Genomic DNA, 114,785 nt, shown 5'->3' with positions numbered 1-114,785 from the left:
AAGGGTTTGTGGCTTATCCGCATAGACCAATGACTTTACATAGCCCCACAGAAAGTAGTCTAGCGGTGTTAAATCATAAGATCTTGGAGACCAATTCACAGGTCCAAAACGTGAAATTAGGCGGTCACCAAAGGTGTATTTCAATAAATCGACATGTTGTGTGACATGTTGCACCATCTTGTTGGAACCACAGCTCCTGGGCATCATGGTTGTTCAATTCAGGAATGAAAAAGTTAGTAATCATGGCTCTTTACCGATCACCATTGACTGTAACGTTCTGGCCATCATCGTTTTTGAAGAAGTACGGACCAATGATTCCACCAGCCCATAAAGCACACCAAACAGTCAGTTTTTTCTGGATGTAACGGTGTTTCGACATACACTTGAGGATTAGCTTCACTCCAAATGCGGCAGTTTTGTTTTTGACGTAGCCATTCAACCAGAAGTGCGCTTCATCGCTAAACAAAATTCGCTTATGAAAATCGGGAACAACGGCAATCTCATTTTGGGCCCATTCGACGAATCTACGCCTTGCTTGATCATCGTTTGGCTTCAATTCTTGCATGAGTTGGATTTTGTAAGCACGCAAACCAAGATCCTTCCGCAAAATCTTCCATAAAGTGAATGGACACAGATCCAATTCCTGTGCTCGATGGCGGATAGACTCATTCGGGTCTTCCTCAATGCTACGCTCTACATTCTACAGCATCAATAGCTTCTTCTGTACGCACCGTACGGCGTCTCTGGGGATGCGAGTTATCAATAAGAGTAAACGTGGTGCGAAAACGTTCCATGGATAATCGAATTAACTGCTCTGATGGACGATTTTGTCGACGATAAAATGGACGTAGTGCGCGATACGTATTCCGCACAGAACCATTATTGTCGAAATAAAATTGCACTACTTGCAAGCGTTGTTCAGGCGTGAGTCTATTCATGATGAATTGCCAAAACAAACTGAGAATAAATCACTTGACAGCTGTTAAATCGGTCGCCATCTTGAACAGTAATGCCAACTTAAAGTTATATACCTCGAAAAAAAACACCCGTTATAAATCGATCACAAAAGAACTACAAGTTATAGTAGAACTACAAGAAACACCCTGTATCTCGAAAACAGAGCACTTGCGGGCCCATGTATAGAACATTCTATTCTTAAAAGTATTCAAGGAATTCTTCATTTTTCTTCGTACCTCCAATTTAGGAACAATCGAATGGTATGATCAATCGAATCAAAAAATGCTATTATTTCGAGTAATTTTTGGTTCAAACTTCGTTATCAAACCTTTCTTTCTCATATTACAGATATGAGTAAACGTTGTCTTAAAAAAAATTTTTTCGATTTCCCCTTCCAAGAAAAAAAGATCTACGCCCTTGTTACAATCTCTCTCTGGATGTCCTCGAACAGCTGGTTTGTTGTCAAATTTGAAAAAATTGCAAAAAACGACTGCAATATTGAAGAAACAAAAATTGTTCACATGAAAAAACCTTCACGATTTTTTTCTCCAAATTCAATCATTTACTCCTTGCTTTACTATCTATGTTTTACTAAAAAAAAAATTAAATTTAAACAGCTCCTTCTGGGTGTTGCAGTTTCTTTGTCAGTTAGTATATATTGAAGTAATATCAAGTTCCTTAAGGATAATTGGCGCCTAAGAGGTAGGCAACAAAAGAAACAAAGAGGTATAATGTCATTAGCAAAAACCATGCAAATTAAAATAATACAAAAAAATTAATACTTAATCCATTACCTATTTATATGTGCAAACAGTCCATTGGAAAAATTCGAGTATTGTGACACAATGCTTCTCAATGATCAACTTTAGAACCAGAAAAATATCAAGAAATATACTTGAGCATGGTACAGTAACACAAAGAGGATATTATAAAAGTACTTAGAAAACGTTCACTTTACAAATTGTAGGCACAGATAAAATAATCGAACATGCCTCTTACAATGGATTTCAGTATTTATAGTAGGCTTTTTAAATAAGATGATGCAGTTGCAGTATGTCTGAAATCGAAATTCGGTAGAGTTGAGATAGCTATCAGAGACAACATTGTTGTCTCCTTAGCTATCACCCATATATCTCCACAATCAAATGTTGGTAGATGTAGATACCAGAGTAGTAATGGCTCTTGTCGTCAAATTTGAAATTTCAACAGACAATTTTTCAGTGACTTTCAGGATTATATCGATTTCACAGATAACAGAGTAGAAATCGATTTGAAGTATTTGAACTACGACTGTTGGTAGAATAATCTTTAGTGTGAAAACTGCGAATGCGCCAATGTCTGTTGCCAAAAAAAGGGATATGTCAAAAAAATCATTCATTTTTTGTGAGAGATTTTCATTAGATTCGTTTCAAAACTCGCAGTGCATTCAATTCAAAAATTAATAAAGATCAAATTCTGATAATTTTAAATAACACATAAATGATGTCAAAAGATGCTGAAAACGTAAAGGAATTCTACACAAACGATGTTGTATACCGTTTTGATAAAAAAAAAAAAATTGTTTTTGGAGTAGTAGCGGATAGTTATAATTATGAAGCATCTTCAGATATATCTGATAGTCCATTAGAAAAAGGCCAAATACGAGTATTGTGGCACAACGCTCCCCATGAACAAGTTTGGAGGCAGAATAAAGTGAAACTTGTATCTAGGAATATTCTTCCTGGTGAAGTTGTAAGAAGACTTGTACATGAGAAAGAGACACAAAGAGGCTATTGTAAAAGTACTAAGAAAACGTTCACTGTACAAATCGTAGGCACAGATAAAATAATTGAACATGTCTCATGCAACAGACTTCAGAATATTAGGCCCTTTGAAGTGGACGATGCAGTATGTCTGAAATCCAAGTTCGGTCGAGTTGAGGTAGCTACAATCAAGGTTCTTCTTGTCATCATATTTCAAAAACTATTTTTCAGGGAGTTGATCAAGAGATAACAATGATTTCAAAATGTGGCTCTATTGTACAAATTCTTACCAGTATAAACAACGATCTTGAAGATTTTTGGCTTGTTAAGAAGAATAGAGGGTCATTTGAAGTCTGCCACCCTGGACAAGAATTGGTAAGTTATATTTTACTCTTCATTATAAATTTAAAACTAATTTGCATCCAGGTAGTTGTACCCAGTAACTTGGAACAACCCCTCTGGATTAAGAAGTCAAAAGCAATGAAGAGAAATATGCAAAGTCGTCAAAGATTTACTGTTCAAACTGTGAAAGACTGCATTGTGGAGGTTTCATGGTTTAGTGGGTGCGATGGGGAAAATACTATGTCTGAGCTTAAAGATGAAGAACTGAAAGAGTCAGTATAAAATGTTGACCAGTGTCAAGCTTATTAATAAAATTTTGTATTTTAGCTTAAAAGTTCTGGAACATGGTTATGATCATTTTGACTCTCGGAAGCTTTTAAAAATCAGCTCTTCTGATGTATTGATGAAGAAAAAAAATTGGATACAAAAACAAACTACTCTTTATAAACATGAAATTCCTAAGGTTAAACTAAATTCTGACAACAAAAGGTAATCTATTACCAAAATTCGAAATTTTTGGTTGGCGTTGATCCAATACAAATTATTCAATTTGTCTCATTTATAATCCTTGCTGCATTTGACATATTATTCTTTTGTTTTTGCTTTTCTCCAATTTGAAAAAAAATCAATTTATTTTATTTCAGTGCCACTGGCGTTTCGAAAATGCATACTTGTATACATCAGAACTCAGTAACTTCAGATAACAGTGATTTAGAGGAAGAATGGTGCACCGATGAGGATGAAGAATCTGAACCTGCAAGTGCATTATCCTCAAAGACATTATTGAATGAAAAGTTGAAAAAGAAGCATTATCCTCCTAGACCAGAAGAATTATTACCAGGAAACACTGTAGCTGTTGAGGTATGATATATGTTGGTTTATAATATAGTGATAATAATAACAATAAGTAAGTAAACCATCCACCTATAGATTACAATGGAAATGGTGAAATAGGGTAAATGCACTGGTTAGCCGACCGGCACTGGCTCTCGACCATTCCGTGATTTGAGATAAAATAATAATAAAATTATATCATATAGTGCAAAATATTTTCGCGGTACGTGTTCTCGACTATTCTACCATTCCAAGATAGTTTGCATAGTAGTGGTATAGGTCAAAGTTTTCGCGCTAAAAATTAGTTTATAATCGTCTATCATAGAAAAGGGTTCTTTCTCGTCCTCTCTTAGAAAAGTGCTTTGTTATATATGACCAGAAAATAGTAATTATTTCTTATTTTAAATGAATTATGTGTGTATATTTTGTTCCATATCAACTATAAGATATATTTTTGTGTGTATTTCAATCAAGAAGCAAATAAATGTATATTTTTTTGTTCAATATTTGACGGTCGCGAACTGGTATTGGAAAATTTGTATCTTTTATTTCTCGACCAAAGTGGTCGAGAACCAATATCTTACTTCAATAATTGTTTATTTCAACCGATATATTTCTGTTGGATCATTTTCGTTTTTTTTTCGATACCCTGATTCATTTATATATCTACTGTCTAAATATTAGTTTGCGACCACCGAATTAACGTCGAAACACTTATTTTTACCCTTTATTTATTCGCGGTTGAGAACCAATTTGATTGTACTTAATTCTCGACCACTGGTGGTCGGTGTTTTATATTTTATTTACTCATTAGTTTCTAAATAGATATTAAGAGCAAAATAACCAAATAATGTTCTATGAGTTGCTATTTTGAAATATTTATAGAAAGTGGAAACTTTTGCAAAATAATTTTTTTTTACGTTCCGAGTGTTTCTTACTTGATTACCTCATTTGAAACCCATCTGAGTGATAGGTAGTGATGTCGATGGTACGGTACGAAAGTAAGTACTAATCACTCATCTCGCTCTAAAGTTTTTTATAAAATATTAAAGTGAAGCGGCCACTATTATTAGTGGTCGAAAACTAACACAAAAATGGTCGAGAACTCTGCGGCGTGGTCGAGAACCGAAGGTTATTGAGATTTTCAATATGTTTTCACATTTCAAAGGTTAAATGCAGAAAGAACGCTTAAAATTATATGACAAATCATTTAAAACTCGCCAAAGAATCGATGAACACCAACACCATTAAAATTTGATAAGTTTATGTGTGAAAAAATCGTGCTCGAAATCGATGTTTCTGTTAACTGATCAAGAACCAGTGCATTTACCCTACCTTCAAATCAGAAAATTTGTTTCCCGCACTATTAAATTTTTAACAGGTAATAACAATGGATGCAAAGGCAACTGTAGTATGGCAAGATGGTACTGAAGAAGCAAACATTCCATCGACTCAACTCTACTATTCTTTATCCTTAGATGATCATGAATTTGTCCCTGGAGAATGGGTAACTTATAATGAAAAAGAAGCATTCCCTAAAAACAAATATGGTGTGGTTCAATATGCAAATTATGCCGAAAGAATTGCAATGGTGAGTTTACTCTAGTCAACTCTTGTTATTATTTTAATATGAAGAAAATGCTCTAATTTTTAGTTCTTTTACTAAAATTCCATTAAATTAAATTTTTAATTTGCATAATTGTATAGTTCTTTCAATATACAGGGTGGCCACTTTCCAATGGGATTGTATTGGTAACTTTTAAACCAAAAGAGTTAGAAGCTCGGTCAAATAGAGAAAAAGTTGCATGCATAGAAGCATTATCCAGCAGTTCAAACAAATCGAAATTATCAGGGCCGGTTATTGAGATATCATAAGAAAAGTAAATTCTGTCATTTTGATTTTTCTTTTTTTCCCACTTTATTTCAAATATTATCAAAAAATGTTACAGGAATTTTCTATTCGACAGTAAATTGTTCTCAATTTGACGTAATCAGATTTCGTATCCAACCTTTCGTGCTCTCTGGGCCACCCTCTACCTCATTTTTTTCAATACGGACCTGTATATTTTATGACACTTTTCGAAATAACTTTCAATACTGAATTCAACGATATATCATACACTGTCATTCAAAGTTGATTTTCAGGTGATTTTGACCCTTATCCAAATTTCTTTGTGTCGGATCTGTATTACATTCAGGTACCTTTAGTTTAATTAACAACATGCAATACATTTCGATGAGAAATGTGTACTCCACAGTCATGGATTGATCTATTATCTGTCAAATTTGAGATACAGAAAACAGTTGTCAACCAACATTTTCCAATACAAAAATTACTGAACGATATTCATGGAAATATTTCAATCATTTCTTTAAAAATGCAATGAATTTGAGGAAATTGTATTCATTATTTTCTCATACTCGTACAGAAGGCTCATTCTAACACTTGTTCATTCAAGAATTTGAACTCGTGGAAGTATATTGATGTCTCATCCACTTGTATTATAAATAACTATTGTAAAACAATGCAGAAGGCATGGATATTCTTCCACAAGTTCAATATTCAGCAAGTTTTTGAATGAACGAGTGCTAGAATAAGCCTTCTATATGAGTACTATACATTACTTTTTCTAATTCACTAATTTTTATTGAAATTAATGAAATATTTCCAAAAGTATTATTTAGTGATTTTTGCAGTTGAAAATGTTTTCTGGCAGAACTGTTTCCTGTATCATAAATGTGACAGATAATAGATGAATCCGTGACAGGAGAATTCCGAGTACCAACCTATAATAATGAAATAAGAATAAGAATAAGTTTATTAATTTCAATGATTATTCGTACAAAATATTGAAATATTACACAAATAAAAATGAAACAAGTCACAAGAAAAAAGAATACAATAATAATGAGAAGACTTATTTAGAACAATAAACCCTGAACTCCTCGACTGAGTATATATATATATAACCATGAAATCTAGTGAAACTGAAATATTCCCACACGATTTTGTTTTACAAACTATAACAAAATGACATAATTTTCCACAGAATAAGAAAAAATACCTATCCTATTTTTCTCTAATTCTGTGGTTATTCCGTTCATTCTTCCACATCTTGTAGAACAAAATCGTGCGAGAATATATCAGAAACGCACAGTTTTAATGGTTATATTTTATTATTCTATGTTGGCACTCCGAACTTTCCGCTACGGCTTTATTTGTCAATTCATCAAATTGCCTCAAAGAAATCAGTTCTGCCAACCAACATTTTTCAATGCAAAAATCACTAAATTATATTTATGGAAATATTTCATTAATTTCAATGAAAATGCAATGAATTAGAGAAAATAATGTATAATACTCGTACAGAAGGCTCATTCTACCACTCGTTCATTCCAAAACTCGCCACTTCGTGGCTCGTTTTTGAATTTTGAACTCGTGGAAGAATATCAATGCCTTCTGCACTTGTATTATAAATAACTATTCTGACACCTCTTTTTTAGGTTAAATGGTTTGAATATAATGAAATTGATAAAACACCAACGGAACTTCCATCTAGTGAAATGAGTGTATATGATTTAAAGAAACACAGCAAGTTTCTGTTTAGACCAGGCATGGTTGTTCGAGCAAAGCCCATTCAGGAATATAAAATGGGCAAAGTTATTGATAGTAGTCCTAAAGTAAGTATGAAAATCAAATATTAATTCATTATTTTCAAAACTTAAAAATTAAATTCTTGCTGAAATACTCATTTCAACATAAAACTATTTTGAAGTGGTCTCATTTCTAACAATTGCGAGTATGCATCTATGTAACATTTTTTATTTTTCAATTTTTTCCATTATTAGTTGCATATGTGAGATTTTTTTAAGGATGTAATATTTTTCGTGTTCCTTAACCCATTACAGCCCTGTGGCAACTTAAGTGACCACAGCACATTCAGCTCCATACAATGCGCATGCGCGTAGTAGTACAGGTTCCATTAGCCAATTTTGAAAATATGATATATACTGCCTCATATAGCACAGCAGTCAATCAGATATTGTCATACATTGAGTTTGCATATAAGGTTTTATTCAGGGTTATTCACGTATTTCATTCACCATAATGGCAGTCGATGGGCGATTGTGATTATTCTAATTGATTCATGCATTTATGTTCGTATTTTCGTATCAGTTTCGTTCAATATGAATAGAGCAACATATTTCAACAACACAACAATAGTTTCGTGCAGTGTTTTGTTTTTGGCATACGTGCAAACTTTGATGGCGACTAAAGTTGCCAAGGGGAATATATGACATCAATTTCGGAAATATTTACATTTCTCACGAAAATATTACGACAGGTATACCCGTGTGTACTGGGTTACTTCTTAACGAATTACTTGATCTTTTCGAGAACGATGAGGATATCACCTACTGCTATAGCCATGCCATATGTCCTCCAGTTGAGCTTCCTGGTGCAGATACAGATAAGGAGTCTGATTTGTCAGATGAAGAGGTAGTTGGAGATATTGAACACCATCCTGCCCGCTATTGCGCTCTCTGGTGGAAATGCGGGGTTTATAATCCAATGATGATCTCAGCAATCAGGTTAACCACGATAAGGGCCATACACCTAGGACTTCTTCGCAGAAGGGAGTTCAAAGCACCAAACGCAAGCTGTCGCCAACTCGTACTTGGAAGCCGATGATCAATGAGTTATCTTCAAGTATTCCTGGACCTGAATGCGAATATTGAACAATTCGTGGTGAACCAATCAAATTCGGCTTCAAGTTGTGGGTAGCTGCGGATCTTTCTAGGTACATCATGTCTTGGCCAAGGAGACGATGTAGTCATTGGAGTTGTTGAACACATTAAATCAAAGGTTATTCGACTCTACTTCGACAATCTATTCACGTTAGTCGGTTTGTAGGAAGAACTTAGTTCCAGAGGACTTGGTGGAACTGGTACACTGTTCTAAATACCGCCGTTGTAAAATATGTGGCAGGCGTACAATATAATCATGCAAAAAATGCGAGGTTCCTGTCCACCTTGATGAGTGTTTCAAGGTTTTCATAACGCAAAATAAAATTTTTCAATAAAATATAATATGAAATACTAAACTGCTGAATAACAATACAGAAATATTCATGATATCCTAGTTTTATTGGACTTGGACTAATGTGTATATGAATCATCCCAGTGGCAACTAAAGTTGCCACTCCAAAGCTACTCTCCTGCATGTTAGTTCATTATCTTTATGAGAAAATATAATTTTTTAAGTCTTATTGATTCATCATACCAAATTTCAGAGAAAACTTTCCATTGGGGAATTATGGGCTTTAATGGGTTAATTCTTGTCTGAAATGATCTTCCTGTTTGGCTAACATATACTTATGAGCAAGCACCACTGGTTAGTATATATACTCCGTATTTATTGTTATTAGATGTTTTGTCTTTATTTATTTTTTTTTTAATTTTCCTGTTTTAAATTAAATATTATAATTTTGATTCATCTTTAGTTATCAACAACATATACAAAAGAAAGTTGCTAGATATCTAAATATGAACAAAACAGATAATTTTACAAGAAAATTAATTAAAAATGATAAAAACAGAACACTTAGTAACAAGAATCAGAGTATAAAACCTTACCTCTAGTACTTGCCCATATGTATATGTTGAATAAACAGGAAGATCATTCCAGACAAGAAAAATGAAAAATTATACATTATTGAAAAAAAGAAACTCCACATAAACAGAACAGTTATTAGGTACAGCATATAATTTTGATCGTTATTTAGAAATTTTGCACATTGAAAATAAAAACTTCAGACCCAACCTATAAAAAACTTCAGAAATTAATAGATATCATGAAAAACAAATTTTATTGAATGAACAAATAGAATTGAATCAATCTACTGAACATTTTTCAAGAATCCCAAAAATTCCCAAGTCTATCTCTTTTACTACATTTCTGTACACATTTTTAGTATTCATAGAGATGTCCAAAAATTTGTAAAATCAGTATTCAGTAATACTCACCTGAAGAAATCGTAGTATGACAAAACAATTGTCGTAGAAGGAAAAATAGCGAAAGTAAAATATTGTTTTTATTCATAATTTCAAAATGAACTTTCGTCGAGTAAAGACAAAAACAATTAAATACTTAAAGATTTATATTAAACTAATCTAACGGCATTTAGACAATTCTTCAATTCTGGAAAAAGTACTTCCCCGAACGGGACTCGAACCCGTAACCTCCGAATCACTAGTTCGTTGCTCTAGCCACTGAGCTATCGTGGCTAGAGCAACGAATTATTTAATTTAATATATTAATATATACAGACGATAAACCAATATTTATCTTAAAGATTTATTTCAGGGTTATATAATTGTGAAATGGATTGATGGTACAGAAGAAAACTGCGGTCCTCATGATATTGTGATCATTCCTGAAACGTCCGAATACGAGCTGTCAGACGAAGAAGATACAGATAGTAAGGGACAGTTGTCTTGGGAGACTGAAAGTATAGAATCATTCACTGGGGGGGACATAACTGATGAAACCACACTGCAAAATATGGCGGCTAGATTAGATTTCATAAGAAATAGAATCAAATATTTCAAAGAGGCATTCAAGAAACACATTATACAAGAAAATTTGATGGTAAATGTTTAACTTTCCATATTGAAGAAAGGGATAAAAATCAATAATTTTTTTTTAGTATCTCAAAGACCTCCTAATAGTATATGATAACTCCAGCTACTTAGATAAACTGTTAGGAACATCTTTTTTCAGCTTAAAAAGCAAACATTTCCAGGTATGAATTTGAAGTTGACAAGAGTTCTCTGTTGTTTCAACTTTTCTTTTTAGGTCCTTTTAACTCATGCTAAGGAGAAGGCAAAACTTGCTGGTGTTGAATTCAGAGGAAGACTCTTTGTTAATGATAACTTGTATCCATCAATGACAAAAATCAAAGCGCAGGAAAAAGAAAACATCCAAAAAGTTTTAAAACTCGAGATTAAAGTTAACACTCAAATGGAAGAGAAAAAATTAGCAACTGGTAAGTGTAAGAAGGTTATATAAGATTGTATTCGATTCAAACATTCATCAGTACCATCAAGAGCAAGAGCAATTATTCCAAAAATTCTTCCATGCAATGCAATCTATTTATATAGGGTGTTTTTTTTTTCGAGGTATATAACTTTAAGTTGGCATTACTGTTCAAGATGGCGACCGATTTAACAGCTGTCAAGTGTCAAGTGATTTATTCTGTTTGGTTTGGCAATTCATCATGAATGGACTCACGCCTGAACAACGCTTGCAAATAGTGCAATTTTATTTCGAAAATAATGGTTCTGTGCGGAATATGTATCGCGCACTACGTCCATTTTATTTTGTTTAGCGATGAATGGCACTTCTGGTTGAATGGCTACGTCAACTTACAAAACTGCCGCATTTGGAGTGAAGCTAATCCTCAAGTATATGTCGAAACACCGTTACATCCAGAAATACTGACTGTTTGGTGCGCTTTATGGGCTGGTGGAATCATTCGTCCGTACTTCTTCAAAAACGATGATGGCCAGAACGTTACAGTCAATGGTGATCGGTAAAGAGCCATGATTACTAACTTTTTCATTCCTGAATTGAACAACCATGATGTCCAGGAGCTGTGGTTCCAACAAGACGGCGCAACATGTCACACAGCTCGTGCCACAATCGATTTATTGAAAGACACGTTTGGTGACCGCCTAATTTCACGTTTTGGACCTGTGAATTGGCCTCCAAGATCTTGTGATTTAACACCCCTAGACTACTTTCTGTGGGGCTATGTAAAGTCATTGGTCTATGCGGATAAGCCTCAAACCCTTGACCATTTGGAAGACAACATTCGCCGTGTTATTGCCGATATACGTCCAAAAAATGTTGGAAAAAGTCATCGAAAATTGGACGTCCAGATTGGACTACATCCGAGCCAGCCGTGGCGGTCATATGCCAGAAATCATATCTAAAATATAATGCCACAAGATTATCTTGCGGATAAATAAAATTCATGTCAATCGAATAATCCATCGTTGTTTTATTGGAATTTAAAGTTCTATAGCTCTAAAAAAAACACCCTTTATTTATTTGCAGACGGCAATCCAGAACCAGATGAATCTCAAATTGCCCACAACAATCTATGTATAGAACTTCTCTCCATGCTTAAACTGAGAATGGACCTGGCTTATGCTGAAATCATTAGTAAAATCGGGGGAGAACAAGCTTTGACAATAATTACCCAAGCCTCCGAGGATAAAGTTGAGCCCATTACTAGAACACCATTGCCCAGTATGCCAGTGACACCGGAAGATTCCTCTTCGTCCTTGAGTCCACCTAAGTTGATGTCGTCCACCACGCATTTCAATAATGAAGCATACTATGCCTTGGAGGATGCACCTGTTACTCATCATTTCTACAGCAGTAAATTGGAGCGAAATGATCAACAAAGGTTTGTGAAAGTTGTAAGGTTGATGATCCGAGCATGCATTGTATAAGAATAATTTATTATTACTCGATTCCTTTAGACGTAAGACCTAATTAATCGCACTGAAATTTATATACAGGGTGTTCCACTTCCAACATCAACGCGACGCTCTATACGCTCTATTTGTGTGACGTCACACCGACATTTTTGGTTTCTCCTGTCAGTGTTAGAAATCCAAACAAATAAATTCTCATTCAAATTAGTACGGTGTCGTTGAAGGAATTGGCTTATTTTCATAAATGAGAGTATTTGAGGAACGATTTCAGTATTAATTGATAAACAGAAGGAACGAGGTTAATACCAGTAAGTTTAAATCCTGTATCATTCCCCAGATTTTGTAAAAAGCCGTGTTTATTAGTTGAACTTCAAGTTCGAACTTACTGGCATTAATCTCGTGCCTTCTGTCTATCAATTTATAGTAAAATCGTTCCTTAAATAATCTTATTTATCAAAATAAGCCAATTTCTTCAGCGACAACGTACTAATTTGAATGACAATTTGTTTGTTTGGATTCCGAGCACTGACAGGAGTACTAAAATGGCGGTGTGTGACGTCATCACTAATAGAGCGTATTATGGTTAAGAGGGATTACCACCACGTGGTTTTTCGCGTATCAGTCAAACTTTGGTACCTATTCATTTCCCCTCTGGTGCTCCTAAGATGACCAAACTTTGTACGGTGTATGAAGTTGTATATTCACTTCATATTCTTTTTTTTTTTTTTTCGAAACAAATAAGTAGAGGGCAGCACTGTACGACGACTTTCGCGAAATTATACTTTTACCTCTTTTGTAATGAGTTTTGGTAGGTTTTTTTCAGGAATATTTTTATAGTATATCAGTACTCTTTACAAAGTACATATCATCAATTTTTTTTGCGAAAAACGAAAAGTTGCTTTTTTTTTCATTCGTAAATTAAAAATATTTGCTTTCTTCCATGTAGATTATTGCAGTAGGAAATTATGTAAAAACCTCATAAAAATGATTGATTTGTAAGAAGAAATATCTTGAATTTCGTTTTGAACTGAGCTGTCACGTGATGGTATTCCCTCTTAAGCGCTGAACGGATACTGCACACTTTATTAAAGAAAGTGGTCCCCTGTCAAATTGCCTGAATTTTTGATATGTTATAGTTCAATTCATTCCAAACAAAAAGTTCAATAGGCAATTTTTTCTAAAGGCTAGTCTTGACACCCTGAAAATTCTCATTGTTAAACAATATAATAATAATAATAATATAATGAATAATATATGAAAGGTTATCCTGGATAATGATCACTATTCCTAGTAATCAAGATGTGAGCAGTATTTAATATGAGATATTATAAAGAGCATTGTCCTTTGGTGTTTTTACATTTTATCAATTATACAGTGTGTTCCAGCTACTTACAATTTTTAAAGTTCTAATATTCGAAAATGGTTACAATTCGCCTTAGCGATCTACAATCAAAAAATGTTTATGAACCCCATTCTACATCACATTCGAAAAAATATGTGGAGTGTTCCTTTCAAAAGAAAGCGTTAGTTATATTTGAAATATTTCATATTGAAAAATCCATCCATTTAAAGATTCATACTGTAAAAATCCCTGACAATAATAGATGTAAAAAATTTTGTCAAGGACTTTCATAGTAAGATTTGTAATATTTCTTATCTTTTCTCATACCTCTCTTTATATACATTTCCTGCAAACATTAGACATCCTCCCGTGATATGTTGGATTGTCTCATTCGTTGGACACCCATAACGGAATCGATCTTCAGTAATAGTTCGATCCTTTATGATATGCTTGCAGTAATTTTTTGTTGAGATCACTTGATCTTGGATGGCTGAAAGAAATCCTTCCGTTTCTGGGTACATTGCACCTGATGTGAGCCAATAATTCGACGCTTCAATGTCGACATGATCCAGGTTCACCTCGTTGAAATGTCTTCCTTGCAGGAGCTTCTCTCTCCATCTTTGCAGTTTTTCTTTGATTGTCTGGTGGTTGTATGACAATTGCTCCTTGTGCAGTTGTAAAGGTGTTGATTCGTCTGCTTCACACAGTACTTTGTAGATCTCTGATGTGCCTGATTTGTCTTTGAAGTATGTTCGTAGGCATTCAATTTGACCATGGGCAAGTTCCATGATGTCTAGCAGACCTCTGCCTCCTTTATTCCTCGGCAGTGTCGTCCTCTCAATGCTACTTTTCGGATGGTGCTTGTGTGCTGTTGTCATCAAGGTTCTCATTTTGCGTTGCAGATTTTCTATATCTGTTTTGCTCCATGGAATTATACCGAAAGGGTATATTAGAATTGAACATGCATATGTATTGATAGCTCTCGTCATGTTCTTGCTGTTGAGGTTTGTTTTCAAAATTTTGTTGATTCTCCTAATGAACGCAGTTGTTAAGTCTTCCTCCATTTTTTGATGGTTTATTCGTCGGTTTTGTTTCATTCATTGATTTTATTATTATTATTATTATTAGTAGTAGCTGAAATGCACTGTAAAATTGACCAAATGTAACAACACCAAAGGACTATGTTTTTAATAGTATCTCATATTAATGGCTGTTCACATCTTGATTACTCAGAATAGTGATATGATTATAAGATAACATTTTGTATTGTTCAACAATACAAATTAGAGTTTTCAGAACCTATAGAAAAACTTGTGCCTATTGAACTTTTTGCTTGGTATGACCTGGACTATAACATATCAACAATTTGGGAAACTTTAGGCAAGTTTCTCGAATAGAGTGTGCAGTATATCCCTCTCGAATTTTTCTTTACACAGTATCATTAGGTTCCATCAGAGCTACATTCTCAAATTGTTTGGAAATACACAGGGTGTACCAAAAAAGTGTGAATGACCAAATATGTTTTTTTATTATGGAGCACCTTGTTTTTTATTGAATTTTCAGATTGCAAGGTATAAATGAACCCAAATTCGTTCCATATGCTTTAAACTCACTTTTTGAATGAGATTTTGAAAGTGAATCCTAGAAGAACTTATATGTAGTACCGACATTTTACCCCGAATTCTATACTCAACAATATTGACAAAATCTATCTAGAGCAAATCAATACTCTTAAAATAAATTGATCTGCTTGATGGAAGGAAGAATGACTACATTTTTTTCTAGATTCCTGAAAGCGGTTCAGAAAGAGTATTTCCTCTTATCAGAATCACTGCCACCTGGTGTTTGGGTGAGGTCGTTTGGTAACCGTATAGATCTTCTGTCTGTTATGATTGAAGGTCCCACTAAGACACCTTACGAAGATGGCCTATTCATGTTCGATATGCAGTTCAGTCAGGATTATCCTAGGTCACCTCCTTTGGTACATTATGTCAGTTACTCGTCGGAACGTTTGAATCCCAATTTATATGTCGAAGGAAAAGTATGTGTCTCTCTACTTGGTACTTGGATGGGAAAGGGGACAGAAGTTTGGGGACCTAGTAGCACCTTGTTGCAGCTCATTGTTTCAATCCAAGGTAAACAAATTGATTTTTCATTATTTGAATTATTAACTATAGCAATTGAGGAACTGATTTTCAAAGTAGGAAGTCAATAAGAACAATGTTGTAAATAACATTATTATTATTAATCACATCAATTATAATCTAAAAATTTTAATATACAGTAAATTGTTGTAGAATTTATCAAATTTCTTTTGAAAATTATATACAGAGTGGCCACTTTTTTAATGGGATTGTATTGGTAACTTTAAAACCATAAGAGTTAGAAGGTCGGTCAAATGGAGAAAAAGTTGCATGCATAGAAGCATGCAGTTCAAACAGATCGAGATTATCAAGGCCGGATATTGAGATATCATAAGAAAAGTAAATTATGTCATTTTGATTTTTCTTTTCAAATATTATCAAAAAATGTTATAGGAACTTTTTATTCGACAGTAAATTATCCTCTATTTGACGTAATCAGATTTCGTATCCAACGTTTCGTAATCTCTGGGCCACCCTCACCCTAATTTTTTTCAATACGGACCTGCATATTTTATGACACTTTTCGAAATAACTTTTAACGCTGAATTCAAAGATATATCATACAATGTCGTTCAAAGTTGATTTCCAGGTGATTTTGACCCTTATCCAAGTTTCTTTGGGTCGGATCTGTATTACATTTAGGTACCTTTAGTTTAATTAACAACATGCAATACATTTCGATAAGAAAATCAACTTACCCATCTTGAACTAAATGGAACATATCAGAATCAAAGCAAGAAACCAGTAATAATTATTTACATATTTCAATTCATTATAATTTAACGAAAGTATCATTTAATGAAAGAAAAATCAAATGATTATTCGAAAGTAAATGAAAATGAATGAAGTAAGTGTTCGAAATGTCCACCATTTTGTAAAATGCACTTCAAGGTTCTGAAACCCATACTTCTTTTACATTTGCTTGTTTCGTCTCCTTGAATACCTTCCAATACATTCTAAATCTTCTCGCGAGGAATCACTATTGTTCCGTTGAAACAAATTACTGAATCGAACTTCATCTTGAGATCATTACGATATAATTTTTGCAAGGCTTGGTATTCAAATTCAAAATCATTGTATTCGCGTCTCTCGACTATTTTATTAATAGCAGTTTTTGATGAATTCCATTCACTGGCCACAGTTCTCGATTTTTTTTCTGGGTTCAATTGAATTTGGTTCAGAACATTGATATCGTTGATAGACTTGTTTTTTCTTACATACACACCAGTAACTTTGGATAACAGTCAAAATCACCTGAAAATCTACTTTGAATGACATTGTATTATATATCGTTGAATTCAGCTTTAAAAGTTAGTTCGAAAAGTGTCATTAAATATCCAGGTCCGTATTGAAAAAAATGAGGTAGAGGGTGGCCCAGGTAGTACGAAATGTTGGATACGAAATCTGATTACGTCAAATCGAGGATAATTTACTGTCGAATAAAAAATTCCTATAACATTTTTTGATAATATTTGAAATGAATTGGGAAAAAAAGAAAAATCAAAATTAACTTTTCTTATGATATCTCAATAACCGGCCTTGATAATCTCGATTTGTTTGAACTGCTTGATAATGCTTCTATGCATGCAACTTTTTCTCCATTTGACCGACCTTCTAACTCTTATGGTTTTAAAGTTACCAATACAATTCCATTAGAAAAGTGGCCACTCTGTATACTTTCGTATATCTTCTAGCTCTACTGACATTGTTTTCCACTATATTCATTCAACTTCTACCTCGTTATAAGGTAATATTCGATGTTTATTCAACTTTTTCTTTCCAAAAGACTTTGCTTTTAACAATTTGACATATGAAACAATAAAGGATGGCCCATTTTAAAAAATCCAATGAATTAACTCTTTGGGAAAAGCCTGGTTCAAAAATGTTTCGAATTAAAGTTTCTTAGTTTTCAGGGAGACATCGAATATAGACCTTGGAGTTTAATTTCAAGGTCATTTGTGGTCAAGTACTCTTAATAGGGAATATAAATTTTTCTTTGTAGAATCTCATTCTAAGTAAGAAATAACTAGAAACATATTGTCTCCTTTGTTTTTGCAATAAAATAAACAGTATTGAGCATATTTGAAGAAGTGAGTACTCAAGGAGAGAAATAATAAATCAAAATCATTTTTTTGATTAAAACATGCAAACAAAAATTGAACTAATAGCACATGTCACCTAATTAAATATTCAAAAGTTTTCCCATGATCAGAGAAAACAAACTAGTTTTATTATTGAATCTGTTCATATGGATTAGAAAAACAAATGATTCTATGAGAAATAGCATTGAAGTTCTTAAGCATGGCCATCTTAATCATGAAACACTTTTTATCTTCACAGAAATTCATTTTATGGAAGAAACAAAGGAGATAAAATGTTTTTAGTTTTTCAAAAAGATTAATATCTTATCTTGTCTTTGCTCAGCATTACATTATGTACCAGAACAAGCCAAAAGGGCTCCCTTTGTTAACACCCAGATTGAATTGAAAAACGAAGGTGTTTCAATTTTCATATGATCAGAACCAAATTCACTGTTTCACCATTATACAAATTTCACTTCAAGATATTTTTCAGGTCTTATATTAGTACCTGAACCATACTATAACGAGGCAGGCTATGAAAAACAGGTATCTACTCAGCAAGGTTATGAAAATTCCAGGACTTACAATGAATTGGTGATATTAAAATTAGTACAATCTATGACAGAAATGTTACTCTCCCCACCTGAAGTCTTCAAACAGATAGTTTATAGTCATTTTGCTCTTAAAGGCAATCAATTATGTCAGAGGTTACAAAAATACTGCATTGATGATGGTCCTCCATTTCCTGAATTTCCTTTATTACCTGTTAGTAAAGGTTTAAAGTTGTCGTTAACTAGTGCCCTAGATTCTTTCCAAGAAACTTTAAAGAAGGTAGTAAGCAATAATATTGGAAAATTCACATCCCTATGTTAATAGTGATAGTGAAGTAATTTCGAGAATGTCAATACCTCATTCATTGTATTGGTTAATATCTGTATATTTGTTTTGATCTGTATTGTTGATTTTTGTTTCATATTTGAAAAATCAAATGTCTATGTGATATTTATACTAATTTATTTATTGTATTGCAAAATTTATTTATTATATTACCAAACTTAGGAAAAATCCAGCCTATCAAACTGTGATGTTTTATCCCTCAACAAATGTTTGAAAAAGTTAAGCTTTTTTGCAAATTTTGGCAATTCTTATCTATTATACTTAAATTTTCATTTGTTATTCATAAATTATGGAAGTGGCTTACAATTTATTATAATTTTTTGTACAAAAATATAAAACACTCAATTGGATCTGTGTATTCATTTGAAACCTGTTAATTTAAAAATTAAAATAATTGTAAAAATAAAATTACAATAAATCTTTCATAACCCAATAAGATAATGAAAAAAAAAACAACTAAAATGAAACTGCAGAAGGGTCAAAAGGTCCAGAGAATGGAGACCCTTCAGCATCCCATGCTTTTCTCAAAATATCAAGGTTTTTAATTTCATCAGAAGTTGGAAGTCCCAAGCGTTTTTGTTCTTGATTCCATTGCAATTCATGTATTTTTGCTTGGGCATCTTCAGGTAAATCTTCTAATGGCTTAGTACAATCGATCTTAGATATGTCCAATTTAGGTTCTGATGTCAGAAAGCAATTCCACCAAATTTCTTTAACTTTTTCAAAGTGTATTTGTAATTCATTATTATCTACTGACCAGATTGGATCCAATTTACATGTTTGACAAAGGTCACCATTTATAAGTATTGTCCCATCTTTCAGTTTCACATGAATACTTTTCGAGGTTGCTTGCACTATTAAATCACGACCCTTCACATTTTCTGGAAGTTTCAGAAAAACATCAACTTCATTATATAATTGAGACCAACAATAATTTTCGAAACTGGCCCCATTGTAACTTTTGGATGGATCAAATAAATTATCTGAATGTCTAGAAATATCATTTTTTCTCACAATATGCTCCTTAACAATGGATTGTGTGTTGGGAGTATTATTACAGGAATTTGCGAATTTATGAAAACTGTTCTTTACTAACTTTTCAGCGAATCCTGCAGGTAGTCCTACTGGAGATCCAGGGCTTGTTGAAACCACATAAAAATCCGATCTAAAACAACATATAAGGTTAGGTACAAAAATACGGATTTTGTACCAAGTACCTCCTCTTCAGAAAACCAAATATATGGTCCATAAATACTGGAAGTGTTTTACATTCCTGGAGCATATGAAATAACATATCATCATGTTGAGTTTCATCAGACATTTCAGAAGCTTGATAACTGTTCGAATTTTAATGTCAATAATGATATATTCTTCTAGAATATGAATTGAATAGTGATTTAATTAAATTGACATTCACTCAGCAACTATACTTTGTTTCTTATAAGAAGAACTTTTTCGTTTCTCTCATCAAGGTAATATTTAGAATTTAAAAATAGTAAACATAACCCTTTTCATTTTTGAGAGAAAGGACTACCCAAATGTGATCGAATAGGTCTACTGAGAACTACTGGAACAATATTAAACTGGAACCAGATAAATTGATCTTCTATACTAGATTTCAATGACCAAAAGTGGAATCCTGATGAATATGATGAATTATCATCGATTAAATTATAAATAAAAAATTTAGTTATTGGCAAATAATTACCTATACTAGGTACCAGATTAGTCTGTGCTATTCTGGATTATTGGTTAATATTAAACTAAATCCTGAATTTGAATTACCATCAGGTCAAATTGGTGCAGAACCAACAATATTGGGCAATTTTTTTCGGTATTCTTCATGAATTTTCTATGGTTCTGGTAACGCAATTAACATGAGATTTTGCAGTTGCACGAGGCTAGAAATTGTTATTTCATATCTGCGTGCAAAATTTCATTTCGATTGTAACTGCAGTTGTGGAAGTTATCAGAAATTTCTAACGCCTGTATTACCAAACCCCCAGTCGAATTTTTCTCATTAAGGCCTAAATATTTTTCGCAGGTGTCGAGAAGCATAAACAATAACAATAACAATATTTTATTCATGCTATTACATTTTTAACAATGCTTACATACGTCAATTACAAAAGGAAAAATATTTATACTTATATACTTATGAAAAATCCTGAAAATCATTCAAATAATATTCATCTAAAGAAAAGAAACATTTACTCAGCAAATATTCCTTCAAACAAAGCTTGAATTGTTTATTAGGCATCGCCCTCACCGTGGGTGGCAGGCTGTTGAAAAGCTTAGGCCCATAGTAAGTTACACCGCATTTTATCCTATTGATTCTATGGAAATCAGGATAAATTAGATCTCTTCTGCGTGTGTTATGTGCATGAATATCCTGGTGTGTTCTATATTCCTCTATATGCGACTTTACAAACAACAAACATTGAAAAATGAACAGACACGGGACAGTAAGTATTTTTTTAACTTGAAACACATGTTTGCATTCATCTCTATAATTAAGTCTACCCAAAACTCTGACAGCCTTTCTTTGCAATCCAAAGAGTCGTTTCACACCTGCATCATGACCCCAGCACAAAATACCATATGTTATTCTAGATTCTATGAATCCACGATACACAGACAATAATACAGAATCCGATACAACCTCAGTTAATGATCGTAATGCAAAAACACCTGACGTAATAGAGTTACAGACCTTATCGATGTGAGCATTCCATGACAAATTACCCTCCATATGTACACCTAAAAATTTGATTGGCTCAAGTGAATTCATTCCTTCTAGATCTCTCATTGAAAAATACATATACACTGTCTTCGTTTCATTCAAGCTGAGCTGGTTGCTATTGAACCATTCCGAAACAACAGAAGACAACTCTCTCAAAATCTGAAGTATAAGCACTCTAGACTGAGCCTTTTTGAGCACAGTTGTGTCATCAGCAAAAAGAACAAAGTCCGCATCGGGGTCACAACTTACAAGATCATTGACGTAGATGAGAAAAAGAAGCGGTCCGAGAACCGATCCCTGTGGCACACCACAATCAACACTCGACAAGTCAGAAATATCTCCCCCGAGATCAACACACTGCACCCTATCAGACAGATAGGAGCCCAAAAGGTCAATTGCACCCTGATCGAACCGATACCTCTGTAATTTATAAATAAGATGCTCTGTAGACACGCAATCAAAAGCCTTGCTCAAGTCACAGAAAAGTCCACCCACGTATAAACCATCACTATAACCTTCATTAATTATTTTCATAAGCTCTGTTATGGCAGCAGTTGTAGAGAGGCCGCCTCTGAAACCGAATTGGGAGCTATTAAAGAGGCAATTGTTCTCAAAATATGAGGTTAACTGCAGCTGCATAACCTTTTCCAAGACTTTCGAGAATAATGGTACAATCGATATTGGTCTATAGTTGTTGACCAACTGCACTGAACCCTTTTTATGAACAGGAACAACTCTTGCTACCTTAAGTATTTTCGGGAAGATGTTATTTTTCAAGCATAAATTGATCAATTTGGTAAGTGGACCAATTAATTCATTCACAAGACTCTTCAGTATTTTGGTATTGAATCCATAATAGTCTCGACTACTCTTATTATTTAGTTTTGAAATGATATCTCTAACCAAAGCCTCAGATACAAGGGAGAACTTAAACCGTATATCATGTAATTTGGACCCTATTGAACTACAGTAATTATTCATGAATTCCGCTGATGACTTTCTAGATGGTGGTATATTCGTGATGATCTCTTTGGGTGCATCAATGAAAAATTGGTTGAATTTATTGGCGGGGATATTATTTTTACATGTAATTTTTTTCTTCAACAGATTGGTATTACTTTTGACAACATTCCATACAGATCTTGGATTATAATTGTGTTTCCGGATATAGTTGTCATTGTATTGCTTAGAGTGGTTCCCTAAACGGAGTTCAAACTCTCGTTCCAATCTAATTAGATTTGGAACTATCCTTTTTGCTTTGAAAGTTCTCTCCTTTCGGGTTTTTCCACAAAATATTTTCCTGGTAGTTAGTTATGGTTGACAACATATTTGAATTGTTGTGGGTAAAAATTTCGAATTGAATAGATAACTTCATGTCCGACAAAAATAAGTTATACAAACTTTTTTAAAACCTATCATTCATATGGAACAAACAACAATTTATGAATGTGCTTGAAATAGCATTTTTTCAATGAATATTACATCATTGTTCTCAAAATTGTAAACAACGTTTATTTTTTGCAATTTTTGTTTGGTGGCGTGAGATGTGAGTAATGTTTTGAACAAGTGAAAGCCCCACGTGGAGCTAAATGATGAATAACAAGGCGTTGCCATCGTTTTTATAACCATGCGCCGCTAATAAATTGATCAAAACCAGGCGTTCCTAAATTGGAGGTACAAACGTAAATGACAAATTACTAGATGTTGTCAGTTTTGGTACTAATTTACCCAATCAGTAGTGAAGATTAATAAAGATTCGATAAACTGGTATATATAACCATCACAAAGAAATAGTACTGTAAAAAACACCCTGTATCTCAAAAAGAAAGCATGTACAGGATGTTTACAGCACTTTTTTCCCTTAAAATTATCCAAGGAATCTCTCATTTTTCTTTGAACCTCCAAATTAGGAGCACCCTGTTTTTAAAAATTCAAAATAGCAAAAGCACATTTTTCACCTCATGTTCAAAACTTTTACAGTGCTTTTAACAGGCGGGTTTCACTCAAAATTTATTTGATATGTGATAATTTTGCATATTATATCGTGTGTCTAGAGGTAGAATCTACTATGAAGCAATTTAAAAACGAGAACAGAAATATTTTAGTTCAGTCGATAGAGATGAGTGATACGAGAGAAATCCAAGCAAATCTGGCAACATCTCCCGGCCACATTATGTGCAGAAAATTCAAACGCAGTTTCCGCGAGCCATTAATTTATCGTATATAAGCGTGCGGTTAAAGCTGTTGATTCAGATTGAGTTCTATTCAGATATAAGCCGAACAGAATTTCAATTCGTTATACGATTTTTGCATTTCTCGATATGTCCGCTTCACCAATGGCCAGAAAGGCTACTGCCAGTCAAGCTATTCCCACAAGGAAAGTGTTCATTAACGATCCGTCAGAGCTGCCCAGTTATTATTCGTCTACTCCAGGAGGTACCATTTATTCAACAACCCCTGGAGGTGAGTAAAACATCAAATGAAAATATTAAAATGTGATAATGTGTGGTTAGGTATTTACATTTAGAGCGTACAATCAAATTCATACGAGAATATATCGCGGCCGTAAATTCTATGGTTTTCAAATTAATTCTAATAATAACTATTTTGTTTTTGCGCGAAAGTTTCAAAGTTTATTAAGTTTGCTTCTATCTACTTTCAACCTGTACCTAAAGGCATATTTATATCATTCACTTTCAAATAAAACGAATATGTATCTCCATGTATATCCATTCTAACAGTGAAATATTGTCATCTAATAAATTCTATGATTGCCCAAATCATACACAGAAAATCATTAGAATTACAGAGATTTTACATTTTATTTACATTCTTTTGTGAAATTTGATCCAGTTTGAATGCTGTCGATTCTTTATTGATTTCTATTTATATTTCAAGCTACAATCGGTATTAAAATATTTAAAGATTGGATATCAAATTCATCATCAAATAGATATTAAACCGCATCTTTATCTCTCATGATGATAGTAGTTTCGCAATCATAATTTAATTATTTTCAATAATAAACAAACCTCTGGAAACGGCCAAGAACAAATTGAACAACATACAGGGTGTTCCTAAATTGGAAGTAGGTATAAACCAAAATGACAGATACCCTGGATCGTTTTAAAAGGAAAAAAGTCCTATAGATGAACATAGGCTCACAAACGCTTTGTTTTCGAGATACAGGGTGTTAAAGTTTAATTTTTTTCAAGTTTTTTCTCATAATATCTTTCCTTCACTCGAGATTTAACTTAAATTTGGCATAGATATTTCAATTCGAAGTTTTCATCATGTGATATGCTTATTTTGAATGCACATCTACAGGGTGATATTTTTTTTCTGGAACAGTGTCCGCTCTTTCCTCCAGGTTTTTTTTTTTTGGTGAACCACTGGTATAGTTTAGAAAATTGTAAAAAGAAACTTTGGTCCAGTATTACACTTTTTGGTTTCTTGTAGTTTTGTCGTATCTGATGTTTTACCGATTTCGTGAAAAAAAATTTCAAACAATTCTCTAGTAATCCAAATTATTATAAAGATCCAGTTGGTTCGCTGTGATGAATAAATTAATCATAAATTTTGATACTTTTATTTAACCAATCTGTTGCCAAAAATTAATAAAGATTCGATTAACTGGTATAATAATCATCTCAAAAAAATAGGATTACAAGAAGCGCCCTGTATCTCAAAAATAAAGCGTTTGCGCGCCCATGTTTATTGCACTTTTTTTCTTTAAATAATCCGAGGAATTTCTCATTTTCCTCCGTCCTATTTAGAAACACCCCTGTATCATTCACTTCCAAATACAACAAAATACAGGGTGGCCATTTGAAAACGAAACAGACGAGATTACAGACGAAATAAAGTTTTTCGATAGAAATGCTCGGACAGGTCGATTTCTGTTTCGAGGGGGACAACTTAAGATGTAGGTTACGGACGCATAGCGCTTCAACCCTTGCTACTACAACCCTCACCCCCAAATTTTGAATAGGGAAGATGGGGTGAGTGATACCTCATTTGAAAGCTATTTTTACACTGATTTCAGCACAGTAAATGTTTTTTCATTTTATGCATTAGTTCTCGAAATATTCTTAACTAAGTATTTGAAAATGAAGTGGTGTTTTCATGGCACTTGTAGTAATCGACATTTTGAGCTTCAAAACAACCATGACTGTGGCTTCCTTCCTAACTAACTAACGCATGAATATTTCGAGAACTAATGCATAAAATGAAAAAACAATTACTGTGCTGAAATCAGTATAAAAATACCTTTAAATTGAGGTATCACTCACCCCATCTTCCCTATTCAAAAATTGGGGGTGGGGGTTGTAGCAGCAAGGGTTGAAGCGCTATGCGTCCGTAACCTACATCTTAAGTTGTCCCCCTCGAAACAGAAATCGACCTGTCCGAGCATTTCTATCGAAAAACTTTATTTCGTCTGTAATCTCGTCTGTTTCGTTTTCAAATGGCCACCCTGTATATCTCCTTTTAACAATGGAACATATTATTATATATCATTATAAATTATAATAACAATAATAAATCAAAAAAATACAGAAAATCTTTCACATTTTATTTACAATCTTCTGTGAAATTTGATCCATTTCGAATTCTGTTGATCCTTCATTGATTTCGATTTATTTCAAGCTATTATCGGTAAAAAAATTGCAAGATTGGATATCAAATTCATCATCAAAATATGAGGCATTAGGTACACGCCTCATCTTTATCTCTCATGATTATAGTTTTGCAACCATAATAACATTATTTTCACTAATAAACAAACCTCTGCAGACGGTCAAGAACAAATTGAAAACCATATATTTCCAATTGCATGATCATTATTGAATATATGAAATACGTATTTTTAAATTTTGTTTCCCTAATTGTTTCCCTCCCAAATTCATGAATCGTGTTTTTGAGCTAGGAGGATCAATGCGATATAGCAACCGTCTTTAATCACAAATTTCATGCAAATTGCACTTATAGTTTCCGAGAGAATCTCTAGACGGCGGACGAACAGATTTTTTTTAATCGATGTCTGGAATCAACAAATTCAAAAATTTAATTTGTAAAATTTTCAGTGGAGATTAATATTTTTTTATATTTTAATAATTTATTATTAGAAATAATAACCAAAAATGGAGGAATTGCGCGAATATCAATTTCCCAAATATTCACAATACATTGAAATGATGCAATAACGATGCTTACTGGTACGTCGATACTAAATCTGAATAATCTGATATAGTGCCTTTAAAACTTTTAAAAGTACCTATCGCGCAGTTAGTAAAAACTTCTCATTGATAGGTCTAGATAAAATTCAATAATCCAAGGTCTCTTTTATTTTCGCATCTGAGTCAAATTTCATATTGAGTACCTAATTCAAGTAGTTTTTATAGATCGACATTCTAACCCAATGTAAATAAACATTCGATTAGATCAGCTGTCATCTCGCTTATTCAAATATCGCAACAGAGTTAAATCGCATTTTTCAAGATATTTGAAATCCTTGAATAAAATTTACCTAATAAAACAAAAAAAGTTTATTCACAAACAAAATAGGAGATTAAGTTTGAATATTGCCGCTCAATATTCTAACCAATATTTGAAATCGTTTCAAATTATGAATTTTCGCGTTAGGTTCACCAAACAGCATGTAAGTGCGTCCGTATTATGATCACACGTGTAGAATTTATTATTGTGCCCAGTTGACCTTCACGGCTCCAGACAAACAAATACATAATGAGGAATTCGACGTTGCCGCTTTCACCGTGAAAAACCTAAATTGAGAGATGATCATACCGGCTTTTATTATTAGCGGAAGTTCGATTTGTTTATGCAAAATCGAGGAATTGGCACAGCTAATTTGTTTTCCTGCTTTCCTTCCATCTTATTAACATATAGCAGCTCCTTTGTGCGATTATTTCCCTGATATGCCTTATCAAACCATGTGAACGATAAAAATGTTAATTTGGAGGGTCATATGTCGTAACTGCGCAGTTTTTTATCTTCGGATATTACGTAATCGATATTCTCAATTATCCTCTATTAATATTGGCTTGTTTAATCAATTTTTGCTTGCAATAATTCACACCTACATGAAAAATGTCCCGGCTGTTGAAACTGACTCTTCCTCTACATAGATGAAATTTTCTCAGATCACTGGACATTGTAATATTGAACGAATATGTCTTTTATTGATATTCGAAATTCCAAAGATAGTAATAAGTTTGTAGAGTAGATTTCCTATCAAAATATCATCTTAATAAATCTCATGCTTGATATTTGTTAGTCAAAACAGAACATTTTCCCTCTCTCTTTTAATAAATTCTAAATACCTTAAGGTATTTAGAATTTATCTTTGTGTATAATTATACACAAAGATTTTTCTTGTAATGAAACATCTTGTCGCCACCTATACAGGGTGTTCCTCATTTGGAGGTACGAAGGAAAATGAGAGATTCCTTGGATAATTTCAAGGAAAAAAGGTCCTATAAACAAAGGCTCGCAAACCTCTTGTTTTCGAGATATACAGGGAGGCCACTTTTTCAATGGGATTGTATTGGTAACTTTAAAACCATAAGAGTTAGAAGGTCGGTCAAATGGAAAAAAAGTTGCATGCATAGAAGCTTTATCAAGCAGTTCAAACAAATCGAGATTATCAGGGCCGGTTATTGAGATATCATAAGAAAAGTAAATTCTGTCATTTTGATTTTTATTTTTTTCCCACTTTATTTCAAATATTATCAAAAAATGTTACAGGAATTTTCTATTCGACAGTAAATTGTTCTCAATTTGACGTAATCAGATTTCGTGTCCAACGTTTCGTGCTCTCTGGGCCACCCTCAACTTCATTTTTTTCAATACGGACCTGTATATTTCATGACACTTTTCGAAATAACTTTTAACGCTGAATTTAACGATATATCATACAATGTCATTCAAAGTTGATTTTCAGGTGATTTTGACCCTTATCCAATTTTCTTTGGGTCGGATCTGTAGTGAATGCAATTTATCAAAAACTGCTGTTAATAAAATAGTCAAGAGACGCGAATACAATGATTTTAAATTTGAATACCAAGCCTTGCAAAACTTATATCGTAATGATATCAAAATAAAGTTAGATTCTGTAATTTGTTTCAATGGAACAAATGACAAATCCAACAATAGTGATTTCTCGCGAGAAGATTGAGAATGTATTGGAAGGTATTCAAGAAGACGAAATAAGCAAATGTATAAGAAGTATGGGTTCCAGAACCGTTAAGTGCATTTTACAAAATGGTGGACATTTTAGGTTTCGAACACTTAATTCATTTATTTTCATTTACTTTGGAATAATCATTCGATTTTTTTTTCATTAAATGATAATTCGTTTAATTATTATGAATTGAAATACGTAAATAATTATTACTTGTTTCTTGATTTGATTCTGATATGTTCCATTTAGTTCAAGATGAGTAAGTTGATTTTCTCATCGAAATGTATTGCATGTTGTTAATTAAACTGAAGGTACCGAAATGTAATACAGATCCGACCAAAAGAAATTTGGATAAGGGTCAAAATCACCAGAAAATCAACTTTGAATGACATCGTATGATATATCGTTGAATTCAGCGTTAAAAGTTATTTCGAAAAGTGTCATAAAATATACAGGTCCGTATTGAAAAAAATGAAGTTGAGGGTGGCCCAGAGAGCACGAAACGTTGGACACGAAATCTGATTACGTCAAATTGATAACAATTTACTGTCGAATAGAAAATTCCTGTAACATTTTTCGATAATATTTTAAATAAAGTGGGAAAAAAGAAAAATCAAAATGACAGAATTTACTTTTCTTATGATATCTCAATAACCGGCCCTGATAATTTCGATTTGTTTGAACTGCTTGATAAAGCTTCTATGCATGCAACTTTTTCTCCATTTGACCGACCTTCTAACTCTTATGGTTTAAAAGTTACCAATACAATCCCATTGAAAAAGTGGCCACCCTGTATAGGGTTTTTCTTGTAGTCCTACTTTTTTGTGATGATTATACCCACATCATCAATCTCCGCTACAGATTGGGTAAATAAGTAATAAAACTTATAATAAATTTTTTCATCACATCTTACTAACTGGATCTTTATAAATAATTTGGATTTTCCTGAGAATTACTATAGAGAGCTGTTTGAATTTTTTTCTCGAAATTGGTAGCAGCAGCAGATACTACAAAACTAAAAGACACCAAAGCGGGCACTGTTCCAGAAGATATATCACCCTGTAGATTATTTGCATTCAAAATTAGCATCACATGATGAAAACATTAAATTGGAATATATCTATGCCAAATTTAAGTTGAATATCTTGTTTATGGATGGTGCTATTAGAAAAAATGAAACTTTAACACCCTGTATCTCGAAAAAAGAACATTTGTGAGCCTATACTTATGGGATCTTTTTCCAAATGATCCGAGGAAACTGTAATTTTCGTTTTTACCTCCATATTAGAAACACCTGTATCTTATAGGTTAATGGTGTACAAAAGTGTATATTCTAAAACAAGTTGCAGAATGGGCAGGAATTACCTTCTGCTACGAGTATTAGACGATATTTTCACTATTACAGTCAAGTTTTATGAAATATTGTCGAAATTCAATGAAATATTCAGATTGAACATCCTAGTAACTTTAGTATTGTATTTCGACAGTTGGTGTGACTGTTACGAAAATTGACAGGTTACGGAATTTGAATTTGAATCGTATGTTTCGAATTTTGAAATAATTTTTAATTACGCATTAAATTCGTGAATTATGTCTGACGAAATCGATATAACACCACCAGAATCAAGAGAAATTGCGAATAATGTTGCAAATAATTTCACTATATCCAAATTATATTATATTGACAATTGGCGTGTCTTGAAATCTGATACGGTCGGAAATCAATGTAGACAACCACAAAACGAAAAATATAACTGAAAACGATGCTGTAATGAGTTCATTATAGCATTTTTTCAGAACTGTAATGAACTCATTCGATACTGAAATAGAGAAAAATAAATAGAAGCACTTTTTATTTTCCACAGAATCTGCGGATATTTTATCAAATCAACATTTCTTCTCCAATTTTTACAGATTCTAATCTATGTTTATGTTTCAGGAACGAGAATTGTATATGAGAAGTCCGTCTTGATGAATCTCAGGAATTCACCGATCTCAAAAACTCCCCCAAACTACGATATCCCTAGTTCCTTAGTAAAAGGAGCGCCCTATGAGAAAAAAAATAGCAGTCCAAATAAAAAGAAGACAATCAAAAGCAATCCAATCAAAAAGGAAGACTCGAAGCACGAAGAAGAAGATCAGTTCGATATGGACTTATAGCAAAATCAAGTGGAATGACAATGCATGAAACTGTATACTTATATATAGGCTGATTTTTAAATTTAAATTATAGTTGTATTTATTTTTTTAAGTCTTATGATTATGTTCAAATAATCTTGATGAATTTTGTTCCTTTTCGAACTGTTAATTAAACTGCCATTATCGAAAAAATATATTATGATGATGAACATAAATATGAATAAGTCTCCATTTACTCAAGTGAATTTATTCGTTGATAGAAATTATGATTGAAATCAACCTACATGTCCTAAAAATAGTAAGTTTCGTTATCATTGAACTTAATCGCTTTAAAAACTTTAACTGACAATCTCGGAAAAATAAAATACATATCTTATAGTACATATTGTTGAGAAGTCAAATATGACCTAAAAGTTTGAGCGTCCGTTCATTTATGCGCCAACTCTCTTGGAGGCTATATAACGGTATATATGTGGTCCCCAAAGGCGCATAAATTATGAGTATTTTTCTAGTAAACTCAATATTTCTTCGTTGGGAACACTGGGTGGTTGGTATTGTCGCACAACAATATGGCGACGGTGAATATGGCCAATTAAAAGTGAGTCGAAAACCGTCAAAAATGTTTTTTAATAATATAATAATAATGTTAATTTAAAATAAACATAAAGAATTACAGACGTATTTATTTCGCGAAATATTTACTGTGTGAACAGGTGTTCTGCGAAGCACATTGTAAAAGATGAAAGAAGAAGAAAAAAAAATCTTTGATACATCCATTCTACACTGTTATCTGTGGATACATCTAATTTCATTTTGTTACGCTACTTGCAAAATTATAATTTCTACTCTGTTATCTGTGATTATAATTCATTCTGACACTAGTGTTATACAGGTTTGTTGTTTATCCGTTTATAATGAGATTCTATGATTGATTTGCCGGGAAAATTGGAAAGCTATTTTAGGTTATCATCATTATTATTCTACGTAGTTTCAAATTGCTATTCATAATGGCATTATTTAGAAACTTTTCTGATCAAAGGAAATGGATGAATCCTCAGAGGATGAATCCTAATACTTATATGCACCGAGAAAATTATGGACTCTACAATACAGAAGAAAATGATATACCAAATCGTCCAAATCACATTCTTTTGTTCACTATAGTGAATCCTGTGTATGAAATTACTGTAGATGCACTATATGCCATATGTAAACCAAGTGGGAAAGTACTACGGATTGTAATTTTTGAGAAAAATGATCTCAAAGCCTTGGTTGAATTCAATGATATAGAATCTGCTATAAGAGCTAAAGAAGCTTTGGATGGTGAAAACATATATTCCGGTTGCTGCCTTCTTATTATTGAATTTGCAAGACAAGATAAACTTATTGTTGTAGAGAACAACTCTAGAAGCTGGGATTATACCAACGCAGATCAGGATGATTCATTTGACACAACCCATCGTGAAAACAGGTATCTGCTCATAAATGCTGAGCTTGACAAACTCTTCTCTCTAAAACCTATACCTGAAAACGATGCTTCCTCTTTGTTTGATCTAGTTGCTACAGTAAACGAATCTCTTGATTCTCTTAATGCTCTAGGTCAGTCACATAACAACTGGAATTGCATTCTAGTACATTATATCTCTACCAATTTAGATCATGTAACTAGAGCAGAATGGGAACGAACCCTAGAACATTCTTCCGAATATCCTACTCTTGAACAACTCTTCAATTTCTTGACATGTAGAGCAAAATCCCTTGAGTTTCAATATCATCCTAGTCTTTTCTCAGAAACATCTTCAACAAGAAAACCTTTTAAACGAAAATTAGATGATCCTATTCCTCACAAAAAAATGAAATATCCCAAATATCCATGTGACTGCTGTTGTGAAGATCATTTCATCTTATACTGTCACGAGTTTCGAAATATGTCTCCTGAAATGAGATATAACATTGTATTAGACAAAGAGTTATGCTTGAATTGTTTTGCCCGCCATGACATAGAATCTTGTACTTGTGTTCTGACCTGTCGAATCTGTAATGAGCAACATCATTCGATGATTCATGATGCAATCAATTGAATTTATCATGGTGAATACTTGTAAGAGATAATTATTGATACTTCGAATTGTACAGCCAAACATGATATTGTATTATATAAATCATTTGTTATACATGGATTATTATAAGTTCAATAAACATTTTGATATTCTCTGATAATAAGTGCACTTTACCTTCGAATCCAAGTGTTGTATGCTGGTTATTGATGATTTCTCAAGCTACCTTTGAAGGTATCGATAATCAAGCTGCAAACGAGCATAAAGTCTGGTGTAACAAACTTAAGATAATAGTTTTATCTAGTTAATATAAGAAAATGATAAAAATAAGTGTTGAATGCAATTAATAATATTTGTTGATGTTATCATAATGATATAATGGACCATAATTATTGTGTTGAAATTTTCTACTGTTGGATGTATAGCAATATGAATTAAAGATATGTACTGGAATGTGTTCCAATGAGGAACTGGATATAGAAGTCAACTTTGAATACATAAAAATTCATAGATTCAATTCAAAAGACTGAATAAAGATTCTAAATGCTTTGAATCTCCATTAAGGTAAACTTTCGTACTCAAGGAAATTATAAATGCAATGAAACTGTCACAGCGTCACTAAAACTTTTAACAATGACGCTCTAGGTAATCTCGTACTATCTTTACTGTATCTCTATAATCAACAGCTATTTGTTTAGTCCGAAAGTTCCCCATTAATATTTTGATTTATTGTTTTTTTTTTCTAAAAATATGAAAAATTTTAACATGATTGAATAATTAATATAAATCGAATACCAATAGGATTATACAAACATTATTTCTTTTCAAAACAAATAGATTGAATACTGCTCCATTCCTAAAAGTACATGACTGTATTTTTTATAAACTTTCATACACACACATATACAGTATGAGGTTTTGAAAGCCTGCTGTTGGCATATCTCCGAAGTTATAAGAAGTGTGAAAAAACAGTAGAAAATTATTCATTAGTATACAGGGAGAACAATAATAATGCCACTCCCCCCAACCAAAATCTCTTTCTCAAAAAAAACACAATTTCCGCAGGAGTCCTCAGAGAGGCTTATTATCCCTACTCTTTTTAACTACTACACCAACAACATTCCGAAAAACAGTCAAACAAAACTGAAAATATTTGCCGATGACACGGCAATCATATATGATGAATCCAAAACAAATATATTCAAAACCATTTGAATGAGCTTGAAAAATATTATAGTAAAAATTTCAAGGGGGCGGGCCCCCCTAGCGTCGCCACTGATACCTAGGCACAACAACTACCAAAAACACTAATACCCAAATAAAATACTCTTCAATATTTTGAACAATTTCTTCAGCACAACTTTCATGTGGATTCGGTACAATGCGCCCCCTTTGAAGAAATCCTGGATCCGCCATTGGGGCCATGACAGCCCTCATAACCACACCCCCAAAAAAAAACATCACCTGCTCCGATGATAATACAGATTCAAATTACTTTCTTCTTCTGATGATGAAAATTAATTTTGCAATCGCGTGTAAAAAAAACAAATTCTAGAGAATGAAGAATATTATGAAATGTTTTAATATATATAGGTGTCTATAATATTACATCAAGTTTTTCCAAGATTTTTGAATAAAATAAAACAGCAAAACAAATACATATACATAAAAATTTAAAAAATCCAACTTCCACGTGACACTTACATACGATCAAACAATGATTACCTATCACACCACAAGATACAAAGGGCGGTATGGCATGTAAGGTTTCAGTATTGCTTAAAAAATAATTGGGATTACAAACTTATGAGTTCTCCTGAAAATATTTGGCATTCAACAATAACTGGTTATTGAATGTGTAAACATCGACTTCTAAATAATTCGAAAGCGAAGGTAGTGTTGTTTTTCATCTTTGTGAAATACATAATGATGGAATTTTCTTTATATTATATTGATTGGACTGCTATGTGTTATTTATTATACAGGGGGTTTATAGTAAAGGCGGTTTGGAAATTTTTATTGCAGGGAATGTTTTGACAAGCGGAGCGTAATAATTTTATTTTTTTTTAAAAACCACAGATGAAATATGGAAAGGCGATCAGCAAACTGTAACCCCATCAAACACGCTTTATTAGTGTGACGTCACACACCGCCATTTTTGGTTCTCCTGTCAGTGTTCGGAATCCAAACAAATAAATTGTCATTCAAATTAGTACGGTGTCGTTGAAAAAATAGGCTTTTTTTATAAATAAGAGTATTTGAGGAACGATTTCAGTATTAATTGATAGACAGAAGGAATGAGGTTAATACCAGTAAGTATTGGCTTGAGAACGCTTCGGCTATTATTATTCGAACTGGGGTCGTTTTGGTTCGGTAAGCCTTCCGGGAACTGCTACCACGCAGATCTTTTGTTCACTACCCTACTCATTAATAGAAACCCAGGGAGGCCGTCAACGACGTTAATAAAATTGACAACCTCCTTAGGGGCCTTGACCGTTACCTCTTCTCACAGATTACGGATATCCGTAATCTGTGCCTCTTCTGGTATCCAGGACCGGCTTACCCATGTGAATGGTTCTTAGGCCAGCCAGCTCCGGACACTTGCATATCAAGTGTTCGGCTGTTTCTGCTTCCGATCCACAGAGCCTGCAAATCTCGTCTGCTAACTTTCCCATACGGTACAAATGATGTTTGTACCGACAGTGCCCCGTCAGCAGTCCCACCATCACCCAAAGCTCGGCTCGCGACAGCTTCAGGAGCTTTTTGGCGTAGTTGGTGAAATCTTCACGAATTTCTTTGTCTGAACAAGTCTAGGAGTGTTAGTCCAGTGGATTGTCCTACTGTTCAACTCCCATAGCTGGACCGCAGCTTTATATTGTTTTTTTCCTATCCCACAGAAAGGCTCAGGTCCAGCAGGTCTTAACCTTGATGCACTTTTTGCAAGTTCATCCGCTCTTTCATTTCCTTCAACTCCACAGTGGCCTGATACCCATAGTAGAGTCACCTTATTTCCTCTGGCCAGTTGCTTTATGGTGTTACGGCACTCCCAAGTCAGCAAAGACCCCTGACAACACGATTCCAGGGATCTCAGCGTGGTTTTGGCTGTCCGTGGTGGTGTAGATATGCGCCCCCTCGAGGTTCATTTTGAAACATTCCTGGGCGCATACATAAACAGCCATTATCTCGAACGCTTCGGCTAACTTTCAGACACTTATTCAGCTCCGTTTTTCATTTCGTAATGGTGTATGATCTAGATTTTGATTTACTGGTACTATGGGTACCAGAGCACACCATGATAGCCGGAGATCTGAATGCTGAGAATACAGTATGGCATAGCAGAATCATCAACCCAAGTGGCAGATTCCTGAACAATCTTGCGGACAACAGCCAAGAAATTTTTGTGAGCCAACTCCCTACGGGCCGATAGGACATCCAGTCCAGATGTATTGGACATTGCAATGTTGAAGAATATTCCACTAGTCCATCGGATTACAGCCCCATCTTAGCTTAATTACAATCACAATCCTCATTTGGTTTATCTAGGGGACGAATTCGAAGAGGGTCCACCGAAAAAAAATTCATGGCCCCATTTGCAGGTTTTCAAGAAACAAATGATGCCAAATATGGGTGCGATTAAGTTTATATCTGACCTCAAAGTACTAATCTCAGCTGTCGACTCGTTAACGAAGAAGATCAAAACGTCATTGAACGCTTCAACGCGAGTTTCTTCTTTCCCTATAAAGAAAAAATCGATTGATGTCCCAAGGAGCTTATCAGGGAGAAGCACAGAGCGAGGCGTGGAGCTTAGAACACGCTCAGCCCTAAAGAACGTCGAGTGTTTGAACAACTCAACGCTATAGAGCCAAAATGAGGTTTTCAAAAAGGTCGGTAAAGATTTCTGGGAAGAGAAACTAATCTCCCTTTCCAACGAAGATAACATTGTTTGGGGAACAGCCAAAGCACTGCGATCAGATAGGAAACCATAACTCCACCGATTCACGGTCTACAAGGAATGGTATTCAGTCCAGAAAAAAAGGCTAAAACTTACGCAGATAAACTTGACCGCCAATGTAGCCCCAATTATAACAATAATAATAATAAGTTTATTCACCAAAAAAATGTTTTACATAGATAACAAAAGAATAGTTGAGATGTAAATAAACATTGAAATCCCACTAAAACTAAAGTTGCGCGTGGGTTTTGCACAGTTAAATTTACAGTATTTCTTATATATTATGTATATGATATCTACAATACTTGACATTTAACGCATATATTTATATGCGGACCATATCGAGAACGTCAACCACAAAGTGAGGACAGACTTGAAAAAGGAAGCGACGGAAGCTTTTGATTTTGCAACTGTTCAGAAAATCCAGAACACTTTAATGTCAAGCGAAGTGAAAACGGCAACATGACCTAAGGAATGGAAGAAAGCCCACGTGGTTTCAATTCACAAGACCGGCAAAGACGCTAAATTCACAGACTACTATTCTTTGCTAAATTCCCTGCAGTACTACCGCTGGAACAGTTTTCAAATATTTCTATACTGATATAGGTTTTCTTTGAGGTTAAATTTATTGAACCATAAAAGAAGTTTCAATTAAGCCCATAGACTCAAAATACTAATAAAACGATTTTCTCTGCTTTATGGATAACTCAGGAGAGTTCCTTAAAACGTAGAGAAATAGGATTCGTTATGTTTTTTCTAGGAAAGGTCTTGTAACCGACACTCTTGTCAATTGAGTTTTTACCTAGTCGACGTTTTAACTCAAGATTTATTGTCATCTTAGCATTAGTGTTAGTATTTTTCTAGTACATAAAATGTATATAGAAAACAGTTATTTGGATTTATGGGTTAGAAATCTGTAATTCTTCTAGTTAAATTTTCAATCTGACATTTGGAAGTATGAATAATACATCATCGTCATGCCTCCTCCAAAATAAACATTCGAAAACTGTGCAGAAGTATAAATTGGTTCTGCTCGGAGAACAAAGTGTTGGAAAAACTTCTCTTATTACCAGATTTATGTACGATAGTTTCGATAACAGTTACCAAGCCACGGTTGGAATCGATTTCTTGTCAAAAACTGTTTATGTTCAAGATAAAACCGTCAGATTACAGTTGTGGGATACTGCAGGACAAGAAAGATTTCGTTCTTTAATACCCTCATATATTCGGTAAATAGTCGGTAATATTTTTTTACATTTTTTAGAGGTCGAATTTCAGGGATTCGAACGTAGCTGTCATTGTTTACGATGTTACCAACCAAATATCCTTCGAACAAACCACCAAATGGATAAAAGATGTGCAAATGGAGAGAGGTGATAATGTTATCATTGTCCTTGTGGGGAATAAAGTTGATTTACACGATTTACGACAAGTCACACATGATGATGGAAAACTAGAAGCTCATCGTTTAGGAGTGCTTTTTATGGAGACAAGTGCGAAAAATGGTTACAACGTCCGATACTTGTTTAGACGAATTGCTGAAACTTTGCCAGATATACCTAGCGAGAAAGATTTGCAACACTTTCGAGACATTGTCCTAGAGAATACAATTGAAGATTCTCCTCAAAATGAACAATGTATATGTTGAAGTACCTTATAATTACCTACAGTCATACTGCAGATCCATTTGATTATGCATAAATTCAAATTAATAACGGGTTACATTGACTATTAGGATATTTTATCTTCAACTATTATTATCTAATTCAAGAATATAGTTGACTTTCAACAATTACATATAAATGCGTTAATAGTACTTATTGTATATTTTCAACAGCCAGCAATTTTTATATGAAATAAGTGCCTGAATATATTTTTTTAGTGGTTTGATGGTTAAACGAAAGAAAAGAAAGAACAAATGAGGTGAAGTTCATTTTCTATGTCATAATCACAGATGTCTCTTTATGATAAACCTTTTTGAGGTATTTTATATTCTATGGTTAGCCTGGCACATTGGAAACAGTGTTGGTTGGGAAAGAAAAGAAGAAGAATAAGTTTCTTTACTTTACGGTAATGGTACTCTGTGGTGTATTGATAAAGATGTCAACATCAGTCAACGTTTTCAACAGAAAGCTATAGTTTATAAAAATAATAAGTTATTGTGTGTAATACAATAGAGAAACATTATTTTGTTTAATTATCTCTTGCATGTTCCATTTTTTAAACCATCATGGGGGACGAATTGCAAAATTACAAGTTACAATTGCAACAAGTAGAAGCTGCTTTATTGACTGATCCTGATAATAAGGAGTTGCAGAAACTAAAAGTTGATCTGGAAGAAGTTATAGAACTCACCTTGGATCTCAAAAATAAAGCTGAAGAAGCTGCTAATCAACCAGAATATACGCAGCCTGTAGGAGTAGCTGAAGATGATGAAATTACTAAGTCTTTGATGGCAGTTGAGGAATTTGTTGCAAGAAATAAGGCAAAGAAAATTTGGAGAATAGGTGATATATGCATGGCCAAATGGAGCGATAATGGACAGTATTATGAAGGTAGAATCGATGCGATTAATCCGGATGGACAGGTAAATGTAACTTTTGAAGCGTTTAAAAATCGTGGAGTCACAACCTTAGCTGAACTTAAAGAATTCACAGGGCAAAAACGAGTGTTAAGTGAATCTGAAAAACTGAAGAGGGCCAAAATGAATAATAAGGAGTACTTGAAGAAAAAGAAGATGAAGAAACAACAAAGATTCAAGGAACTGGAGGAAGAACGTGAAAGTGAAAAGCAAAAATGGTTGGCATTCACTTCTAAAGCTGGTAAGAATAAAAAAATTTCTGGTCTCAAAGGAAAAAGCATATTTGCTTCCCCAGAATCAGTTAACGGTAGGGTTGGAATTGGTACTTGTGGTATCAGCGGTAAGCCCATGACGGAATTTGTTACTGCAGAAAAATGGAGGAAAGGAGTGTAAATAATTTGTTGAGTGAAAAACTTATATATTTATGAAATTATTGTTTGAAGATTGGGAAAATTAATCTGAACAATTGAAAAATAAGTAGAAGATTCTCATTTTTATCAAATCTTTCATTTTGGGAATATTAAAGATATTTTTCATATAGGTGTAGCTCAAAAAACTGAAAAATTATATGATATCAAATAGTGTTCTCAATGTGACATATTTTATAAATCTTTGAAAATATTCTTTAAATGTAATCTCATCTGATTTCATCCTTAATAGCACATTCATTAGAGATTGAAATAATATTAGAAAATGGTTTCTTTGTTTTTTATACTGAGGAAAAATATGTAATAAAATCAATGAGATTGAGGTGTTGATCCAAATTTGAAAAATATCATTCAATAAACCGATTTACTACACAAATTTCAGTTTTTTTGGCATAAGTGGAAACTAGAACTTCCAGTGTTTACGCTTAATCTTGTTATTTGATTGTGTAATTACGACAGAAAGGTTAATTCATGAGTGATATTATTATATCTAGTTATGTAAATTGGTCATATGAATCCAACCAATTCTGATCTTATTTTAAGTACTAAATAAATTGTAAAAAATTTTTCGCAACAATTTTCATCACTGAGTCAATGATGGAAAGACAAACATAAATAAATTATTTTTGTTTTATTTTGCAATTTTTCTTATGAAATTCATCCCTTGAAAAAAAAAACACAACATTTAAAGTTAATATTTCAAAAATTGGAAGAATTCAACAGAATATAGTCCTTTTTCACCAGCTCATCAAGAACTACAACATATCAAAAATTCAGCCAGATACATGGAAAACCATTTCTCTAACTAAATGTGGGGAAGGTACTTCAACGATCATAGTATTTTCTAAAACAAGTAGTAGAAAGGGCTCCTATTCCAACACGAATGCGAAAACGAGCGAGTTTTCGAACGCATTAGTGTTGGAATTGCCTTCTTCAACGAGTATTAGACAATATTTTCTTTATTTCAGTCAAGTTTTGTGAAATAGTGTTGAATTTCAATAAAAAATTCAGATTATACATCCTAGTGACTTTTGTATTGTATCTTGGCAGTTGGTGTGACTATTACGAGAATTGACAGACTATGTAATATGATTTGAATCGTACGTTTCGAATTTTGAAATAATTTATAATTACGCATTTAATTAGTGAATTATGTCTGAAGAAATCGATCAAACACCACCAGGATTGAGAGAAATTGCGAATAATGTTGCTTATCATTTCACTACATCCAAATTATATTATATTGACAATTGAAGTGTCTTGAAATTTGATAGGATCGGAAGCCAGGTTAGATAAACACAAAACGAAAAATTTAACTGAAAGCAATGCTGTAATGAGTTCATTACACCACTGTTTTTAGTACTGTAATGATATTGAAATAGAGAGACAATTAAAAATTTTTGTTTTATTCTTTTATTTCTTTTGGGGTATTATCACAAAAATGATAACTTAATATATCATACATGTTTAAAAATTCAGTGTATAAATGACACATCAGCAACTAATAGATTACTTCTATTTGGTATGTCCATGTAATAATTATCGTCAAAACCTATGTTAAAAACTTCAAGCTGCAAGTTCCTTCATTCTATTTAATGCACTTCCCGCCTTGAACCAGCCAATTTGCAGATCGTTCATACTATGGTTTAACATTATTTTATCTACTGATCCATCCTTGTGTTTCACTTCACATTCTACTTGTTTGCCTGGAGCTAAACTGGAGAGATTTTTCAAGGTGATTTTATCCCTGAAAAAAGAAAGTATTGCATTCGATTAATTCAATCTACGTCTAGTTGTTTTGAAAGAAACCTTTTATTCAGCTCAAATGAACCTTATTTGAACGTGATAATATTTAATGAAACATGCTTCAATTACAAAATGTTGAAATTTGGTAAAAGTTAATTGATTTTTTTTTAAGTTGAAGTAACTACACTCTAAACCATCTGAAGTTTACATATGTTTAGCAACATTTCAACAATACGGTTAGCATCTAAAGAAACAGTAAAAAAGCATATTAAACTACTCCACTACTTGATGTCTTATTCATCCTCCTTCGATTAGCGTAGTGAATTAATCCAAATTGAGCAGCTTTTCTTCCCAACATTTATATACTTTCCGTTGTACCCAAAAACCTTTTATTAGTATATTTTAAAAGTTTTAACAAACCTTCAGCCCCAGTTTCAAATTGTAGCCTGCCAATGTAGATTTTTTTCTTTGATTCATGTATTCCTTTACTTTGATTGTTTAGATAGTGATTAAATATACTGGGCGACCTATTTTAAAAGATCCACTGAAATAACTCCTTGGGAAAAGATTGGATCAAAAATATTTCAAATGATTGTCTCATAGTCTTTAGATGGACGAATATCCACATTGAATAATGTGACCTTGGAGTTTAATTACAAGGTCATTACAGAACCAAGTAGAATATACATTTGCAGAATGGAAAACTAAAAAGAATTTGTCTCCTCCTTTTTTTTAAAATAAAATGTATTTCTCTGGAGATATTGGGTGTTTCATGCTCAAGATGGTAATGGGTACAGTACTTCATAGTTATTTCTCATAGAATCATTTGGTTTTGTATTCCGTATCACCATATTCAGAAATAAAATCTAGTTTTTTTTCTGTGATTTTTCCAACCGTTCATATGAATTGACACCTTGATAATAAAATCTCACTACATGCCGAATTTTGAAATTTTTACCACTGCAAACAGATCCATTGGTACATAATTGTGAATTTTAGATTGTACGTAATTGCAGAGTTTTTTTTAGTATTATTTTTTATAAAAACCATCAGAGAACATCTTGAGGAGTTCAGAGACAGTCCTGCCCACTGAAGATGCCAATCAATGATCACTACTTCAAAATCTAGTTGATTCACCACTATAATATAATGTTTTTTTTTTTTTTTGCTTTTCGTCCAAATGTTAAATCTCCAAACTATTTATCTACAAACCTTGTTTAATCTTATATTTCAGTTATTGTAAATTTACCTGGCTGTAGGACTAATACTGTCGATGGCCATTTGGCCCTTGGGTCAATAAATTGCGTTTATTATTATTATTTTTTGTTATTCATTCATTTCTCCTTATCAATTGTCTGAAGGAAACGTATGAACATTAAATTAGGTGAAAAAAAAACTACTTTGGTTTGTTATTAGTCCCTTCATGAATACTCACTTCTTCAAATATTCTCACAAGTTAGTGTGTAGAAGATTTTCATAAAAACCATCTAAGCATAAAACACTTTATATCCCACAATGATTCACTTTATTGCAAAAACGAATGAGACAAAATATTCCGAGTTTTTTTATGAATCAATATTCTTCAAAGAAAAATGTATATTTCCTTTTAAAAGAATCTACTTGACCCTGAAATGACCTTGAAATCAAATTCCAAGATAAAGTTGAATTACTGCATTTGATGCTTCAAAAGAAACTACTTGACCATGAAATGACCTTGAAATCAAATTTCAAGATAACGTTGAATTTCTGCATTTGATGCTCCCCACTAGACTAAGAAACTTTCTTTTGAAAAATGTTTACATCCAGGCTCTTACAAAAGAGTAATTTCAGTGGATCTTTTAGAATGGACCTCCCTTTATATAAATCAAATTTCGCGTACGATTCTCACAACCAAAAGGAAAAAATGAGTCACAAAAGGAATAATCATAGCAAGAAATCTTCATTGGCAGACTGAATTTTAAAAATTTCAAAAAAGGTACAAGTTGTTTCTGAGAGTTCAAACTTCTGAAATATTCAAATGAAATAGGATGTATAGAAGATTATAAGAGATCCAATAGTGGAGCTAGTCTAGTATACCTTCTTACATTGTATTTTGAATTTTAGTTAGTAACTTTTTTCCTGAATATAACAGCTATCGACATGTTTTTAAATGCACTTTCAATTTCATATTAAAAGTTAATCATTTTAATGATGGGTTCCACTATAACTTTAATCAACTGATTGGAGTTGTAAATCTGGTGGATTCAGAAATGATTAACACCACCATTTTTCTTATACTTTGACCCAGGTACAATAGGATTTACATTTTGTTTTACTTACGTTGGCTGTATCTTGTCATAGTCGCTAGGATTAGCGAAGGTTAATGGCAGAAGACCTTGTTTCTTCAAGTTAGTTTCGTGGATACGAGCAAAGGATTTGGTAATGATAGCTCTTCCACCCAAGTGCCTTGGTTCTAAGGCAGCGTGTTCCCTGGAACTTCCTTCACCGTAATTTTCATCTCCAACTGCCACCCATTTAACTCCTTTGGATTTATAGAAACGAGCTACGTCTGGTACAGTTCCCCATTCGCCTGATAACTGGTTCTTAATATTATTCATCTCTCCATTTTCTGCGTTTGTTGCCCTAAATAAAACAATATTCATGAGGTGATCGCACAAAATATATATAATTACAAGCCAGTTGTTGAGAGTTACGGCAATATCAATATGGAGGTAACAACTATGCCAATAAAGGGTAAGGTCCGTATATCACCTTGGTTACTATGGTTAGTAAGTTGGTGGTCCTTATACATATATCGAATTCCTCAAAAAGCGGTGACTATTTCTTCAGTATCTGTCACCAGAGCAACCGTACTTTCATTTTGGTTAGGTTAGGTAACCACGCCCCCTCGTCTTGGCAGTTGTCATTTTAATTTTCAGATTATTGTTTATGGACTTTTTCCATGATATCTAACACTCAAATACTTTATTATTTTAGTTATCAAACAACTACCCTTCAGAGTCATTAAGAACTTTTAGTGATTTACAAATTAAAAGAGATTAACCATTTATAACCCCCAAAATTCTGTCAAAGAAAAATTTTATTGACCAATGACAAGTGTCAAGCGATCCGTATTGCAGGTTACCTGTAATATAGAAAACTACTGGAAACCGCTCTGAAATTCTCTGCGAAATACGGACCATACCCATAGTATCAGAACACATTTTAAAAATGGGGCATGCTATTCCTGAGGGTTGTTTAAAACATTCAAAATTTTCTGATAAAACGTTTTTAAGAGCAATACGCTCTATTAGTGATGACGTCACACACCGCCATTTTTGGTTCTCCTGTCAGTGTTCGGAATCCAAACAAACAAATTGTCATTCAAATTAGTACGTTGTCCTTGAAGAAATTGGCTTATTTTGATAAATAAGATTATTTAAGGAACGATTCTACTATTAATTGATAGACAGAAGGCACGAGATTAATGCCAGTAAGTTCGAACTTGAAGTTCAACTAACATACACAGCTTTTTACAAAATCTGGGGAATGATACAGGATTCAAACTTAATGGTATTAACCTCAATCCTTCTGTCTATCAATTAATATTGAAATCGTTCCTCAAATACTCTTATTTATGAAAATAAGCCAATTTCTTCAACGACACCGTCCTAATTTGAATGACAATTTAATTGTTGGGATTCCAAACACTGACAGGAGAACCAAAAATGGCGGTGTGTGACGTCACACTAATAGAGCGTATTAAAGGTATGCAAATTCATAGAAGAAGAGAAAATTGGTGATCTCTGATACTCAGATACCATTGGAGAAATTCAATGTTACAAAAATATCTAAAAAAATTGTACAGCCTACTATTAACTAGTCTTTTATCTTCTGTTTTGATGGAAAAAAATTGATCAGAATTAGAATGATGACTTCATTCTTATTTTTTTTCTAAATTCCAAAGAAAGAAATAAAATTTCTGCCGTTTTTAGATAATTGAAGTTACAAGGATAAGTACATCGAACATCTAGGTTAAGAGTTAACCACAAGGAGCTATACTCATCCTCGATGATAGCAGGATTTCCTGTGGTTAATTCTCAACCTAGATGTCTGCCTGTCCGATATACCTATAACAGTCGCTTTTCGATTCGTTAGCAATTTCTTGTTAACTACTAGGCCAACCACCCTCAATTTGTCCAAAATAAACTCTCAAGCGCATAATTAAAAATTCTTATTGCACGATTTTATAAGATTCAATACTCACCCTATAAACATGTTGTTGGAGATATTGTCTAAATGTCCTCTGTATTTCAACCAAGGTCCAGCAGCCGAAATATGATCAGTCGTGCATTTTCCTTTAACCTTAATCAAAACAACCATATCTTCCAAATCTTTACCATCCCACTTATCGAAAGGTTCCAAAAGTTGCAAACGTTGAGATTTTACATCTACGTTAACTTTAACCGAGCTTCCATCGGCTTGGGGTGCTTCGTAAGTATCTTGACCTGGGTCGAAACCTCTGGTTGGAAGTTCATCTGCGAACGGACTGCTCAATTTGAAGGATTTACCGTCAGTTCCTTGAAAAACAAATAAATAAACAATTTGAAATCGAGACGAGCACAAAAAATCTACCTTTAATTTCATCTTTGAGCGGATTGAAGTCCAACCTTCCAGAGATGCTGAGGGCTGTAACCATTTCGGGGGATGTAACGAAACAATGGGTGGCAGGGTTGGCGTCATTTCTTCCGGTGAAATTTCTGTTGTACGAAGTCACAATAGTATTCTTTTCTCCCTTCTTCACGTCTTTCCTATCCCACTGGCCGATACATGGACCACATGCATTGGCGAGAACCTATACAGTAAGGTCAGATTTCAACGAATAATTTAAACATTACATATTTTTCTCTACATACAGTGCCTCCAAAAGCCCTCAAAGTCTCAGCGATGCCATCTCTTTCAATGGTGGCCCTGATCTGTTCCGATCCAGGGGTCACGTAAAATGGAATTTTAGATTTGACTCCGTGGCTCATGGCTTCTTTAACAATAGAGGCACACCTGCCCATATCTTCGTATGAACTGTTTGTACAGGATCCTATCAGGCCGTTCTTAATTTCAACTGGCCATCCATTCTTTTTGGCGTTTTCTCCTAGTTTACTGATTGGGCTAGCCAAATCAGGTGTGAAGGGACCGTTAACATGTGGTTCTAAGGTATCAAGATTAATTTCGATAACATGATCGTATTTGCAACCGTCATCTGGGTTAAGAAGTACCTAGAAAATTGGTATTGATGAAGTTTAAGTTGAGGTGAAATATTCTTTCGAGAATGTACTGGCGATATGAAAAAAATTCACTCAAAAGGATTCTTGAAATTAATTTTGTTCTAAGTTGGCATAATTGACATCTATAGAGGAGGTAAGGCATTGGACCAAGATGCATTAGACTTTACAATAGGTAGGTAATTTTTCAGAGGTTATGTAACGTGCCAATCAATGTCAAAATATTTTTTTTTTTCCTTTATATGTGCTTGGCTACTAAGGCCATCTACACAGCGAACATTTCATATTTACTATATCAAACTCATAAACCTCCACCAGACATACACAACATCCATGACCTAGCCAGGATTCGAACCCGGTACCTTCGGCACCACAGCCAACTTCTCAGTCCACTGTACTACCGAGGTAGTCAATGTCAAAATATATGTTGACTAAGATGCATAGAATACTTGGTGTGTTTACTGATTCGATTTTGTTTCAGACTTTTTGAGTCTGTAAGGGGTCGCTCTTCAAAAATTTTCGAATTTCCGCTATCTGCCAGGTGCCGTTTAAAAAGGAAATACTGATTTTAGACACTGCAAAAATTCACAATAAATTACAATTCAGTTCATATCGAATTTTTAATCAAATGAATGGAATATAATAACAGACCATAGAATATAAAATATTCTTGTTCTACACTCAAAGTTCACGACAAGAGCGTAGAAATGGAGGGATACTGGGGGTAATTACACGGTGTTCCTAAATTAGAGATACAAATGAAAATGACAGATTTCCGGATCATTTTAAGAAAAAAAGTCCTATAATATGAGTCCCCAAACATTTTGTTTTGAGATACATGTGTTAAAGTTTACGTTTTTTTCTCGTATAACCTTCCCTTCACAAGATATTTAATTTAAATTGGCCATAGATATTCCAGTTTAAAGGTTACACCATGCGATATGCTAATTTTGAATGCAAATCTACAGGGTGATATTTTTTCTGGAAGGATGCCTGTTTCCTTCCTCCAAAACTAGATTTTGGTGAATGACTGTTAGTTTAGAAAAATTTAGAAAAAAAACTCTGGTCCAGTACTACACTTTTTGGTTTGTTATAGTTTTGTCGTATTTGCTATCGATTTCGAGAAAAAATCTCTAGTAATCCTCAGGAAAATCCAAATTATTATAAAGATCCAGCTAGTAAGCTCTCATGAATGCGTTCATTATAAGTTTTGGTATTTATTTACCCAATCTGTTGCGAAGATTAATGAATATTTGATAAACTGATACAAGCATCACAAAAATTATGACACACTAGAAACAACCTGTATATTGAAAGCAAAGCGTTTGTGTGCTCATATTCATGAATTTTTTTTTCTCAAAATTATCCAAGTAATTTCTCATTTTCCTTCGTAACTCTAATTTGAGAACACCCAGGATAAAGTAAGAACAACCGAATTAGTAATAAAAAAAATTATTTTGAGTAATTTGGTTCAAACTTCGTTATCCAACTTCTTTTTTTAACATTACATATATGAGTAAAAGTTGTCGTCAAAAATTTTTTTTTCGATTATCCCCCCCCCAAGAAAAAAAAAGATCTACCCCCTTGGTTCACGAGAGTCGAGAATTGAGAGAAATGTCAAATGTAAACGATGTATGCGCCATCTGAAAAGCCCGCGATCCCTCGAAATCAAGTAGGTATAAATCTGAAAAATCTCCTGTTTTGTCTGAAAGTTTTAAGGTATAAGTAGACACACCAGGTTTTCTATGCATCTCAATGTTGACATCAGTTCTCCCCATTAGTTTTTCAAAATAATCTTACACATGTTCCAACAATTTACAAACACTGTCAAAATTTTTGAACAATACTCAGATTTGGAGCACCAAAGTGGAACCTGAGGAAAAGTAGACATTTCGTCATAACAACTTTGGAAATCCCTATAGAGGGATTATAATGGCTACTTATCATAATGCGTTATCCAATAAGAAGTTTCATTTTGAATAGCCTGCTATCTGGGTAGCTGTCACTTTTAGAGCTATCATCATTTGACAAGTAACTACTACGCCATTAATAAAAATGAAAGGATACACGCTTCAAGAACGTATTGAAATTATTTAATTTCACTTCTGGCGTCCAAAGACGAATATTAAAGAAAGGTTGTTGTGAGTAATAGAGATTCTTGATGAAACACAAGTGACCATATGGGACATGCTAATAAGATTGAACAGCTCTACACAATGATCTGAATAGAAAATAGTTTCAATTGGTTCAACACAGAATGTTCAATTCCACTTTATGTCCAAACATACAAAATGTGAGCAGAAGATGACAAATACATAAAAGATATTGATCTTGAGTAGGAAATTATTGATTATTTCTGTTACCTTTCCAAACTTGTCAGCTTCATTGGCAATTCCTTCCCTCTTAGTAGCTTTCAAGTAATCCCTCATTCTCTTATTATAAGGGAATATTGATGTTGTGGCTCCAATCTCAGCACCCATATTACAAATAGTTGCCATTCCCGTACAAGAAATTGACTCGCAACCTGGACCTGTATATTCTACAATAGCACCAGTACCTCCCTTTACGGTTAAAATGTCAGCAACTTTAAGAATAATATCTTTAGGTGATGTCCAACCAGATAATTTTCCTAAAAGTCAAGAAATGTGTGAAGGTCCTTTTTATCGTAGTTTCAAACCCAAACTTACCAGTCAATTTAACACCAATAACTTTAGGGCATTTCAATTCCCATGGTATGTTGGCCATGACATCAACAGCATCAGCGCCACCTACACCAATGCAAAGGCCACCAAGACCTCCACCGTTGGGAGTGTGCGAGTCTGTACCGATCATGACCAGACCAGGAAAAGCGTAATTCTCCAGGATGATCTGATGGATAATACCTGAAATTTAAGTAACAATATCAGTAATGATCATTTATTATGACTTATTTCCCCACAATCAATTCTGAGGTCTTGGTGAAATTATCACAATTATTGGAAGAAAGATTTTTGAATAGAAATAATTTCCTCATAAATACATTCAAACAACTTAATATAAGGAATTGATCATTGAAATACTCCATTTTTGAAGGGACTGTCAAAATTGTTCTATTAAGTTGGTACGTTAAGTGGTAAATTTAAATTGGTAAGTGCCATTTAGTCTGTTTATAGTAAAAAGTTTGGTAGGAGAACAACAAATCTCATTTTAACATTTATCATTGCCATCTAGGAAGAATTAGCGATATAATCCAGAATTTCATATGCGAAAAGTGCAATTCCATTACCAATCCAGAAATACAGCATATTTTTTTGAAGTAATGTTCAAAGTCCCAACAGGTGGCCAGCTAGGTCGACTGACTTAATGTCTATGGGGAATCTTCCCCAAAGGTGAAAGTCCATAGACGTTAGATCAGGCGACCTAGGCGGCCACCTGTTGGGTCTTCGAACATGACTTAAAAAAATATCAAGCATGCTATATTTTTGGATGGGCAATTTCAAGCTTTATCGAAATGTGTAGAAATATTCTGAGTGTCCCATTTGAAAAAAAAATTTCATAGCGGTTTTTGCCAATAAGTTTCGTTTACCTAGTATAGAAATAGAAAAAGTGTCCAATTTGGCGCATCCTGTACTTACTTTACTATACATAGATACCATACATATTGGGAATTATTGTGAATTAAATGTTCAGAAGAGCTTGGTAATAAGTTCATAATTGGACCAAGGACTTTTACCTGTTGTATACCATAGCACAACTTTTTAAGCATACACTCTTTTTTTTACCCTTTTTTTGTTTCCTCATGGAGATAATTGTTACAAAAAGTGATGGATTACAATGTGTTTGAAGTATTACATCATTATTTTTTTTCAAGGCATGTCTGACATGCAATATTGTTCTAAATTCATACTCATTATTATACCGGGTGGCCCATATACACCAAGCCAACAGAATACTTTCATAAATATGAGTTTTTCTGGAAAAAAGCGAGGTACGCCAATTTTGATATGAATGAGGGTATTTATTGCAAATTCGTGTGTGTACGTTTATTCCTTGAGCGGTATGGCAATCTAATGAAGTGTCTCAAATGACAATAGTGGTCAAGTGATACAAATTTTGAATTTCTTGGGATTCTATCTAAGAATAAGCTAAAAAAATTCTGTCTAGCATACTTTTCTTAATAAAAAACTCATTGGAAGTGGAATGTGAAGGGCATTTTCTGACACTATTTTCATGACACTATTACTGTTCAGAATGGTAGGTAATTTGAACATCTTATTAAATTAAAAGTGTTCATAAACTTAATAACTTCCAATGAATTTTTCAAAGATGGGTTTTGTGTTTCATTGATCAATATTTTTCCAATACAATTTTATGTCATGAAATTTTGTCAATTAAAAATCAAATTTAAATTAAATTTACATTGAATCACAAATATCATCAGGATAACTCACTGACCAAATTCCTTGCAAAACTGTAAATTGTAAATATTGAAATTAGAATTGAAGATGATTACTAAAGAAAAATCTGTACCTGATCCTGGTTTCCAGAAACCAACACCATACTTGTTTCCTGCTGAACTCAAAAATTGATATACTTCCATATTCAAATCTTTAGCCCTTGCAAGATCTTTTACGCCTCCAACTTGTGCTTCAATCAAATGATCACAGTGGATTGTACTAGGTACAGCCACTCTAGGAAGTCCACTAGAAATGAATTGCAACATCGCCATTTGTGCTGTAGCATCTTGCATAGCAACTCTATCGGGCCTAAGGCGAAGATAGGAGGTACCCCTTTCGACTTCCTATAAGAATATGAAAATATCCAATAATTAAGATTCATGGTACAACAAAAATTTTTTGTGACTTACTGCAGAAAATTCATGGTGAATATTGAGGTTATTTATATGACTTGTTTATGAAGATAAAATATACACAAATATAACAATCAATGCAGATTAAGATAACAAATAACATCCTCAAAATTCAGACATAACATTAATTTTATCAACTGATAAAATGCAATAACTTCCATTATACAGTTTTCAAAATAAACATTCTTATAAAAGGCAAATAACAATATTTAAATTTGGATATTTCATAAGGAATTTTTTTCTATTCAAAAAATAGATTCAAAGAAAACAATCCAAGGTTAATTGAATGTCCTTTACCTAACCTTATTTTGATTATGTAATCATAGTTCTATTTTATAAAAAAACTTATAAGAAAAAATAATTTTCAGTATTTTTAGAGGATTTACCTGATTTTGGGGATCATCTATGTGAGAATACAATACTTTTTCTGAAAGAGTTAAAGGTCTATTCAGCCTTTTCTTGATGATTTCCAAATTATTTGTTAGTTTTTCATATGGTAAAGGATCCTTATCGAATTTGCTCATAGCTGTCTTCACAGCGGCAGAGGATAAAGGTGAAACGTTGAAACATCTTGTTTGTATATCTTGTAAAAAGGATGAAGCCACTCTGCTTCCCTGGAATCAAAAAGACACAAAACCTAGAATAATTTATTAACGAGGAAGACTTATCCAGAACACGATGTTACATTGAAGAATAAATCCCTAAATAACTGTTTCTTAAGCGGCAGTGCTTTAATTTCAATGAAATAAAAGTAAATATAATTTTCACTTACTTGGCGATGCAAAACTCCCCTACAGTACGCCATGGTTGCAGAAAAAATGAATCAGTAAAAAAGGTTGAAGTGCTTTGGAAATGGCTATCAGTTGCTTTGTTTTCTCGTGATACAATCAACCAGGAAAATTGAAACTACCATCAGTGAGATGATCGGACCACGGACCATCTACGTATTCGATTACGCTACGATATCCGTCGGCGTTTTCGCTTCTATAACAAGAGCGCGAGAATTTACAAATAGATTTTGAAATATTAGTCTTAATTTTATTAGTTTGGGAGATCTCGAATACGAATTCGCCAATTCAATAGCAAGATTAAAATGAAATTTTAAAAATTGTTTATTTACGCACATCTAGTGAGTTGGAATTTAAACTTTGCACCTAGATAAATCAGACTCAATTTTTACTCAATTTGTAAAATTCAATGCATGAAAGATGAAATAATCAGATAATTTCAATTAATGTTTAATGCAATAATCATTTATTGTATCAAAGTTCTAAATGAACATTTTTACGAATCGATTTTCTATTTGAAGTATAAAAATATCAATTTTTCCTTTGATGCATTATTCTTTATTTAGCCATTTCACTCGAATGGAAAACATTTTTGTCTTGATACATTTGGAAAAAATCTGAACGCTGTTTTGCCTGGTTTTTATTACTGATCGTACCTCTATCGTTACGTTTGACATGAATGTCAGTCAATACGACTTATTGACATTTATGATTGTGGGCCGTCTAATTGGGAGTTTTGTTTTGAGAAATCATAATAGGATTAGTGCCAGATTAAACTGAATTGTAGATATTGCAGTTTGAAAAAATAATTAATACTTCTAGGTAACGAATTATTTATCAAAACTACCAAAAGTTATCCTGAAAATAAGACTTCATGATATCATCATAGCTTCAATATGTTTTGTGATATACGACCCTGAAATCCAACATTCCAATCTAATATTATCCATATTAGTTTGCTTGATTCCGATTACATATTTCAGATGTTAGCCATGAGATTAGGAAAGTTGGGGTCCCGTAGAAATAGTGAGTGGAGTTGTTTTGGGTGTATCCATGTTCGTACAGCAACAATAATTCTGGGAATATGGCATCTGGTTAGTTGAAATTTTTGTTGAGACTGAATATTTCATTTGACTTCCTATTGTTATTGTTCAATTTTTTGTTCAAGTCTCTCCACTTATTGGCCCTAGTAGTTCTGGCTCTGCTTATGAGAAATCACAACTTGATTGAACAGAGATACAATCGTGAAGATTTTCAGCAAGGTCATATTTTGCCCACTCCTTTGAGTAAAGTTGAGGCTGATGAGTATCCTTACTATTTACCAACAACCCAAGATGGCAGGACGATCTATTCATGTGAGTTATTTGTCTTTATTTAAGTAAGTTGACTCAAAGAATGCATCTTTCCTAAATATTTAATTTTCTAAAAGTCAAAAGTTGGGCTAATTGGGTGTGTTTCTATGATTAGCGGATATGGATTCAGGGGCCCTAGTAACTATTTGTACTCTGGCTATCACATTATGCATGCTCTATGGAACGATAAAGGGGAAGGCTCATCATCTGCTTCCATTCTTCTGCTTACAACTCTTCGATTTCGCTGTCACAGCGTAAGTTGAAAAATCACTTTGTAATATGATTATTTCATTACTTCCCTTTTCAGTTTAACGGCCACAGGTTATTTTTGTTACCTGAGGTCCATACATCGTTTGGTGGAGGAGCATTGGCATAACTTACCGTCCAAAAAGCTATTGTTGTCTTTGAGTCCTAATATGTTATCGATAGTTGTTTTGTCTACATTTTTGATTGCTATGGCGTGGAAGGTGAGGATCCAATTTGTCAGGATCAATATTGCATCAATTTTTTTCTCTCTTACAGGCATGTTGCATCTCGATAGTGTGGCGTTGTTACAAGTTCTTATCCTTGAAACAACAAAATATCAGAAGCACCATTCATTTCATAGCTTTTGATGCAACAGATGGTCAGATATCAGATCCTGACTACAGCAGCATTTTGTGTGGACAAGAAGCAATGTGCGGACGTTTGGCTAAACAGACTCCTCCACCTTCATACCAGGATGTAATGGGGGATCAACCACCACCATACCCTGCTACAATGGAGGTAATTTAAAAATTTTTTGCTATAAAATGTAACGAGTTTTCCATCAGACGATCATTTGATTGGGTTCCTAACGGATATATATGCAACTAAGCACATTCTCCAATTTGAAATATGTCTTCCACAAAGTTGGGAGGGAGGTGGGGGTAGTAATTATCCTATTCTCTTTCAACTGCTTTATCTGCCAACTATCTGTAAATACTTAAATTTTACGATAGTATACATACTTGCTGATTATTTAGACTGTTTCCATTATATGTTGCCTATGAATAGGCTTAAAGGTAGATAGACGTTGATAGCAGGCAAGTGAATTGAAAACCTAATTGAAGGAATTGATAAAGGACCAGTGTCATACAAAAAAGTTTCAAGAATATTTAAATGTAAATCTAGAAAAAATGAATAACTATTGTTTTTATTTATTTCTGACTATAATTACACAAAATAATAAATACTATAACAAAACATATAATAAATTTAACAAAAAAATCATTTTCTTGATTTCATGTTATCTCAACTGCTTTGGTGTAATATGAGCTTGAATTTTTGGAAAATTTTCTTCAAACCTTTTATACATGCAATATGAAATATGCAATCAAACTGTTATCCCCTCTTATCTTAGAATCGGATTCCGAATAAATTATTCAGATTTAGCACCAAGAGCTTGCTGTAAGAAATTTATTTTCTCAACTTTTCTGCAAATTTCCAAATACATTTTGAAGTTACTACAAACACGACAGTTTAGTGAGAATAGTGTGCGTGAACATTGTTTAATCCGATCAAACTATTCTCAGGTTGTGTTGGGCCTCTAAAAAATTAATGCTTTTGCAAAATACCTAAAACCTAACATCTGAGTTATTACACAAAAGTTTCCCACTTCTAAATAATCTGTATAATTTTTCGTACATATCGTCAAGAATTTCAGAGCGGTTAGTAGCTGTTTCGAGTATTTCAGGTAACCTGCTTCGTATATACACAATACGCTCTATTAGTGATGACGTCACACACCGCCATTTTAGTTCTCCTGTCAGTGTTCGGAATCCAAACAAACACATTGTCATTCAAATTAGTACGTTGTCGTTGAAAAAATTGGCTTATTTTGATAAATAAGATTATTTAAGGAACGATTTTACTATTAATTGATAGACAGAAGGAACGAGATTAATGCCAGTAAGTTCGAACTTGAAGTTCAGCTAATAAACACGGCTTTATACACAATCTGGGGAATGATACAGGATTCAAACTTACTGGTATTAACCTCCTTCCTTCTGTGTATCAATTAATACTGAAATCGTTATTTATGAAAAGAAGCCAATTCCTTCAACGACACCGTACTAATTTGAATGACAATTTATTTGTTTGGATTCCGAACATTGACAGGAGAACCAAAAATGGCGGTGTGTGACGTCACACTAATAGAGCGTATTGTCATTGCTTGTCACTTGTCATTGGTAAACAAATTTTTGCCTTGACAAGTTTGGAGGTTATTGATGGTTACCCTCTTGTAATTTGTACACAAAAAATCTTAATTGCCATGAAGGGTATTTGTTTTATAATTAAGAGTCTGTTTACACCACACTGCTTGGGTAGCAGAGGGGTCGCGACGTGCAGGGGCTAGAGCGGGTGGGCGTTGACTATTGTGGTGAATATATCGTGAACGTATTAGCCCCTCAGCCCAGAGAGAATGAATTTGTAACGCATTGGGATGATCTCGTTTCTTTCTCGTGTTCTACTAGTGCGTGTCGGAATTTGCGGCCGCATTTTTGACATTTTGATGAAATGAAATGATTGTCAAAAGGTCACCTATGATTATGGTTGTAAAGACGGTTTCTTTATAATAAGAGCTAAGAGTTGAGAAATACGAACTCTTTTTTAGGTTTCGAGAAAGTCTCTCTACTTTCCATAATTACTTGATATCGAATTGAGAATCCAAATACGCTTTGATATACCATTATCCTCATTTCTTGAATTGTAAAAATCCTTATGAATTAAATGGCGTGAATTTTGAAATATCTAATCCAAAATTTCATTGAGAATGTTGATGAACTCATTTCATAAATATCTACAGTTTTGAGGAATAGTACTTTGTTATAATAATAAAAAAAATCAGCTTGGTTCATAATGATATATTTCAAATTGCCTTTTTTTTCTTCAATTTTGCTTATCCTGAAGATCTAGTTTGAATTGGGGATTTTTAATAGAATTTTTTTTCTAAAAACTCTTCATCGATGTTGACTTCGATAAATAAAAAGTCCTTCAAAGTCCATACGACAAAGGCATTTTTCTCTTTCAGCTATATTTAATTGTCCCTGAACTTGAAAATAATAATTATGACTTTGTTTTAATCGATATTTCTAATCATCATTTTTTCCAAATATGTGATTTGTTTCCTTTCAATAGCGTCCTTCATCATATTATTTCTTGCTGAAAAGAGGCATTTGATTTCAATTGAATGATTATTTTTTTCAACAACGCCATCTGAAGAGGCACCTAGAAAAGGCCATTTTTTATTAATAAAAATTCCACTGTTTGTGATCTTCGAGCACAATTCGTTCTCTAATAGACGCTTCGCACGATCTTCATTATTTTTCCCGAATCTATAGCTTTTGCAGAAAAATGTTTTTGTAAAATGCTTTCAACTGTTGAGTAACAACTTGTCATAGGAGGCATTTTACATATATTGAAGCCGTCAACAATTTCCTCCTCTACTGATGCCAATCAGCAGAATCAGTTTGAAGCTGTGTTTTCAGCTAAATTTCATTATAAGCTTCTTCTGCTTTGATTAAACCCCTCAAGAATTCAGCCCTATATTATTGGAATGTTCCCTCATCTATGTATGGTTTTTCACAATTTTCTCAATAATTATCTGACCCTGCAGAGAACTGTAGTTTATCACATTCTTCACCGGCCCTAGAACACTACGTGCTTTCGAGAGTTCTCGTAATTCGTTACAGTAGTACCTCAGTAAATGACATTCTATTTTCTGAACTATACAAGGTGGGCAAATTTCGATGTTCTAGCACTTCAACTTTTGAACCAGAGGATAAAGACAAAATCTGATACCCCATTCTAGTTCTCTTTTTCTGGGAAACTGACAAGAGTAGTAGGTATTCATTTTTGGCTAACTTTTTTTGTTTTCGAGTTATAGGTGAAAATTTGAAAAATGGCGATATCGGAAACCATTGATATCTCCGCGAATACTGATGATAGAGCTCTGAAATAAAAACAACATAGAGGCACTTCTTTACGTAAAATCCAGTGGCCTGCTCGTCTTTTCAAAAGGGTTTTTAATTATGAAGCTATGACCCAAAGTTATGTTTTTTCAAATGGGAACACTAGATTTCTATGCTATTTTTTGAAAGCTCAATCTTTCCTGATTTCAAAAATATATAACATCGTATGGTATCGTATCAATATAAATAATGGAAAATGGTCAAATACTTTTTTCCATAAAATAATAAGGTTTTGTACCATCTAAGAGTCTCAATATTTCTATGGTTTCAACTGTTGATGAACACAGAAAAATTGAGCTTCTTATAACAAGAGTAGTATCAAGAATTTTTTTTTTGTAACAACTACTGTCCCCATCGGCAATCTTTTTGCTGTATCAATTTCAAATTTGTACATAGGTAAACTGGAACTAAATCCTTCAGCTTCTATGGCTGTCGAAGATGAATTTCAATTTTCATAGCGTGTATGCACTGTTGTTGTTACATACTTCATTGTGTACTCTTCTATTTTGAAATCATTGTAAAAAATTGTCTTTTTTTCTTTATACAGTGAAAATGAAAAACAAGGGACATTCATACCATTTCGAAATTCTACACATAATGCGTACGAAAACTAATTTCGACTGAAAACCTATTTTTATTTCCTTCACCAAACGCATATTAGATCAATTTTATTCAAAAATAACGGAGTGACTTGAATGTTCTTTTAGAGAAATTGCTGAATACAAACAATTCGGAATGTATCCAAAGATATTTCCCTGCATAAAAGGTTCAATTCAATACACATAAACAAAATTATAAGGAGAACTGCACAGGACAAATAGATATGAAAACTTCTAGTAATACCTCAACCCGAAATTGAGAATACCATTCTAGGAATTTCAGTTTGAAAATGGTTATTTCAATGTCGGGTATATTCTTCATTTCTACATAAAATCAATGAGTAAGTAGAAATATACGAATAGGTACAAAAATAGACCATTTTAAATTTTTACTCCTAAATGCCTTCTTTCAGGTACCTATGCAATGCTGAACCTACCTAGAAACTGTCAAATTGTCCAGCAATGAAATAATACGGTACACAAAAGAGTACCGAATAACCTTTATTTACAACTGATGTTTATCTGATGTGACAATGAAATCTTGAAATAACTCTAATAAATTTACACGAAATCACTTCTTGTTAACTTTTAAAGTATTATTCTCAAGCAGTAGCACAATACCGAATCTTAGATAGGTTCTGAACTACCCAAATTTTGTATTATATGAAATATGTTAAAAACAAGGTAATTTGCCAGCCATCATTACATCCGAATCGATTTTTTCAATAACAGATATCTACTTTTTCTCAAACTTACGAACCTTCGGTCCGAAATAATTAATTGACTATTGCATCCAATCCGAAACCTTCCATGAGGAATACATTTTTTCATTCGAGAAAGTAACATGAAAATCAGACATATGGCTTTAAAGATAATCAATGCTGGAATAGGAACTTGCAGGTTTAAGCGACCAAATATTTTTTTTTGTCCGTAACAAATAATTCAGGTTTTCAAGAATATATTTCCTAAGAGACGGTCCTGATAGCTACAAGCCACGCCCCTCAGGGAGGAGCAACGATTTTTAGTTCACAATTCTGGCACTCGAAACAGATTTACAACGTCTCAGAGAATTTTGAGTAACTATGATGTAATATATTTCTAATTGGTATCATTGCAAAGAAGAAGAAATAGGCTATGACCAATTTGTATTAGATTTTCGAATTTAGGTCAACTGAAGCGACAATAAATCATTCAAAATTGGTATTGAAAATCGTACTTTCTACTTCAATAAAACAATTAATTTGCAACTTAAAGTGAAATTATTACCTAACGAACATACAAGGGATTAAGACCTTCCAATATTGTTTTGAATCATCTCGATAGCGTTTACCGTTCCTGAGAAAATCACGACCGAATTAGTTAAGAAAACGCCTGAATTTGCGCCGCGTGAACGGACTCTTAAAATGAAAGTCTGGAGTGTCGGTTACCATGGAAAATGTTCATAAAAATTATCTGAAAATTAAAATGACAAGAAGAGTGGGAGTGGTTACCGACCTCCATAAGAATAAAAGTGCCCATGTCCAAGTAACCAAGGAGATAGACGAACTATACGCTATATGTTAGTACTCAGAACTCCCCCGTCACGGATTTAGATATTATCTATTAAATTTGTAACACAGAAAACAGTTCTGCCAACCACGATTTTTCAAAGCAAAAATCACTAAACAATATTTATGGCAATATTCCATTAGTTTCAATAAAAATTCAGTGAAGTAAATAATGCATAATGTTCTTACAAAAGGTTTATTCATTTGAACTTGTGGAAGAATATCAATGCCTTCAGCACTTTTATTGTAAACAACTATTCTAATGGCCAGTTGCTCCATTTGCCTAAACATTGATTACTTTCTGATTTCTCTGAAAAAATCAGAAAATAATCGATGTTTAAATTTTTAATCATTTTATTAATCAGCTTCAGTATCTGACTTTGAATGGGAGTTCAATATTGCAGTAATCTTAACCTCTCATATCGACATTGGCATGAAGTTATGAGATTCTGGGTGCTCGTTTATTCATGCACCCTTGGAGACCACAACTATTCAAAGGTATAAGCGGTCTGCAAGGGCGAAATTGGCGTATTAATTTGCTAAAAATTTTAAAACTACAGACATTGTGACGAAATTATAGAGACAAATGGACGCTCAAAAAAAAACTTGTTCCAATTACGATCTCTTACCAAATAATAACAACTGAAAGACTACATAAAACCACTGTGATTTTCTAAATGAATTCCAGATACTGCAGGAAACTATAAATAATCATTACATCCTTACACCACCGATGGATACTGTTGTAGAACAAAGAGAAGAGGCAACAGCCATAAATGAAAATAATCTGGAGCAAGCAAGAGAAGCAGAAACTTGCGCTGAAGGAATTGCTCAAGAAGTCAATAAGGTATATTTAATTAATTTAAAATGTGTCTGAATGATTAGATCCTTGAAAGAAAGTGTCAGGAAAAAAATTTCAGTGATTTGCACCTTTTTTCTGAAGTTTTTAATTTTATTATTTTTTAGGTTGGAACATCTAGAGCAATGGTTTCAGAATAGGGTAATATCATGTTTGTTACTTTATCAATAGCAAGTCAAAAACATTCCATTTCACTATATGATTACAAGTAGATCAGTATTTCACTATGATTAAAATAATGGCCATCGTTTTATTGTTATCAAATGTTCATATTTAGTGTATTGAATATCGTTACATTGTGTATTTGAAAAAGAAGGGGGAGAATCTTCATTTTGAACTTTTTTAGAATTGAGTTCAAGATAACATTTATTCACACTGTTAATATTGTCAAGTGTTTGAACGTCGTATATTTATATAAATGTATAGTTCCTTGTCCATACTTAAGGAAGGTGTATCTATATTTTAAATTGATGTGGTACAGAGCTGGAACCGGTACCGACTACAACTTCAACACAGTTGAAAATTTTGAACATGTAGGAAATTGCAGGTAAAGAAATTGTGTATAAGAAAGAAGTGGATTCAGTTGATACCCAATATTCTTGCATAGACTGTTGGTACTCTTATATTCGAATTTAAAATATGTAGGGTGTAGAATGAAATTGATTTTATTTTTGTTTATTTGAATAACAATTTGTTTTCTTTATTTCAATAAAATTGTTTTAAAATCTATATTTGACTTTGTTTTGACTTTATTATAGCCTATTCTCAACTGTCCTGTATGTTCAAGCAAAGTATGGGCGTCATACTTTTAGTGCTACACTTCCACTTCTCATAATGGTATAAGTAAAAAAAAAATGAAACACTTTTCAGTATACATAATTATTCTGATTATTACGGGCAGTTGTCCAGTGGATAAGACCACTTACTCAAAGTCGAAGGTCAGGAGTTGTAGCCTCAAACGGGAAAAGAAATTTTTTGGTTACAGGGGACCATCAAACGATTCACTGTTGGGTAAAATATTAACAGTAGTGCACCTGAAGTGACGATGGCACATAGTAACGAAGCCTACATGAAATATAACCATTTCTCCTGACTCTCACAAGCTCTGAGCTTTTGAGACGTCTCACAGAGGCTTAGGAGAGTGGGGATTTGAAAATTTCTTGAAAAATGTTGGGTAATGAAAAAATTAAAGAAATCGTATCCCAAAATATTTTTAATCAAAAAATAATTTTACCCATTTGGATGTTTAATTGGTGCCATGAGTCCATCTTGCTTTCCTTTTCTCAATAAAACTGTGCACGCCCTCTTTGCCATCTTTCAGTTGTAAATTTTCCACCATTATATCTCCTCCAGTCTTATACGCTTCTTTTACACCTAAATTGAGCTGATGAAGAAGTATGTTACTCATAGAAACAAGAAAAGACAGAATTTTCGAACCTGTTTGTAATAAAATCTTTTTCCCAGTGCTATAACTTCCCTACTCTTATTTTTTATATCTTCACAATAAGAAGCCACCGTCTTATTCAGGTCATCCTCGTTGCAAATTTCAGTGATTAGGCCAGCAGTTTTTGCTTCTTCAGCTGATATTGATCTTCCAGTTAGAAGCATTTTCAATGCTGTACTTTTGTGTAATGTTCTGGATAATGCTACACCGGGAGTTGAACAAAAGATTCCAAAATTCACTCTAGAATCAAATAAAACTATGTCTTCGAAGAAGAAACTTCATTATCTTGATTTACCCAGGAGTTAAAAACGAACTTTCTTTAGAACAAATGGATATATCACATTGAGCAACAAGTTGACATCCTGCCGCAGCTGCTACCCCATTAACCTTAGCTATGACTGGAACTGGAGAATCTATGATAGCATTCATGAGTTCGAAAGCCAAATTGAATACTTTTTTATGAGTATCAATTTCATTTTCACTCGACTAAAAAGGAGACATTCAACATTTCATTTCAATGTGACCAGAAAAATGTTACCAGTTCTTTGAGATTGTGACCTGCTGAAAAAACTTTTCCTTCAGATCCTATCACGATAACTCTCAAGTCAGGATTGTCCTTATCTTCTGTTATAGTATCAATGAGATTGTTCATCATATTTATGGAAAGAGCATTTCTAAAAAAAAACATTCAACGATCATTTTGTTAGTAAAAAAATATTCCTCACCGAGTTTTCTGTTGAGATAGAGTGATAGTCTTCACACCATCATTGAATTCTACTAGAAGGGGTTTATTTGTTGAAGTAGAGAAACTGGAATTTTTGAAAATGATCTACGAAATAAATATTACTTCTTGCAGGACAGGTAACTATTTGAAAATATAGGTATCCAACATGGAAACAATAAATACCTATGTACTCAGAATCCAAAATGAAAGTGGATAAAAGGAATTCAATAAATTCCGTCAATTACCTGTTTGGTTGAATTCTTGAAGAAAAAATTTAGCCGATTCATATTGAACTACAAAAGAACAAAACTTTTGGAAAGTTTTAGTATTCTACTCTAGTTGTAAATTCCAATTATTGAGGTTATCATTGCGATATTTATTTGAAATGGATTATTATTGTTATAGTCAGGATCGGGCTAAGATAATAATTAAGAGAAGCAGTCATTATTACATATTATTCTTTGTTCATGAAAATTGTTTTTATAAGAAAATGTATCGTCGAATGAAGAAAATAGGGTCAAAATCATTCCTCTGAGGAATCAACATTCTGATTGGAGAATTTAAAATAAAAATTATTCCTTAAACGCACCAAAACCGGAAACAAAATCGAGAAAGTTCATCAAACAGAAAGAATGCTTTTAATTTAAATTTGTCTGTATTCCTTCCTGTTGTTTCTGACTAAATTACATTCTCATTCGGAACCATATGGAGTTTTGTTGATTTGATTTTGATTTGAAATGCCGCCCCTAAATTTTGCAAAATATCGTTGCCAGACTGTTAAAACAATCCTTTTACTGCTTACAAAACAAATTTTGAGATTCTATTCCTACACCGTTTCATTGTATGTTCGAAAATTATAGCAGATGAAAACAACCAAAATCAAATCTTATTACGAATAAAAAAATATGCCTCCTCCTGTGGAGAGGGTATAAATACCGCATCAGGATTCAGGAGAGAACCGCCAAACATATCGGGAAATCTAGCATCGAGTCTACGACCTAAAAACAAGGGCGTAGATCTTTTTTTTCTTGGGGGGGTAATCGAAAATACATTTTTTGACAACATTGTTTACTCATATCTATAATGTGAGAAAAAGAGGTTTGATAACGAAGTTTGAACCATTACTCGAAATAATTATTTTTTATTATCAATTCGATTGTTCTTATCTTAATGAAAATTCTTCTTGGATAATTTTAAAAATAAAATGGCCCAAAAACAAAGCTAAAAGTATAGTACTGAATCAGAGTTTCTTTTTAAATTTTTCTAAACAACTAGAGAGTACGTGGTTCACAAAGAAATAATTCTGGAGGAAAGAAGCGGACACCCTTCCAGAAAAAATATCACCCTGTAAATTTGCATTCAAAATTAGCATATGACATGATGAAAACTTTAAATTGGAATATCTATGCCAATTCAAGTTAAATATCTTTGTGAAGGGGAGATGCTATGAGAGAAAAACTTGAACATTAACACCTGATGTATCTCAAAAACAAAGGACATATATAGGACTTTTTTCTTGAAAGGATCCGACAAATCTGTCATTTTCATTTGTACTTCCAATTTAGGGACACCTGTAGATATAGTCAATTCAAAACTGATGCCTCCACAAAAAAATTGCAATTTGAATGAAACACAATAAATTGTACAACACAGCTCAGACAATTTTTCGATAATTACATATTGAAATTTTGTGACGAGAATGATACAAAAAAACCAAAAAAAAACGGTAGCCGATTCCGAGAAAGCGGATACATAAATGAAAATAATAAACCTCGGACAAAGACGATTCGTAGTACAATAGAGGTACTCATCTTGAAAGGGATAATGAACTCATTTACCGTAAAGGGGTCTGATTTTTTACTGACGTGTCGATTTAAAGAGAAGTAAAATGATTATTATTGGTTCATGATGATCTCATGGCTAAAAAGCCTGGAATTTTTCAATTCTTTTGAACAATCCGGCCGTGAGTCTTCAAGTTTATATCGACATGTTTACCGATATACATTTTTATATTATATCATTTTAGATCATCTTTTAGTTGGAAAAGACAAAAATATTATAGAAAATCAATGGTTTTTGTTCATCAGTGAACTCAACAGAGTTCTCCACAGATAAAAAAATCTTATATAATCTGTGGTTTTATTAGATTTGGCGTTGATGAGAGTCAACTGACAGTTGGCCAGAGGCCACAGTGGACAATGATATGTTTGTTTATTAAAACAATACAAATTAAATAATATATTTTATTTAGTAACAGGATATAGTTTCAATACATTGAAAACGTTTTTCTGGGGAAAAAATGATGGATTGTGAAGAGGGACCAGACATTCCAAGATACATCATTTCCATGAATAATCAAAATTTGGTTTTTCAACAAAACGATTTATTTCCTTCTGCTTTTCCCTGCATGGAGGAGATAAGAAGACAGGGACGTTTGTGTGATGTCGTCTTGAAGGTACGGTATTGGAATTATAATCTCGATTTATCTCTACTTAAAAACATTTCAGGTGGAGGGACAATCTTTTAGTGCCCATCGAATTGTCCTTGCATCAACAATTCCATATTTTCATGCTATGTTCACAAATGATATGATTGAATCCAGAAGCAGGGAGATTGAGATGCAATGTATTGATCCTATAGCATTAGAAGCCCTCATAAATTTTGCATATTCTGGAAAAGTTATTTTAGATCCAACTAATGTGCAGAGTATTATGATAGGTGCTTCTTTTCTTCAGTTAACTAAAGTAAGAGATGCATGTGCAAATTACTTGCTTCAAAGGTGAGTGAGTCAACAGTCAATTACATTACAACAAGAATTTTATCAATTATGACTGTAAATTTGATGGATGTGTCTTTATATTTAGGTTACATCCTCAGAATGCATTGGGATTCAGGGATTTTGCTGATTCCTTAGGATGTAATTCATTAGCTGAATCTGTTGATAAATATGTTGAAACATATTTTCATGAAGTATCACAAAATGAAGAATTTTTGAATTTACCAGTTGCAGAAGTGAAGAAGTTGCTGAAGAAAAATGATCTTAGAGTTGAAAGGTATATATTAAATATAAAGGGTGTTTTTTAGAGAATTTGAATAGTGTGCACTGAATGACACCCTTGTGAATGCTCATTATCCACTAGAGTGTCCATAGCTCGTAAATGTTCCATGGTTTTCAGAATAACTCGCTAGGATCCATACTATGACTTTCATAATAAATTTGCACAATTTGCAAGCATTGATCGATGTAAGTAAGACTTTTCATGGTGAATTGGCAAAATGTACTGACTACAAATCATGAGGCAACTGTTAAATTAACTATCACTAGAAACAGTTGCCAATTCAAAAACTGAAAACCTCTAAAAAACACCCTCTATTTTAAAATCATATTGAATGGTTCATAATTATATTGGAACATTTCAGTGAAGAACAAGTTTTCGAGGCTTGTATGCGTTGGGTAAAATATAGAGATAATAGAAAAGAGTTTTTACCAGAATTATTGGCACTAGTACGTTTACCTCTCCTTTCACCTCTTTATTTAACTGACAGGGTTGCATCAGAAGAACTTATTAGATTTTCTTTTCAATGCCGGTAAGTTGAATAATTAGAGAAAAAAATTATAAATACATATTTCTAATTGAAGGGATCTTATGGACGAAGCCAGAACATTCCATTTAATACCGGAAAGGAGATCACTTATGCAAAGTTTTAGAACTAAACCAAGAGTTTCTGATATTGTTGGTTACATTTTTGTTGTTGGTGGACTCAATCGACATGGTAATGTTTGAAATGATAAATTGTTGCCTGTTATTTTAAACTACATTTTTAGGAGATTCTTTGAATGATGTTGAATTTTTTGATCCAAATACCAACCAATGGCAATTGGCACCTTCAATGACAATGCTCAGGTCAAGATTGGGGGTTGCAGTATTGAAGTGTTGTCTCTACGCATTTGGAGGTTATAATGGTAAAGACAGACTTTCCAGTGTAGAAATGTATGATGCTGTAAAGAAGGAGTGGTCCATAGTGGCACCGATGCAGTGCAAAAGGAGGTAAATTATTAATAATTATTTTGTATCTATCTGTATATAAATCATACAACAATGAAGGATCACACTTTAACAATAAAGCAACGGTAATGATGAATAAGAAGATCAAACTAGCAGAATCTAGGTTAAGCACAGGGAAATGTGATGCCATCGAAGGTGAGTAGCGATAGACTAGTAGAGAAACTAGTCACTAGTTTCTCTTCTTTTGGAGCTGATCAGTTCCACATAGATAAGATGTCTAAAATACTGGTGAGTTCACTGATTAGATTTTGTTAAAGATAATTCTGGGGACTCGCTTGGCATGGGTCCCTTTTCTTCCTTAAGGTGGTGCTATACAAAGAATTGACCAATCAACAGCATCATTTCAAAATTTTCATTTGTTCTGTCAAAAGTTGATCAACTTTTGATCTAACCACAGAACAACTTTGACAAAGAAACGACGAGAGCGCCATAATAAACGATGAAGAAATCAAGTAAAAAGGGGCCAATAGCCATAAAATCCAAGGATGCTGCTCCCTTCAAAAGTCTTAATCTTAAGGTTTTTCAAGAGTAAGTGAGCTGGCCCAATGTTTTAGACATCTCACACACAGCTGAGATGCATAGAAAATCTGGTGTGTCTACTTATACCTGTAAAACTTTCAGACAAAACAGGAGATTTTCAGATTTATACCTGCTTGATTTCGACTTTTCGAGGGATTATATTTGACATTTCTCTCGGCTCTCGTGAACCAAGGGCGTAGATCTTTTTTTTTTCTTGGGGGGGGGGATAATCGAAAAAAAAATTTTTGACGACAACTTTTACTCATATCTGTAATGTTTAAAAAAGAAGTTTGATAACGAAGTTTGAACCAAATTACTCGAAATAATTTTTTTTATTACTAATTCGGTTGTTCTTACCTTATACTGGTTGTTCTCAAATAAGAGTTACAAAGGAAAATGAGAAATTACTTGGATAATTTTGAGAAAAAAAAGATTCATGAATATGAGCACACAAACGCTTTGCTTTCAATATACAGGTTGTTTCTAGTGTGTCGTACTTTTTGTGATGCTTATATCAGTTTATCAAATATTTATTAATCTTCGCTACAGATTGGGTAAATAAATACCAAAACTTATAATTAATGCATTCATTAGAGCTTACTAGCTGGATCCTTATAATAATTTGGATTTTCCTGAGGATTACTGGAGATTTTTTCTCTAAATCAATAGCAGATATGACAAAGCTATAACAAACCAAAAAGTGTAGTACTGGACCAGAGTTTTTTTCTATAATTTTTCTAAACTAACAGCCATTCACCAAAATATGGTTTTGGAGGAAGGAAGCAGGCATTCTTCCAGAAAAATATCACCCTGTAGATTTGCATTCAAAATTAGCATATCACATGGTGAAAACTTTAAACTGGAATATCTATGGCCAATTCAAATTAAATATCTTGTGAAGGGAAGGTTATACGAGAAAAAAACTTGAACTTTAACACATGTATCTCAAAACAAAATGTTTGGGGACTCATATTATAGGACTTTTTTCCTTAAAATGATCCGGAAATCTGTCATTTTCATTTGTATCTCCAATTTAGGAACACCGTGTAATTACCTCCAGTATCCCCCCATTTCTACGCTCTTGTCGTGAACTTTGAGTATAGAACAATAATATTTTATATTCTATGGTCTGTCATTATATTCCATTCATTTGAGTAAAAATTCGATATGAACTGAATTGTAATTTATTGTGAATGTTTGCAGTGTCTAAAATCAGTATTTCCTTTTCAAACGGCACCTGGCAGAAAGCGGAAATTCGAAAATTTTTTAAGAGCGCCCCCTTACAGAACTCTGGTGAAGCAGAACACCAAAGCAACAGTTGGGTCTCTCAAAAAGTCTGAAACAAAATCGAATCAGTAAACACACCAGGTATTCTATGCATCCTACACACAGCCCAACATTGGTGACAACCAAATGAAAACAGGGGATACTTCATCGAATGCTGATTAGGAGTGAGAAATAAATAAATGAAAAATAGAATAAATAAAAAGCCATTAGCATTGATATTGTATGCGCTGATGCGACACAACAGGAATGGTAAAAAAAATGTATGAGATATAATAATAATTTATTCATTATGAGATATCTAGTTTTTTGCCACCAATGGGAAGAAAACTTCATTATTTAATTTGATAAAACGTAATTAATTCTCACAAATTTGTGGAAAATAATTTTGTTTTATATCATTTGTTGTCACAAGTGTGATAATAGCATTATGCTGCTCTGATGAACATCACACTGACCAATCAGTTGAAGGCTAAAATTAATGAAACCAGTCTATCGCTAACTCAGCTTTGAAGGTTAAAACCATGAATGTGTTTTCTGAGTTTATGTAACACATATGTAATACATTTTTTAGTGCTTTAGCTGCAGCCGCTTTGGGAGATTTAATATATGTCTGTGGAGGATATGACGGTGTCACTTCTTTGAGTTCTGTTGAGATGTATCATCCAAGTACCAACACTTGGTGTTCCTTGACCCCAATGAATAAATCAAGAAGTGCAAGTGCTGTTATTGCATGCCAGGGCTATATCTATGCTTTAGGAGGCCATGATGGGCTATCGATATTTGATTCTGTGGAAAGGTTTGACCCAAACAATAATACTTGGACTGAAGTTGCTTCAATGCTCAAAAAAAGGTGAGCTACATTATATAGTTCTTCAGATATGATAAACTATTTGAGTTTATTGATCTTCATGTTTGGCCAGCAAATACATATATATCAGAAGGAACCACAGGTTAAATGATATAATCCTGATTTCTTGTTATTACTTTAAATATTATAATTTTGATTAGTCTTTAGAATATCCAGGAAAATTTCTCAGTTTTTTGTCCCATGTTGAAGAAATTTATTTCTTTTCATTTTCTTTCATTTGGTCTTCAAATACAGGGAGAATTCGTTTATGAAAAACTAATCATAATTTTGTTTCGAAAATTTGCATATTGATGTTTAAGAGAATGACCTTTCTCCCCAAAATATTTTCAGATCTGTACTGCTACTTTCTTATTTCAGATATACAGGGTGTCCCAAACTCGATGGCCTATTAGACGTTTCTGGAAAAGTAATCATAATTTTGAGCTGAAAATTTGCATATTGTGGTTTGAGGCAATGCTCTTTCTCCCTAAAATATTTTCAGATCTCTACATCTTCCGGTTATACTGGAAACAGACTACAACTTCCTTATTTCAAATGGCACACCCAGTATATTATTGCATCATTAGATAGCTTTTTTGATGGCAATTTCGTCAATTTGCCATACCTTGGGTAAAAATTCAACGGTTCATGAGTTCTTGGGATTCTTATGAATAAAAAGGTGGCGATGAGGACTCACATTTTTTTGAATATTTCAGCGAAAAGCCTTTTTCGAAAAAAAAAATTATAAGACTGTTTTCGGCTTGGACCAAAAATGTACAGGGTGTTTATAAGAGGATCATGAACTTGGACAACTCAAATTCATCAAAACTCAAGATTTTCAAATTAGAACCTATATTTTTTATTATTTCATTCGATTCTACGTACAAAAATAGTGAGGGTTACTTCAGCAAACCCTATAACTAAGTTCATGATCCTCTTATAAACACCCTGTACATTTTTGGTCCAAGCCGAAAACAGTCTTATAATACTTCGTATTTGCGTAATTGAAACAAAACAAATTTTTGTCGAAAAAGGCTTTTTCTGCTGAAATATTTAAAAAAATGTGAGTCCTCATCGCCACCTTTTTTGTCATAAGAATCCCAATAACTCATGAACCGTTGAATTTTTACCCAAGGTATGGCATATTGCCAAAATTGCCATCAAAGAAGCTATTTAATGATGCAATAATATACTCGGTGTGCCATTTGAAATAAGGAAGTAGTAGTCTGTTTCCGGTATAACCGGAAGTTGTAGAGATCTGAAAATATTTTAGGGAGAAAGATCATTGTCTCAAACCCCAATACGCAAATTTTCAGCTCAAAATTATGAATAGTTTTCCAGAAACGTCTAATAGGCCATCGAGTTTGGGACACCCTGTATATATATATTATTGCAACATCAGATAGCTTATTTGATGACAATTTCAGCAATCTGCCAACTTGGGTAAAAAACAGGTTGGCGAAAAGGAATCACATTTTTTTTAATATACCTGCAGTAAAAGTTCTCTTCGAAAAAACCTTTTAAATTTTCGATTCTGCAAATACGTAGAATTATAAGACTGCGGTTTAGACCAAAAATGTACAGGATATTCATGACAAGATCATAAACTTGGACAACTCAAATCTCAAGATATTCAAATTATACCGTTGAGCTTTTACCCAAGTTACGACATATCGCTGAAATTGTCATCAAATAAGCTATCTAATGATGCAATACTACGCTGGGTGTGCCATTTGAAATAAGAAAGTAATAGTCTGTTTCCGGCTTATCCATAAGTTGTAGAGATCTGAAAAAATTTAAGGGTGAAAGATCATTGGGCGCTTTCAGCAAAAAATCGGTAGCATTATTGCTATATTTGAAATTTAAATTTACCAAAATCACTGTCACTAATGTCAGTTACTCAACATGTTACCAAAAAGTAGCGTAAGATAAATTCGCTACCAGCGAAGGCTGTAGTGTAGCGAAAATTCATAGAATATTGACAATTGTTCAGTCTGTTGAACGTTTCAAAACCCCAACATGAATATTTTCAGCACACACATTTTGGCTCCGTTCGTTCATCCCTGGCAGGTATTTTTCGGTTAGAGTGGGTGATTCTTTTTCGGATGTAAGGGCGGTAATTAGTGGAGTCCCTCAGGGATCTGGTTTGGGCCGCATCTTTTTCTGATTCACGTTTCAGATCTCCCACACTTACTTTCGGCTTTCTGTTCTCAATACGCAGACGATATCGAATTATTTTATGATGCGCGCTTTTCTGATGTCCTTCGAGGTGACCTGGTGCGGTTGGATGGGTGGTGTCACCAATGGCTCCTCCCTCTAAACGTGGATAAATGCAAGGTCCTTCATTTTGGTAGATACAACCCGAGGCATCAATACTTTTTTGATGGCCGTGTTCTGGAGTCATGCAGGCAGCATAATGACCTTGGTGTCATCATTACAGAGGATCTCTCCTGGTCTGCCCATGTGGGTAATTTAGTCTCTAGAGCCAGTAAGATGTTGTACCTGATACGGCGTATGTTTCCAAGATGTTCGATTGTCACTGCCGGCAGCTTTATATAACCTACATCCGACCAATTCTCTATCACGCCGGCCCCACGTGGTCTCCTCACCTGATTTGTGATCAACAACGTTTGGAGAGAATACAGTGCTCTGCAACCAGGATTCCTTTTGGGCGAGTTCGACCATCTTACGAGGAGAGACTGTAGGGATGTGTGGTTCGTTCAATTTCGACGAACCGGGTCGAACCAGATCCATGGCTGAGACGACCCGGTTCAAAAGACCCGTTCAATTGACCCAATGGTTCTTTTCACCTCACTAGCTCACATCGAATCATGTAGGATTTGCGCATGATTCAAAGATCCGTAGATCTAGTTCTTTCGTTCTTTGTTTTTTTCTTTTTAAAGAATGTTAAGTTAATATCAGCTTTGTATTTGTTAGTCGGATGTTTTTAATCGGATCGTGAATTTGAGATAATGATTTTTTTGAGACATAATCATAAACATAAAGGAGATTATCCATTATCATAAAGTTATAAGTTACTGAAATGGCAGAATATAATAAATTGATATCTGGTTCATTAGATGATTATGGACCTTTCGAAAAAATTTCAAAATCAAATATATATTCCCCGTTCAAATTGATGATTTTGGAATATTTAAATGACTAATGAAGAAGTAGAAGTAAAGCATGAATGTACATTGTACAGAACACTAAATTCACGAGGTCTTGAATTATTAATTTTAACGAAAACTACCTAATGATCATTACCTGTATCTATTCCAACCAAATAAACACAAAAGATCTGAAATCCCTTAAACTGATATTAACCCTAATTAATATATTTTGTTCCCGAAAAATATTCATTTTGATCAACTTTACAAAGTTGGGTTATATATATATAGTTAAAAAAATTCCATAACATTTTCAAGAAATAATAATTGGTGCATCTAAGAGAGTGCAATTACAGAGCCCAGTTTCTTTTACTATCTAACATCACGACACATCCCTAAAAGACTGCAGATGTTCCGGTTGAGTAGTTTTCATGACCGTCGTGTCCGGGGTGACTTGATTGTGACTTATCGCATCTTAAACAATTTTATTGGTGGTGATCTCGCTGACATCTTTATGATGAACGAAAATCATCTCCGGGGCCACCGGTATAAGTTATATCACGAGGTGTTTCGTACACGTGCGAGAGATTCCTGCCGAATCGGGTATTCGGTAGGTGGAATTCTTTACCGGAGAGTGTGAATTCGTTCAAAAACAGACTAGACTTCATTTTTGCTTAGAATGTTTTTTTTGTTTGTTACATTTATCTCCTAAAGTGTTTTTTTTTATTTTTTGTATGAGATTTATAGGCCATATGGTCTCATCTCAGTATCTTTTTATAATAATAATAATAATAAAATCAAGATTAGTTTTTCTTAAACGTCTAATAGGCCATCGCCTTGAATTACCCTGTATAGCTTCCAAAGCTCCTGAGTGCTACTCACCAATTTTTTATTCATTATTTCAGGTGTCGTTTGGGGGTTGCTGTTATGGGCGGTAAAATTTACGCCTGTGGGGGCTACGATGGAAGTTCATTTTTGAGGACAGTGGAACGATACGATCCAGGAACTAACAAGTAAGTGGCAAAAAGTAATTCGAATACTAAATTTTAATGTAAATTATTTTAGATGGACTTTCATTGCCTCAATGAAATATCAAAGAAGTAGAGTAGCTCTAGCAGCTAACGCATGTAAATTATGGGCTGTTGGTGGGTATGACGGTATATCCAATCTTATTAGCGTGGAAGTTTACGATCCAAAGACTGATACTTGGAGTTTCGCTCCTGAAATGATTGCCCACGAAGGGGGAGTTGGAGTAGGGGTAATAGCTGTGCCATAAATGACCGGAGGATCTGCGTAACGTATACCAAGTTCAAATTTCATGTGGTGAAAACTACGGATATTTCAAGGCAAATTTATCAATAATTTCATTTTTTGAATGACTCGGAATTTTTTCTCTGCTTGAAAATTAATAATTCCCAAATTTGTCGAATTCGTAAAGGGATGACAATTGCTCACAATAAGTCTTATTGTAACATCCGTAAAAGTTTGGTATTTTTTAATTCTGTACATAGTTTAGCTCTTTTATTAAATTCATTCTTGAACGTTAATGATCTAGCTTTATTTTGAAAGTTATTATGTTCGAAATAAATCCAAATCAGTATTTTAATGTGAAAGAATCGACGATTAGTCTAGTCTGGTAGATAACCTGGGCATCGATGTGATAATCTGTTTTTATTGTGATAATTTAAAACTGTATAGGTAACAACGCTGTTATATTTATGAAATTCAGTGGTTTTATGTATTATTCAGGGTTCTGTCTCCGAGAACTTAAAAACATACATATTTGTTTATATGTAGTCTTCCTTAGGAAATCTTAATCTCAAATTTTAAAAACCTTTATCAACTTATTTTTGGTATTATCGATTCAAAAAATTATGTTGATTTTCAGTGTTATCAATTGAGAAATACTTTTTATCTTTTGAGAGGAGTATATTTAAATCGAAGAAATTGTTTATCACTTGAAGGCATGTTTTATTCACTTTTATGATGACTGTAACTTTTTCAGTAATAATAAGAACTTGAAATTATTTTGTTCTATTTGATTTAACCTCCAACACTTTTGATCTTATAATTAATAAAATAATATACAATTGTGTACTTTTTCCTAAAATATATTCCTAATTTCAATATTTTGATTCTTTTTGTTTCATAACAGCTTGTACACATTTCGCCATTGTAGTTGAAGCCCTACTTATGGAGTCTGTCATATAATAATCCTTCAGTTCCTTGATCTTTACATCGATTGGGCCATCCCCAACTAACTGTTTATCCTGAAAAAAATTTTTAAAGATCCATTATTCAAACTTCTGTAGCTAAATAAACATAAAGTTTTTCAATAAGAGGTTTAATTTTGAATAACTTGCTATCTAAAGGGTGTTTTTTTAGAGCTATAGAACTTTAAATTGCAATAAAACAACGATGGATTATTCTATTGACATGAATTTTATTTATCCGCAAGATTATCTTGTGGCATTACATTTTAAATATGATTTCTGGCATATGACCACCACGGCTGGCTCGGATGTAGTCCAATCTGGACGTCCAATTTTTGAAGACTTTTTCCAACATTTGTGGTCGTATATCGGCAATAACACGGCGAATGTTGTCTTCCAAGTGGTCAAGGGTTTGTGGCTTATCCACATAGACCAATGACGTTACATAGCCCCACAGAAAGTAGTCTAGCGGTGTTAAATCACAAGATCTTGGAGGCCAATTCACAGGTCCAAAACGTGAAATTAGGCGGTCATCAAACGTGTCTTTCAATAAATCGATTGTGGCACGAGCTGTGTGACATGTTGCGCCGTCTTGTTGGAACCACAGCTCCTGGACATCATGGTTGTTCAATTCAGGAATGAAAAAGTTAGTAATCATGGCTCTATACCGATCACCATTGACTGTAACGTTCTGGCCATCATTGTTTTTGAAGAAGTATGATTCCACCAGCCCATAAAGCGCACCAAACAGTCAGTTTTTCTGGATGTAACGGTGTTTCGACATACACTTGAGGATTAGCTTCACTCCAAATGCGGCATTTTTTTTTGTTGACGTAGCCATTCAACCAGAAGTGCGCTTCATCGCTAAACAAGATAAAATGGACGTAGTGCGCGATACGTTTTCCGCACAGAACCATTATTTTCGAGATAAAATTGCACTATTTGCAAGCGTTGTTCAGGCGTGAGTCTATTCATGATGAATTGCCAAACCAAACTGAGAATAAATCACTTGACAGCTGTTGAATCGGTCGCCATCTTGAACAGTAATGCCAACTTAAAGTTATATACCTCGAAAAAAAAAAACACCTGTTAGGTGTCTGTCACTCTTGAAGCTGTCATCTTTTGACATTTGACAAGTAAAAAACTACGCCATTACTAAATATGGAACGATACACGCTTCAACAACGCATTGAAGTTGTTAAAATTTAATACAAAAATGGTGAAAACTTTGCAGTAACAGTTCGCAAAACTAAAACACTTTTGGGTAGCCGTGAAGCACCTTCTCAACAGGGAAAATTTGAGCTGTTGGGACAAGTTAACAATGAAACAATTCTGGTTGTGTTATTTCTTGAGGTGATCACAATGATTGGCGACCGAAATCTTGTGATTAAATACTTTTGGACTTTTTTCTTTGGAGGCCACGAAAATATGCCAATGCTCCACAATCGATTCAAGACCTTAAAGATGGAATAAGTGAAGTGCACTCATCAGTGATCATTACTGTGGATGATGTACTCTCAAGTTTTTGTTGATTTTTATATCTTTTAGTTCAGATCTGTTGTTGGAAATTGATTTTGATTTGTGGAATATAATACTGGCTACCGTATTATATTTTGTTTATTTAGAAGTCACGTACAGGCTCACGCCTCTGTGATTATATGTTTATACCCTGTAGCTTACAGAATAAACCATATTATTATTATTATTATTATATAAAGCTGCTAGCTTGCTAATGTGCGAATTGGTCATGGAAAATTTTAAGAAAAGGATATGGTGCTGCAACCGTAGCGGCCATTTGTTAGAATCAACATCCATTGATTTCTCTTGAATTATACAATTTTTTTTTTAATATCAAAAAGAAACCTCTAATGAGAAAACCCTTTATTTTGATGATGAAGGTATTTTAATGAAGAGAATGTTTACCTGCAAAAGTTGAGCAGCTTGCTTGAAGTAATTAGCATTTTCAACGTCTCCATATCTGATCAAATGAGGTGCTACCTCATTCAGTCTACTTCTAATTTCGTTCAAATCGTCATAGGGCAATTTTATGCCAATTATTTCGGACAAAGCTCTAATAATTTTCCAATCTTCTTTTGCTTGGCCAGGTGCACTGACAGCAGGTAATGTTTGTTGAGCTCTGCCTTCGGTGTTGACATAAGTGGCTTGTTTCTCAGTATATGCTGCTCCAGGTAAAATGGCATCAGCTATACTTGCGCCCCGATCTCCATGATGACCTATAAATTATTGTTTATTATGCGTTTTCTGCATAAGGCTAGTAGAACATTTTTCAAATTATTCAGTGACATTTATTGAGCATATAAAAGGTGGAGATTCTCAATGTACAGGGTGGGCAAATAAGCGAGGTAAGTGGCTATATCTCAGGATCCACCCATCGTAGAGACTTGCGGTAAACATTTTTACCACTAAAGTGTACAAGAAAACACACTGGAAATTGTTTTGGAGTTCATACCTCTACCGCTAGGGGGCGTTATAGCTATCGTCGAGTAGGAACATGAATTTTACTCGAAAATGTTTCATATGGAGTTGAAGAAAAAATATCAGTCAGTCAGATTTCTCCCTTTCACATACCCTTATTTGATGTCGTAAAATCGAAAGTGACAATTCAAAAAGATAGAGAATTTTACAAGGATTACAGTGATGATATTTTTTCTTCAACTTTATATGAAACATTTTCGAGTAAAATTAATTTTTCTACTCGAAAATAGCTATTACGCCCCCTAGCGGTAGAGGTATGAACTTCAAAACAATTTCCAGTGTGTTTTCTTGTACACTTTAGTGGTAAAAATTTTTACCGCAAGTCTCTACGATGAGTGGATCCAGAGATATAGCCGCTTACCTCGCTAATTTGCCCACCCTGTACATAAACATTTTTCAAAAAAATATCAAATTAAAATATTTAATTCAAAGAGGCTCCTAAAACGCAACGTTAGTGAGACTAAGTCAAGAAACATTTGTTTGCATTATTGATTCAATCGTTTACTTTTATAACAATGATTTTGACATAATTAATGAACCCATTATTTTGAATGAACCATTATTAGAATCAGCCTTATGTACGGGTATTATACACTATTTTCTCTAATTCACTGGATCTTTATTGAAATAAATGAAATATTTCTATAAATATCATTTAGTGATTTTTGCATTGAAAAATAATGGTTGGCAGAACTGTTTTCTGTATCACAAATTTGACAGATAAATCTGTGAGAGGAGAGTTCCAAGTACCAACATATAATAATGAAATATAACCATGAAATCTTTGTGAATCAGAGATATTCCACACGATTTTGTCCTACAAGGTATAAATCAAAGAAAAGATTTTTTATACTATCAAATACCCTACTACAGTTTTGGTGATTGTACCTTGGTATATTATGAAACAGTCTTGTGGTAAATCTTCCTTATTTATCACTCCTTCATCAGCTCCAATCAGGAATAAAACTTTTGGCTTTGCCTCACGAATCTTGTCTACACCTGGAGTGTAGCCAATATCTAAAGCAGCAACCTGAAGATAATCAAGAGAAAATGTAGTTTTTTCATATTTTAAGTTGTGAATGTATTTAACTACTTCACCTATTCATTTCATGAACATGAGTGATTTTTTTATGTTTTAGTTTCAAAGAAACATTAACGCTAACTAGTAAGACAATAGATTCTCAATGGATAGCTCAATAGTGCCAAATGAGATTGAGCTTGATTTAGTGGGGTTAAAGTTGGTCTAGTTTGCCTTACTGAAGTGGAAGCTAGGTATTGAGTGTCCCAAACTCGTTGTCTAGTGAATGGATCTCAGAATCCCTTGAGATGGAAAAAAATGAATGGAACGTTTTTGGGCTTGATTTTTGAGAGAATTAATTCGGTGAAAACCGCAACCTCATAAATTCAATTATTTTCAAGCTATAAAAGAAAATGGTGTGACGTGAAATGTTCTCATAACTTCTTTATTATTGGTGCTATCAACATGAAACAAAAACATCCTTCAGGCACTTTTTTCAGTCGAATCCACTGGTTTAATAATTTATTTTTTATTGTCATTTTCCTTATAGTTCGAAAACAGTTGAACTTATGAAGTTGCGGTTTTCACCATATTAATTCACTCAAAAATCGAGTCCGAAAATGTGCCATTCATTTTTTGCTAGCTCTAAGGTGTTCTGCGATCCCCTCACTAGACAACAAATTTGGGACACTCGATACAATACTTGATAGTCAAAACACACCACACAATAGAAAAAGAAAGAAAAAGTTTGAAACATAATTTCAACAAAGCAATAAAATAAAGAAGACTAAGTTTAACTCATAAAAAAGAAATATTAGATTGTTTAATCACCTGGCTAGCCACTTTGTGCAAGATATTCAAGGTTTTCCATCCTTCTGGTTTGTTCGGCAACTGAGCGGAGATGGACTGTACCGTAGAAAGAATAGCAGCGCCATCAGATCCTTTCAAAAGATCAGCACCAACAATTATTAGCGGTTTCTTAGCACCCTTAAGAATCTTACAGAACGGACTTGTTCCATTAGCCACATCCTTTATAGTCTTCGTACTATTACCTAAGTGATGGTAGTCATAGGGTAGATCTACTTTCGGGCCAATAACGGCCACCTCAGCCTCGTTATAACGGTAACTTTTCAATATACGAGTATTCAAAAGTGGAGCCTCAAACCTTGGATTCGTTCCAATAAGAAGGATAGCATCTGCTTCTTCTGCATTCTGTATTCTATTGTTAAGCAAATAAGATGACCTCAGGTCGGTTCCAGAGCCATCCATGGGGAAAATATGTTCGGTGCATGTTAACTCGGAATCTAAACGGTTCAACAGGTCTTTGACAGCCACTAAAGTTTCAGCATCTGCCATTCCACCAGCAATGGCTGCTATGTTTGGCCCTAATAATATAAATATAGTTTTTTTTTTAAATTATTTCTTCGTATAAGAGATCAAGAATGATATAGAGAAGTGAATGAAACAATTTTTCTTACCTGCTTGTTGCAAAACTTTTCCAACAGTAAGGAGGGCGATTTCCCAATCAACTGGTGTCAAATGATTATTGTTATCCTTCAACATAGGAGTGACAAGTCTTTGCCTTTTCAGGCCATCATAAGAAAACCTTGGTTTATCTGCTAACCTTAAATGTGATCAATCAAATTTTAGAATGTCTTCATGATCTAACTCACCATTCTTCATTAATTTCTTCGTTTAATCTAGGTAGAATTCTTAATACCTCGTTGGTTCTAGTAGAAACTACAATATTAGAACCTACAGCGTCAGAAACATCTATAGAATCAATTTTTCTTATTTCCCAAGGTCTAGCTGTGAAACTATATGGTTTGCTAGTTAGGGCTCCAACAGGACACAAATCAATCACATTTCCTGACAATTCTGACATGAATAACTTTTCCACATATGTTCCAATTTGCATATCTGAACCACGACCAGTAGTTCCTAAATAAGAAACTTGGTGATTCTACAATTCTTCAACTGGAGAAATATTTTTTTACCTAAATCGTCAACTCCAGCAACTTCAGAAGCAAATCTGATGCATCTAGTGCAGTGTATACATCTTGTCATCACTGTTTTTATCAAGGGTCCTAGATCTTTATCTTCTACAGCTCTCTTTCCAGAAAAGTGGATATCAGTAAAACGGGATCTGTCTGAACCAAATGCCATTGATTGATCTTGCAGATCACATTCTCCACCTTGATCGCAAATAGGGCAATCTAATGGATGATTGACCAACAGGAATTCCATAACACCTTCCCGAGCTTTTTTAGTCATTTCAGAGTTAGTTTTAATACGCCATCCTGAAATAACACTTGTAGAAATCAAGAAAAATTTGGTATTTACCAGTTACCTTTCATTACTGGCATAGCACAAGCTGCAACGGGTTTAGGAGACTTTTCAACTTCCACCAAGCACATTCGACAGTTGCCTGCAACTGCTAGACGTTCATGATAACAAAATCGTGGTATTTCCACACCAATCTGAGCTGCTGCTTGCAAAACGGTAGTTCCAGGATCGACTAAGACAGACTGATCATCAATGAAGACCTCGACTTTTTCTGGCTTTTTGGCGACATCAGAATTGCTTCTACATGTAAATGTGATATATTTTGGGCTTAACTTCGATCCATTTAGGACCTTGCTTACGGTAGAACGCAACATTTTCACAATTTAGCACTAAAAAATATTATATAATGGCCAAAGAAGGCACTCTAACCATAGCAACGTAATTTTACAAGTTCCAAATTTTGGAACTTCGGTTGAACTTACGAACGGGTTTAGCTTAAAAATAGTTTCCTCAGTGAAAAATTTTTTCGACTGAAGTATTGTATTTGAAAATTATTAAATTTCTTTTCGCTTATAAGAGACAGCTGAACCACAGAAAATCAGCTGTTGTGGAAGCTTTGATTTGACATGTTGTCAATTCATTTCTACCGCGCGAAAAATTCAAAAATGATAATTTTCATTCGGACAGAATTAATACAATTTATCCAATTTTGGCCTTTCTAATGTATTGCAATTTTCAATAGAAAAATCATTTCTCAGTGAAATCATCTTATTGGAACATTAGTATATGTTAATTATGAGTATTATGACCAATTACAACCAACTTCTTTTACTTTTCAGTTCAATTCGAATAATTAGAAATCCTTAGAAATTGATGGCTTTTATGTAATTTTTTTTTAATAGATAAGATAGCATAAATCGACAAACTATGTTTATTGGGTGGTAGAATCGTGGCTATTTTGGATTTAAGCTACAGTGGCGTCGCTTGAAGGGGGGTTATGGGTTTTCAGGGTGGCCCAGGCTCTCCTAAATTTTTGCTGCCCCTCTGAAATATTGAAAGAACAAAAAACTTATAATTCTTTTTTCGCCATTATTCTCAAAATTATTTGTTGGAGAGTTTGGTATAACATGAATCTCTTTGAAAATGCCATCTATTCTACGTGACTTTTACCGTAGATATTACCCAATGCTGAAAAAATTCCTTCTAAAAAAAAATTGATGTGCTCGAATCCAAAGGTAAATTGAAAAAGTAAGAATATGGTAACACTTACTTGGAATTTACAAACGATTAAAAAATATTATAGGATGGTACGAAATGAAAACACTTCTTATATTTCTTCAGAATGATAAGAGGGAAATGGTGAAATGGAATCTTTTCTCCAATAATTTATATTCTTCTGAGGAATCAACATTCCGATTGGATAATTGAAAAAAAAAAATTATTTCTGAAAAATCAAGAAGCCGCCCCAAAACCAAATAGATAAAAGACGTCAAAGTTTAGCAAAGATAATACCGAGAGGACTGATGAGTGCATGAGTATTAGCGTCAATAACTCGTAAAAAAGAACTATAAGGGTATTTCTCGTCATCTGACATATTTATGAGTATAATTCATAATGCAGCACCTTTGATGGTTTTTTTTTATGTTATTGTTTCTGACTGAATTAGGTACCTACATTCCCATTCGGTAATTTGAATTTATACACATGGATTTTTTTTTAATCAAGCTTGAAATGCCGCCCCTGTATTTTTAGCGCCCTAACGATGACTCTGACGGTAAATAAATATGGATAATTATTTTGATATGTTGTAAGGACCACTATGAGTAGTGCCTATCCACCGCATTTTTTTTTCAATTTTTCAGAATTTTCCACTTTATCTCGTGAACCACGTATTTCTATATAAAATATTTATTTACTTTTTTGAAGAAGTTTGCTGAAAATTAAGACCAGAAGAAGTTCATGTTGGTGTAGAAGTTACCAAATAATAAAGCCCTCCAAAATTTTTGAATTTTTCCAGAAAAGAAAAATTTTCAAATTTGGTTAATTTTCGATCCCGAAATCGAAAAAAAAACTTATTTTACAGATAAAGTTATGGAAATAATTACTATAGCGAATATAATTAGCTTCAATTTAAGCATAGAACGACGGCTGAAGATCTGAACATTTTCTCAGAATCTTGCGTTTTTCGCCAGTGCTAAGGAATATTGAACTTTTCGGTTTGAATTTTGCACTTTTGTTCCGCATATCCATATCCATATTGTTTATACACACCTTTTTGTTGGGATTTTCTGAATATCTGTGTACAGTAGCTAATATACCCTCTCAATTTATATTGTGTACATTCTATTAAGATAAATCGAGTTTATTTGCATTAATTTTAGGGAAACACAACCCAAAGATAATGTGAAAGGTATATGTAGATAACCAATAATATTTTCAACTACTGTTTGATTACAATGTTGCTGATGGTTTAATTTATCTCGAGTATTTATGATCCTGTCTATTACACTTTACTATTCATGCTGTTGGAAAATATTCATACAGGGTAATTTACAGCGATGGTCTATTAGACGTTATTGGAAAACTAGGTATAAGGGTTGCTTAAGTAACTCCTCTCTTTTTATACATAGAATTGACTGAAAGAATGAAAAATATAGGTTGTAATTTGAAAATCTCGAGTTTTGTTGAAATCGAGTTGTCCAAATGCATCATCTTCTTATAAACACCCTGTACGTTATTGGTATAAACCTCAAACAGTTGTATAATACTTTGTATTGGCACAATCGAAAATGAAAAACGTTTTTTCGAAAACAAATTTTTCTGCAGAATATTAAAAAAAAAGTGAGTCCTCGTCGCAACCATTTTTTTCATAAGAAACTTATTAACTCATGAACCGTTGAGTTTATACCAAAATTATGGCATATTGCTGAAATTGTCATCGAATAAGCTATTTAATGATGCAATAACAAACACAGGGTGTTTCAAGTTCGACGGCCTATTAGACGTTTCTGGAGAACGGGGCCGATTTGTCTCTCTGATATACAGGGTGGCCATTTGAAAACGAAACAGACGAGATTACAGACGAAATAAAGTTTTTCAATAGAAATGCTCGGACAGGTCGATTTCTGTTTCGAGGGGGACAACTTAAGATGTAGGTTACGGACGCATAGCGCTTCAACCCTTGCTGCTACAACCCCCACCCCCAATTTTTGAATAGGGAAGATGGGGTGAGTGATACCTCAATTTAAAGGTATTTTTATACTGATTTCAGCACAGTAATTGTTTTTTCATTTTATGCATTAGTTCTCGAAATATTCATGCGTTAGTTAGTTAGGAAGGAAGCCACAGTCGTGGTTGTTTTGAAGCTCAAAATGTCGATTTTTCACAAAACACTACAAGTGCCATGAAAACACCACTTCATTTTCAAATACTTAGTTAAGAATATTTCGAGAACTAATGCATAAAATGAAAAAACAATTACTGTGCTGAAATCAGTATAAAAATACCTTTCAAATGAGGTATCACTCACCCCATCTTCCCTATTCAAAATTTGGGGGTGAGGGTTGTAGTAGCAAGGGTTGAAGCGCTATGCGTCCGTAACCTACATCTTAAGTTGTCCCCCTCGAAACAGAAATCGACCTGTCCGAGCATTTCTATCGAAAAACTTTATTTCGTCTGTAATCTCGTCTGTTTCGTTTTCAAATGGCCACCCTGTATATTCTAAGCCGCACCAAACGATGATGATGGAGTGGCCTTTTTTTCCTTGGATTTTCCTAGCCCCAAATGCGACAATTCTGCTCATTCTAGGCGAAAATGGGCTCCATCACTGAAGATAATTTTTCAATTAAAATCTGGATCATTTTGATGTATTTCAAACACCCAATCAGTGCCGATGAAGACTGAACTTTGAAAATCTTAATTTATTACCTAAGTAAAGGGTGTTTTTTTAGAGCTATAGAATTTTAAATTGCAATAAAACAACGATGGATTATTCGATTGACATGAATTTTATTTATCCGCATTACATTTTAAATATGATTTCTGGCATATGACCGCCACGGCTGGCTCGGATGTAGTCCAATCTGGACGTCCAATTTTCGATTACTTTTTCCAACATTTGTGGCCGTATATCGGAAATAACACGGCAAATGTTGTCTTCCAAATGGTCAAGGGTTTGTGGCTTATCCGCATAGACCAATGACTTTACATGGCCCCACAGAAAGTAGTCTAGCGGTGTTAAATCACAAGATCTTGGAGGCCAATTCACAGGTCCAAAACGTGTAATTAGGCGGCCACCAAACGTGTCTTTCAATAAATCGATTATGTCACGAGCTGTGTGACATGTTGCGCCGTCTTGTTGGAACCACAGCTCCTGGACATCATGGTTGTTCAATTCAGGAATGAAAAGGGTCTCAAATGATACCCTGATGATGAATCTGCTACACTGATCGATACCCTTATCGTAAATAATCCTGAATAACTCAGAAATTATTGAATTTAGGAGCATAAACATGTTAGAACACTATAATTATTTTTAATTATACCTATGGCACGAGGGGAAGTATTTAAAGTGAAAAAATTCAACATCAAACATCAAATATCTCGAGAACTGTGAGATTTTAATAGAAACGATTTTTTCACATCAGGTAGAGCACATTCTGATCTACATTCCGTGATCTTTTTTGGACACCCTTTATAGTTGATCTATAGTATGTCTACGCAATTAGCCAATAACTTGTATTTTTCAAATTAAATCCTTATTTTTTATGATTGCTTTGTATTCTGTGAAAAAAATACTTTTGGAATCAGTGTTTTTCCGTGAATATTGTTGGATGATTGCTTCAATTTATACATTGAAAAATAGCACAAAATATTATTCAGGGATTCTGAAAGAAATGTTTAAAATTCACGTTTTGGAAAAAGTGTCTTTTTGTACCGAATTCGATCTGAGGGGGTGTTAAAAAAGCACTGGACCTTTTCTGCATATGGAGTTGAAAAGTTACTTATTCTGAGAGAATTTCGAAATACTGGTTATATCCTGTTATTCAGAAAAAAAGATATTCAAATGTTACTTTAGTGATGTGAAGAATCAAAACCTTTTGCGTCGCTTAAGAATAACTGAGAATATTTCTGCTGTAGCCCGTATCGTTGACGAAAACCCAGGTGCAACTGTTACGGTGAATAAAATGCACTACCGAGTGATGATTAATGATTTTTATGACCGGAATTGGAAGATATTGATGTGGACAACGTTTTAACAAGACTGCGCTACGTGCCACACAAGGAACGAAACAATCGCAAGTTTGCAAGCAAAGTTTCCTGTTCGAATTATTTCTCGAGGAGGTGAGCGCAATTGGCCACCGAGATCTTGTGATTTATCATCTTTAGACTTTTTTCTTTGGGGGGACGTGAAAGATGAGGTCTGTGCCAATGATCTATAATTGATTCAAGAGTTCAAAGGTGGAATACGTGAAGCTATCGAGGACCGCAGCCAAAGCCATGGTGGTCATTTGGCTGATATCATTTTCCATCGCTAATGATATACCTTCCTCTATATAAAAAAATAAATATCCATTTAATTATCTCAAAATATACTTTTTTTCTCAATATAAAAATGAAACTTTCTATCAAAAAACCCTGTATAATGAATTTCCATCAAGTAAGGGATGAAATCATTAAAGAAAAAGTAATTGTTTGGAGAAAATATTATCTGATTTTTCCTAAGGAAATTATTGAGTTCATGATCAGACAGTTATGAAGAATTTGTTTGTCCCCGAATTCATTCAAATCAGTTGGAACACTTTATAATTAATTTGAGTGATGTTTCAACGTCCTGTTCATAAGAAAAAACTCGCAAAATCAAGATTAATCTGAAATTAGAGGTATTTTCATCAGGGAGTAACATTCCAACTTACCTATATTTTCTTTCAGAAGTTGATGTGTTGAAAGCCCGTCAATTATATATGAAACCTTTGATGGGAAATGGTTCAATCACCTAAAACTTTCGTTTTGGAGTTCAATTAAGTTTAACGTCATGTGTAGGTTAGCGAGATCCATTGTGAAAAAGGACCTATTGGGGGAATAGGAGTAGCTATTCGTATATGGAGTAATCTTCTGATTGGCCGTGTTCGATGACGTTTTCCGGGAAAATTGAAAGGGACCTACTATATATAAGTGCCAACAGGTTTTCCACTCACCTGTTCTTCGATTTTCCGCGTTGAAGATGATGATCCACGTTACATTCACCCTCCTAGCCTTGATGGTAGTTTTTTCTTCGGGTGTACCGATGTTCAACAGGAAAGAGGTGAGGAAGTTTTTTTCATAGAAAATTTTTTTTTTGTGATATTAGATGTTTTAGAATTTCGCATCCACCAAATTTATATTTTCTTAAATAAATTTATCCGGAAGGCGCATCCACCAAATTCATTGATGAATGAAAAAACTTCTAAATTGTTCGTTTAAAGTTAGCAAATTTAGTTTTTGATAATGTTTTCAATTGTTCTATTTGTTAGTTGTTTGTTCTGAAAGTTCTCCTTCATATTCTCCAATTATTTTATTGATAATCAATCATCTTTTGTATCACGTTAATTTTCAAATTTTATTCTTGATTTCCTCAAACAAAAAAACTCCTCGTCGTAAATGATGAGTTTCAAAAGATTTTCATCAATGCGTTTTATTCAGGAATGTAGGAGTGATCATAAAGTTTTCATGATTATTAATGTTACACTGCTTTTTAAATGAGTAGATTGGAATTCACTTTTTACGATTACGGACACTCACATTCTATATTTGATTATTACCCTACTCTTTTAATTTGTTTTGCAATTACTAAGAGAAAAAATTCTTAAATTCTTAAAGTTTAGTGCTGGGAATTGTGCTTTCTCAAAAACTAAAATACAGTAAATTTCACACTAATAGATTATTTTATTTCTCTTTCAACGCGAAGTATATATGGATACAAGACAAAAAATGGAATCGTTAATGTAAAAAATTTCAATAAATAACTGTTGGCGGGATTCGAACCCCGAGTGATCATTTCTGAAATCCAAAAGAAAATTTCATATATTCATATTTCCGGAACTCTAGGACTTTTGCGAAAAAAAAAATTGTTTCTCTAATTCTGTGGCAAATCCGTTCATTCTACCATTCCTTGTAGAATTTCATGGTCACATATATACACAATATTGGGTATTTTTTTTTCAATATTCTTTTTTAATAATATGTAGTTCCGGTTGAGCAATTTATTCATTTTACATCCGAATCACAGAGTAATAAACATAGAGAACTTTTTCTATTTATATGTTTATTACTCTATGATTCGGATGTAAAATGAATCGATCGCTCAACTTTATAAAATTAAAAAAGAATATTGAAAAAAATTACCCAATATTTCTGTGAACATGGGACGAATGGAGTAAAAATTTTTACTTGTCCCCAGCATGGTTAGATTACGCAGGGCCGCCGCCAGACATTTTGGCGCCCCGGAAAAATAAAATTTCGGCGCCCTTCTCTGCCTAATTTATCTGAATTTTTTTTTGAAGTAGTCTCTGTTATTCACCTCAGGCGTCTTTTCAATTTCATATGAAATCGTAGAGTAGCTCAAGATAGACTTCGCCCCTATGTCATGTATTATATTTTTTTTAAAAAAAGGCACTGGTATTTTTTTTTAACTTGAAATCACCTTATCAAATTTCGCGTTGCATAGCGATCGAGTGTAGAAAATCAAACGAAAGAAAAACTATTGATCACTAGAATTGATCGAGAACAACTGATTTCAGAATGGAGCCAATACATTCAAAATCTGATAATCTCATCTTTTTTTATTCCTGCTGGGAAAAAACATCTGTATTGAAGAAAAACGTTGAAAGTGGATAACATATGCATGCATAATTCTGATAAAAATAATTATCATTGAGAACACCTTCAGTTGTAGAAAAAATTTGAGATTTCCATAATGTGCGTTAATTTTTTCGCGCAGTGTATTATATATTTTCACCTATTTTCCCTATAAGGTAGGCAGATACTCGATAATATAGACATCGAATTTCGTAATATAATATTGAATTTGATTCGAAAGCTAGTAGTTCGTTAAACGAGATATTCCATCTACAAATTCACTTTATACATACATTTTCTTTCTATGGGACGTAGTAAGACGATCCTTCTAGAAAATTGGAGAGCATGACTGAAATTTGATCTGTTCAAGATAAACATGCGGGAAACCCAAAAGGATTTGAATCGGCTTGTGGCGTCATTGCAGCATCAATAGATATCAGACTATTCCCAAGTTTATTTTAGAGGATAATTATCTATTGGAGAACATTGCTCCGATTTTCCAATTTTCTTCAATTTGAATTGAAATAGGCTCAACTGTGATTTTCTGAACTGAATGGTTTTCCAATTAGAGGTTTGATTTTGACACTGAGAGAAATCCATATTTTTTTTATTAATAAAGCACTTATTTGGAGGTTATTTATTCACAACTATCACAGCAGATTTATATTTAATATATTCATTAATAGTTAAATTATGCATTCAAAAAAGTTTATTAATAGAGAATAAAATATTTGTTCACAAGGTATTTGATAATATTTAATATATTTCGGTTATAAATAATTTATATGAACTTACGTTATCTCCACAAATAACATAAATTCATTATCAACAAATTTTCAACTGGTAGTTAACGAACATTTGCTATTTATAAATAAACTCTTACAAGAATTCAATAATTTATTTACTCAGAATAAAGGATTTATTAATAATTAACATAATTCTAGCGATCCAATCTGTGGAAAAGTTTAAGGAAACATCCTTCAAAGAGAAGCGCATCTTCTTGAAGGATCTGTCCTTGAACTTTTCCTTTGATTCGAATTTCCTTTTTAAACATGAAATTTGTGTTACTATGGGCTTATTGAACGCCGCTTAGCCAATACCTCCTAGAAGTCTAGGAGGTATTGGCTTAGCACATCTGTACTGAATTTTGGGTTCAGATTGTTTGTACCTGCCTAGATATTAGTGATTGTTGGTAGAACAGTGGTTAGAGGGAACAGATGTGATCAAGATGACAAGGGTTCAAACCCGGATACCCTCAATATGAACTCTAAAAAATTACCTAATTTGGCAAACGGTTTTTCTCAGACCCTAACAATCGGATAATAGAAACAACCAAAATAATTATCTAAGAAATACGTTAACCATTACTGAATTGATATATTTTTTTTATTCAGCATGGATACATATTACCATAGTATAAGGATCCTTATACTATGATATTACATATAAATAAGTGTGGGATCCGAATTCTTAACACCCAACTGAATGATACGCTACTGACTTGACGATACAAAAACTACGCGATCGATCCTAAAACGGTGGACCATGCAGATTTATCGATATAGGGAGACGTAAGGGGAAGAGGTACTTGAGACTTAAGACTGAGAGTGGCGTACGATACATACGAACGAGGGTGGTATTCGATGTTAGAGAATAGACGGACATGGTAAGAATTCGACGTGATAGACGCATATGATTCGATGTAAAATATATTAGACGCAGCTAGTTACATAATTCGACGTTAGATATAGACGGATCTATTCGAATAATCAAACAATAGACGAAAGTTCAGTGGCTGTACATTCAATTGAAGTTGAATTGTACATAGTGTAAATGAACAATAGTTAAGTTCCGGCGGCCTTTTATATAAACCCCTAGACTACGATATAAAAACCCTACATAAGGTTTATTAATTTTTACTCAATGATATATTAACCTCAACTATATTTATTTCCTTCAAATGGATATTTCTTCAGCATTATTAATATAAGTTATGCGTAAATAAATGAAGTGTTATAATAAATAATGATTATTGGTGGGATTTCAAATAAATTGCAGTACAAAATCGGATCCTTTTATGGTTTATGAGTTTATTATCGATTTCAAGATGATATTTTTTATTGCACTACGAGCATATCCATGTTCGAGGTTTATCATTTTCCTGTATCTATCCGCTTTGTCAGCGTCGCCTCTTGTTTTGCCATCTGTGATTTTTGCATTCGTCATCGGTATAAACTTGCCCGTTGTTTTCGGTTTTCTGCATAATTCTTGTCACAAAATTTCAATACTGATGCAGCCATGCGAAGATCTGTACTGAGTTATTCGCATTGAAGAATTTAATGTGTCTCATTCGAATTACAATTTATTGGTGAAGACATCAGTTTTGAATTGACTATACGGAGTGTTCCTGAATTGTAGGTACAAACGAAAATGTAGATTCTTCGAATCATTTTAAGAGAAAAAGTTCTGTAACATGGGACCGCAATCTCTTTGTTTTGAAGATGCAGGGTGTTAAAGTTTAATTTTTTTCAAGTTTTTTCATATAGCACCTTCCATTCACAGGATATTTATTTGGCATAGATATTTCAAATGCGAATCTACATGATGATATTTCTTCTGGGAGGTTGACCGCTTCTTTCCTCAGGAAATTTTGTTTTGGTGAACAACTGGTAGTTCAGAAAAATGTAATAAGGAACTCTGATCCAGTACTATACTTTTTGGTTTTGTAGTTTTGTCGTATCTGCTTTCGATTTCGAGAAAAATTTCAAACTGCTCTCTAGTAATCCTCAGGAAAATCCAACTTATTATCAAGATCCAGTTAGTAAGCTGCGATGAATAAATTAATTATAAGTTTTGATACTTTTTTACCCAATCTATATCGAAGATTAATAAAAATTCGTTAAATTATGTGATACAAGTATCACATAAAAAAAAAGGACTACAAGAAACACCCTGTATTTTGTAAATGAAGCGTTTGCGGGCATGTTTATATGACTTTTTTCCTCGAAATTATACACGCAATCTCTCATTTTCATTTGTAACTCCAATTTAGGAATACCGTGTATGAACAATCGAATCGGTAATAAAAAAAATGCTATTATTTCGAGTAATTTGGTTCAAACTTCGTTATCAAAATTCTTTTTCTCACATTACACCAGAAATGAGTGAACGATGGGTGATGCAGGTGATGCACATAATTCCCACATTCTTCTACTTCAAAATTAAGAAAACAGTTTATGTTTAAGGCATCGAGAATAAGAATAACGAACATAATACTGACTACGCATTTTCCTTTTTTTTTTTAATTTTTTTTCGATATCTTGAAAACTATTTCAACGAATGTAACGATTTGAATAGAAAGATATTTAGAATTAAATAATCGATCATATCTGAAACGAAAATTTTAATTTCAAATTTATAAAAGAAAGTTATTTTTTTATTTGAATCTATTGAACTTCTATGATTTAAGAATAATTATGTTGCAGGAATATCTGAGGGAACTAGCAGCAATAGGTAAGTTTACTGAAAATACGAAATACGTACGAGGCGTGTATTCAAAGTAAGGTCTCCATTTATTTTTTTCACATTAAATAACATTTATTTACTGAGTTTTGTACATTGCTGTAAAGCTTGAAATCTAAGCTATTTTTCTATGTAAACGCCATTCACTTCGATGAGCTTCCTCATTCGTACGACAAACTTTTGTTTCCCCTCCTCGAACCACGATCCCGCTGTCTCGCGCAAGAACGAAATGAACTTCATCGTTCGCAAATTTCATCAAGAAATTTTTCCCCTTCCTCTTCAAAACTGGCGAGAAAATCTTGGGCGCATTGGACACGTTTGACTTTGTGCTCCGGGGTAAGCATTTTCGGGACCCACCTGGCCGACAATTTTCGGTATTGCAGGTTATTCATCAAAATTGAATGAATAGAGTCTCTACTGCACACATCTTGGAGTTTTTCGGCCAACTCATTGAGAGTCAACCTGCGATCTTTCAGCACAAGCGCCTCAACTTTCCGCACTGTTTCGTCCGAGTGTGACGGCCTGCCGCTGCGCTCCTAGTCGTGAGCGTTTAGTCGGCCAGCAGAAAATTCTCTATACCATTTTCGCACGTTTTTCACGTCCATACATTTCTCACCATACACTTCTTCCAATTGACGATGAATTTCTATAGGTGGAGTTTTTTTTTTTTAGTGCAAAAACTTAATGACTGAACGTAACTCGCACCTGGCTGGTGCGACAACCGGCACTTCCATTGCAAATGGCTGCTACGTCAAGATTGAGCGTCCTAATGAACTCCGCCTAACATATACAACAGAATGTTGCTGGATTTCATCTAGCGCTACTTGCGGCGATACAATGGCCTTGGAGACCTTACTTTAAATACACGCCTCATATATCGTGGGCTAAAGTGTTCTGTGTTACTATAGCTTTTATCAATTTCATCTTGTACCGTTGTTATTTATATCTGTTATATCGTTTTGTTATATCTGCATATGTTATCAAGCCTGCTTGGACATTAAGAAGCACATAGCTGTTGATAGCTAACCGTGTATGTGGACTGTTTGTAATTTTCACATTTTAACAAAAGAACGCTTTCACAGATAAGAATGGAGAGTCTAATCAACCTCAGAACTTCGTTGAACATCATTTTTCCGATGATGAAGATGAAGGTCAAAGGGAAAAACATGACAGTAGAGTTTTTATTATAACAATAGACAATGATGACATACTGAGGACTTTATTGAAGGAGGACATTCAGCTACACAGATTTTTAGAAGAAGAATCTGATTTGAATGGTTTTGTGGATAAAAGAACAGAACCTTCTAGTGGAGATTTGTTGAGAAAGAGGGCGCTGGATAGCATTGGTGGAGGAGCTCTCTTAGGAAAGAGGTCATCGGATGGAGAGGAAAATTTGCGAAAAAGGGCATTAGACAGTATCGGAGGTGGTGCACTTTTGGGGAAAAGATCATTGGATAGCATTGGAGGAGGTGCATTGCTTGGAAAAAGAGCATTAGATAGTATTGGCGGAGGAGCCCTTCTAGGGAAAAGAGCATTAGATAGTATTGGTGGAGGAGCCCTTTTAGGGAAAAGAGCACTAGACAGTATTGGTGGAGGAGCACTTTTAGGGAAAAGGGCGTTGGACAGTATTGGCGGAGGTGCTCTTCTAGGGAAAAGAGCTTTAGACAGTATTGGTGGAGGAGCACTTTTAGGGAAAAGGGCGTTGGACAGTATTGGCGGAGGTGCTCTTCTAGGAAAAAGAGCTTTAGACAGTATTGGTGGAGGTGCTCTGTTGGGAAAAAGAGATCCGGATAGTAATGAGAGGGTTGCTCTTTCAGAAAAAAGAGCATTAGACAGTATCAATGGAGAAGAGAAACGATCATTAGATGGTATTGGTGGAGGTGCTCTCATAGGAAAAAGAGCATTGGACAGTATTGGTGGAGGAGCACTTTTAGGGAAAAGAGCATCGCACAGCAGGTTTGGCGGTCATTCAAGGGTATATCCAGAAATCGATGAACGAGAATTATTGTTCATTGAATGAAATGTAACACTCCAAAATAAATTGTATGAATTTTAATATTAGGATATTAAATGGTTGTTTTGAAATAAATAATTTTATGATTTTCTTGTTAGTTTGTTTAAATAGAATGCGCGGATTCAGGCCCGACTTTTGGGAGGGCGGAACTTTTAGACATCTTTGTTTCAGAAATTGAATCAAATAAAATTTTTGCTGATCTTGTAATTATTTTAGCTTGTGTGCCAAATTCTAAGAGGGGTCACAAAATTTTGGAGTGGGCCCATTCATATATCTCTCGAGCTTTAAATTCGGCAATTTTATCGGTTAACAAAGGCTTAAGATTAAATATGCCTGATAATCGAAAATGTTACATGTTTACTAACTATCATTATGTCACTTTTCGATCCAACCAGAAATGATCTACGTAGTATTGACAACGAAATTTATATTCTTTAAGTATGTAGATAAAAACTTGAAATAAGGTAATTTGGTATACCAGGATTCCTACCATACAATGGCACAGCCATGATTTTGTTCAGGGAGCCTGAACATTGAGCGGATAGTACCTACAACTTGGCATTGAACAAAACCTTATTTACAGAATAGAAAATTTCCGGATGTCCTGTTGAAAGTTTTTTATGAAATACATGAAACACCTTATATATTATAACGGGTGTTTTTTTCGAGGTATATAACTTTAAGTTGGCATTGCTGTTCAAGATGGCGACCGATTTAACAGCTCTCAAGTGATTTATTCTCAGTTTGGTTTGGCAATTCATCATGAATAGACTCACGCCTGAACAACGCTTGCAAATAGTGCAATTTTATTTCGAAAATAATGGTTCTCTGCGGAATACGTATCGCGCACTACGTCCATTTTATTTTGTTTAGCGATGAGGCACTTCTGGTTGAATGGCTACGTCAACAAACAAAACTGCCCATTTGGAGTGAAGCTAATCCTCAAGTGTATGTCGAAACACTGTTGCATCCAGGAAAACTGACTGTTTGGTGCGCTTTATGGGCTGGTGGAATCATTGGTCCGTACTTCTTCAAAAACGATGATAGCCAGAACGTTACAGTCAATGGTGATCGGTATAGAGCCATGATTACTAACTTTTTCATTCCTGAATTGAACAACCATGATGTCCAGGAACTGTGGTTCCAACAAGACGGCGCAACATGTCACACAGCTCTTGCCACAATCGATTTATTGAAAGACACGTTTGGTGACAGCCTAATTTCACGTTCTGGACCTGTGAATTGGCCTCCAAGATCTTGTGATTTAACACCGCTAGACTACTTTCTGTGGGGCTATGTAAAGTCATTGGTCTATGCGGATAAGCCACAAACCCTTGACCATTTGGAAGACAACATTCGCCGTGTTATTGCCGATATACGGCCACAAATGTTGGAAAAAGTAATCGAAAATTGGACGTCCAGATTGGACTACATCCGAGCCAGCCGTGACGGTCATATGCCACAAATCATATTTAAAATATAATGCCACAAGATTTTCTTGCGGATAAATAAAATTCATGTCAATCGAATAATCCATCGTTGTTTTATTGCAATTTTAAGTTCTATAGCTTTAAAAAAAAAACACCTTTTATATATACCTTATATAATTTTCGATAGGTACTGATTGACAGTATTCAAATTGTCTTGCATTTGGAGTGAAAGCATGTACAGTTATTTTTCAACACCCTAAATAATATGTGAAAAAACTAACCATTAATTGAATTGAAATAAAAGTTCAGCCTGCCAAAGATAATACTTTGCTGAAAAAGAGGACATATGGATCCCTAAGTCTAGGAGGATCTTATGGTACTTCAAAAAGAGGCGATTTGAGGTATGAAATTTAATTTTTTCTTGTCTGATACACATGTAAATCTCATACAAAACTGTTTTTTGATCAAAAGCTTGTTGAGACTGGGTTCTGGTTTTGGACGGATATCTAGAGGAGGCGACATAAGGTAACAAATAGATCAATAATAGTATATATAAAGAATTTTCCAATAAGAGGTATCATTTTGATATTGAAAAGGCGAGTATATTTCAAGAAAAATCAATTGATATATATATAAAGGGTGTTCCAAATGAAGTCGGCACCATTGCCAACTCCGTTATCATTGATGCTACGATTTCGGTTAAATGGGCAAACTATTTGCATTTTTAATGGCCTTCTCGATGCCGAAAATAAAAGAATTCACAGTCGCGCTGTCATAATATTTCATAAAATGATATTTTTTTTTCAATGGAACACCCTATATTTTTTCATGCATTTCGATTCGTTATAACATTCTCAACAATAAAGCTCAGTTGACTTTTTTTCGTAAAGGTGAAAATAAGACATTTGTATTAATAGGAAACATTTTATGACAAACTGATTTAATAAAGCTCTATAAAATATTGTTATTTTTTCCTTTAGGAATGATGACTTAGAAGTAGTTCCACGACATTATGAGGCGATGATTCCTGAAACCTATTCAAGAAATAAAAATATAATTCCGTAAGTTATCACCCTATCATGCAAAATTTATGTTAAATTATTTCTAATACTAATTTAAATTTATTATTTCGATGGATACATTTTTGAAATAAAGCAAAAAATTCGAATCTTTCAATGAACTAACTCAAAGATAATAAAAATATGTAAACTAGAAAGAATATTAATGGACATCGATTGAATTTTCAACTAATAGTCAACTAATCACAAAACTGTCAGTAAAGTTTTTGTAGTACGAAATCTCATCTTTCTAATGTCATCTAGTGGAACGCGAGATACAGATAACTAAAGACATCTATTGGAAAAATAATTGATTTCTTTCTACTACATCTTATACTTTCTAGAATACCGTTCTCTCCTTTTGAAATGTAGGTATTCTTTTCTTACTAACCACTTTCTTTACCTGTTAGGGGTGAATCGTGCTTTTTGGGTGAGATATTTCTTTCTCCTTCCTTCCTTTTCCTTTTGTCGATTAAAATATAGAAAATTAAAATTCGAAACTATGGCGGCTAGGACTTAGGGTAAAATATTGATTGTCGAACAGTCATAGTAACTCTTTTTGTAATTATTGATTGTAGGTATTCAATTTTTGTTGATATGATTTTTTTCTTAATTTCAAATAGTAAGACTGATTTTCGTATCAAATTTCATATAATTGATGAAAATTGTTGAAGATACAATTTCTCAGACATTCTTTTTTCAGGCACATTTTCGTTGAATCAGGCAACCTTGACGACCTGTTCGAATCTGACAAGTTCCTTTCCGGATCTGGCAACAGGAGAGCAAGCGAATATTCGTCCAAAACTTTTCCCTCCGAAGACTTCAATCAAGCTGATTGACTTGATCGTCCAGAAAAGACTTCATGAGATGAAACGTTTCAATCTAATAATGCACATCAGTCGATGAAATAAAAATGTTGTTCTCTTTAACGGCTTTTCTTTCTTCGAATGGCAGAGCACATGTCAAAGGACAAGAAATAATTGAAGTGCTATTTCTGCCCCCTTAATTTTTTTCATCCTGAAATAGATGCTTGAGGCTAAATTCAACATTATCTAATTTGGAGTTGTTTAATGAGTCATTTGATTGATTTTCTTCGGAATGAAATATTTCAAGCGGAAATATAAATATATATTGGATTTCTACACAAGATATTCAAGATGGAGCTTTTCAATGTTTCACTTTCTAATTGGCGAATTTAACACTGTAGGTTAAACATTTTTTGAATTCTTATTGCCTCAGCTTTGAATTTTGGATCTTTCAAAAATACCATACACTAAGGAACAAAAAAACCCGTTTTTTTATTTCTTAGGCTTATAAGTCACTATACAGGGTTAAACAGAAGTTTGTTGCTGAATTCTAATTTGAAACTTACTCTGACATAATTTCGTGGTCTAATTAAAAAAAAAAAATTAATTTTATCAAGAACCATTCCTTTCTATTATTTTGATTTTTGTTTCATGGTTTCAAATGCACTAATTCATTTTCAAATGAGAAATGAACTTTTCATGAACGGTTTACTTGAGAAAATGAAATTTTCCTCAAGATGTTATTCCAAAAAAATCGACAGTATATGAACCGACCGACGTATACAGAAAGTAATAAGAGATAGAAAGATAGAAAAGAACGTTTCTACAGGTTATTTACATAGGTGTATAACTTTGCTTCCGCCGTTTTTTTCCGAAATTCGAGACTTTATTGTAAAAAACTGGTTATAAAGGGTGTTTTTTTTAGAGCTATAGAACTTTAAATTGCAATAAAACAACGATAGATTATTCGATTGACATGAATTTTATTTATCCGCAAGATAATCTTGTGGCATTACATTTTAAATATGATTTCTGGCATATGACCGCCACGGCTGACTCGGATGTAGTCCAATCTGGACATCCAATTGTCGATGACTTTTTCCAACATTTGTGGCCGTATATCGGCAATAACACGGCGAATGTTGTCTTCCAAATGGTCAAGGGTTTGTGGCTTATCCGCATAGCCCAATGACTTTATATAGCCCCACAGAAAGTAGTCTAGCGGTGTTAAATCACAAGATCTTTGAGGTCAATTCACAGGTCCAAAACGTGAAATTAGGCGGTCACCAAACGTGTCTTTCAATAAATCGATTGTGGTACGAGGTGTGTGACATGTTGCGCCGTCTTGTTGGAACAACAGCTCCTGGACATCATGGTTGTTCAATTCAGGAATGAAAAAGTTAGTAATCATGGCTCTTTACCGATCACCATTGACTGTAACGTTCTGGCCATCATCGTTTTTGAAGAAGTACGGACCAATGATTCCACCAAACAGTCAGTTTTTCTGGATGTAACGGTGTTTCGACATACACTGGAGGATTAGCTTCACTTCAAATGCGGCAGTTTAGTTTGTTGACGTAGCCATTCAACCAGAAGTGCGCTTCATCGCTAAACAAAATTCGCTCATGAAAATCGGGAACAACGGCAATCTCATTTTGGGTCCATTCGAAGAATCTACACCTGAATTGATGATGGTTTGGCTTAAATTCTTGCACGAGTCGGATTTTCTAAGCACGCAAACCAAGATCCTTCCGCAAAATCTTCCATAAAGTGGATGGACACAGATCCAATTCCTGTGCTCGATGGCGGATAGACTCATTCGGGTCTTCCTCAATGGGCGCTTTCAGCAGAAAGATCGGTAGCGTAAGTAGCTCCGCTACTGATAGGTATCAGTTTGGTAACGTTGATTTTCTCTGCTGGACGGGTTGCTCCTTTTTTTGACTGTCAGTTCTGTGGTTCCTTCTTGAAGGTTATGTTATGATTAAAAATAACTTTCTGTTATATTATAGATTTTAATTTCTAAGTTTGCTTTCGCCCTTCGATACTATTACTATTTTATTGCAACACCTTCCAAACATTGATCATGGATTTGAGAGTTACTCCATTCATTTTTGATGACGACGAAGAAATAAATAGGTATAATCAATACAATATTTGGACCTGTTCTGGAGTTGGCTGAGCCTTTGCCTAATTTGGAAAGTGAAAATAGAGCATTTATTCCAAAAAATGAAAATACAATTCCTCTTGACATGGGAGATCTATTCAAAGAACATTTCAGAATGTCCCAAACAGCTTTTGATGTACAAAAAAAAAAAATATGTACTTTATATGTACATATATATATATTTATTTATTCATTCATTCCTCTCTCCCAAACAGCAAAATCTGCTGGTATCAGAGACTGAGTTCACATAAAATTTTTTAAACAACAATAATTCAGTTTCAAGAAAAAATAAAGCAACAATTCTATATATAAATGAAATCTTCTAATTTTTGCTATTTTAGGATCTTTCCCATATTATCGCTGCAAATTCGAGCGGTCCACATAAAATTCCTTTGGAAAAAAAAATGTTATTCACACTTTAGATGATCGCAAAGCAGGAATGCTTTTTAGCAAGTGGTGACCGCTTTGGGCTTTCTCATGAGTAGAATCCCTGTTCTAAGTTTTTAGGTGCAAATATACTTATTGTATTGAACCAAAAGTAATCAAGGAAAAATATAATTTTTTTTTCAAATCATTTATTTCATACTACAGAACTGGCACAGAGGCTTTTAGCTAATACACTCATAACAAGTGTAGAAAAAACAATATTTATTTATTCATTCAAATTCAACAATAAATTAAATCTTATTTATGCAATTGTAGGATCTTTCCCGTATTATGCACAGCAAATTCAAGTGGTCCATATAAAATTAATTTGCGAGTTGATTTTTATATTAGTTCTTTTCTTTTGAGTTGTTAGGTAACAATTTCCTTAATATATCATTCCTTTCTGCCGTCAACCTATTCTTTTCAGCCATCAACCTAGTCTGTTCCTTCAAATCCTTTGATATTTGGGAAAGGAGGTCCAATCGCCTCTTTTCAATTTCAACCATTTTTCTTCTATGATCATATAATGATTTATTTCGCGTCTTTTTTTTTCTCTTTCTCTTCTGACGTATCATTACTTTCAGATCGAGGTCTTTTTCTAGAATTTGATTCTTTTGAAATGCAGGGTGAATCAGGACACTCTGAGGATGATAATGAATGGTCCGATTTTGAAGCGTTCCCCTCAAAGTATTTCTGGCAGAAAACAATATCTGGAAAAAGTAATTTCTTTCTTAGTACGAAAATTAAAAAAATGCGTTCTGATCAGGATATCATTACGAACAGAAAATTTTTATTTCAATCAACAGAAACATTAACCTATAACATTTCACGCATTTACTTACCATTTTGTAGTCTCTAATGAATTTGTGGAGTTTTTGTCACATCATAAGTAATATTATTAAAAGAATATCTAAAAGTTTCCATCTTTGCTATGTTTGAAATTCAAATTTCGTCCCAAAACAAATGTCACTTGTCACTAACTCAACACGTTACCAAAAAGGAGCTTAAAATAAATTCGCTACCGAAAATGGCGACCGCTCCGTAGCATACGCTCCCTAGCGGAAACTGATCGAACGCGTTCAGCAGAAAATTCATTGAATATTGACAACTGTTCCACAACTGTTGTGTCTGCTGAACGCGCCCAATGCTACGCTCTACAGCAGCAATAGCTTCTTCTGTACGCACCGTACGGCGTCTCTGGGGATGCGAGTTATCAATAAGAGTAAACGTGATGCGAAAACGTTCCATGGTTAATCGAATTAACTGCTCTGATGGACGATTTTGTCGACGATAAAATGGACGTAGTGCGCGATATGTATTCCGCACAGAACCATTATTTTCGAAATAAAATTGCACTATTTGCAATTGCAAGCGTTTTTCAGGCGTGAGTCTATTCATGATGAATTGCCAAACCAAACTGAGAATAAATCACTTGACAGCTGTTGAATTGGTCGCCATCTTGAACAGTAATGCCAACTTAAAGTTATATACCTCGAAAAAAAAACACCCGATATATAATTCGTGAAGTTATCGAGGACATACAGTAGCAAATGTGCGAATTTGAAATGGCAAATTTCGTTTAACACATATGGTGGTGCATCGTAGAGGGGCGGCTATTTGGCCTATAAATTTTCCATAGTTAACGCCACACCTTCCTCTTTAGAATGAAATGAACATCGATTTCTTTTGAAATATACTTTTTTTTTCAATATCAAAATGGAATCTCTTAATCGAAAACCCTTTATAATTGCTGTGAAACCTACTTTAAAAAAAATTTCACTACTACTGAATTGTGGAAAATAGTCAGGATGGATCAGACTCTATAATTAATGAACGGAATATAAATAATTCCAAATATAAGTCAGTAAATTCTATGAACAACTAAAAATCATATACGCTTAATTTAATTTCTTCATTGCGATATCCAATCGACGAAACAATACCTATGAACTGATTTAATGAGATTTTTAATTGGTTCTCGGTTTTCCTTTAAATGGAATGTCTCAAACTATATTTGTCACTCAAGTTGTTAACAATGGAGTTGTTCCGAGTTTCAAGTGTTTTACTCTCAATTTTTGTGGTTTCGGCTTATTCAGCTACGTGGTATGACCCTCCAAACACCAGACGTCTAACAGGTTAAATATTTGAGTCAATTTTACTGTCTCAAGTACCACTAGCAAAATTCATTCTTTTCAATTATATAAAGTTCCCAAACAAATCGAAAATTATTCTCAATTTTCCAAAATTTCATCGCTATATGAAGAATGTTTTATTAATATTAATACTGAATTTGAATTGTTTAGGTACCTATCGTAGAGTAATAAACATAGATAGAAGGAGTATACGCAATTTTTACATGCCCCCCAACATAGGTAGATTACGTTGTCGGATTGTGACATATTTCCATATCCACAAGTTTACTATATTGTTACGAATGTATGTTATATTGAATGAAATAAATTTATTTCAGTGATTCTCCATTAAATATGCTAATTTGAATATTTGGAATCCGATATATATTTTCCCTAAATGTTGAATTTATATTATGCAGAATATTTATTATTTTCTGTATCTACCTGCTGAAATTCAAGGTTTGGCAACTATTGATCTCCTAGTGTAATCCGTTGTTCCACGTCGTTTGGCGCGCTTGAAGTTTGTTTCCTGAATTTATGATACATTTAGGTACCTACCTATTCATCTTAATATATTTCGAGTTCAAATGAAACGTTGATTCACTATGGGACATAAGGAAGTGCATTCTTTGTGGAGAAACTCGCGAATTGAGTGAAATATCGTATCACTGATATGTTTTCATTTCCACCCGCTTCATGTCAAATTTGATAGTTCATGTTGGGGACAAAATTTCCTTACTGAAAATGACTTATGCTCCCTCTATGTTTATTACTCTGAGATAGCTATTATAATGAATATACTATCGTTGTTTCACGAATAACTGGGCAGCAAGAATAGTATCTTGCTTCAAGAGACTGATTTATCTATTTTATCGAAAAGTTTCAATCCGAATAACATTTGAACGCCTTTATGGATTTTCATGGAAACTTCAGGAAATAAGCATGGGGCAAAGTTCAATATTTACTTTCATTGACTTGTTGATAACGTATGTCCGGACTAAGAGAAAAATATTTTTCCTGTATCATGTGGTCAAACACCCTGTACATCAAATTTTCATGAAGCATATTTATCCCCAAAAACTACATTAAAAAACCCTATCAAACAAGCCTATTTGGCAATAGTGACACACTTCTTATCAATAATTTAAGTACCATTGCTTTGGGGGGAGGGAGGGTGATAAAGAAAAAAAATTTTTCAAACTTTCCTTTTTTTGAAGAAGTCTTCCAGAGAATTTTGCTTACTCATAATAAGGTTGTGATATACAGGGTCTTTCACGAGGAACCTCACCCATATTTATACGGGAAACTACTGAACGTATTTTCATGAAATTCAGCACTTATAAGTATTTCACGATGCTGATGAAATCTAAATTATTTTCAAGGCATGAGCACCTCCGGTTTTTCCGGAAATGACGTCAACTTCCGTTTTTCAAATTAGAACACCATTTTTTTATTGCAGAAATAGATTCCTTAGAAAATTTCAAGTTATTTTGATGTAACATTTTTCAGTTTTGGTTGGAAAATTCTCTCTGAGCGGGAAAATTCGAAAAAAAAAATCGAAAATAGAGCTCCGCTGAAACAAGAATAACTTCGAGGTTTTTGGATGGAAAATTTTCATTTTTGGGATTTTTCAAGATGTAAGATTGATGTATCAACTTTAAAAATCGAAATCGCGATTCATGATACAGGGGGTGAAAAAATCGCTTTCAAATTTGGGGATGACAAAATCGTGAAAAATCAATATTTTCAAATTAGAACCCCATTTTTTTATGGCAGATATTTTTCGTCTTGAATTTTCAGCTATTTCTTTTCCCTTCACGCCAAAAAGATGAAATTTTCAGGAACTGTTATTTGAACCATGCTGTAGATTTTTCACCCCTTCTTGAAACCGACTTCAAGTTACTATTAGGAGAACCATGGCAAACTCTCGCAGTTATAACTAGAGAAGATGCTCAAAGTTTTGACCGTTAATTTCTAGACATTTATTTATACGTCTCAGGAATGCTTCGTGCGTTGCTCTTCTTATTTCATCGGGAGGAAGAGATCTGCAAAAGTGTTTAAAAACCAAATTGAGTTTCAAAACTATGAATCTAAAAATCTAAACAAACCTGAACGCATTTCTGACTCGTTCTATGCAGTCCTCTTTATCAGTCAGGGGAGTTGAGTAGACAATATTTTTTATCCTACCCCCAACCATAATAGTCTAAAGGAGTTAAATCGGGAGAACGTGGTGGCCAAAGATGTGGACCATTGTTCGCCAACTATCGATCTTCAAATAGCCTGTAGAGGATATTTGACACATTGAGTGAATTGTGTGGAGGCGCGCCATCTTGTTGATACCATAAGTCATTATGGTTCTGTACTAGCGGCTCAATTATTTGAGTCAATATGTCAGAATATCTATCTCCTAAGGGAGAACATTCTTTAAATAATGCAAACATGTGTAGTGTTCTATCTTACCAGTTAAAGTCCCATCATAAATGTGAACATCGAGAATTGCATTATTTTTGATGGCGTAAAAAACATTGAAACTCCAGGTCTCTTGAAAGTTCCATTGTCTGAAGTGGTGGTTGTTCTCTTCATCCCAATAATGACTGTTATGCCTATTGAAAGAACCATTCTTTGTGAATTTAGATTCATCTGTCCAAATTATACAGTCCAAAAAGTTTTCATTCTCTTGAAATCGAATCATCATAGCTTCGCAAAACTCTGTTCTCCTGACGAAATCAGTTTCCTTCAAATGCTGTACCCTATTGAATTTATATGGGTGCATTTTATGTTTTTTTAATATTCTCCAAACACTCGATTGAGATAATCCCAGATCAATCTCGGCATCTTTGAGAGAATTTTGAGGATTCACACGAAAATATGCAAGAACTGTAATTTCGTTGTTCTCATCTTCTACTACACTTTTTTCTCTGTGTATAGTTTTCTTAACGAAAGATCCGACATTTCTCAAGTTTGTCATGGTTCTGTTAATGGTATCTCTCGTTGGTCTGGGTCGGTCAGGAAACCTCTCAATGAACAGTCGAATCGTTCTATCTACAACTTTATTACATTCTCCATGAAGAAGAATGAGATTCAAATAATCTTCATTGGTAAAATTAGGCATAGTGATCGATTTTATAACTTAATACGAATTATCACCAAATTAATAGTAAACACAAAATGCTACTGAATAAAGAGGAATTTGGCAGATGTAATTAATGATATCTATCATTAAAAAAAAAGAATGTAAAACATGGTAAGTTTTTGCATATGGTTCATAAGGAATTATTTATTTATCACTGGAGAGAAAACCGATGGCCGATTAGTTGAAATAAAGAGGTTTCCGATACAAATTCGAATCAAAATTCGCCATCTATTTAGGAACAACCTGTAACTTTTTTTCTCTTGCATATTAGGGTAGTAAAATCTAAAACATGGTTTAAGTAACAGTTCCTGAAAATTTCATCTTTTTAGCGTGAAGGGAAAAGAAATAGCTGAAAATTCAAGACGAAAAACAGTTTTTTGTGAATAACTCAGAAAATATCCATTTTAGGGCAAGGGTGTGATGCATACACTCACATTATTTTTTAACGTAGATTCAATATCTGCCAAAAAAATGGGGTTCTAATTTGAAAAAATTGATTTTTCACGATTTTGTCATCCCTAACTTTGAAAGCGATTTTTTCACCCCCTGTATCATGAATCGCGATTTCGATTTTTAAAGTGGATACATCAATCTTACATCTTGAAAAATCCCAAAAATGAAAATTTTCCATGCAAAAACCTCGAAGTTATTCTTGTTTCAGCGGAGCTCTATTTTCGATTTTTTTTTCGAATTTTCCCGCTCAGAGAGAATTTTCCAACCAAAACTAAAAAATGTTGCATCAAAATAACTTGAAATTTTCTAAGGAATCTATTTCTGCAATAAAAAAATGGTGTTCTAATTTGAAAAACGGAAGTTGACGTCATTTCCGGAAAAACCGGAGGTGCTCACGCCTTGAAAATATTTTAGATTTCATCAGCATCGTGAAATACATATAAGTGCTGAATTTCATGAAAATACGTTCAGTAGTTTCCCGTATAAATATGGGTGAGGTTCCTCGTGAAAGACCCTGTATAAGGTTGTTACATATAATGGATATTCCTTCTGGGGGGAACTATATCCTCCTTATCCCCCCTTGGATACGCCACTGGCTCGTTTGATAGCAGTGTTTTTTCAGATATATGTCTTACAATATGTAAATGAAACATATTATTTTCTGTAATTATTTGGTCAATCCATTCATTCTGCCACATCTTGTATATTCACTCAGATTTCATGGTTATATTTCATTATTATATGTTGGTACTCAGAACTCTCCTGCCACAAATTTATCTATTATAGATGGCTGTAGCGGTAAGAGATAGTCGAAATAAATAGATCGTAGATGTCATACAATAAGCTTAGGTATTTGTCAACATAACGCCATCGAAATATTAGTCGATTTGTGTCTGCCAAATTCTCGTCATTTGCGGGAGGTTTCAATTTTCTGCTTTAATATAAAAAAACTTCGGCTGAGGCTCATCGAATAATCTCAAATACATATGGTGAGGCCGCTATTAATGAAAGAACGTGCCGAGAGTGTTTTCAACGCCTCAAAAACGGTGATTTTGACATCGAAGACCAGCGACGCGGTGCAAGAGAGAAGGTTTTCGAAGATGCATAATTGGAGGCATTACTTGATCAAGACTCGTGTTAAACGTAACAAGAATTGGCAGGATCATTGGGAGTGTCGCAACAAGCCATTTCAAAACGCCTGAAAGTCATGGGAAAGATTGAGAAACAAGAAAATTGGGTGCCGTAAGAGTTGAAGCTGGGAGATGTTGAATGGCGTTTGTTTGCTTGTGAACAGCTACTTGCAAGTCAAGGGCGGAATGGATTTCTGCATCGTATCGTGACTGGAGACGAAAAATGGGTTCCTTACGATAATCCCAAGTGCAGAAAATTATGGGGATAACCCGGCCATGCTTCCACGTCAACGGCCAAACCAAATATTTACGGTTCCAAGGTCATGCTCAGTATTTGGTGGGACAAGCTCGGCGTAGTGTATTATGAGTTGTTAAAACCGACTGAAACAATCACAGGCGATCGTTATCGAACGCAATCAATGCGTTTGAGCCGATCATTGAAAGACAAACAGCAGCAATACAACGAGAGACATGATGGAGTGATTTTACAGCATGTCAATGCTCAACCCCATATTGCGAAAGTGTTCAAGACATGGATAAGTCCTACCCCACCCACCGTATTCTCCAGACGTTGCTTCTCGGACTATCACTTTTTTCAATCAATGGCACACCGCCTGGCTGACTATCACTTTCGGGTTTATAAAGAAGTAAAAAGTAGGATCAATTCGTAGATCGCTTAAAAAGATGACCAGTTTTTTCAACGCGGGTTTCGTACGCTGCCTGAAAGATGATAATAATAATAATAATAATAAATAATAAATACTCTTTATTTCAGAATCGTCTCAAGTTCACAACATGAAATGAAATGAAATAGTGTCAAAAAAGTAGTATATTTTCTAGTTATTTCCTAAATAATCTTGTAGGCAATAGGGTTCCATATCCATCAACATCGAGAATATTTTCTTCTTAAATATTTTGTAGTTTGTGATGTTCTTTGTTTCATTTGGTAGATGATTGTATAATAGTAGACATCTGTATTCTGCTTGTTGTTGGGTTGTTGTTAGTCTATATTTGGGATAGTTATAATTCTGTGTTCTAGTTTCATATCTTTCCTTCAGATTCTTGTATTGTTCAAATAATTCATTATTCTTATGTATAAACAGAATGCATTCTTGTATGTATAAGCCATATAATGTCAATATCCTTTTCTGCCGGAAAAATCCTCTGCATGATTGGTTGTAATTCAAGCTGCATATTAACCTCACAGCTTTTTTTTGGAGTCTGAAAAGGGATTGTATGTTTCCAGATCCGTAAAATATCAGTCCATATCTCAATTTTGATTCTATCATTGCATAATATACAGTTTTCGTTACTTCAGGATTTAGATATTTAGCTGTTACTCTGAAAGCATACAATGATGATGCAATTTTGTCTTCTAAGTTTGCTATATGTGTTTTCCATTTCATATCACCATCAATGTATATACCAAGAAATTTTGTGTGTTCTGATATCTTGAATTCTTGTTTGTTTATGTTGATTTTTCTAGGATTTTCTATATTAGAGTGTATTGGATGGAATAATATCATCTTGGTTTTCGTTTTGTTGAGTATTAAGTTGTTATTCTCTAACCATTCTTCAGTGTAGTGCATTATTTTTTCAGTTATACTCCTGAGATCAGGCCATAATGGTTGTACTGTTAGAAGGTTTGTATCATCTACATAGTGAACATTTGTTATTTCTGTTCGGTCCTCGATCAGTGAAATATGACCAAAGTCGTTAATATAAATGAGAAACATTACTGTCCCTGCTACGCTGCCTTGTGGTATCCCCATCTTGATTTGCCGTTCTTCTGATTTAATGTCTGATCCATTTATCCGAATTTTAACCTGCTGCGTACGTCCATAGAAATAGGATTTAATCCATCTTAATGCGTTTCCCTGTATTCCATAGTGTTCAAGTTTTTGGTAGAGGATTTCTGGGTCAAGACAATCATATGCTTTGGACAGGTCCAGAAATATTCCTAGTGCCAGTTCACAATCTTCGAAGGCTTCCATAATTCTTTTTATAAATTGGAATATTGCTGTTTGTGTTGATTTTCCTTTCAAGCATCCATGTTGGTTTGAGCCAAGTAGTCTTTTTGATATGAAGAATTCCATTATTTGCTGGCAGAATGCCTGTTCGAATAATTTTGCAAATGATGAGATTATGCTAATGGGCCTGTAATTTCCATAATCTTCAGGGTCACCAGTTTTGAATTTCGGTCGTATTTCTGCTGTTTTAAGTTTTGATGGGAAATATCCTTCTGTGATAGAGTTATTAATGATATATGTTATAACCTGAATTATTTCCTCTTTGGTATGTTTAATTGTTTTGTTTGAGATTTCATCTATTCCACTTGAGGTTTTATTTTTCAACTTTTTGATAATATCCATTATATTTTGTTCATTAATTTTTTGTGTTGTAAATATATGTTGTGCTTTGGTGTATGTCATTGGCCTTTTTTTCTGGTTTATGTTTTTAGTAAGGTTAGTAGCAGCATGTAAGATGTATTCATTAAATTCATTTGCTAAATTTTCCATGTTTCGTTTCCTAGGAATTTGGGTATCATAATTGTTTTTATGTAGAGAATTTACAATGGACCAGATTGTTTTATTTTTATTGTCTGAATTTTCTATGAGTTTTCCGAAGTTGTCAGTTTTGTTTTTGGTGAGCAGTTTATCATATTTTTGTTTTGTTATTATGTATTTATTCCAGAATTTTTTATTTTTAGTGCTCAGTATAAATAATATATCTAACTCATGTTTTGTTTGTTGAATTTCAATATTGTTGTGTTTTGGTTTGTGTTTTTTAGATTTTATTGGAATTTTTATGAGAGGACAGCTGTTATTGAAGTGTTCAAGATAAATATTATGGAATATATTAAATTGTTCATTAATGTTTTTTTGATCACACTCATAAACTGATGACCAGTTCTGTTGGGATAATGATTTTTTTAAATCGTTGAGGTTTTTTTCAGATAACGCTCTTATGTGAGTATAATTGATAGTTTTATTGAGTGAAAAAGATATTTTTTGTGCGAGGTGATCTGATATATGAGTTTGTAATATCTCTGTGCTATAAGGAGAGTGTACTTTGACATAAATACCATCTAAGCATGTTGATGTTGAGTGGGTTATTCTTGTAGGTTCAAATATTGTTTGCTCGATTCCGAAGGTTTTTAGGAAGTTCGTCCAATCTCTTTTTGTTTTGTTTTCTTGGAGCATATTGATGTTGAAATCTCCTGTTATTATTATTTCATAGTTTTCCTTTGTGAGTTTTTCTAAAATAGGTGTTAACTGTGTTGTAATTTGTTCTGTATTTCCATCATTATATACAGCAAGACATATCCATTTTTTGTGGTCTAAGTGGTACTCTATGGCAGCACACTCAAATTGTTTTATTTTTGATATTTTCCCTATATCTTGTCTTTCCCATGATTCTATGTCATTTCTGACAAATATTGATGGGAGGAAGTAGTGGCCAGCGATGGCCAATACTTTGAATCATAAATGAATAACTAGTTTTTTACAATAAAGCCTCGAATTTCGGAAAAACACGGCGGAAGCAAAGTTGTACGCCTATGTAGTATCTGTTGAATTTGTGATACAGAAAACTGTTTCGCCAACTCACATTATTCAATGCAAAAATCGCTCAACAATATTTATGGAAATTAATTGATTTCGATAAAAAAATCGTGAAATTAGAGAAAATAATGTATAATTCTCGTAAGTACTTAAGGTTCATTCTACCTCTCGTTCATTATAAAACTCACCACTTCGTGGTGACTCTACAAAATGTCTTGCATCTATTGAGAGCCTCTAAAGTTATTCGTGAAACACCCTGTATATTACAAAAAAATATTAAAATTATGTTTGCTTATTAGTCAGAAATATGTTATTCTCTAGCTAGATATTCTTTATTCATATGCAATATTGTGTTCCTTTTATTTCTGATCTTTTTTCCTACTTTTTTTTTCAATCTCTTTGTTTTATGTTGAGTGGAGCACCTACAGAGGACTAGATTTCGCCTCAGTTATATTGATTTTTTTTTGTATATAACAATGCAGAAAAGAGACTCCATTATTATAATTATTTTTATGTTCTAGACGCACCTGGGGTATGTTTTGAATCACAATACAATATAGAATTCATGAAATGGGGAGAGACGAGAACACCAGAGGGCCACTGTTTGTTGATCAGTTGTTCGGATGATGGCAGTATTACTTATAATGGGTAATTTTTTTGTGCATAAGCGAAATTGTATATTCTGCAGGCTCCTATCAGGAATTAAGTTTCTAATGACATTTATTCAACATGTGGGCTGTTGTCCTTATACGGTGACTATCAAGTAGTTCACTGCCAAGGAATTTAGGGAAATAAAAGAACGGGATAAAAAATACGTATTCGATTTATTTCAACCCACTAAAAGAGTTTGAAGAAGATGAGTATTTGTCTAGATTCTTAGGGTCGCTGGACGCTTGGGTCGTTGTGGCTCGGTCGCAGGTAGTTTTTCGCCGGTCGGGAACAGATGTGATATTCTTCAATCTTCTTGTTGTCGGTGCAAGTGTGGAACATCTGTGGAAGTCGTAGTTTCTTGTAGAATGGTCTGAACTCTGTTGAATTATTCTCCCTGAAATGCCGAGTTTTAAGGGCATTCAGGCTGTTTCCTATTCGCCATTCACAACGCCTTTTTACGGATCCCTAAGGGGTGTGGCTTTGATTATTCCAAGTTTTTACACCGAGTTCTTCTGTTTTTAAGATTTTCGTTCTTGGACGGAATATTTTCGAGGGAATCGATAGATTCCCTACAAACACTAAACTTAAACATATTTTCACTGATGAAATGCTGAGTATTCTACATGATAAATTAGTAAATGCCCGATTATAACCGGCAACACTGTACCTATACAGTTCTGGAGATTTTCGCGCACTTGTTAGTATTTCTGTCAGTACTTTGATCACGGAATAATATATTTTTATACTGTGAGAACCATAATACCGGATGATTTTTTAAATTGAATCAGTTTTTGGCGAAACGTTCTCGAGCCAAAGGTGCGCTTAGTGCGTTTATGGATTAGCGTGTTTTGTCCCGAGATCGCTGGTGGATTCTTCAGTTTGGTAATCCAGCGATCGCTGTCTAAGACACCCTCTGACACCATCGTGGAGTGGTGACTCTGCTGCAACGCAGTGACCCTCATAAACCCGCCGAGACCGTAGTAGAATGTGGCGTGACGCCCTTAACACCACCTCTCGTGAAGACAGAGTCACTACACTACAAGTTAAAAATACAAGAGTGAAACATGTTACGAAAATGTTTCGAATAAACGCTTGATGCTTTCGAGGGGAAGTTCACAGATTTTCATAGATTGGCACTTGGTTTCTTTGCCGTGTGAAACTGACACTTTTGATGATTTTTATAGTTTGATAATAAATTCATATAATATTAACTGACAAAGAAACTGCAACACCCATAAGGAGCTGTTTAAGTTTTAATTTTTTTATTGGTAAAACATAGATAGTATAGCAAGGAGTAAATGATTGAATTTGGAGAAAAAAATCGTGAACAGACAATTTTTGTTACTTGAATATTGTAGTAGTTTTTTTGCAAGTTTTTTTCTTTAATTTTACAACAAACCAGCTGTTCGAAGAGATCCAAAGTCGATGTTTAATTGTTGTTAAAATGCTTAGAGCACGTGTAGAGACGCGGAATTCATCGCCAGCTAAGTGAATTTGAAAGAGGTCGAATTATTGATCTACGGGAGGCGGGGTTGTCATTTCGAAAAATCGAAAACAGAAATCCAACTACTATTATGAGATGTTGTCAAGCGTGGTTTGATAATGCCCAAAATCGAAGAAGAGTAGGCACCGGACGTCGAAGGGGCACAAATGAAGTTCAAGATCGACGTCTGAGACTTATCGCAATTAGACCGATTTGCTACTACTCGATCCTTGGCTGATGAGTGGTTAGGAGAACAAGGCCATCCTGTAACTGTCCGAACGGTTTACCGCCGGATAAGGTCTTTTGGACTGCAGCATTATCGACCCCATCTTGTGTTACCTCTGACGGTTGAGCATCGCCGGCAACGATTACAGTGGTGCAGAGAACGTCAACATTGGAATGTGAAATATCATCAGGTCGTCTTTTCTGATGAATCTCGATTCTCCTTGGGTGCACATGATGACCGAAGAAGGGTTAGACGACGTCGGGTAGAAAGACGTGAACCTCAGTTTGATGTTGAGCGTCATGTACACCGGACAGTAGGCGTTATGGTATGAGCTGCTATTGCACCTTTAGTCTTTGTTCGAGGTAACATGACAGAGCTGCGTTACCTTCAAGAAATAGTGGAGCCATATGTTCTCCCCCGCCTTAACCGGCTCCCAATATTTCAGCAAGATAATGCCCAACCTCATGTTGCTAGAGCTAGTTTAAACTTTTTCGAAGCGACCCATGCGAATCTTTTGCAAATCTACCGGAACTGTGCTCGCTTTTTTCCTCCAGAACTTTTTTGGTGGATCACCGGTAGTTTGAAAAAAAAGTAAAAAGAAACTTTGATCTGTTGACAAACTTTTTGATCTCTTGTAGATTTGTCGTATCTGCTACCCATTTCGAGAAAAAAAATTGAACCATTCTCTGAAAAATCCAAATTGTCATAAAAATCCAGTCAGTAAGCTGTGATGAATAAATTAAGTATTGGTTTTGTTGATAATTTTCCTCATCTGTAGGATTATTCATAAAGATTGGATAAAGTCGTATATAATCATCCCAAAATAGGTAGGACGACAAGAAACGTCCTGTATCTCGAAAACAAGGCGTTTGCTGACCTATGTTTATGAACTTGTTTTCCTTAGAATTATCCAAAGAAGAAAATGCATAATGCTCTTTTGTTATATTACGATTCCTGTGATTTTATTCATATCGCAAACAAAATCTTCCGATTTTTTATAATTTTTTTCAAATTAATACTTACATTTTTTTTTATTTCTTCTAATAAATGGAGGAGTTATGATGACCTCAATAATCCCCCTTGTTACGCCTATGTCAAACCTCGTATAGGAACTTCCCGCCATTCGTTTTTTTAACGCCTTAGTGCGATAACTGGATTAAAATAAATGAGTAACCAATTACAATTGAAAATATTTCTTTGCCTAAAACTACAATGATTATTTATTTCAGGTGTCCGGCAGTGGCCGGTTGTAAAGATGTTAAGGCAGATTTTTCGAAACCCTATCCGGACTGCTGTCCTACCTGTGATATACCCATAGAAATGTAATATAATATTATATTTCTATGAATATACCCATGGACTTCGTTCCAAAATAGGGGGCCAAGGAGGGGCCAGAATTGTTAAAGGAGGGCCAAGATATCTAGATCCACCTAGTAGTTAGGTTAAATTAATATAGTAATAATAAAGGTCTTTATTGAGTGCAATAGTATTTCTATTTCCTTTGAAATTGAAACCTTTTTCAGTAGCAAGCAGAACCATAAGGGACTCAATGAATCTCCTTGGAAAATTCCCCTTTTTATTGGAATCTCTTTAGTAGTTATGTTCGCCGTAGAGAGTTCGATATTCGTTCTCCAGTTGCACATTGCATACTTCAGAAAGTTTATTGTAATTGGATCGATCTTGTATATTTCCAAAATTCTTGTCAGCCACCCATGTGGAATAGAGTCGAAGTCAAAATATGTCATAAAAAGGTTTCTGTGTTTCTGGAAGGCTTGGTTGCATATAATGGAATATATTATCAGCAGTTCG

The 114,785-nt window shown here is 33.9% G+C and overlaps 12 protein-coding genes and 1 long non-coding RNA gene across 16 annotated transcripts; 9 read left to right on the top strand and 4 right to left on the bottom strand.

Annotated features, from left to right (window-relative positions):
- Nucleotides 1-2,294: 2,294 nt before the first annotated feature.
- Nucleotides 2,295-19,197, top strand: LOC123681946 ((E3-independent) E2 ubiquitin-conjugating enzyme). The gene is made up of 13 exons (XM_045620331.1): nucleotides 2,295-2,877; nucleotides 2,931-3,074; nucleotides 3,126-3,313; nucleotides 3,369-3,530; nucleotides 3,686-3,902; nucleotides 5,257-5,466; nucleotides 7,380-7,556; nucleotides 10,243-10,527; nucleotides 10,586-10,681; nucleotides 10,735-10,924; nucleotides 11,998-12,352; nucleotides 15,511-15,860; nucleotides 18,444-19,197. Exons 1-13 carry the CDS (start codon nucleotides 2,437-2,439, stop codon nucleotides 18,821-18,823), a joined length of 3,195 nt encoding a protein of 1,064 aa, XP_045476287.1. The 5' UTR covers nucleotides 2,295-2,436; the 3' UTR covers nucleotides 18,824-19,197.
- On the bottom strand, nucleotides 18,948-20,401 carry LOC123681947 (nuclear movement protein nudC). Its single transcript, XM_045620332.1, has 2 exons — nucleotides 20,065-20,401; nucleotides 18,948-20,012 (listed from the first exon to the last, which is right to left on the bottom strand). Exons 1-2 carry the CDS (start codon nucleotides 20,166-20,168, stop codon nucleotides 19,304-19,306), a joined length of 813 nt encoding a protein of 270 aa, XP_045476288.1. The 5' UTR covers nucleotides 20,169-20,401; the 3' UTR covers nucleotides 18,948-19,303.
- A 3,345-nt stretch (nucleotides 20,402-23,746) lies between these two features.
- LOC123682092 (eukaryotic translation initiation factor 4E-binding protein) lies at nucleotides 23,747-31,145 on the top strand. The gene is made up of 2 exons (XM_045620490.1): nucleotides 23,747-24,053; nucleotides 30,731-31,145. The coding sequence occupies exons 1-2, from the start codon at nucleotides 23,912-23,914 to the stop codon at nucleotides 30,949-30,951; spliced, it is 363 nt and encodes a 120-aa protein (XP_045476446.1). The 5' UTR covers nucleotides 23,747-23,911; the 3' UTR covers nucleotides 30,952-31,145.
- Nucleotides 31,146-37,786: 6,641 nt separating this feature from the next.
- LOC123682386 (GTP-binding protein ryh1-like) lies at nucleotides 37,787-38,668 on the top strand. The gene is made up of 2 exons (XM_045620983.1): nucleotides 37,787-38,168; nucleotides 38,218-38,668. The coding sequence occupies exons 1-2, from the start codon at nucleotides 37,897-37,899 to the stop codon at nucleotides 38,585-38,587; spliced, it is 642 nt and encodes a 213-aa protein (XP_045476939.1). The 5' UTR covers nucleotides 37,787-37,896; the 3' UTR covers nucleotides 38,588-38,668.
- Nucleotides 38,669-39,026: 358 nt separating this feature from the next.
- LOC123682384 (survival of motor neuron-related-splicing factor 30) lies at nucleotides 39,027-40,582 on the top strand. The gene has a single exon (XM_045620982.1). The coding sequence runs from the start codon at nucleotides 39,170-39,172 to the stop codon at nucleotides 39,911-39,913; it is 744 nt and encodes a 247-aa protein (XP_045476938.1). The 5' UTR covers nucleotides 39,027-39,169; the 3' UTR covers nucleotides 39,914-40,582.
- A 756-nt stretch (nucleotides 40,583-41,338) lies between these two features.
- Nucleotides 41,339-52,910, bottom strand: LOC123682609 (probable aconitate hydratase, mitochondrial). Its single transcript, XM_045621342.1, has 10 exons — nucleotides 52,574-52,910; nucleotides 52,188-52,415; nucleotides 51,462-51,732; nucleotides 49,640-49,834; nucleotides 49,316-49,581; nucleotides 46,590-46,946; nucleotides 46,309-46,528; nucleotides 45,941-46,253; nucleotides 44,014-44,316; nucleotides 41,339-41,695 (listed from the first exon to the last, which is right to left on the bottom strand). Exons 1-10 carry the CDS (start codon nucleotides 52,604-52,606, stop codon nucleotides 41,515-41,517), a joined length of 2,367 nt encoding a protein of 788 aa, XP_045477298.1. The 5' UTR covers nucleotides 52,607-52,910; the 3' UTR covers nucleotides 41,339-41,514.
- Nucleotides 52,911-53,175: 265 nt separating this feature from the next.
- On the top strand, nucleotides 53,176-61,667 carry LOC123682610 (lysosomal-associated transmembrane protein 4B). Its single transcript, XM_045621343.1, has 8 exons — nucleotides 53,176-53,411; nucleotides 53,573-53,683; nucleotides 53,758-53,944; nucleotides 54,057-54,195; nucleotides 54,249-54,408; nucleotides 54,464-54,706; nucleotides 60,768-60,926; nucleotides 61,046-61,667. Exons 2-8 carry the CDS (start codon nucleotides 53,573-53,575, stop codon nucleotides 61,076-61,078), a joined length of 1,032 nt encoding a protein of 343 aa, XP_045477299.1. The 5' UTR covers nucleotides 53,176-53,411; the 3' UTR covers nucleotides 61,079-61,667.
- On the top strand, nucleotides 58,642-59,366 carry LOC123682611. Its single transcript, XR_006747837.1, has 2 exons — nucleotides 58,642-58,873; nucleotides 58,946-59,366. It is a non-coding gene; the product is annotated as an uncharacterized LOC123682611 (long non-coding RNA).
- A 469-nt stretch (nucleotides 61,668-62,136) lies between the features above and the next one.
- LOC123682608 (enoyl-CoA hydratase domain-containing protein 3, mitochondrial) lies at nucleotides 62,137-63,649 on the bottom strand. 2 transcript variants are annotated; one of them, XM_045621340.1, is made up of 6 exons: nucleotides 63,352-63,647; nucleotides 63,108-63,211; nucleotides 62,921-63,056; nucleotides 62,678-62,868; nucleotides 62,376-62,622; nucleotides 62,137-62,322 (listed from the first exon to the last, which is right to left on the bottom strand). In XM_045621340.1, exons 1-6 carry the CDS (start codon nucleotides 63,391-63,393, stop codon nucleotides 62,185-62,187), a joined length of 858 nt encoding a protein of 285 aa, XP_045477296.1. In that variant the 5' UTR covers nucleotides 63,394-63,647; the 3' UTR covers nucleotides 62,137-62,184. The 2 variants fall into 2 exon arrangements, with proteins under 2 accessions (XP_045477296.1, XP_045477297.1); XM_045621341.1 differs by lacking the exon at nucleotides 63,108-63,211 and having other exon boundaries at nucleotides 63,352-63,649.
- Nucleotides 63,650-65,263: 1,614 nt separating this feature from the next.
- LOC123682607 (kelch-like protein 18) lies at nucleotides 65,264-74,780 on the top strand. Its single transcript, XM_045621339.1, has 9 exons — nucleotides 65,264-65,561; nucleotides 65,614-65,885; nucleotides 65,971-66,159; nucleotides 66,527-66,694; nucleotides 66,747-66,880; nucleotides 66,933-67,155; nucleotides 69,551-69,829; nucleotides 73,842-73,949; nucleotides 74,002-74,780. Exons 1-9 carry the CDS (start codon nucleotides 65,406-65,408, stop codon nucleotides 74,210-74,212), a joined length of 1,740 nt encoding a protein of 579 aa, XP_045477295.1. The 5' UTR covers nucleotides 65,264-65,405; the 3' UTR covers nucleotides 74,213-74,780.
- A 174-nt stretch (nucleotides 74,781-74,954) lies between these two features.
- LOC123682606 (NADH-ubiquinone oxidoreductase 75 kDa subunit, mitochondrial) lies at nucleotides 74,955-81,585 on the bottom strand. 2 transcript variants are annotated; one of them, XM_045621337.1, is made up of 9 exons: nucleotides 81,432-81,585; nucleotides 81,014-81,338; nucleotides 80,661-80,963; nucleotides 80,337-80,604; nucleotides 80,142-80,287; nucleotides 79,495-80,048; nucleotides 78,534-78,675; nucleotides 77,073-77,383; nucleotides 74,955-75,206 (listed from the first exon to the last, which is right to left on the bottom strand). In XM_045621337.1, exons 2-9 carry the CDS (start codon nucleotides 81,321-81,323, stop codon nucleotides 75,060-75,062), a joined length of 2,181 nt encoding a protein of 726 aa, XP_045477293.1. In that variant the 5' UTR covers nucleotides 81,324-81,338; nucleotides 81,432-81,585; the 3' UTR covers nucleotides 74,955-75,059. The 2 variants fall into 2 exon arrangements, with proteins under 2 accessions (XP_045477293.1, XP_045477292.1); XM_045621336.1 differs by having other exon boundaries at nucleotides 81,014-81,563.
- Nucleotides 81,586-87,054: 5,469 nt separating this feature from the next.
- LOC123682605 (buccalin-like) lies at nucleotides 87,055-97,728 on the top strand. Of its 2 annotated transcripts, XM_045621335.1 has the most exons (6): nucleotides 87,055-87,253; nucleotides 92,271-92,298; nucleotides 96,056-96,152; nucleotides 96,223-96,276; nucleotides 96,732-96,812; nucleotides 97,513-97,728. In XM_045621335.1, the coding sequence occupies exons 1-6, from the start codon at nucleotides 87,173-87,175 to the stop codon at nucleotides 97,646-97,648; spliced, it is 477 nt and encodes a 158-aa protein (XP_045477291.1). In that variant the 5' UTR covers nucleotides 87,055-87,172; the 3' UTR covers nucleotides 97,649-97,728. The 2 variants fall into 2 exon arrangements, with proteins under 2 accessions (XP_045477291.1, XP_045477290.1); XM_045621334.1 differs by lacking the exons at nucleotides 96,056-96,152; nucleotides 96,223-96,276; nucleotides 96,732-96,812; nucleotides 97,513-97,728 and adding an exon at nucleotides 93,390-94,411 and having other exon boundaries at nucleotides 87,123-87,253.
- Nucleotides 97,729-102,184: 4,456 nt separating this feature from the next.
- Nucleotides 102,185-114,455, top strand: LOC123682603. The gene is made up of 3 exons (XM_045621333.1): nucleotides 102,185-102,340; nucleotides 111,138-111,264; nucleotides 114,206-114,455. The coding sequence occupies exons 1-3, from the start codon at nucleotides 102,199-102,201 to the stop codon at nucleotides 114,300-114,302; spliced, it is 366 nt and encodes a 121-aa protein (XP_045477289.1). The 5' UTR covers nucleotides 102,185-102,198; the 3' UTR covers nucleotides 114,303-114,455.
- The last annotated feature ends 330 nt before the right edge of the window (nucleotides 114,456-114,785 follow it).

Source organism: Harmonia axyridis, chromosome 6, assembly GCF_914767665.1.
Source record: "Harmonia axyridis chromosome 6, icHarAxyr1.1, whole genome shotgun sequence".
Taxonomy (NCBI): Eukaryota; Metazoa; Arthropoda; class Insecta; order Coleoptera; family Coccinellidae; genus Harmonia; species Harmonia axyridis.
Note: the sequence above shows the minus strand (reverse complement) of the source record. Positions and strands in the feature narration are given on the sequence as shown.

Excerpts from the sequence above, each read along its gene's own strand:
- LOC123681946 (XM_045620331.1), top strand. The coding sequence starts at position 2,437 with ATGATGTCAAAAGATGCTGAAAACGTAAAGGAATTCTACACAAACGAT. Across the intron at positions 3,314-3,368 it reads AAAGATGAAGAACTGAAAGA|CTTAAAAGTTCTGGAACATG; the intron begins GTCAGTATAAAA and ends TTTGTATTTTAG. Across the intron at positions 10,682-10,734 it reads TAAAAAGCAAACATTTCCAG|GTCCTTTTAACTCATGCTAA; the intron begins GTATGAATTTGA and ends TTTTCTTTTTAG.
- LOC123681947 (XM_045620332.1), bottom strand. The coding sequence starts at position 20,168 with ATGTCTGATGAAACTCAACATGATGATATGTTATTTCATATGCTCCAG. Across the intron at positions 20,013-20,064 it reads TTTGGTTTTCTGAAGAGGAG|ATCGGATTTTTATGTGGTTT; the intron begins GTACTTGGTACA and ends ATGTTGTTTTAG.
- LOC123682092 (XM_045620490.1), top strand. The coding sequence starts at position 23,912 with ATGTCCGCTTCACCAATGGCCAGAAAGGCTACTGCCAGTCAAGCTATT. Across the intron at positions 24,054-30,730 it reads TTATTCAACAACCCCTGGAG|GAACGAGAATTGTATATGAG; the intron begins GTGAGTAAAACA and ends TTTATGTTTCAG.
- LOC123682386 (XM_045620983.1), top strand. The coding sequence starts at position 37,897 with ATGAATAATACATCATCGTCATGCCTCCTCCAAAATAAACATTCGAAA. Across the intron at positions 38,169-38,217 it reads TTAATACCCTCATATATTCG|GGATTCGAACGTAGCTGTCA; the intron begins GTAAATAGTCGG and ends GTCGAATTTCAG.
- LOC123682384 (XM_045620982.1), top strand. The coding sequence starts at position 39,170 with ATGGGGGACGAATTGCAAAATTACAAGTTACAATTGCAACAAGTAGAA.
- LOC123682609 (XM_045621342.1), bottom strand. The coding sequence starts at position 52,606 with ATGGCGTACTGTAGGGGAGTTTTGCATCGCCAA. Across the intron at positions 51,733-52,187 it reads TAGATGATCCCCAAAATCAG|GAAGTCGAAAGGGGTACCTC; the intron begins GTAAATCCTCTA and ends ATATTCTTATAG. Across the intron at positions 49,835-51,461 it reads TTTCTGGAAACCAGGATCAG|GTATTATCCATCAGATCATC; the intron begins GTACAGATTTTT and ends CTTAAATTTCAG.
- LOC123682610 (XM_045621343.1), top strand. The coding sequence starts at position 53,573 with ATGTTAGCCATGAGATTAGGAAAGTTGGGGTCCCGTAGAAATAGTGAG. Across the intron at positions 54,409-54,463 it reads TGATTGCTATGGCGTGGAAG|GCATGTTGCATCTCGATAGT; the intron begins GTGAGGATCCAA and ends TCTCTCTTACAG. Across the intron at positions 54,707-60,767 it reads CATACCCTGCTACAATGGAG|ATACTGCAGGAAACTATAAA; the intron begins GTAATTTAAAAA and ends AATGAATTCCAG.
- LOC123682608 (XM_045621340.1), bottom strand. The coding sequence starts at position 63,393 with ATGAATCGGCTAAATTTTTTCTTCAAGAATTCAACCAAACAG. Across the intron at positions 63,057-63,107 it reads CTATCTCAACAGAAAACTCG|AAATGCTCTTTCCATAAATA; the intron begins GTGAGGAATATT and ends GTTTTTTTTTAG. Across the intron at positions 62,323-62,375 it reads AAAGATTTTATTACAAACAG|CTCAATTTAGGTGTAAAAGA; the intron begins GTTCGAAAATTC and ends CTTCTTCATCAG.
- LOC123682607 (XM_045621339.1), top strand. The coding sequence starts at position 65,406 with ATGATGGATTGTGAAGAGGGACCAGACATTCCAAGATACATCATTTCC. Across the intron at positions 65,886-65,970 it reads GCAAATTACTTGCTTCAAAG|GTTACATCCTCAGAATGCAT; the intron begins GTGAGTGAGTCA and ends CTTTATATTTAG. Across the intron at positions 69,830-73,841 it reads GCTTCAATGCTCAAAAAAAG|GTGTCGTTTGGGGGTTGCTG; the intron begins GTGAGCTACATT and ends TCATTATTTCAG.
- LOC123682606 (XM_045621337.1), bottom strand. The coding sequence starts at position 81,323 with ATGTTGCGTTCTACCGTAAGCAAGGTCCTAAATGGATCGAAGTTAAGC. Across the intron at positions 80,049-80,141 it reads AAAAGTTTTGCAACAAGCAG|GGCCAAACATAGCAGCCATT; the intron begins GTAAGAAAAATT and ends TTATATTATTAG. Across the intron at positions 77,384-78,533 it reads CTGTTTCATAATATACCAAG|GTCATCATGGAGATCGGGGC; the intron begins GTACAATCACCA and ends AATAATTTATAG.
- LOC123682605 (XM_045621334.1), top strand. The coding sequence starts at position 87,173 with ATGATGATCCACGTTACATTCACCCTCCTAGCCTTGATGGTAGTTTTT. Across the intron at positions 87,254-92,270 it reads CGATGTTCAACAGGAAAGAG|GAATATCTGAGGGAACTAGC; the intron begins GTGAGGAAGTTT and ends ATTATGTTGCAG. Across the intron at positions 92,299-93,389 it reads GAGGGAACTAGCAGCAATAG|ATAAGAATGGAGAGTCTAAT; the intron begins GTAAGTTTACTG and ends ACGCTTTCACAG.
- LOC123682603 (XM_045621333.1), top strand. The coding sequence starts at position 102,199 with ATGGAATGTCTCAAACTATATTTGTCACTCAAGTTGTTAACAATGGAG. Across the intron at positions 102,341-111,137 it reads AAACACCAGACGTCTAACAG|ACGCACCTGGGGTATGTTTT; the intron begins GTTAAATATTTG and ends TTTATGTTCTAG. Across the intron at positions 111,265-114,205 it reads GGCAGTATTACTTATAATGG|GTGTCCGGCAGTGGCCGGTT; the intron begins GTAATTTTTTTG and ends TATTTATTTCAG.